We start from the raw sequence: 106,483 nt of genomic DNA on the forward strand, positions 1-106,483 counted from the left end.
ACAAAATGCTCACTGAAGGGGCAGCTCTGCCGTCTGGTGCTGGTGGTGTCCTGTCCCATGGGGAGAGGCTTGTCCAGCCCTTGGGGGCACGGCTGAGGAGCCCCATCCTCTTCCATCATATCACGGGACACCAACGGGGCAAGCACAGAGATACAGGGGGAAGAAGAGGGGTGATTCAGTGGCCAGGGGAGATGCTCCCACTGCTGAGGATGGTCATGCAGGGCTGGTGGGACATTCAGGCAGACTGTTCACTTCAGGCGATAGCCACCTAAAGAAAGCTCCCCTCCACTCAGGCGAAAGCCATGGGCTCCTCGTTGTGCCCGTGGGGTTTCGTGGGAGGTCCATAGGAGCCTTCTGCGGCCACTGCCCCACTGAGGATGCCCCGTCACACCTGTCTGAGCAGGGCACAGCTCAGGCCTTGCCAGCAATATGAGGATGAGCTTCCTACCACCCCGAAAACCACATCACAAACACCAGCGCCGAAAATGCCCGAACCCAGCGGAAGTGCACTTCAGCAGCTGCTGAAGCGACCATTCCACATTTCCCCTTCTACAGATCTGCTCAGCCTTTGATGGACCCTGCTGGAACCTCTTCAAAGAGGGAGAGAAACTAGGGTGAACAGAAGGAACTGCAGAAGGAATCTCCGAAAATAAAATCGCTTTAAAGATAAGGCAGGGGAGGAGGTGAGCAGAGCACGGGGCGAGTACATGCCCTGAGAAGAATGTGTGAGGCTGGGCCAGCTGGTAGGTCTGGGTCGAGAGCTCGTCCCACTGCCTGGGCGCTCGTGGCAAAGGTACTTGGCACCAGACCTGCCAAAGGCCTCAGGTCCCTCCAGGGTGTGGGTGGAAACCTGACTCCGAGCCCAGGACAGAGAGGCAGAAGACCACCAGGCTAACCTCAGAGGGACCTGTCGTCCACCGGTGCCTGTGGTTCTTCAGGACACTGAAACTCTGCCATCTTGGCAAGGTTGAGCACCTCTGTCACACCATGGCCAAGAGAGGTCTGAGGATCAGTGTCCCCCCGACAGTCTCCCCTGGGGAGATGCAGTAGACACATCCATGGAGTGCAGGTCTGTGCCAGCTGCTGCCAAATCCTGATGAGGGCATGAGCTTCTGACCATCAGCCTGGTGGGAGAGTGCCCACACAGGACATGGAGATGGGGGCTTGCACCCTGCTTTATCCTGATGGGCTCAAAGTCACCTTGTTCATGCTACAGGCTCCCCTCCATGGGAGCTTTTTAATTCATGGTGAAGACTGGCACCATGCAAAGCCTTTACATTACACTGCGCAGCCAATGAAGGCAACTTCAATCCACCTCTGAGCCCAGCCATCCTCTCTGCTGGGGCTCAAGCCACAGGGGACAGGTCTGGAGTCCTCCTCCATCCCATGAACCTCCCAGACTTCACTCCAAAGCAGGGTGGGAGGGCAGAGGACTCGCCTGCCAGGGGAATGTGGGGGAGACTGCATCAAGAACCCAGACTCACAGGGTGTATCATAGAATCATAGAATATCTCAAGTTGGAAGGGATCCATAAGGATCATTGAGTCCAACTCCCTGCTCCTCGCAAGACTACCTAAAACTAAACCATATGACTAAGAACATCGTCCAGATGCTCCTTGAACTAGTGACAAACCATGCCTGTGTGCTAGATGGAAGGACTGACCGCTGCTGGGGCTTCAGCAGAAACCCCCTCCAGTGCCTGGCTTAGGTTCAGGGCAGGTCCTGGGGCTGCAAAAATCTCTCTGCAACCTGGGCTGTGTGCCCAGGCTGAAGCCACATGCCCTAAGCAGCTCCCAGTGCTGCTATTCTGGCCGTGGCGGAGGCCACGCCACATCCAGCCTGGGCACAGCACTGTGCAGCTAATCCTTAACCACCCAATGCCTCAGTTTCCTCTACTCTCAGGAGGATACAACAACCCCAAGTTACTTTGGGGTGTGAGGGGTACTGAATGGGGAATAGCAAAACCCAGCAGCCATGGGCCCTGGTTCTCCAGCGTCACCTCGGTGGGGTTATTTCTATGTCCCCAGGACATGACCACACAACTGGGGAGCCAAGAAGCGGTTTGGCACTGAGGCACCTCCCAGCCAAGGATGGGGGATGCAGCCATCTGGACCATCGGGGGGGGCAGATGCTGCCCCTCTCTGCACATGCATGTGGGTCCCAAGTCACCTAGCTCTAGTTAGGCTGATTTCCAGCTCTGGAGGTGGCTGCAGCTCATTTCACACAAATCTCCATTGAATCCAAGCAGCCCACAAGTGCCCCTGCTCCCATGGGGGGCTTGGAGTGGCTTTGTGTCCAGGAAGGAGCAGAGCAGCACTGCAGAGAGGACTGGCCATGTTCCCCGGGGGGCTGAGTGGCAGTAGCCCACCCTGGCAGGGCATGCACGTCCCGGCTGCAGTCACTGGGCTGCTCTGTGGGGCCCTTTGCCCTGGGGAAGGTGCATGCTGGTCCTGCCTTTGACAGCGGCCCGTCCTGGCCTGGTGCGGGCAGGAGGGAGATGGGGTGCAAAAAAGCATCCAGCCCTGCTTTGCTTTTTAAATGCACCAAAGCAAAGGCAAATAAAGGAGCAGAGCACTTGATGGGCAGGCATGAGGGTCCTTCGGGGAGGCAGCAACACGGCCAGCCTAGAGGGCAGACACCTCACTGCACTTCAGATGCCAGCAACTAAAATGGCTTTTCCTTGAGCCTGGCACAGAAATCCCCGTGGCATGGGTGTGGGTCTGGCTGCCCCCTGCCAGGTCCTGTTCCCATCTCAGGCAGCCCCTGGTGGTGCTGTCAGGACAGAGGTGTGCTCTGGGCTGCTATCACCGTGTTGTACATGGTGTCTTTGGGTACTGCCCAGGTAAAATGGTGTGGAGGAAACCCAGAAAGCCTCTCTGTAAAGAGTTTTTTAATCTGGTCTCGCCATGAACCAAGCTCCCAATTCAAGGCAAGCGAGCTCTGGGCGCAGGACCTGGGGGTTTACTGCTGGGCAGAGCTTGCCAAGGGCAGAGCCCATCCACGTGAGCAAGACAGAGCAGGGGACTCGAGCCCACGCGCCACTACGGCTCCAGGGAGCTTCAGACCCCTCTGACAAAACCGTCGAGTTTCACTTGCTTATAACCAGAAAAGAAAATTCTGTTGTTTGTGAGGTTTGGTATTAGATGGGCAGTGGCTGGTGTGCCTTGGGAAACAAGCTGAGCCCTTTGAGAAGACAAGGGGGTAGCAGAGGCCAAGCCCTGAGGTCCTTCCCTGGTCCCTCGCTCCCAGGCAGTCTGGCCGGGGAGAGGCTGAACCAGAGCTGAGCAAGAGGTTGGGATACTCCAGCCCGGAAAGCCAGTGGCCGCACACATCCCGCCAGGCAGTGGCTCTCCTGGCGGGGTGCGGGGAAGAAGCAGGAGGACCTATTGCTCAGGTGCAGGAGGAAACAGTGAAGCTCTTGTTCCTCTGCTCCCTGCCGGAGCAGGCAGCATGGGCAGGCTTGGAGTGCTGCGCTGCCTCCCGGAGCTGGAGCCTCTCACTCTGCCTTTGTACTCGCCTGACAATACAGGAGTAAAAATAACCAGGCTGCATTTGCAGAGAGATAAAAGCGAAGTTTGCCTTTTGTGTCTCTCCAGGCAGTGGGACAGCAGCACCAATGGAGCTGTGTGGACATGACACATGGGAATTTCTGACATATCTTTTCCCACTCTGACCTTGACAGACACAATAAAAAGGGGCTTTGCTGCACGCACACAGCCACTCAGTCCTATCACCAAGGTTAGTAATAAAGAGCATGTCTGTGTGCACGCTTGTCCTCTGCTACTAACCCACTTCACCTCTGCAGGGTGGATGTTCCTGGAGGACAGGGGCTGACTCTGGCGGTACAGGGGAGGGTGGGACAGACCTGGATCGAGAGCATTTTTGCTAAGGTCTGCGTGCTTTGCCAAGTTGCTGGCTACCAGCAGTGTCTACGTTCGTGATAGCTGTGGCGTTTCGGAGCTCTGCTGTGTGATACCGTGTTAGATGGATATTAGAAAGCATTCTCATAAAAGCGCTTTTCCGAGCAGCTGTCACAGCGGTCTTCTAGAAGGAGTCTTCCCAGGGATAATACCTCCAGTCTTGCTTTTATCTTCCTGCAGTATTGCTCTGCAATATAGACTCGGGTCTTTGCAGAGCTTTTGTGCAGGGCACCAGGGCTCCAACAGGTCTGTAGAGCTGGAATAGTTTTTAGCTGAGTTTATCAAGAAAAGGGGTGTCGTTGACGATCTCTGATGATGCCTAAAATGCGAATGTGGATTTTGACACTAAAGCAATGCTGGCTTACCCAGCTGGAACTTGCAGCATGGGGCTGATAGCAGCAGGAGGGAAAGTGTTTAGTAATTGTCTTGTTATTATAGTTATTATTAGCTAGTATTGTTGTCGCTGTCTTCTCTCACTCTCTAATATTAAAAGCGCGTTTGGTGACTGCTCTTGGTTAGCAGCCCAGCGGCAGGTGCTTTCCCCATGCACTGACTCCTTGTCCCTTCCCTCCTTTCAGCATTCAGGTGTCTTTCACTCTTCTTTTGCTGTTGCCAAGTCTTCCTCCAGCTGGGCAAGATGTCTATGCGGGACATGAGCGAGTTTGGGGAGGCTGCTGAATACCTCCGGAAAAGCTACACAGAGCAGCTGAAGCTTCAGACAATACCGTTCGATGGTAAGACCCCAAGGCAGCTCTTGGCACAGCCCCAGGGGAGCCCTTGGCCGTGGCTCTCTTTGGAGAGCGTCTCCGTCCCTTTCCCAGTGCTGCTACCCATGGCATTGCAGGTGCTGCAGAATTGCCCCCATCACCCTGGAGGACAGGAAGATCTCAGAAGTAGGAAAAGCAGGTTTTTGACTGTCCCCTTGTCTGCTGAGCTGTGGGCGGAGGTGGCTGTTCATCTCCCCTGACCCTGAGGGGCAGGAGTGCTGAGGGAGATGGGCTGAGGGACTGGTGGCAAAGCCTTCTCCAGTTTTGTTTCATTTTGGAGGTGTCTGCTCTGTCCCGGGCACCCCACTGTACCGTGGCTCACCATTCTCGGGGCTCCAGGGCCCAACTTGCTCCTCTTGGCTCGGCAAACAAGGAGAGTTTTGCTTTCTCTCACCATCCTTTTTTCGCAATGGTCAGAGTGCAGAATTCTGAAACAGCAGAATTCTGTCAGACTAAAAGTTGACCCTGGCAAATTAAACAGCTGCCAAACACAAAAAAGGCAAAGAATCCCAGCTCCTATGACGAAGAGTATAGGAAGGAATAATCACTGTCCTTCCATGTTACCGGACTGCATTTATGTGGCTTTCAGTTGATAATTTCAAATGGTTTCCTACATTTCAACCTATTTTGTGCCTTTCCTTTCCTTTCCTTTCCTTTCCTTTCCTTTCCTTTCCTTTCCTTTCCTTTCCTTTCCTTTCCTTTCCTTTCCTTTCCTTTCCTTTCCTTTCCTTTCCTTTCCTTTCCTTTCCTTTCCTTTCCTTTCCTTTCCTTTCCTTTCCTTTCCTTTCCTTCCCTTCCCTTCCCTTCCCTTCCCTTCCCTTCCCTTCCCTTCCCTTCCCTTCCCTTCCCTTCCCTTCCCTTCCCTTCCCTTCCCTTCCCTTCCCTTCCCTTCCCTTCCTTCTTTTTCCTCCTCATCCAGGAAAGAAGCGAGCTTGGATCCCGGATGAGAAAGAAGCTTATATTGAAGTGGAAATCAAAGAAAGCTCTGGTGGCAAAGTCACTGTGGAAACCAAAAATAAGGACGTAAGCAAAATACCTTTCATTTTCCAAGGGCTAGCAAGTGTGTGCGGAGGGGGGATATGTGTGACAAGATCATGTCTGAAGCTAGCCAAGCTCTTGCTGATAACCCTTCCACACTCAGCGATCAGTCGTGCCCCGAGGGGACACACACCGCAGTGTGTCAGGACACGTAGGCCAATTACTTGCCAAGAGTGGCAAGGGTTCAGCATCCCCCCATCAAGTGTTTGCTTTCAAGCACGGTTTACCGTGCGACACAGACCGAAGCGGGACAGTCGGGCTGGCTGGGCAGCCCCCGGCCGTGGGAGGAAGGTCTGCCCAAAGGCAGCGCCTGCTCCAGCACAGCCCTTTGCAATGCTGAACCGCTGCCCGGCTCATCTTGAAGGTCAAAACAAGAAGTAAGGAGCCAGTTGGCCAATTCCTGCTCGTTTTAGCTGAGATTTGCAGCAGAGTAAGCAGTGCTGTTGGGAGAACAGGCGCTGGGCAAAGAGGTAGGACCAGCTATGTCTAGTGGTGAGGCTCCGGCTTTCCAGCAGCAGGAGGGAGGCAAAGCAAGCAACAATCAGCTGATACTTGTCAAGATAATATCCAGTACAAATAGCCGCAAATGAGCTTAATTAATTTTCTTTTCTTGGGTCTGGGAGTTGCGTGGCCCTGCAACATCATTACGCTAGTGTAAAACTGGGAAAAAGAACAAGGACCTGACCAGGCAGTAGATGGTAGACTTTGTTATTTCCATTTCTCGGCTAGTCGTCACGGCACTGAGAAGCGCTCATGTCTGGCGAGTTGAAAAGAGATAGACATAATCGTCTTTGAAAAGTGTCAAGGTTTTGAAAATATTTTTGTCTGAAATTGGGAAAAAAAGAAAAAATATTTTTGCTACCCCAGAAGAAAATTTATTGGGGGGGGGGTGTCAATTTGAAAAGTATATTCTGATGTTTAAAATGCTGTGGTTGAAGATCTTTGGCTTCTACAAGCAAAGCAGTTTCCAAACCTTTTAAGCCGTTCCCTCTTGAAACTGTTTTTTTAAATAATTTGTCATGGATTTACAAAATCTAAAACTATATCTGCATTCCCTGGATCAGCATTTCCATCAGAAACAGTTTCAAGAGACATAACCCCACTCTTCTCCTTCTATCTACCTTCCCGCTTTTAACACCTAACACTTTTTAACACCATGCACTTCATATTCACTTGTAACAAGAACTCTGAAAGGTTTCATTTAATCTTTATTAACAAGACCATTTGCTAAATCCAGCTTCTTCCATTCAGGCCAGATACGTAATGCGATAGTTTCCCAGCGCTTGGCTTCGCGGGATTAAATAAATCCAGTTATAAGTGATGGGGTACAGACTTCAGCTGTTTGCCCAAATAACCAGGGATCTCTCGGAGTGAAAGACCGCGCTGCTGCGGGGTTTTAGGCTGTGAAGAAGAGCGTAGGATGGGGGTGTCGAGCACGTTGTGGGGTGACATCTTGGTGCCCCCCAGCTTGGACTCCCTCCACCGGGCTCAGCCGCAGCCCGTGTCCCTGGGGAGGGGACAGGCTTGGGGCTTGCTTTTCCCAGCTGGGCTCTGTGGCTGGGGTGCTGGCGGGGCTCCCCTAGCCCCGTCACCCCAAAATGGAGGGCAATCCTCTTGGGAGGACAGCAGGCACGGGGCCAGGGTTGTCCCCAGCATGGGACTGTCAGTATGTCTGCCCACCCGGTGGGTTTTGGGAAAGAGGGTGTTTGGTGGGGGCTGGGGTTCATCTGGCATGTCCCCCCTCCTCTGGTAGACGCGGGTGGTGAAGGAGGACGAGGTGCAGCCCATGAACCCCCCCAAGTTCGACATGATCGAGGACATGGCGATGCTGACGCACCTCAACGAGGCCTCTGTGCTCTACAACCTGAAGCGCCGCTACTCCCACTGGATGATCTACGTAAGCCGACGGTGCCCAGGGGATGGGGGTCACCCCCTGGGGTGAGGAGATGAAGGGGCATCAGGGCCCCCCCGTCCCTCATCCACCTCCTTTCCCCGCGCAGACCTACTCAGGGCTCTTCTGTGTCACCATCAACCCCTACAAGTGGCTGCCCGTCTACACCGCACCCGTGGTGGCAGCCTACAAGGGCAAGCGGCGCTCCGAGGCACCCCCGCACATCTACTCCATCGCCGACAACGCTTACAACGACATGCTGCGCAGTAAGCCCTCACCTTGGGGACCCCCAACGTGGGGGGTCTGGGCTCTCAGGGCAGGGGGTGAGGCGAGTGGCACCGGCCTAACACCTGCTCCTTCTCTTCCAGACCGTGAAAACCAGTCCATGCTTATCACGTAAGTGCCCCTCCATGCCCTCGCCCTGCCCAGCCCCGTGCAAGCCGTCGAGGCCCCCTGTGCTGCCCTCCCGGGGGAGCCCTGGGCCGGCACCCTGTGCCCCAGGAGGGCCCCCCCTGGCCACGTCCCCCCCTGTCCTGGCAGCTGTTGGCCCCCGTCCCTTCCCGCCCAGCCTGCTGCCGCGGCCGTGCCAGGTGACAAAGCCCCGCGCGGGCCTGGCGGGCAGGCTCCCCCGCACCCTGACAGCTGCGGGAGCTGCCATGGGGCGCCCCGACTGCCGGCATCCTCCGAGGAGCGAGGGGGAAGGAGAGATGGAGGCCAAGGCCAGAGGGAGATGGCGGCGGCGGCCGGAGGGGCGGCGGCGTGGGAGGAGGGTGACTTGGGAGGGTGTAGGCCAGGTTGATTTCAAGTGACATGTAGATAAGGGCTATATAAAGGACTCTAAAGGACCCTATGCTGCTGCCAGGAGCCACGGACATTTTTAGCCTCAGCCATAGCCTAATTAGGAAAGGCAGGGGCTGTGGAGAGATGCTTGGCGTGTGTCCGGCGGCGGCTCTGCTCCCCGGCTCCCCCCCAGCTCTTTGTGATCTGGGATTACAATGGGAGAGCAGCTAACTATAGGGATGAGCTCAGTGAGGCCCGCTGGCCACCCGCACCCTGCACCGGGCACATCGGCCCCTGTGGTCGCCCGGACAGGATTCGCCCCAGGGCGGTGCCACTGCTGTCTCCAAGCCCCCCCCAACAAAGCGGGGCGTGCTGAAACTACGGGAGCGGGAGCAGGCGAGGCTGGTTCCTGGCTGATCCCAGACAGCTGAAGCCCCGGGGCCGGGGCCGTACAGCCTTGGTGGGTGCCGGCACCTCCTGCCATATCTGCAGCGGGCAGCTGACCCCCCGCGGCACCTTCGAGAAGGCAGGCAGAGCCTGGGCTTGCAGCCGGAGGACATGGTGAGGATGGAGCTGGGTTTCGCTCCAAAGACAGGCCCCAAAGACAAGCACGTACACCCCCAGGCTGGAGGGGGTTGGTAGTGCCGGCCTCCCCGTCCCTCCGACACTTTGCTTCTCCCTCCTGGCACGATGAGTGGGGTGGCAGGTCAGCAGGGTCTCTGAAGTTTTGCCTGTTCTTTGCCTCATGTCTTTGATCTGTGTATTTCTGTTACTCTAAGCGGAGAATCTGGTGCTGGTAAGACTGTAAACACCAAGCGGGTCATTCAGTACTTTGCCATTGTCGCAGCCTTGGGCGACACACCGGGCAAGAAATTAGTAAGACCCTCTTTTGAAACAAGTTCTTGCTGTTTTCTTCCTTTGTTTATTATTTTTTTTCTTCCCTCCCCCCCTCCCCCTTTCTTCTTCTTTTTACTTTTTTTTTTCTTACCCCAACTTTTTGCATTTGGAAGCGTGTTTTGGTCTGACCCTCCCAGGGCTTGGCTTTTCCCTGACTTTTGAACAAGCAAGGCTTGAAATTATTCTGCTCAAGGGGAAATGGATTTTTTTTAATGTGGCTGCTCAATCTGCGCAGCCTGGAAGAGGTGCTTTAGATGCCCTCTTTATCTTCCTCCTTCAACACCCCACAGATCTTCTTAAAGAGCATTAAAAGAACGGAGTAATCCTGCCATTTCCCACTTTGCCTCTTTTAAGCCTTGCTTTTCGTCCTTTTCTCCTTTTTTTCTCCTCTTGTTCATTTTGACCCTTTTCTACCTTGTGCTTTTCTTGCTCTTGTTTTGATTCTTGCATTTCTTTGGTGCTGGTTATTTTTGAGCTGCCCGTGCAATTGCTTATTTCTTCTTGATACATTGAGGCTCCAGCCTGCTTTTCCCTTGAAGAAGCAAACTGGCTGCTTTAGGTATCAGACAAGCATATTGTCTGATATAATAATACTTCAGCATTATTTTCTTTACTCTTCTTTGGGTTTGGATTTAACTGTTCTTGCTTTTTGACGCATTTCTTTATTTTCTTGAGCTAATCTATTTAACAACTTTTTGGCATCTCTTATAAAGTTTAATCCTCCCATTTTTTCTTGGACGTTTTTTGGCACTAAATGGTCATGCCCTGCTTTTCTGACCATGCTTCTTGTGGTTCTTGCCTGGCTTTTCTGGATTTCTAAAGACAATTTTCTTTCCTTTCTCTAGGCAGCTCTTGCCACTAAAACTGGGGTAAGTGTTGTAGACTCCTAATCTTCAATGCTGAGGACAGGGTTCTGCTGCACCGCAGAGCTATGGCGGGATGATGGGGAATGCCTGTGTGGGGCATCTGCCTTGGGTCTGGGAGCAAGGGCTGCCCCAGCACCTGGGCAGTGTTTAGTTCTCCGCTTGGCTTTGTATCTTCCACCTTCCCATAGTTTGAAGCTTTGGTGTTGCACCTCTTAGTGACTTTCTACCTTTCTGACTCCAACCTCTCCTTCAAGGGATCATTACTCTTCAAACGCTCGTTTCTAACCAGCACAGTGCTTGCCCGGCGGTGGCATGGGCTCCTCCAAAGATAAGGTGAAGCCTCCACTCTCTGAGTCATTAGTGTCCCCCCCAGCCTCGAAGCCCAGCTGAGGGTGGTGGTGCTGAGGGGCAGGGGAAGATCCTCTTTGCCACGGGCAGCACTGTGCTCCGGCTGCAGACCGGGCCCCTGATGATGCCTGGACATGCCACCCTCTGCAAAGACCTGAACTGGCTCAGCCCACCACATTGCAGGTAGCTGATGTCCTTCTCTGGGGTGCATTTCTGAGGTGCTTAGCTCCAAGGAAACCACTGAGTGCCTTCGGAAATCCATCAAATGTTCAGTCCCTGGCGCTCCCAGCACCCCAAGGGCTCAGCCGTTTCAGCAGCTCAGTCGTATGTCCTTGGCCCTCGGTTTCTCTGTCTGAGCACTGAGGGACAGCCTTTAGCTGATGCACACTCTTGGTTGGGGGATGCTCATTAACACATGAATCTCAGACCACTTGGGCAAACTTACTAAGAGTGAGATAGCTGGGGGGCTGAATCTGTGGGTCCTGGGGCAGCCCATGGGGCAGCCCCCATTGAATCTCACAGGCCAGGCAATTTTAGATCAGGCTGAATTTAAAGATAACAGATCAAAGGATATCCAAGTGACAAAATACAGTTTGTTAGTAAAGCTGTGATTTACAGCTGCTCCCTGTCTCTTTTGCCCTTCAGACACCTGGAGCTGCAGAGGTGGGGAGCAGTCATGGGCCCAACATTGAAAAGACAAGCGTGGCTCTTGGTGGGCAGAGCCCAGAGCTGGTGTTTCCCACCTAAGGAAAGCCCTATGGACTGTAATGTGTCAGAACATGGGCAAAAGCTCTCATGAAAAATCCTGTGCCACCAAACTCTACTACTGTTGTCAAATCCCACTGTCCTTCGTGTGACTTGGCACAAGTCTCTTGCTTCTCTCCTCGAATTCTTATCCTGCTTTGCCTGCATTAGGTGGAGGCTGTCTATGAACTGTGCATGTTAAACATGAATGGAAGAACAAGGTTAGGGGAAGATTAATCTTGGGGCTTGCTCAGGAGAGCTCCAGTGAGTTCAGCAGATCACACCAGCTGGGACCTGTGATGTGTTCCCATCACACTGTGACCCTGCTGTGCATGTTGTTGGTGTAGGGAGTCATAGATCAAGCCTGTTTTCTGGATCTCTTCTTTTGCAATGTGCTGTGATTTGAACTGTCCAAGACTTTGGTTTGGTGGAAGAGGAAATGCCTGGCAGAGTCAGAGAGCCTGAAATGTTTCAGTCTGTTGTGGTGACAATGTGTGCTTGCTCTTGGTTTGCATGTTGTAACAGCCTAAGAAAGGGGCTAAGGACTGCTGTGTGCAGAGGGGACAGTAGCCTGGATCTTTAGAGTGACCAGTTCAGGCAAAGAGAAGCCCACAGAGAGCATTGCTGCAAAACCTAGCTCTGCTGACCCCTAAACCGAGCTGCATTGCCTCATGAGACAAGGAGATGCCTCAGGAGCAGCAGGCTTTTAAAGACAGCTAACAAGCGTAGCAGGCAGATGGTGCAAGGAGCCCCACTCTCTGTTTCCCTGTGTTGTTGGTAACAGATCCCCTCCGGCTGGGTGGGAGCTGACACATCCTTTGGTTTTGTTTTCCAGGGCACCCTCGAAGATCAAATCATTGAGGCTAACCCAGCTATGGAAGCTTTTGGCAATGCCAAAACCATAAGAAATGACAACTCCTCACGTTTTGTAAGTGTCTTAGCAAGACAGAGAGCTGATGTGCCGCGTTTATGTAAGCTGAATGCATCGCTTGTGGTATTGTGTTTTTGTACAGCGTGAGCCAAAGGCACGTAGCAGAAAGCTAGCTCTGCTTCCTAGTGGGATTGGATTGCTGAGGCCAAGCTTCTTCTGGTTACATCAGTGCAGTAAATGGTGTGCTGGCCAGAATGAATCGCCCTGGTGTCACAGCCTGTGGCTGGAGAGAAGTCCCTTACAGGACGAAAACTGAGAGGGCCAGTAAGCGCAGCCTGGAGTGCTGGAGCTGGGACAGACAAGCATGCCCCTTCCAGGGAGCGGCATCTTTTTTACTAAGCCCAGCCTGGTTCTGCTGTGGGATGCAGAGCTCATCAGCCACAGGTGGCTTTGATGCCTGTTCTTGTTCCTTGGAGGGAAAGGAGACACTCCTGGGTGAGATTCTTCAGCACACCACAGAGCAGGCAGACTTAGTATCACACTGCCCCACAGAAGTGCTTAGCTTTAAGAACAAGCCTGAGGACAGGGATTTATCTGCTGTGAGTGAAATTTCTGCCAGCCTAGTGTTTAAAGCCTTAGGCAATGCTGTCTGACCCTCTGCACGTTACAAACCAGAGGGCTTCACACACCCACCCCTCACAGAGCCCAGTAACTTGCTTGGCATCAGCAGAAGCCTAAGAAGTGGGGAATCTCCACTTCTTGTAGTTGTCTGTAGTGTCTTGTAGTTGTCTGAGGTTTCTAGGAGCTGTTCAGAATTGTACCTGTGTAGCCAAGCCCAGCACTTACCTCCTGCGCATGTTTTCAGGGCAAGTTCATCCGGATCCATTTTGGCCCCTCAGGGAAGCTGGCCTCCGCAGACATTGACATCTGTGAGTAAACGTGTGCCAGCTGCGGTGGGGAGGGATTTCATCTCACTATTTGTGCTGATGCTGGGTCAGCTCCAGGAAAGAACAGGCCCTCCTCTAACCCCTCTGCTCTATTTGATTCTAGATCTTCTGGAAAAATCAAGAGTGATTTTCCAGCAACCCAAAGAGCGAAGCTACCACATCTATTACCAGATCCTCTCCGGGAAGAAACCAGAGCTGCAAGGTAAGGCAGCCAAAGCTGCAGCATAGCCTTTATAGTGTGATGGCCTGAAAATAGCCACAAAGAGCCCTGTTGTCAGCTTTGGGGTCCACAGGGAATGAGCAAACCCAGCTCACCATGCAGGTACTGCCCTTGAATGCTTTGCTAGCTGCGCAGGATCGTAGGATTGGCGGATAATTCAGGGTGGAAGGGATTTCAAGAGGTCATCTAGTCCAGCCTCCTTTATCCTCACAGACTGAGAAGCCAGACTAAAGCCCTTTCTGCAACTGTCTAGGAGCAAAGAAGTGGTCACACAGGGTCTATCTGCAGGGTGGGAGCACACTTTGCAAAGCTGCCTTGCGTAGAGTCCTCATTGTGTGGCGGGTACAGCACTGACCTCAGCATGTGCAGGCTGGATATTTACTCATTTTGGGGTAGGGGGAAGTGTTTTGCAGCTTCCTCTGAGCTCCTTCAGCCACCCTAGCGAGATGACCCATATCATGTGAGCTTGAAAACAGCTGCACAGCTCACTTGCAGCAGTGGCCCTGGTGTAGACATATCCTAGCTGTGTTCCCCAGGACAGTCCCAGCGGACCCGAATTTGCACTGGGGCAGTCCTGTGCCCTGAGCAGCCCTGCCCTCCAGGTGCCAGGTCGCACGGAGTGCACAGGAAACCTTTCCACACTGCAGAAAGATGGCTGGCACAGTCCCCTGGGGTGGTCAGCCTCTTGGCTGCGGGCTCTTGAGCTTGTTGCTGGCTCGAGAACAATACCTTATTAGGCAGGTCTGGAGAGCTGTGCAGAGCAGTAATCTTATCTGGTGGTCACAAGGACATGGATGGCCACTTCTAAATCAGTCTGCAGCCAAGCCATATCCCAAGATAGCAAGCAGGAGGCACATCACAGAAGAGATGGACCCACGTGTGGGCCTGCCTGGGCTTGAAGAGGCTGTTCCTCCCACCGGCTGGTGCCCTCTAGTTGAGGCTGGTGAAGCCTTACCTCTTCATCTGTGTCCAGGGCTGCCCCTCTGCCCCAGCTTTGTCTCTGTCAGACTGGCCTCACCCTCTGCATGTCTTCCCCCAACAGATATGCTGCTGCTCTCCCTCAACCCCTACGACTACCACTTCTGCTCTCAGGGTGTAACAACTGTGGACAACCTGGATGACGGCGAGGAACTCATGGCGACAGATGTACGTGTGCTTCCTTCACACTGCACAGCCTGAGGCAGGGGCCTGGGGGAGGGCACAACCTCCTTCTGGGCAGACATGAGGACGTGTCCTGGCTTTTCTGTGTCCCTCTAAATTAGCTGTGAGTTCCCTCTGGTTTATTGGCAGTTGCTCTACACATGCTGTGAGCCTACAAGAAAGAGCAGAGTGACTGTGATCTCCATCAACAGCCTCCTCCAGACAAGGAAGGGAGAGTAATTCCCTGCGTTAGGAAGGGCCTGTAGCACGTGAGCACTTCCCGTGGCTCCCATGAGAAGATGAGACCTCAGCTCGGAAAACCTCCTTCTTGTGGATGCTAGGCTAGTCCTTTAGCTTTCAAATAGATCTTGTGGGAGCTGGACACACATCCAAAATCCCATGGACAGGATTCCTTGGCTAGGTGCCCACTGGATAGAGCACCCTGCCCAGAGCCCCAGGATAGGGAGAGCGCCTTAGGAGACAGTGGGAGGACCAACCCTCACCTCAGAGTGGTGATTTTGTTCTGTCTATACTGCTTTGTCTCTCCTCAGCACGCCATGGACATCTTGGGCTTCAGCAATGATGAGAAATACGGCTGCTATAAAATAGTGGGCGCTATCATGCACTTTGGCAACATGAAATTCAAGCAGAAGCAGCGAGAAGAGCAGGCAGAGGCTGACGGCACTGAAAGTGAGTTTGGCTCCATGCTGCCAGATCTGCCCAGCCTGGGCTGGGCATGCAAATTCCTCCAAGGGCAGGCTGTGATAACTTCCCTGGCCTGGTCTGCGAAGGTCAGTGACCACAATCCCAAGCAACCACACTGTCTTAGGACCTGCTGTAGGTGCACAAAGGGGCTTGTCCTTGAGCGGGCATATTTAGGACAGCCTTTTCTGCAAGCACTAGGTGGTCTCATCTGCATCAGACTTGCCTCAGCAACATCACAGGCTGTCACACCCTGGCTGTGCTTCACCTTGTTCAGTCTTCTGCCTTTCATCACCTCTTCTCTTGCACTTCATTAGACAGCCTTCCAGAGCAGGTCATCCACAGAATATGAGCCAGGCCATGATCAGGACTGCAAGGACCTGCTCAAGTCACAGCCTCCTGAAGAGCGGTTAGAGTAGGATACAGTCACTGTCTAATACTTTTCCTTGTTTGTTGCTTAGAAAAATCCAATGCAAATCATAGGTCTAAGAGAATAGTCAGGCTGCAGAGCAAACCTGAAAATTCAGAAAAGTCAGAGCTCAAATATTTTCTATTGCTTTTGACTGGTGCATTATGCCTGGCTCCCAGGCATAATGGAGCAAGCTTCAAGGAGAGGGTGACTTTCCAGCATGTGGAAGGATGAGAAGGGGGAGCCTTATCACTTAACTGGAAGGCTTAAGCAGTAACTAAACATCAGCTGAGGCAGGGATCCAGCAGAAATGACTACCTGGATCAGACCTTGTCATGCTAACATTCATGAAGGAAGAGTTCCCCTTGCCTGAGGAATGTCAACACAGGATTCAGCTGCTACCTGGTAATTAAAGAAGATTTTGATCTAGCAGTGATTTCCATACAGAGGTGATTTTCTAGCTACACTCTGCTATTAGGAGTCTATGAAAGATAACCAAGAAAATCACCTCTCTTCTGGTCAGTTAAAATTCACCGCATAGGAATCCAAGCTTCCACTGGAAAACGCATAGAGATCCCAGATCAAGAAGGCTCAAAAACCTGATAGGCACCTGATAAGGGGCAGCAGGTCTGCTATGGCCATCTCCTCCAAACAGTAACTTCTCAGGCAGGAGGTCCAGACTTTAAAGCATCATACCATACCCAAGATGGAAATCATACTAGACACTGGAGGAGACTCTGGAGCAGGTGAAAAAACTAGTACAGTTAGCATTGATCAGCAGAAGAGCTGGTAATTATTTTTATTTTCTTTTTTTCCTTCCTGGGGCTTCCCTGCTGGCCCCTCATGCCTTTGTACTGTTTTACAGGTGCTGACAAAGCTGCCTACCTCATGGGAATCAGCTCAGCTGACCTCATCAAGGGGTTGCTCCATCCTCGTGTGAAAGTGGGCAATGAATATGTGACCAAAGGTCAGAACGTGGAACAGGTGAGTGTGCCGGGACACAGTTCCCTGCTCACACTGGTATGTGACTCCTCTGCAGGCAGGCCCATTGCGTAATGTTCTCTGCACAGGGCAACTGGTGCTTCAGTTCACTCTTTTGGGTTTAGGATGAGACTCCAGAGCAGCATGAGAAGATGTATCCACAGTTACTGGCTTTTAGCAGCTGGGAAAGTTGGTGGCAGAGCTGGCAGATAACTTTGGACGTTAACCAAGACTGGAGGTTCAATGCAGTATCTTTGAAATGTGGGTTGGATCACAGCCAGAAGAGGTCCAGTTTCTGTGGATCTGCTTCAGAGACAGTCACACTCTCATGAAGAGTTCAGCTCTGGAAAATAGAAAACTCATCTAAATACTCATCTAAAACTCATCTAAACTGATCTTGTGGGAGACTCAAATGCACCAAAAATATATCTTGTCAGATTCTGGCCACATCACAGTTAGGAACCCAAACCTGGCCTGAATAGTGCAAGCCAGTCCTCAAGTAAAATTCAAGAGGACCTTAGGAGCTGGTGTCTTATCCAAAGTGAGCTGTAGGCTCCTGCCATGCACAAGACTTCTGAAAATATCACTTTAGACTGAATCTATATCCTAAGACCTTGGAGGCTAAGACCAGGCCAGGGACAGAATAACACACTTGTGAGCATGTGAAAACTAATCTTGGAGCATATACTGTAAACATGAACTCCCTGGATCCGTCTGTCTGTCCTTTGCATGCCAAGAGGAGCTCTCTTCTTCAGCCTCTAGCTCCTACAAAAGCAGGGAGAAGCATAAGTGCTCACGATCTGCTCTATGACTTGCTTTGGCAGGTTGTCTATGCTGTGGGAGCCCTGGCTAAAGCTACCTATGACCGCATGTTCAAGTGGCTGGTGACTCGGATCAACAAGACCCTAGACACCAAGCTGGCCAGACAGTTCTTCATCGGAGTACTGGACATTGCAGGCTTCGAGATCTTTGACGTGAGTTCTGCAGGCCCCCTGCAATGGGTTCGGGGAAATGTTGTAGCTAGACAGCTCAGTCCCCTAGTGTTTGACAGCTCTATCTCCTCCAAGTAACTGCTGGCCTTGATAAGACAAAGAGCTCTTGTCTGAATTAATTTGTCTGGAGCAAACAGGCAGTTCACAAGGACTGTTCTAACATTGCTGTGGGCACATCTCCAATGATTCCTGGCTACCTGCTCTGGTAGCAATCCAGCTGAGCCTAGCAGAGATCACTCTTCACACCCAGACAAAGCAGAAGGGTGAATCCCTTCACGTCTGGAGCTCCTCCTTCTGATGCAGGTTTGTTTTGTTCTTGCAGTTCAACAGCTTTGAGCAGCTATGCATCAACTTCACCAACGAGAAGCTGCAACAGTTCTTCAACCACCACATGTTTGTCCTGGAACAAGAAGAATACAAGAAGGAAGGCATCGAATGGGTCTTCATTGACTTTGGCCTGGACCTGCAGGCTTGCATCGACCTGATTGAGAAGGTAAAGCATGAGTCAGGGCACAGGAATGGTACTTCTGGTAGGCGGCTTGTTTGCAAAGACTGGAACAGTGAGAGGTGCTCTGCTACCAGAAATGAAATTAATCCCTCCCCAGTCAGTGGCAGGTGCCCAACTTTGTTTTCCCACTTACAGCTCAGAACCTCCAGCCCATTGAGTCCTCTTTGACACAAATTTTGACTTTATGAAACCATGGAAATTCTGTTCCTAGCCACCAGTGAGCCACAACACCTGGTGCAGCCTTTTCCTCCAGAGAACAGCGATCTCTGCCCCTTTTTTCTTACCCACTTGCTGCCCCTCAGTGCCTCTTACTTGAGTACTTGCTGATTCAGAGGAGCTTGTGTAAAAGATTTCCACCATTGCATGGAGGAAACTCACCTTTTTTTTTAGAAAGGAGCAAACCTGTCAGGATACTGGAGAGGATCTCCCCTTCCCAACAATTTGATGGACCTGGGCAAGCCCCCATGTCTTGCAGGCCTGGCCAGTCCCACTCTGACTGGCTGGAGGTCAGATGCAGCCTGGAATACACCAGTGACAGCTTGCCCCGTGGTCAATGTCTTGCACCATTTGCCTGAATGAGGATGAGGTCTCCCAAGTCAAGCCTTGCCTCGCCTTGCTCAGTGGCACAGAGAATCCCCCATTCTGGGATGGGATATGGCAACACTGAGCTCAGACCTCTTTATACCACCTTCTCCCTGCAGCCACTGGGAATCCTGTCCATCCTTGAAGAGGAGTGCATGTTCCCAAAAGCCTCCGACATGTCATTCAAAGCTAAGCTCTACGACAACCACATTGGGAAGTCGCCCAACTTCCAGAAGCCCCGGCCAGATAAAAAGCGGAAATACGAGGCCCACTTTGAGCTGGTGCACTACGCTGGTGTGGTACGTCCCCTGTCAGCTCTTCCACAGCATTCACACCTTCCCCCTTGCAGGGCTGTCCTTACCTTTGCCTCTCTCCTCTGGTGACAGGTGCCGTACAACATCATTGGGTGGCTGGACAAGAACAAGGACCCCCTGAATGAGACAGTGGTGTCCGTTTTCCAAAAATCCCAAAACAAGCTCCTGGCCTCCCTCTATGAGAACTACGTGAGCTCTACTTCAGGTGAGGAACAACCTCACCCCTTTTTTGACCTCGGTCTCTCCCTCCCTTTGCAGCAAAGCCTACTCACCCCCACGCCCAGCTGTTGGTGCAGCATTCCTGCACCTAGCAGCCCGGGCAAAGGGAATACCCACATTCACCCCTAAAAACCTCTCTGGCCTGGGTAGGTGGGTAGTGTGGACATGCAGTGCTGTGGCCTAGGGGCTTTAGGTGGGTGGTTAGGACCAGGCTGAGCTTGTGCGGTGCTGTAGAGCTGTCCTGGTGGCCCTGTGACTTGGGATGTGTGAAGGGGTTTCTTGTTACCAAGAGCTGAGGAGCAACACCCAGAGTTGGGTGCTGTGGGAGATGTTTTTGGTGGTCTGTGGCTTTGCTCTGCAACAGGGCACTACCATCTCTGCTTTACAGAGAGCAGGGGCTGTGGGCGTTTCAGGAGTGTTTGGGGGTGCTCCTGAGTCCTCCAAGCCAAGCAGATGTTTTGCTGATGTAATTAATCAATATTTCAACCCAACAGAGGAATCTCACAAGCCAGGGACCAAGGAGAAACGTAAAAAGGCAGCTTCTTTCCAAACAGTGTCACAGCTGCACAAGGTAAGAGCCAGCCCCTCATCCAAGGCCATGAGGGAAGCATGCTCAGAGTGTCCCAGTATCAGTCCCACTTCCCTGCCAAGACTCTGTGGTATCTTGCACATGAGCTCCTGAGGCCTGAAGGACCACCAGGGCTCCTGAAGGACCACCACTAGGCAAAAGCTCCTAACACCCTCTCGTCCCTGGGCAAGGGGCCTGTGCCTGGCAGAGTCCCAGCCCTGTCCCCATGCTGCTAGGGAAGGACACGAGCCTCCAGGCTGGGAGAGCGATGGCTCCCTTTGAGCTAGGGCTTGTGCTGCTTCTGCCCACGTGATGCTTGCGCTGCTCAGCAGCTCCTTCACCTTTGAGAGAGCGGCAGTTAAGACTTGTAGTGATGTTTAGATAATGTATTACATGAACATCACTTTAAGTCTGTGCTACTTCTCTCCTCATTCTTGTCGGCGGGAAGGACAGCCTTTGGGCAGAAGAAAATGGAGGAGGATCTTACAGGTCTCTGAGCAGGCAGCTCTCTGCTGTCCTGTCCAGGGAGGTGACCTGAGCTATTTTACAGCTCAGGATAATGCACACCCCCATTCCCATGCTCACCACAGGAGTTATTTGTCCACCCCAGAGCTTAAGGAACTGGAAAACAGCACAGAGGGGCATGTGAGCCCAAAGCTGTGTCCTGCCATGACAGCCTTGTGGTGACAGGGTGCTCAAAGAGGGCAGCGCTTGTGTCAGTCACACGTCTCCCAAGACGTGTGACTTTCTTCCTTCTGGACAAGTCACAGGCCTTGGGGAAAGGTGTCTGTGATGAGAAGTTGCCCCATGATGACATGGAGCTGTGGGAAGGCATTCCCTTCCCTGAGCTGGTCCTGGACAGGCTGAGCCTGTATGAGCAGGGGAAGGCAGCCTGGAAAGATCGAGGGTGCAGATGCCGTTCCCACAAGAAAGGACAGGGCCATGTCTTGGCTTGAGCCCTGCCTTGGAGAGGAAACGAGGCCCAGTCTGGATCGACAGGGCACTCTGTCATGGCCGAAGGGCATGGGCAGCACTGTGGACGTGCAGGGAAAACCTGATAAGATGAGGACTGCAGCCGATGTGGATGCCAGCACTAGATTTGCAGGGTGCTGAGCACAGGGCTGATGGGCACCAGCAGAGCTGTATACCAGGAATATGCTCAGTCCTGTGTTCCTGGCTCTCCCCTGCAGCAAAACTTTACCTGCAAATACTTGGGAAGCATCTGGCTCCTCTCTGGCATAGCAAAACCTGCAGGTGCCATTTGGCATGTCTGCCAGCCCAGTCCCCTCTGCCATTGCTCCCACCCTGGCAGAGGGCAGTGGTCCTGCTATGGAGCTGGGCATGTCCCATTGGCAGGATAGCGCAGAGAGCAGCCAAGCAGGGGAAAATTCCCCCTTTCTCATGACAAGTGGTAAGGGGCTCTCAGTGTCTGCTCGCTCCCTGCCGGTCAGGGGAAGGGGCTGGAGAGAAGTGTTACAGGGGAGCAGAGCTGTCACCTCACGCCTCATCCCCTGTGTCTGCCCTACAGGAGAATCTCAACAAGCTGATGACCAACCTGCGCTCCACTCAGCCCCACTTTGTCCGCTGCATCATCCCCAATGAGACGAAGACCCCAGGTATGCATGGACTGAGACAGCACCCTGGCAGTTCCCTTGGGTGACATCCACATGTGGGAGCTGGCAGGGACTCTTGCGCCCACCTTCTCCCCAACCCTGTTCTTGCAGCAGGGTGGAAGAACAGTTCTGCTCTCAGTTCTGCTGCCACTGAGACCTGGCCCCATCTCAGTGTGGAAACCCCTGTGACCCATGCCAGTCTCCTCTACTGGGGAGAATGAGTTTTGCCAGGCTCCCATTTTGGCTGTGCATTGATGGTTGGGCTGCCTTGCACTTGTGTATAACAGCAGGCACGGATGAGTCTTTCAGGCTGACTTCCACCATCCGAGGCCCAGGCTGCAGCACTGGTGCTCAGTGTAGGCCTACAGGACAGGTTAACACCCGTGTTCAAAATCACGGGCTGCTTCCAGAGTTCAGGCCCATGCTGCAGCTCCATTTCCCCTGTCATCTTGGGCTGAGTGTCTGCTCCGTCTTTGTTCTCACCCATAGGAGCCATGGATGCCTTCCTGGTGTTGCACCAGCTGCGATGTAACGGTGTCCTTGAAGGTATCCGCATCTGCCGTAAGGGATTCCCCAACAGGATCCTCTACGCAGACTTCAAGCAGCGGTAACTCCCTCTTCTTCCTTGCCCAGCAACCCACACACGTTCTGAGGGGAGACAGACTTGCCCTGGCTCTGACCTGCTCCCCAGCTTGTGCAGGGCTGGTCTGAACCACCACAATACGCCCAGTGCATGTACAATTTGGGATAGCTCTGCTGCTGGCTTTGTGGTGCCAGGCATGGATAGTTTGGTGCCAGACGTGATGAGACAGCAGGGCTGCTGATGTTTGAGATGCTGAATGCAGGGCTGGTGCAGGTGGATGGTGGCAAGCCTCAGGTCCTCCAATCCTGGCTCGGATTTCTCTCTGCCCTTGGGATCCTTACCACTCTAGCTGGGCCCATCCCCCCTGCTCAGCCTGGGCCTGACCAGGCATGGTGACGCCAGTGGTCTTCTCCTGCGCAGGCTTCCTTGTGTTCAGGGACTAAGATCTGGCAGGGTTCCCTGGTGTCTGCTCTGCAGAAGAGCCCATGCTGCACCCTGGAGCTCCTGGTTCATACATGGCTCCAGGCTGTGCTGCAGTGACATGCTTCCAGGGGGAACTGGCGTGACTGGGGTACAGGGATGATGTTGGAGCCATCAAGTCTGCACTGGGGTTCTCTTGCATGTCCCGCCTCTGCTTTGTCCCTGCAGCTACCGTATCCTGAATCCAGCAGCCATTCCAGATGACAAGTTTGTGGACAGCAGAAAGGCCACAGAGAAGCTGCTGAGCTCCCTGGAACTGGACCGCTCGCAGTACAAGTTTGGTCATACCAAGGTGAGACCAGGCAGCTGGTCCTTGGGAGGGAGGCACTGCCCCTCCTGTATCTCTGCAATCCCAGTTTGCTTTCTGTGCCCAGCTTGCTCTCTGCCTGGCCACAGCCCTGCTGAAGCCTTGCGCTCTGCAGGTTGTGTGTGGCCCTTGAAGGGATTGAGGAGGGCAGAGGAAGATGCAGGCTGGGAAGAAGCAGAAGGTCACTGCTGCCTGACCTCCTACCACCCAGCACAGCAGCTAGTCCCTGCTGGGGAATGTGATGTGCTCAGGACAGGGATATCTGGTGCCCAGCTGTGCCTGTGCCTTGTGTGGGTGCACCTCCAACCAGTGCAGAGCATGGGTGTGTGCCTGTGCAGGGAGGGCACCTAAACCTGGTGTGTAGCCCTCACTGCTCTGCGTATCCCTGCTTTGGGCCACATGTAGCCCAGGTCTGCCTGACAGGTTATGTAACCCCTGAGCCCTCTGTCCTCTCTGCTGTTGACTCTGTTCTCACCCTCTTGCCTGCAGGTGTTTTTCAAGGCTGGTTTGCTGGGCTTTCTGGAAGAGATGCGAGATGAGCGTCTGGCCAAGATCCTCACCATGCTGCAGGCCAGAATCCGTGGGCACCTCATGCGCATTGAGTATCAGAAGATCATCAGGAGAAGGTAGAGTTGTGGGGGGGAAGAGGCAGAACTTTGTGTGTCTCCTTGTTCCTTCTGCACATCTCAGTGGGTTTGACCTGTGGGGCTTGCCTGTGGCTGGCAGTGGTTGAGTATGGCCCTGTCCTGAAGGGACGGAGGCAGACCTGTAAGAGGTCTGGCATGGGCCTGGTAGGGAGGGTCAGCATATCTTGGGGGCGGGGGGGAAGCCTTTGGTTTCCACTGGAAGATTCAGAGGGATGCAGAGTGAAGAGACCTGAAAGCCAGGCCACACCACCCATCCCACTAGGGCCATTACAGTGTGCAGACAATGTGCCATTCATTCAACATACTGCTATTTGTTCAGCTGATGGAGAATAGAGCCATGGCCAGGCCTGCAAAAGCCAGGTCTCTGTTGCAGTGATGATGGGATGTGGGGAATCTACACTCATGATGATACTGTGCTTGTATCCCTCCAGGGAAGCCCTCTATACCATACAGTGGAACATCCGGGCCTTCAATGCTGTCAAGAACTGGTCCTGGATGAAGCTGTTCTTCAAGATCAAGCCTTTACTCAAGTCTGCTCAGACTGAGAAGGAAATGGCCAACCTGAAGGAGGAGTTCCAGAAGCTGAAGGAGGCTCTGGAGAAGTCCGAGGCTAAGAGGAAGGAGCTGGAAGAGAAGCAGGTCTCCATGATCCAGGAGAAGAACGACCTGGCTCTCCAGCTGCAGGCAGTGAGTGCCTCACCCTCTCTCTGCAAGTGTAAAGATAGTGCAGGGTCCATGCATAGAAGAAGGAGCAGAGCATGCTAGACCCCTCCTTCAGCCTCTTGCAGTTCTGAGACTCCCTCATTGTCACAATCTGTTTGAAATCCAATGTTAGACTTGGTGCAAACCTGAAGCAACATCACAGACTTGCCATCTTTGAGCTGCTGTGGGGATTCATGCTCCCCTGGCTCTGGAAAGGGTGATCTCCTCACAAGGGGGTGGGAGGATGGCAATATTTGCTCGCCAAACTGTGGCTAATCTGTGCCGTTTCTGTGCCAGGAAGCGTCAGTCCAGTGTTTCCTTCCTCTGGAAAGATTTAGTTGCTGTTAGCTCTTTGGCCCTGGTTAGTGTTAGCGGTTGTCCCATGGACCTTGAAAACGGGCAGTGACTGGAGCTGTCTTTTTTTGTACACCTGAACACCTCGGGCTTGCTCTGCCCCTTCCACAAGAAGAGCTTCAGCTCTGGGCCAGGATAGCATGGCTGAGAGCCTGCTGGTATGCTCCTGGGGCAGTGGATGAGCACTGGCTCTCCTGTGCCTGTCCCAGGAGCAAGACAACCTGGCAGATGCAGAGGAACGCTGCGACCTGCTGATCAAGTCCAAGATCCAGCTGGAGGCCAAGGTGAAGGAGCTGACAGAGCGTCTGGAGGATGAGGAGGAGATGAACTCAGACCTCACCGCCAAGAGACGCAAGCTGGAGGATGAGTGTGCAGAGCTGAAGAAGGACATCGATGACCTAGAGATCACGCTGGCCAAGGTGGAGAAGGAGAAGCATGCCACGGAGAACAAGGTAACTAACCCTCCCTGCAGAGTACAGCCTCATTGCCCTGCGGCCTCAGTGCTTGTGGGGGCACTGAAGAGAAACGTCAGGGACGAGGCTGCTGGTGTGTGGGAGCTGGGGCAGGGCAGAGTGCAAAGAGGTGTGGGAGAGGGCAAAACCCTCTGGTGTCCTGCCTCATTGCACAGGAGTGGTATGGGCAAACGGTTCTGTGCAATGGCAAGTGATTTGGGGCATTGACAAATCACCTGGTGGAACCAGCCTGGCCAAGGGGAGAGGGGCTGGCTGCTGCTCTGGTGCCAAGCTGCTGTTGATCATGGACTCCTGCCTTTCATGGGTCAGGCTGCTGTATTAGCTTTGCATCCCCTCTCTCTGAGAAGATGTGCTCAATTTTTGACCTCACTGATCTAGGTTAAAAACCTGATTGAAGAGATGGCTGCTCTGGATGAGATCATTGCCAAGCTGACAAAAGAGAAGAAAGCACTGCAAGAGGCCCATCAGCAGGCCCTGGATGACCTGCAGGCTGAGGAAGACAAGGTCAACACGCTGACCAAAGCCAAGGTCAAACTGGAGCAGCAAGTGGATGATGTGAGTCATAGGCCAGTGACAGTGAAGTGAGAGAGGTTTGAGTCACACCTGCAGGAGAGCCCAAAGGCTGTCCCTGAGTGGGATCTGGAGGGTGGGATCGTTACCAGATCCCCATTTAATATGGCCAGTTGATGAATAACCCCATTGACAAACTGCCCCTGAACCAAGAGGTGGTCCAGAGTACCCCATGGAGAGCAGTCCTGGGCTGAGGAAATGGGACTGGAGACCAACTAGGAAACAGCTCTGGATCTTGGGGCTGGGTGAAGTTCCCACAGCAATGTACATGGGGAAGGTTGGGGCTACAGAGGGTCCTTTCCCTCCCTATCCTGTCTCCCTTCATTCTCCAGCTGGAAAGCTCTCTTGAACAAGAAAAGAAAGTCCGCATGGACCTTGAAAGAGCAAAGAGGAAGCTTGAAGGAGACCTAAAGTTGACACAAGAGTCTGTAATGGATCTGGAGAACGACAAACAACAGCTGGAGGAGAAACTCAAAAAGTGAGTGTGTGATATGTGCCTGGGCTGTGTGCTTACCCTGCCAGGCCAGTGCCCACCTCTAAATCAAGTGGACGTGTGGCCTCTGCAGGGGCTGCTGGGATGTGGCTTTGAGCACTGCTGGTACGTTCAGTCCAGGCAAAATGAGGGCTTAGTTTTCCTGGGCACTATGCAGAGATGCTGAAGAGCTTGTCAGCTGCACAGACTAATAGATCAGGGCGCTATAGATCTTCTTCTGTACGTGGGGTTGGAGAGGAGAGACTTGCCTGGCAGGATCCTAATGCAGAGCTGGGACCTCAGCTACAAGTACAGACTTCATCACCCATGTCCCATTCTCACTGGGGAACTGGAGAACAACACCTAGGGACCTCATAGGGAAAACCCCAGAGCCAGGCTGTCTGCCAGTTTGGCCACTCCAACCCTCCCTCAGAGCAGTCCATGCGCTGCTTCTTACCCCTGCAGTCCCTCTCCTGTGTGGGTTTGTTTGTCCTCTGGACCTGGGTGTTACAGTGCAGGGAACAATCTTCCTCTGGCTTCAGAAGCCAGAGGGACTTGGCAGGACAGTGTTTGTCTGACCAGAGGCTCTGCCTTCTTTCTGTATAGGAAAGACTTTGAAATGAGTCAACTGAACTCAAGGATTGAAGATGGGCAAGTGACTGAGGCCCAGCTGCAGAAGAAGATCAAGGAGCTCCAGGTATGGTGGAACTGTTCTCACAGCCTGGGAGTACTAAATTTCCATCAGATGTAATGTGCTGGGGAATCTGCATGGGCCAGTCCCTCTCTGAGCACAGGGGCATCTCCTTGGCAGAAGAGTGATGAAAAAAGCTGGCATTAGCAGAAGCAAAGCCCTCTGCCAAAATGTGGTAGACTGAAAATTAAAGAATGAACTATTGAGGTGAACACTAGCACCAGCAAGAGGAACAGCTTCTAGGATGTAGTTCTCTGTCCAGACTAAAACCTTAAATCCAGTGCCCAAACTCTGCAGATCCAAATCTAGTATGTTGGGCTTCTTCCTATTAGAGACCAGCCCCCAGATTCAGGCTGTTTGCATGGAGGTTCCCGCTGAAAAGTAGCTAGTATCAGCCTGGGTCCTGATGGCAGGCTACAGAGGAGAGCAGAAGCTCTGCAAAACATGCTACCAAGGAGCACCAGGCATGCCTGCCTCCAAGAATCCCAAAACGGCCCAAGTATTTGCTCCAGACTGGTGGCTTATTGCTCCCCAGCATCAGAGGAGACACCTTGCCCCGTTGTGGAGAGCAAACATGCTGGAGCTTCACCCAGTGCTTGGAGCATCTGCCTTATTCTGTCTCTGCTAGGCCCGCATTGAGGAGCTGGAGGAGGAGCTGGAGGCTGAGCGTGCTGCCAGAGCCAAGGTGGAGAAGCAGCGGGCAGAAGTGTCACGGGAGCTGGAGGAGCTGAGTGAGCGGCTGGAGGAGGCTGGTGGGGCAACAGCCACGCAGTTGGAGATGAACAAGAAGCGGGAAGCAGAATTCCTGAAGCTGCGTCGGGACCTGGAGGAGGCAACCCTGCAGCATGAGTCCACGGCTGCTGCCCTGCGGAAGAAGCACGCAGACAGTGTGGCGGAGCTGAGCGAGCAGATCGACAACCTGCAGCGCGTCAAGCAGAAACTGGAGAAGGAGAAGAGTGAGATGAAGATGGAGGTGGATGACCTGTCATCCAATATTGAATACCTCACCAAGAACAAGGTGGGCACTGGTTCTGTATGGGGCAGGTTCATCTCTTCTGTGAACAGCAGTGCAGCTGGTTGCAGTGTGTTCAGCACAGCCGTGTCCATGGGATGTTGTCCTAGGTAGCTGTTTGCCATGGCCAAGTCCCTCTTTTTCACTAGGTATAGCTTGTCCCTATGTCACTACGGTAGTGCTTGCAGGATGCTTTGCTTGTCCTAGTCAAGTCTGGAGGATCTGGGAAGACATTTCCTGGGAGTCTGACTGCAAAGAGCCACTGTTTGCTTAGCAGAGACACGAGAGCTCTGGCAGGCTCCTGCTCTCTGCCTTGTGTGCCCATGGGATCAGCTGGGCAGGGCAGTGAGGTCCCAGGGTGATGCAGTCACTGAGCCCCTCCTGGGAGAACGGTGCTCTCGGGCCAGAGCTGGGTCTCACACAGGCTTTGCTTGGTGCACGCAGGCCAATGCCGAGAAGCTGTGCCGCACCTATGAGGACCAGCTGAGCGAGGCCAAGTCCAAAGTGGACGAGCTGCAGCGACAACTGACCGACGTGAGCACGCAGCGGGGCAGGCTGCAGACTGAGAACGGTAGGTGGGGGCGGCAGCCAGGGGACACGTGGCAGCCCTGGGGCTGGTCTTGCACTGGGGCATCTGAGCAGGGGAGCTGTCGTTCAGCCGGGCAGACTGTCCTCCTTCTCACATGGACAAAAAAAAAATAGTAGGAGATCCATCTGGAGTGGAGGGGAGTGGGATGTCCGTGTTGTGCCACCACTCAAGCCTTGCAGAGGTGCCATATAGCTTGGCAAGGAAGAGGACCTCTGTGGTGATGCTAGTTGTGCTGGGGGATGCGCTGCGATCTCAGGCATGAGAAGGAGGGGGTTCCTAGCTGGCGTACTTTGCCTTTAGCTGCTTGCACCTCTGCCCATGGGCCCCAGCTTGCCTTGGCGGGGATACAGTTGGGACTGCTGGAGGTCTTCATGCAGCTGAAGGCCACAGGCTCTGGGGGAGTGTGAGCTAATGCAGACTGCAGCCCTTCAGCCCCAAAGTAGCTGTTTTGGCTCTGTTTGAACCCAGGGGAGCTTAGTCGGCTCCTGGAGGAGAAGGAGTCCTTCATCAACCAACTGAGCCGTGGCAAGACCTCATTCACACAGAACATTGAGGAACTCAAGAGGCAGCTGGAGGAAGAGACCAAGGTGAGGCTTCTAGGGCATGGCTGATCTCTGAGTGACACAGATCTCAGGGAATGGGATGTGTGTCCCACTGTGGCAGTGGCCCAGATTCTTGGACTGGGGAGGTGGGACATACCTTGCATACAGGAGCCCCAAGGGCAGCTCTTTCCCACTGCCCCCAATCCCAGTGCCATGGCCGGTGTCCTGGAGCCTGGGGCCAGCTGCTCCTCTCATAAGCTCTCCCTTCCTCAGAGCAAGAATGCCCTGGCCCATGCCCTGCAAGCCTCCCGGCACGACTGTGACCTGCTGCGGGAGCAGTACGAGGAGGAGGTGGAGGCCAAGAGTGAGCTCCAGAGGAACTTGTCCAAGGCCAATGCGGAAGTGGCCCAGTGGAGAACCAAGTATGAGACGGATGCCATCCAGAGGACAGAGGAGCTGGAGGAAGCCAAGTAAGTCTCATGGCAGAAGTTGGTTCCATGCAGGTGGCAAGTTTCCGTTCAACGATGGGGCTTTCCCAGACTCCAGGGTGAGACTGCACCCCTCTGCCCGGACTTGAGGCTGTTTGGGCAGGCTGAGGCCTCCCTTCCTCAGAGCAGTGGGGTGGGATGACACTTGGGCTGGGAGCACTCACCCCTTGCTGCCATTGGCAGGAAGAAGCTGGCCATCCGGCTGCAGGAGGCGGAGGAGGCAGTGGAGGCTGCCCATGCCAAGTGCTCCTCGCTGGAAAAGACCAAGCATCGGCTGCAGACTGAGATCGAGGACCTCTCGGTGGACCTGGAGCGCGCCAACTCGGCCTGCGCTGCCCTGGACAAGAAGCAGCGCAACTTTGACAGGATCCTGGCCGAGTGGAAGCAGAAGTATGAGGAGACCCAGGCGGAGCTGGAGGCATCACAGAAGGAGTCACGCAGCCTCAGCACAGAGCTGTTCAAGCTCAAGAATGCCTACGAGGAGTCCCTGGACAACCTGGAGACCCTCAAGAGGGAGAACAAGAACCTGCAGGGTAGGACTGGGCTCAAGCTCTCCCCTTGGACTCTCTGCCCAGACTCCTGCTCTCACGGGCAGCCTCTGGCTCCCCTGTCCTCAGCCATGTGGTGGGACGGGGGTGCCTTGTAGGCAGGGAGCAGACCTTGCTGCTCAGCCAAGCCTGGCCCATCCCTTGGAGGGATGCAGCAGCCCAGCCAGGAAGCCAGCATGTGTCCTGCCCTCTTGCTGGGGGCACTCTGGGCAGACAGGCAGTGTCGCTTGCCTCTTGTTTCCAAATGGTGCATGTTTTGCTGCCGAGAGTGCCATGGCTGTGGCATGGGACTGGCTTGGGGGTGTTGCTCTTGGACAAGCAGGTCTCCATGGGTCCTTAATGCCTCTCCCATGCCCTCTCCTTCACCCAGACTGCAGAAATGTCCCCAAGCACAACCTCAGCTGCTCTCCAAGGGGCTGGGGGGACATCAGCCGAGCCTGGGCAGGGGGATGGGGAAGTCACCTGTGTGGGGCTGGCCCCACAGACTTGTTCCTGACCAAATGCCCTTCTGTCCCTGCCAGAGGAAATTGCTGATCTGACTGACCAGATCAGTCTGAGTGGCAAAACCATCCATGAGCTGGAGAAGCTGAAGAAATCCCTGGAGAGTGAGAAGAGTGACATCCAGGCAGCTCTGGAGGAGGCTGAGGTGGGTTCTTGTTTCCCACTGATGCTTGCATGTGCCCGCTGCCCTCAAGAGCCACTGGCCCACCCTGCAGCTCTGGTTGGGTGGTGCTGGAGCACCACCCACACCCACACCGTGCTGGCAGGGTGACAGTCCTGAGCTGGGCTGCAGCCCCTGGGTACCCCGCTCATGGGGGTTGTACAACCACAGCAAGGCACTGGGGTGGCTCCACCTGCCCTGCTCCCCATAGCTCGGGGCTGGGGGGCAAGGCCAGGCTGGGGTGGGTGGCTGGGGAGATCCTCCCCAGAGGCCACCTTCCCACAGCTGCCGCTGTCTCTAGGGGGCCCTGGAGCATGAGGAGAGCAAGACTCTGCGCATCCAGCTGGAGCTGAACCAGATCAAGGCTGATGTGGACAGGAAGCTGGCGGAGAAGGATGAAGAGTTTGAGAACCTGAGGTGTGTGCTGAGAGGGACCAGGCTGGGCCATCGCTGTGGGGGCAGAGCTGGCACCATTGCCCTGGTAGGGCTGCCCCAGACTGGGTGTCCCTGGGCAGACGGGGCTGATGCATCATCTCTCCCGCAGGCGCAACCACCAGCGTGCCATGGACTCCATGCAGGCCACGCTAGATGCAGAGGCCCGGGCCAAGAATGAGGCCGTCCGGCTGCGGAAGAAGATGGAGGGAGACCTGAATGAGATGGAGATCCAGCTGAGCCACGCCAACCGCCAGGCTGCCGAGTTCCAGAAACTGGGCCGCCAGCTCCAGGCCCAGATCAAGGTTGGGCGGCCGCGGGTGGGACAGATTCGGTGCTGTCCCTGCTGCCAGCCCCGGCTCCCTCCTGTCCCCGCTGACCCCGTGCTGCCCGGCAGGACCTGCAAATCGAGTTGGATGACACTCAACGCCACAACGATGACCTGAAGGAGCAGGCAGCCGCCCTGGAGCGACGCAACAACCTGCTGCTGGCAGAGGTGGAGGAGCTGCGGGCAGCGCTGGAGCAGGCAGAGAGGACCAGGAAGCTGGCGGAGCAGGAGCTGCTGGAGGCCACCGAGAGGGTCAACCTGCTCCACTCCCAGGTGAGGGAGCGCCAAGTCCCGCGTCTCTGCTGGCACTGGAGAGCCAGGAGCCTGTCTGGCAGCGGGGCCGCCGGCTGGTCCCTGTGACACTGAACCTGCTCTGTTCACAGAACACAGGCCTGATCAACCAAAAGAAGAAGCTGGAGACAGACATCTCACAGCTGAGCAGCGAGGTGGAGGATGCAGTGCAGGAGTGCCGCAATGCTGAGGAGAAGGCAAAGAAGGCTATCACAGACGTAAGAGCATGGTGGGGACTGTGCTGTATGGTTCGGCAAGGGTGCGCAGCACCCTGTGGGGCTGGTGGGTGGGAGGAGAGGGGAGGGCCTCAGAACTTCTCCATTGAGCCCATGTGTCTGGCAGGGCTGCCTGGCCTTGTGGTGATGCCTCTGTGCTCTTGGCCTTGCAGGCTGCCATGATGGCAGAGGAGCTGAAGAAGGAGCAGGACACGAGCGCGCACCTGGAGCGGATGAAGAAGAACATGGAGCAGACCATCAAGGACCTGCAGATGCGCCTGGACGAAGCGGAGCAGATTGCTCTGAAGGGGGGCAAGAAGCAGATCCAGAAGCTGGAGGCCAGGGTGAGAAGGCAGGGGCAGGGGCAGACCCCTGGCTGCATCACCCAGGACGTGGCTCGTGGTGCTGCCCCAGCGCCTGTGGCACCAGGCTCTGCAGGGCACCAGCACTGCCCCATCCCTCTGGGGCCAGGCTGTGCCACAGGGGGACCATGGGCAGTGAGGGACAGTCCCCAAGGACCTGCAAGCCTGGGACCAGCTCCCAGTCTTTGCTTGGGGCGGCTTAGCCTCTGCTGTGGCTTCTCTGAGCTGTGAAAGTGGCTTGGCCTCAGCTGGGGCTGGGGCTGGTGCCATGGAGCAGAGTGCTGAGCTGGCCTCTACCCACCTGCAGGTGCGGGAGCTGGAGGGAGAGCTGGATACAGAGCAGAAGAAGATGGCTGAAGCCCAGAAGGGCATTCGCAAGTATGAGCGGAGGATCAAGGAGCTGAGCTACCAGGTACGGCAGCACCGGTCACAGCTCCAGCCCAGCAGGACTTGGCCCAGCTCTCCCTGTGCTCAGCCTCTTGCGTTACCCAGTAATGCCCCCGCCCAAGCCCAGCCCAGCCCGGGCTTGTTCTGGGCTCTGTGCAGGGACTGACAAGGGCAGGACAGGCTTCTCCCTGTCACAACATCCACCCCCTGCTCTGTGTCCTTCTGCCCGTTTGCCAGCACCTCCTGAGCTGGGTGCTGGGACACAAAGGGGGGGGACCAGGGGACAGACCCTGTGACATGGGACTGGGGGCTGTGTTGGTGCTCTCTGTGTGTGAGAAGGGCCCTGGCACCACTGGGACTCTTGGATAAAGGTATGGGGCCAGCCGGACCCTGAGTGGGGGGCGTCTTCTGGGGCCCTGCTAACGGAGCCGGGGTACTTGCAGGCTGAGGAAGACCGGAAGAACCTGACACGGATGCAGGACCTGATCGACAAGCTGCAGAGCAAGGTCAAGAGCTACAAGCGCCAGTTTGAGGAGGCGGTAAGTGCCCGTCCCCAGCACTGCTCTCCTGGGGCAGAGGACAGTGCTGCCCTTCCCCGGGGCTGCCTGGGACGGCTGCAAGAGGTCATGTTGGTCAATGTGGGGAGCTCGCGGCCTGGTGTGCCGGCTGTGCCCCGTGCACCCACCTCTCCCCTCACCCCATCCAGGAGCAGCAGGCCAACTCCAACCTGGTGAAGTACCGCAAGGTGCAGCATGAGCTGGACGATGCGGAGGAGCGTGCTGACATTGCCGAGACGCAGGTCAACAAGCTGCGCGCCCGCACCAGGGAGGTCATCACCTCCAAGGTAAGCCCACCCAGCCATGGGGAGCCAGAGGAGCGGCTACGCAGCCCACGGCCGCGTGCTGCCCAGCGCTGCCGTGGCACAGCTGTCCTCACCTGCGCTGCTGCCAGGACCTGAAGGGTGGCCGAGTGCCCCCTGCCTCCAGGCCCAGGCTCTCACCAAAGCCCTTTTGGTTTTTTTGCCAGCACGAGTAGTAGGAGTCCGGCTGCCTGCCCCGTCCCCAGCTGCCTGCTGTAGGTTGAAGGCAAACGGCTGCAACAGTCGCTGCCAGCTTTGCACCGCGTGAATAAACGTAGATCTGCCAGGACTTGCCCCGTTGTGTCTGTCACGGGGTAATGTGGGCCTTGGGCTCTGCCGCTGGAGATGCGGGGGCCAAGCTGGGGTCTTCGGGGACATCTTTCACAGCCAGGCAGGGGCAGGCGAGAGGCACAGGCCTCCCCTCTCCCTGCTCTATTGCCCTGGCTTGCTCCACACTTCAGGTGGGTTTTGGGAAAAGAGCGCTTTCCTCATCCCTTCCCACCAAAACACTTCAGCCTCCTCTCAGCTGCAGGGGACCAGAGCCGAGGGGTGAGGGTGGAGGGCAGACCAGACCTCACTGAAACCATTACTGCTGGGGAGGACAGAAAAATCCTAACTACAGTCTGCAGGGCAGAGGGAGGGGTGTTACGGCTTTGGCAAAGGCACTGCAAAGAAAGACACCACTCATTTCTTTAAAATAGATTTCTTTAATAGTTTCCATTTAATACGTTTATTTGCAGTTAGTAAATTGGCATTAATCTGGGCAGCACGAACCTCAGTGATCCCTGGGGATAGTGCAGACTTCCAGAAGTATTTGTTAGTGACAGGGGTCCCACCTCCACCCCCCGTCCCAACACGCAGCCTGCTGCAACCTCCGCTGAAGCCAGCGAGCTCTCCCCGGCACCACGCAGGACGCTTCTTCCCCCTGCTCTCCATAAATAAGACAAAACAAGGATGAAGGAGAGAGCTGTCCTGTCTGGTCCCTCTCAAAATGAGATTCTTGAGGCACCTGGCAGGGACAGATGAGCCCACAGGAACGTGGCCCCTGGTTAAAATTTGCTTGTGACCCTCCCTGCACGCTCATCCCCCTGCCCGCTGCAGGCAGGGCCTTTCCCCTGGAGACCAGCGCGCTCCTTTGTTGGAGGAGCTGCTGTGGGTTTCTGTCCTGCGCCCTTCTCTGCAGACAGCCAACTCGGCCTCCTGCGTCAGCCCGAAGGCGAAAGCGAAGCCAAGCTGCCTCTAGCAAGCAAGGACCCAAAAGTTCCTCTGCTCCCACGCTGGGGAGGAGGGATCCACGAGCCAGAAGGCAGGCTGGCGTGATTTCAGCTCAGCCTCAGGCAGGCCGACCGCCAAGGACAGAGGCAGCTTGGCCCCTACCTGTACGTTACATAAATACAGAGATGTAAATGAGACTCTGCAGGTTTATAGCAGCAATCGTTGGATGCACCAATTAACTAGACTATGGAAAAGGCATCCCTTAACTTAAAAGCCTTTTAATTTGAAGCATTTATTTTAAGTGTACATCTATTACAGTTAAGAAGAAGCAAAGATACACCAAAAACACAAATACCCAAGAACAAAAAAGCACAGATGAGAAAGAAATTAGCTCAGGGGAGGGAGGGGGCAGGGTGGGGGTGACCTGATGAAGAACAGAGAGTTGCAGCTGCCATAGCGAGGAGCTCCCCAACACAAGGGGTGCGACCAGGGTCACCTCACTGGAGCAGGGCAGAGTCTGCCCAGGAGATTCAGCCCCCCAGGGAGGGACACAAGGATCCCCAGGAGCTCCTGCAAGGCTCCAGGTTTATGCACAAGCTCAGCAGCTCTGACCACCCTGCAAGTGAAGTACTGACTGCAAGTCCATAGCAGGACACCGAAGTGTGAGATAAGCCAGAGGAGAAGGGTGACTTTTAGAGAGCAAGTCCTGCACCTGGGGCTGTAAGCCTCATCCACTCATCCCGGCCCCAGCACAGGGATCCTCAGAGCAGGTTTCATTCTGCTGGCAAAGATTAGAGACAAAATGCTACAGCTCTGGGATATCCCTGCCACCGGTCCCTTTCCAGAGCCTGGACCGAGCTGAAGTCAAGTCATCTCATCAAATAAGTTAAGAAAATTTTAAAAAAATTCAGATGCATGTTTCAAAGAAAACTGGTTGCTTTTAGCTGGAGCTGCAAGATGCATATTTTTTTGACTTAAATGCAGTGGCTCAGGACTTAAGACTGTATTTCATTCCTGGGAATCTGACTGTCTTGGAGCAACACAATTAACGCTGGTGAGCGGGCAGGGCATGTGCAGGTTTGGCAATCAGGACTGCCAAAACCCGATTCCCCCTTTCCCAACATATCCTACAAAGTTCCTTTCAACCAGGTGTGTTTATTCCCAGCATTTAACACATTCTGATTAAAACAGATCCAGGAAAAAACTGACATCTCTGGTAAATATTGCACTTCAAGATTAATGTGTGTGTTGATATTAAGGACTGACAGCAGAGACTGACATAAGACTGCCAGGCATAGCAGGTTAGCATCAAGAGCAACGGTCCTGAAAGGGATTTTAAAACCAGATTAGTTACCCAAGAAGGGACAAGCCGCAAGTTTAAAAAATTAGTACATTTTAATGCTAGTGCTCCGTGAAAAAGCCAACCCCTGTTGCAATTCCACCACTGCTGAAATGTCTCTGTTCTCCGCAGCACTGTAAAACGCCTTCAGATGGGAAGGATCTGCAGGAAAGACAGCAGGAGCAGAGGTTCTCTCCTAACGCACAAACAGACAGATTTAGTACCAAATGATCCAAAAGTAGATGGTAAAGAGGTGACTGGAGCTAGGGCTCTCAGGAATTAAAAGCACACACGCGCACGCACACACACTCACACTCTAACCAACCCTAAACCCCTGATTCCAAACCCCAACGTAAGAGTTACACCTGAAGGGAGTCCTCGTGGCGGCTCCGCACGTGGCTGGTGTGTCGGGGTCCCAGTCAGACTGGCTCCTTGGACCTCACATTTGGAGGGCAATTTCTGTGCTTTTTGACTTGCTAATTCTGGTAGCCGTGAAAGAGAGCCACAACTAAATTGGCACATACAGAGTATCCTCATCTGTCAGCAAAAAAATCTCTGACCAGCCACGCTGGACTGGGAGAGAGAAAAAATAAAAATAAAGAGGCTGGTTTTTGCAGGTGATTATTTTTATCCCAGAACAACTGGAAGATACATCCCTGAATGTGTTGCCCAGAGAGCTTTCAAAGTCTCCTCCGTTAGAGATCAGAGATGGGGACCGGGAGGGGGCTGGGGTTTTGACAATGCAGTAACGCTCCACGGTTCCAAGCCGCACACGCACACACACACTACACAGCGTATCCCTGAAAATCCACGGGCTGCGAGGTACTCTCCAAGCGCTGTCCATCAGAAGCCAGAGTGAAGAATTACTCCTCAGAAAAGTCTCTGTCAATGTCCATATATGCCTCATCGATGTAGCTAACTATGGCACAGGGGGATGTCCGGTCTGGACTGAGCAGTATAGATACAGTCTCTTTCCAGTAGGTAAAACTAATACATGAGCTCTGTGGGAAGAGACGAAGAGGCTGGTTAGCGTGGTCCGCAGGCACCAACATGCAGCAGAAGACACATCCCAAAGGCATTCAGCAGAGAGAACTGAAAATCGCTTCCTATTCAGCCTGACCTCCCCAGCCACAGTTTCACACCTCTGATTCACCATTCAGCCCACCCTCCCTGGTGCATGGAGCAGAAGGGGCGGATGCTGAACCAACCACGCCTTCCACAACCAGCCTCCCACCACCCAGCTACAGGCAGGGACTCCCAGCAACCTGTGGCAACTACAGCTCCGCTAAGAGCAGCGCAGGGTGACCACCACCCCAGCAAGCCTGCGTGTGCCGGCAGGCAGGGCTGCCCGTGAGCAGTACACACACAAGCCTAAACTTCTCCTTTGCTGCCCAGTCCAAACACAAACTGGGACACCGCGGTGCTGCACATCAAGCCAATGCTGGCAGTAGCTCGCACTCCTAGGGGAGACACAAAGACAATACACCCTCCCTGCCCGCATGCCTCCTGCATCAATTCTCTTAAGGCCAAAAGGCCGCTCTGGCAGCCCTACACCACATCATGTATTACCCAAAGCCTTTACACGCTGGAGAACTATTTCCACCCCACCAGTGGCCCAAGACACAACGAGTACCGCAGCATGCACGCACAGCACAACGCGACCCTGAAACGCAGCGATGGCAGAGAGCTTTGGTCTCGGCAGCATCTCCCCTCCGCAGCCCAGCGCACCATGGACGTGTCAAACCACGGCATGAACACTGCCACACAGTGCCTGGGTGCTGCAGGTCCCAAGTCACCCCGCTGCTCCCCACGTCTAAAAGGCTCAGCCCAGCGCTGAGCCAAGCACACTGCGCCAAAGAAGGCTGAGAGAAAAGTCTTACAAGCCTGCACCATTCACTGCAGCTTCTCCTCCCTACGTGGCCTCCCTCCATTGCACTCCTCCTTTCTGGGGAATTGAAGCTCCTTATTTTAACTACTTCCAAGCCCTAACACTGCCCCTCTTCAGGTACCTCGTCTATCGGAGACTGCCTGCACTGCGCTCACGTCACAGCCATGGGGCTGTGCGCTGCAGTGTACATGCACGCCAGAGAAGAAGGGCTTTTCCATGAACACGTTCAAAATCTGTTAAAGCTGCCACCCAAGCACTGAAAAGTCAAGGAAGAAACCAGTGCAACCTCACTTTAGCCTTCTAGGGCATATACAAGGAAGTCACCTTCTCATCACAGGCCATTTCTTCCTCTTCTCAGTGCCCAAGACAGACCAGCTCTGGAGTGGAAACCTGCAGGCTGCTTTCCACAGGGCAGCTGCTTTGTCTTCTAGCATCTACACCAGATACTTTTCCTGCACTGTTTGCCACACCAGGAAGAGAGGGGACAGTCTGGTTAAGGTGCTAACTAGTCTGGGAGCTGGATTCTGTCCTGCCTCCACACCCCTGGCCATCTCGCCAGCCCTGCCTCTCAAACCCGCGCAGCATTGGCAAGTCTCACTTCTGTGTGCCAGAGCCAAGACCTAAGGTCTTGTTTGCAGGGAAACCCAGCGCCTACCTTGTGGTAGTCTGACTGCTTGCAGAAGGGACCTGACTGGGTAAGACAGTGTGAAAAGCACTACAGAAAGTTACACTGGGGGGCAGAACTTGCTCCCTTCTTTCCCTTCACAACCTCTCACTTCCCATTTTTGCTTGGTGACTAGTAGACAGATATTGCTATGATTGATTCTTGCTATGGTAAGAGGTTCACATACATTTTCTAAGCAGGTGCTGTCTTTATCCTTGTTGAGGTAATGCTGTTGCCAGAATCGCAGGAGACTGTGGAAGTTGTTCAGGATGAAGCCTGGGTATTTTTCTGTATATTCCATCTGTTGCAAAGTGCGCAGATAAAAAGGTAGCTTTTCTTTTCTTCGGGCCAGCATTAGGATAACTAAACTTGTGTTCAAACAACTGACATTTTCCTAAAAGTAAAAATGACACAGCAGGTCAAACAACAAAAAAATAGAGACATCAGTTGCACGCATGTCCTTACAAAATGGTAAGCATGCAGAGGAGGTGCCCCTACACGTCTCAAGAAAGAAGGGACAAGGGTCTCCTCAAGAGAAGCCAGGTTCCTCCCTGCTCCCAGCCCAGTTCATCCCTACACAGTATCAGCAAGATAACTGCAAAGTTACTGTCAGCTCTTTACCTGTGTAAGTGTCTGTACATGAATAATATTAATGAGACGGAAAAGAAAGGACATTCTCATGGACATCTGGGACATGTATGATAACAGGCGGCACTCTGACAGGACTTCTGCAACTGCAGCAAGAGGAAAAAGACAATCATCAGGTGCTTAAAATTCAGACACATTGGTCCAAGCAATATGGCAGTAAGAACTGGTGCTCAGACTGTAGCAACAAACCTGCAAGGTGACATCTCTGTCCAAAACCAAAATTTTCAAAGCCCAGACTTAACCATTATCACTACCAAACACATATACACTGCCCCCCCCATTTCTTATTCTTTACCTTTAGCATCAGACTGATTCTCAAATCGGTCCAGGGACAGCGTAATGCAGCGAACGAGCATGTTTGAGTCAACCAATGAACTGTTGATCTGATTTAAAAATATCTGGAACTAAAGAGAAATACTTTTTAGTGTTGCATTAAAAAACAAACAAAAAAATTCATCCTAGATGAACATGCGTAGATGAGGTCTGACAGAACAGCATTTCATACCCCTTTTCAGAATGCGCATGGCCAAGAGGTGTACTAAGCCAGTTGCTCTCTTGGCACAAGGGGAACAGGTCAGCGAACCCAAGTAGGAAGAGCTACGAACAGGGCTTGGCGAGTAGGGCAACAGTAAGCCTTCTCCAGATTTTCGACATTGAAAGAGTACAGTTCTTGAAGGTTACTGGAGAAACCGCCTTGAATTCTGAGCACAAGCACCTAAAATGTGCACTTCACCAACATAAGGCTTCACAGACGTGGACAATTTCCCCTTCCCTTCAGAAACAAGAGTTAGGTTCTGAATGCCAGAACACTCAGGGTCATTGCCTTTTTGTTATCTCTAACAAGAATAAGAGGAGATACACACTCCCGGGCCTGCCTCATCCAGTCCAAGCCAATACTGGCACTGAGGGCTGACCAAAGGATCCCTATAGCAAGCACCTTAAAACCACTACGGAACAGAAAAATGCCAAAGTCCTGGCACCGCTAAAATCTCTTTTGACACCGTGTCACTTCAATGAGACCAAGATTTCATACACTGTTTGTTTTGAAAGAGGGAGACAAGACAGCATGGCTGCTGGTCTCTGTAGTTCCTCCAGCTCCGTGTTTTCCTACGCTTATTTTGTACAGCAGACAGTGCTAGGGAGGAATACAGTGAGGGACTCATACAGAATGAGAACTGAAAAAAGTTATAGATCAATAAATAGGAAGCACACACGAAGTATAAAGACAGATTCTCTAGAATGTGTCAGTTCATTTACTAGAAAACAACCTGAAATTAAATACGTCTTTCTTTTAAATACATCTCTGCTTCTATTCTCCAAGGTCTGCCAGACCTAACAGCAACCAGAGAAAAATTACAGTAACATAAGAGTATGAGGTCATTCAAAACCTACCCAACAGCTGATGTTATATGCACAAAGTGCGCAAGAGCATGAAACTACTTTGCACAGAGAGCTGCCCATTCTTGATCTATGTATGCAACTAAGTTTTATAGGTAATTACATCAGCCATAACTTCTTAAAATGTCTGTAAGTTCAAGTAACATCAAAAATATGTCTTTTTGCAGTATCAAATATTAATGAATATTTTAAGTCATCTCCATGAAGACCACCCCCCCCCCCGCAAGCTCCAGTAAAAGATTTTTTTTGGAGCCTGTCTCAATGTCGACAACTATCAGCTTAACCCAAAACCCAGTGACTTCACAGGCAACGTTCTACCATCTTTGAGCCCTGACCTTAAACCTGCCTGATCATGTAACAGGGCAACATTTTCTGAACAGCTCAGCACTTGCTGACTCAGAACAGCTGGGAGCACTTCTGAAAACATGAGTGTATGCAGCAACATACGTGCTTGTGAAGAGACTTTGGCAGCTCACTCCTTAGTGTTTACTGTGCACCAAGCTCAACAATCACACCAAAACCAGCAAATGAATCTGAGTTTTAGTGCTACGTTTGGTTATAAGAGCATGTAGTTTGACCCACTGGGGACAGCTTTTACAAATATTTACCTTCTCATCTGTGTTGATATACTTGTTGAACCTCTTGAATGCATCAATATTGAATTTCATCAGTTCTCCCAGAAGGTCAAAGTAACTCTGAAGCACATCTCGTGATTTGCACTCGCTATCAACAATGCAGTAGAGAATATGCTGGCATGGGAGGAAAACATGTTATTGCCACAGCTTAGCCCAAGCCAGCAGTACAGCATAGACTCTGATTTAATCACTATTTAAAACATTTATCTGCAGGTTTAGTTCTTAGGTGACAGAACTAAAGACAACAATTCAGATGAGTCTTCTGATAAATTAACTTCCCAGTGATGCAGGCTATAGAACTGGCCACCCCCACACCTGGTTGCCACAAGCAGAATTCACAAATACTTTTCAAAAATTGCCCTAATCGCAGTGAATATTTAACACTATGTTTTTACCCCTTTTTGAATTCATTACAGATAAATCCTTCTTGATTGCTATGGAGATACGTTACAGAGGAAGCTTGACATTCATTACCTCCAGGAGTCCTCTCTTTAGCAGGAACATCTGGTCTGCATAGGAGGTGGTGCCTCGCAGAAAACTTTCAACTGCCCTTGCTTGCCAAAACCTGAGAAATCGAAGAAATGAGGTTTTAATTTTGGAGCAAGGGGAGTAATTATATCACAACTATAATTTAAATCAAATTTCCTAATCAGTTTCATTCCAATCTGAAGCTGGATTCAGACCGGTTGATCCTGCAGAAAATCACTGACTGTACTGGGTACGAGGTTCAATGCAAGCTTTGGCATTCTCCCTCACCTGCACTGCCACTGTAGCCAAGGGCAACAACGCCAGAGCTTTTCACAGCTTATGATTTTCAAGCATTTTCAACTGCTGTAAGCTGTATGAAAACAAACCGACTTCCCAGTCAACTCAAAACAGCACGTTACAGTGCAAAGTGAACCCACCTGAAGGAGGATTCAGCTGGTTCCTTCTTCATGACCTGAAGCAGTCTGGTCAACAAGCCTCTTTTCCCATCACAGACAAGACTCCTAGAGCATGTGAAGAAATTACAGCATGAGTGGAAGGGCTGGCAAGCACTGTACCTTGTAGAACCCTGAATCCAGTCTCTTCTCCCAAGCTTTTAATAATCAAAATCCCAGTATTGAATATACAGTACAAATATTAATTAACTTTCATTACTAGTTCTACCAGTGGAAGAGTTATCCTCACTGCCTTTGGTAAATGTCTGCAATACCTGCAACATGCCTTCCATATAAATCCTAGAGAAAAATTATTTATTTTCTCTCAAAATTTAATGATTTCAGAAATACCAATTCACATCTTGTAGGAATTGAGATTGGGAAAAAACCCATATACCACATTTGATCTTAGGAATGAAAGAAAAACATGCAGTTTTTGCTCAAACATAAAGGAAGCTCTAAGTTCCGTTTAGGAGGCAGAGCAGAGTATGGAAACCTAGATGCTACATGAGGTAGCCTTCTTCTATGTGTACTAGTAAAAGTATAGAAGCTGCAGAACTGCAGTACTACTCATATTAAATAGCATCTTCAGTAGAGTATCTACCCACAGTAAGCCTGTGCAGAAGCAATGCCTTGATCTCCTCATGTATCAAGAAAAGCAACATGGAAACGAAATGCTAAGGGTGGAAAAGAAACCAATTTTAGGCCAGAAACTGAGGAATGCTGCCTGTCTGGCTATACAAACCACCCCGCAGAGGTAGAATAAGATGCTTCAAGTGGCACTCTTCTACTCAAAAAACACCCCAGCATGCATATTCAGCAGATGCACCCAGGTTAATGGCTACGTACTGTATCAGCACCTTTGCTGGGCAGTCAATAGCCAGCTGACAAAGCCCTTGTGGGAAGTGGTTTTCTTGCAGCATGATAGTCTGTTCTTACTAACACTCGAGAGAGATGAGAAACTTTGCAAGTTGGAAAAAGCTGTTTACAACCTTGATCCACTTCCTTTCAGTGTGCTCCTAAACAAGGTGAATTTTTCCCCCTAAATACTTACTCCTTTTCGAACAAAGCCAGAAAGGTACCTACGCGTAGAAGGAAAGGATCTGAGTAATACAGACACCATCTCTTCCCAATTAGGCACAGTATTATTATAATAATTATAATCTAGAAATCCTAACTTAGAGAATTCCCTTTTTGAAGCGAGGTAAATCTGCTCTGTGCAGACCAAGTCCCTGCTGATACTCTGAGAGTATTCTGACAATTAAATTCTGCAAACGTTTCACCTTGTGAGGTTTGTACATCAGAATCGTGTATTAAAGAGCTTATTAAATCAAAACAGTCACTCTAACAGATACTGAAATATAACACTAGAGATTCTGCAAGTGGTTTAACATGTTAATCTAATTTAGCTTATTCTAGTTATTAGCTGCTCTTAAAATAAAGACTCTGAGCAGACACACTTAGATCTGTTTATGCAGACTGCAAATGGACATTATATGTGCACAGACTGCTCCTGAATCTCAAAACTAAGATTTATTAGTAGCAGCAATTCATGCATTGGAGGGATCCCAGTTTAATTTCCAGGTCTGTCTGCAATGCCTGTAGTGAGAAAGGCCAGACAAACAGGCAGACCTAGCACATCATAATGAAGTCTGAGCCACAAACTCAAAGCCCCCATTTTAGGTTGCTTTTGTTTTTAAAACGCCTTACTCTGAGCACAAGCACACTTCAGATTTGCTAATGATCTTGAACATCATACAAGCTTAGACACTTCCTGCTGAAACATGCCACTGAAATTAAAGTAAGTGAGGTGGACAGAAGGACCTCAAACAAGACAGGAGACATCAAACCTCCAACGTATGTGCTTGCAAAACGCTAGAAGCTGCTGACCTAAACCCTCTATCCCTACTCACCTGTCTGTGTTGACAACTGCATCAACTTCAGGGATGTTGGCTTTATGGGAGATTGCACTCAGCTCATTAAGTTCCTGGCTGTTTAAAAGGAGGTACTTGTTCCTAAAGCAAGACAGTTGGGGAGTAGGGGAGAAAAATATGATGAATTCAAGAGGCAGGCAAACATGTAATTCCATGAAGAGTAAAGCCACATGCCTACGAGGGCTGCAGGACCAGGCAATCAGCTTTCACCTCTCCAGCTCTTCACAGCTGTTCACACTCTACTCCCCTCCACCACAGCACACTCCCAAGCTAGGCCAACTAGCTGCTGTTTTATAAGCCTCCTCCAAAATTCGCCAAATGCAAGTTTCACCACTGACCAGCTTCGAGATGCCGGTTCTCTGCTGACCTGTTCAGGATCTTATGGTTTGTTTTGTGAATATTTATTTCCAGATGGCACTCGTTTTCAAAAATCTCAGCAACATTTTGCTGAATTTCAGCAGTCTTAAATAGCAAAGTCTTTCTCTGCGATATAGTGACTATGCTCCTTATCAGTAATAAACCTCAATTAGAAAGCAGAAACTGCAAAAAAAGTACTCCATCATCCTGGTATTTTATTACTCTGAGCAAATTGTTTAGTCTGGAAATATTTAAGAACTTCATGAAATGTAGAAAACAAAACAGGAATGGATATAAAAACACAGAATTTGCATTAAATGCTTTATTTGAATACTGAACTTTTCATAATGAAAACCAATTTATCTATAAAATAAATTAATGCAGAACGAGTCCGACAGAATAGAAACGTAGTCCAGAGGCTCACTTTGACAGACTCCCTGCCCAATGTCAGTGTGCTCCCTCAGAGCCCTCCTACTTCAAAGTGCTCAGAATCAGGCAGCAAAGATTTATTTACAGGAAACCTAAGGGAGCGTAGGATGCTGTGGTGAGCGTGAGGGCGTGCAAAGACAATCTATTCATCAAAACATAGCAGCTACACAGAGGATAAGTTATTAGACCAGAAAGGTGATGGGGATGCCGTCTTGCTTCAGAGACTATCTTCCAGATTAGTGCCCACTGAGGCAGTCACGTGAAGCTGCTTTTGATCTGGATCAACAGGTTTCTGTAATGAAAATACAGCCTCTCTCTCCATGCAACAAACTGCAAGTTCGGTTTATACACAATTTTACTGAAGTTATCTAAGTCCTCGCCCTCATCCTGTCCTCAGCTAACTCAGCTTTTATCTGTGATTTCATAGAAAGTTCATGTAACTATTTGTTTGAAAACCCTAACCAGATTCCACACATTCCACTTGCTCAAATGCTACAGCTGAAAGCTGTTTTCTGTTTAAAGAAGCCCAAGATCTTTGTAGTAACCACTTAAGTAAGAACATCATCTGAAGAGATTTTATTGGAAAACCTGGAGTGATTCCTGGGCAAACAATGTCTTGCATGGAGGATTTACGATAGGTCAGCCTTTCCCTTATGTTTACAATATGTCCAGCAGCTCCCCATTCTTAAAGCTAACACTTCCCAGTCGAAAAGGCTAATACTTTCAATATGCATATCTAACAGTACTAGATAAAACCTACACAAAAATATCACCCCAGCTGTAGGTAAGACCAGCTAGGCAAAAAGTGAAGACATAGACATATTTAGTGCAATGTGCCTCAAATGCAGGTGTTTGTAAACAATAGGAAACCATCTTGCAGGACTGAATTAGAACAATAGGACATTGATAGAATGCAAGATGTGATTCTGCAAGTCAGAACAGAGCAACAAGTACCTCTGTACCAGCAGAGGAGGTGTGCTTCTTGAGTAAAAGCATTAAAAAATATAAATAAAATCTGTATCACCTGTCAACTACCCCAGCAGACTCAAGCTTCATAAGTATGCCTTTTGAAGGCAAACAGAAGCTTTCTTCCTATTTCCAACCTAGGTTCCCAATGGCTAGCTGACAGATGATTGCTCCCCTAACACTTTCCCATGCAGTTTAATCAGGTCTTCTCCATTGCTGACATTTAGACAGCAATCACATCTTCCCAGCCTTTTTACAAAGGCAAACGAGTATTGATTAACCTCTTCAGAGGTACACTGTCTTTCACCCTGATCTTCCAACAGCCTTTGTTTCATGCTTGTTCCACTCTGAGTTAAACCTGAACATGTCCCCACAGGGTATATGTGCTCTTGTGAGCAGACTGGCTCACTACCAACTCTCAGGCAGAAGACAGATAAACAGCATCATGAAAGCTGCCTACTTATTTCTTCAGCCAGAAAGTGTAAACTCATCACATAAATGTTTCAGTTCATTTCAACATGAAGCAAAATGGGCTATTTTTAACCATCAACAGACATACTAAGACATGTCCATTGGAGAGCATATCCTCAGCCTTTTCATAGCAGGAGCTGAAAGGCACGCGAACATCTGAATCGAGTTTCAGGACAGTACAATGTTCCATTCAGATTGAGCTTGCACCGTGCCTAGGACACCCGCTGTAACTGCAACCAGGCAAACAATACCGCCGAGCCACAATCTACCACCATTTTTCATACTCACTCATGGTGATCACTAAAGCTCTGAAGAAGCCTCAGGAACTGTATCTTTAAAGTAATGTCCTAAAAAAGAGACAAGAAAGGTCAAAAAATTTTGCTTTAGTATTTTTGGATATCATTAGTTACCAAGCTGACATGAAAGAGCTGAATTGAAAACCTATCCAAATCAAACCCATTTGGACAGCAGAGCAAGTGACTTGCATAAATGGAGAAGGCTGCACTTTGCAGGCTTCCCAAAATAGAACAGAAGTGGAGACTGCCTCCAAGCCTATGCATGTAACGGTTAATAATTTCTTCTCACTGTAAAGGCAAAAAAGCTCATCACTGTATTAATTGATTTAGAATATCTAGGTTTGGGAAAAAATAAAAAGAAGAAACCAACAAAAAACCCAACCCCCCAAAAAACCTGACTGTGATCCATTTTGTGTTCTGTGCCTCCCCTTGCTAGACCTGCTAGCTATCATTTCCTTAAGTTTTGGTTGTCTTTTACCTTTGGCCTCCAAAGAATTTACCCCTTTCCCACCTCCCAAACTCAGAGAGAGGGGAGAGGCTAAATTGCCCTCTGCTAAATTGCTAGCATGTGCCAAAGATAAAGACTTAAGTGAAAACAATAATTCACAAAAAACTGAATGCTACCACATCTCAATTCATTTATTATACAAGCACTCAGTTACTCAGTACAACTCCTCAGAATTATATGATAAGATAAAAATCTAATACAGAATTTTAAGAGTTACTCACTGGGCTACAATCACAATTTTGATTGTGTCCATGCAGAACAAGGGCGGATGCTGAATGCTTTCTCCAGATCAGTTTGTCAAACAAGTTATTGAGGCCAGGAATAAGTTTGAACTCTGCTATCATTTTATGAACCTGGAAAACAAGAGAAGTACATACTCATTTGCTGCAGCCTCAAATACGGATATAACGTAGTCTGGTAAACAGATGGGCACAATTACGTCATCCTCTGACAACAGAGAGTGAATTCTTTTATCAAACAGCATGTGTTTGTGTTAATATGCACACTAACCATGGTGTATTGTTAGAGTGGTTTCCATTTGGTGGACATGGATGGAAAACAGACATTTTGGGAGAAAGCTGTTTGGTGCTTCAGTTAACCACTGTGCCTCTGGAAGCAGCTTTAGACATCGGAGATCGCTTACAGCACATTGAAAATACATCTATACCCAGCTTCCATGTATCACAAAACTAAGCTGCGAATATTCTGTTGCCAGTCATCCACTGAGCGTCCTTTGCCTTTCTAGTTCACACAGCCGAAGCTGAGGTAGTCCTCTGAAGACAACACAAACTATCAATAGCGTTTTTGTTCAAGTGACCTAGGCAGGAGTTCTGAGCAAAGCAGAGCCCCGCAGTAACACAACCACGCTGCAGTTCAAGCGCTGCTCCTTCAGGTTAAGGGGAAGTTGAACTTCTTTAGAGAATGCTCAGAAGAGAAGAAAATGCCAAATTACTCAGGTTTATTTATCAGTCTGCCTGCCAAGCTAGGACATAGTACATTATGACGTGTTTGAAACAGACTGTAGAGTTACTCATGTAAAAAAGCTAGTCATTTTGGCGTGAACAGCTGTTAAATACCTTCAGTCCAAGCTTTGATACTTTTGATGTAAGCAATTTGGAAGATGAGGAATAGGAGAAATACAAAGTGGGACTCTCATCAGCTGGACGCCGATGACAAGCAGTATCCCTTGAGCTGTGGTGCAAACGAAAATCACGCATGATTGGGAAGGCCAACATGCTATAAAAATTAAGTGCCCAAAGCAGTAATGGACATGTTCCTTAAAATCAAGTCACCTAAACAATAACCTAGGTAATCCCTGGGATGCAGAATTATAACTAGCAGTATTTCAAGCAGATCATTCCATTTTGTTCTATTTCCTCAAATACCTGAATCAAAAATATTTTAAGCTGATGCTATTTTACAGGTCTTCATTCCTATTCTTGTTCACAGCACAGCTGATGGCCTTCTGCACTCCTCTTGGCTGTAGCCACCAACTTTCCCCATCTATATGGAAACCACATTCCCACTGCTGGGCATCTCCGAATATCACACCTGAGGAAGCAGGCAGCTCCTTCCCACCTCACCCGTACTACCCTGACAGATTGCAAAGCCTGGAGTTCTTCGACGCTCCCTTACTTTCAAACGCTCTCGGACACTTTGATCTAGTCACAAGCCTCCAACAAACACAGCTCTGAGGAATCTCTCCGAACAAAGCACTCCCTGTAGTCCCCGTCCCTCAGTGGCACAAGCACAACAGGATGAAACCAAGCGTGCGAGCTGCCTGCAAAAGCCTCGGCCCCTCACTAAAGGAGGAGCTCTTGTTTTAACTCATGAATCTGCTCCTTTCTACACAGAGCATAGTCTCCTTATTCCAATAATCTCATCCCTAATTTCAAATGTGTTCAGTTTACTTTTAGTTTGCTTAACTCTAAGTTCTCACCTGACAGACAGCTGCACGACAAAGCTCCTGAGTCACAGTCATTGCCTTTGGATCACACTCTCTCCCAGACCCCAAACTCATTACAACTACTCAGCCTGGGGATACCAAGACAATCCCTGCTCTGTATTCATCCTTCTAACTCCTTTGACTTTTTCCTGTTGCTGCCCAGCTTCACATGAATTGCTCTATTGCCTTCTCACCACTAAAACTATTACGAGCTTCTGCTGCGTGCAGTTTGGCTCCCTATAGCAGGAGCAAGTAAATCAGCCGATTGCCTTTCACCACAACACAGACATGCAAGACAGCCTAGAAAAATATATAAGGAGAGTAATTTAGGGTGTGACTGTAATGAGAAGGAAGCAAAGGCACAGATCTGCAGTGAAACACCACTTATCCCCAAGGGTGTGATCATCCCCAGCATGGCAGCAGGTAGGAGCCAAGTTGCTGCTAGCACAGTTGTCAATTTATACAAGTTAGCCAGCAGTCAAGTTTAAACCAAGGGTTTAGAGGAAACGCTCAGCAACAGGTTGAGTTTGTTAGGAAGCTGCATCATGCTTCAAGCAAATGCTAGACCATTATGTTGATTATCATAGTGGACTGAAGCAGGTTTGTGATGCCCTTTAGAAATTCTATGCAAAATTATTCCAATATAAAACCAGTAAGACCTTTGGCTGCTCAGACTGCAAGTCTGATATCACAGATCCTGTGCTTTTATTCCCTCACAGAAAAAGAGATACCATCAAGCAGCTGAAATGCTTGTCATTGGGAGTCCTATTGCAGACTCTGCCATTCCCTGCTTATTGGATCTTTCCGCGTAGAACAGCTCAGCTCTAGTTCTTAATCTGACTGCCTCTCAGGAAGAGTAATGGATTTGCATCTGCCACACAAGTCTTTGAAAACTTCATGTAGATTAAGGAATGAAGGATGTATCACGTGTTTCAAAAGCAGTGGATTTTACAAAAAGAGCTGGACAAAAAGTGTTTGGGAACAAAGTAACTCAAATCTTTCAAGAATTCAATTCCCGTCCTGAATCAGCCCTGGAGAAGTGAACTGCATGCCAGCTTTATCCTTAGACAGTTTCCCCGTTTGCATGGGGGCAGAAGTAGCAGAGGAAGAATAAAGAGTTGTTTTCCCAGGAAATTAAAACAGTCAGCTTCAAAGCTAGCTATTTCAGCAGCATACTTTCTACCTTGTCACATTTGGCAGTAACACACTAGAACTGACCCAGGGAGGTAAGCAAGCCAGCACCTCCAGCTCCCTGAACAGGCAGCAGCACGATGAGTGCAAGCTGCAAGTAGTTTCTGCTGTATCTATAAAACTGCATTCTTGTGGTGAATCAGGCAGGGATGAATTATCTGACTTGATACAATGGAAAAAAAGGTTGTCCTAACAGATCCATGTTCTGGCAGTTCCAGTTATGCTTTGGGCTTTTTTTAAATTTTATATTATGCCCAACAGAAACAGTACTTTTAAAAGGAATGACAACAGGATTATGAGTTTCTTATGGTAGTGATTGTGGTTTCTGCAAGAACTGCTAGTTTCCTCTGGTTACTATTATACAGAATCTATTTGTTTTTAATATCCATTTGTAGGTTCAGAGTGAACAGGTTAGTTATCTTCAGGACTGTACTACAAATGCACTTCTATTTTAAATTCAGATTAAGAGATTTAAGAGACAGCCTGTGGTGAGTATTTGTGACTCCTATACAGTGGGAGGTTACTAGCAAAGAACAAAATACTCAAGACAAATGTGCTCAAGCAACAGCCCCCAACACAGTTACATTTGCCTAATACAACGGCCCTTCAACAAGTCAAAACAATTTGATCCTCCCAGTCTCTAGGGCATCCAAATGTCCCTGCTATTCCAAGCTGCTCTGCTGAGCTGAGCAGACTGCCAACATTGGAAACCTGTCAAAACCGTACCAACGGATTGCTTTTCTTTCCCCTTCACAATATGCTTTTCACCCGTTTAAACCAAACTACAGCCAAGCTGCAGTGATTGGCTCTCCGTAAGCCTATGTGAGGCAGGGAACAAGTTATTTTTCTTTTTGATAGCAAGAAACGCAAGAGGAACAGATGAGTGGGATTTCTAGGCAGTGCCAGTGCAGACAGCACTGAAGTGTATCCTCCCAGGTGAGAGTTTAACACCACACTCACTCACCCAAGACATGGGAACCTACTGCAAAAATTACCCATTCACAAATCACCCCAGAGGATTTCCTAAAGTCAAAGAAGGGGAAGGCCTGAAGGGGCTCTGTCCAAGAGGGTCACCAGTGCACCAGGAGGGGGAAGAACATCTGGCTGCAGCTCCTGCAGCATCCAGGCACATCCAAACACCTCCTCACACGCAGAGACAGGATGCCTCATCCAGGAGGCATCCTCCTGCATCCATCTCGCACCAGAGCAGCAGCTCTGCAGAGACCGACCACCCCCCCGCACTGGTCAGCACAACTTGTGACAAGCCCTGCCCAATGGCTCATTCTGGTTCTCTGCAATGAAACACTGCCTGTTTGTTTGTGCATCGTTGCAATGATGGGATTTGCCCAGCTTTATGCCTTGAGCTTTGCCCTTCGTGTTTCTGTGTCCATGACCTAATTAATGAGCGCTTAGGTTTAAAGAGACATCAACTTCTGCATGCGTGACTGTTTACAAGTGCTCACCTGATTCCTTTGTCTCCCCATGAGCAGCACGCAGAGAACATACAACACCTCCAGCTTATACATAATCTCATGCATGATCTTCATGGACTGTGGAAGCTGTGTTCGTGTTGAGGTGTTGGCCAATCCACTTTCATCCGAAGACTCTGAACAAGATGGCAAAGATGTGAGCCTGAGGCAGCTTCAACAGGAAAGGATTTGTTACAGTTATTACTGTTACACTGAAATACTGCAGATATAAGACCAGCACGACTGCTTGAATCTTCTTCTCAACTAAAAATAGTGACATACAACAAATAACCAATTTAAATGCTACAGAAGAGAAAAAAATATAGCTGGAACTTCAGGAGATAAAATCAGATTTTTAGAAATTATTTAATTTTTCCATAATAAGCTAAATGGCATCACCTATCTAAAATACGTAAGATCACCTATATGAATTAATAGACTACTGCACCAGAAAGGACATGGCAGAAAAGGTAACAGAAGCAGGGGTGAGATTATCAGAAGCATTCACTATAGTCTACTTTCATTTCATACCTCAGTACCTTAGGCCACAGTTAAATAATTTTCATAGCCCTATCTAGAATTATACTGCTAGGGGCAGAAATAGGATATAACACGCCATGATTGCAAGTGGAAAACATGACAGAAATCATGAGTGGCACAGAGAAAGTAGAGAATGACATAGTGAAACTTGTAGGTTGCAGTTCAGAAAGGAGTTAGCTCTTTACAGAATACGTAACTAAGTGATGAACTGCCCCGCCACAGGATAGTGTGAATGCTTTTTGAACCCACGTGAAGAAACAGTAACTAGGCAAACGCACAAAGGAAGGAAACCATCAAAGGCTAAAAAGCACAGACACCACCTCTGACTCAGAAGTCCCTAAGCCACAAGCCACTGGAGACCGAGACAGTATTCTGGGAAAGTACATCTAGGTTTGCTTGCTAACTGATGTTGTGGGTCAAGAGCTGTGACTGGGCATGTTCCTCCTCAGCAAAATTGCCTTGTGAATTCTGTTTCAAAATACCAAGCGTTCTCCAGTTTCCCCCAAGTCGGTGTGTATAAAGGTATGTGCGAGATGCTGTTGGAGCATTTGCATACTTCATTTTTTGTGTATTTTCATAAGTTTTAATAATTAATTGCTACAAAACTAATGAAGCTGGATAAGGAAGAAAGTTTTCCAAAGAAGCACAGAAGCAAAGATTTAGATATCAAAATTTTGGGATAATTCTCATTCCATTACCAAGTACTTTGAGTTCTACAAGACACACACTGCATTTTTGTAATATTGAAGGGCAACGAAACAAACCAGGCGCTTGCTTCAAAGCATTCTCCTAAGGTTGTATTAACACTTCCATACACTCACCTGGAACAATTATTTTTTTTCAATTAACTTATTTAATTTTGCTGGAACTACCTTTCCTTTTTAAAGGAGGGACCGTTTGCTTGGTATAAAGTATTTGGACCTAAAGCCATCAGCCTAAGTTTTAGAGCAAAACACTGGTAAATTCACTTACCTCAGATGTGTGTATTTTTGTCAGTCCAAGGGGTATTAGTGCTGAGGATGTACAGTGTTACAGTGTTATCTAGACGTGCAAAGGGCACAGTTTGCCTTGGGACATTTCCTTTTGCTAACTTTAGTTCATGGGAAAAAAAAAAATCAGTGCTACATGAGAACAAAATGAGAGCCAGACCTAAATGCTGACACATCAGTCTTTCATGCAAGAAAAGGGGAATCAATACCAGTTGAAAGGAAAAGCAACATATGGCAAACACTGAAGAAGGTTAAGATAAGATATGCATCAGCTAATGGTGGCTAGAGGAATGCAAGCCAGATACCTGTACTGCTCTGCTCTGCCTCTTCATTTGCCACTCTCATCAGTGCATCAAGTACTAGTGCATTGTCCAGCCAGGTGTACCATTCTTCCAACTCCTGGAGGAAGCTGGAAGTACCTGTTGTTTCAGACACCTTCCGTGTTGCCAGTTTGCACAATCGCTCAATGAAGCCTGGAATATTCAAAAGTGTAGCTGAAAAAGAAAAATAATTTTATTACAGTTTAAGACCACCAACACTGTTGAGATTCTTCTGCGTTCGTTCACAATGTAACAATTACCTTGATTAATTTCAGCTCGAGAAGGACCCAAGTTTTTTTTCTGCTGGGCGTTTTTGGCAAGAAGCGTGTGCTTGTCATCGCTTCCTGTGTCAAGTTCAGAAATTGTGACAGCAAGGATCCTGCAGAAGTTCGCAAGCTGCTGCTGATCAAAACTGGACACAAGGCTCGCAAGATTGGGAATATCATCCAGTTGTATCATTTCCTGGAGGAGGCAACATCAGAGTGAGTCACACATGATATTCAATAAGGGAACACAGACACAGCCAGAAGGCTTCAGCTACAGCTCCTCCCTGGCAAGATCTGTGTGTTATTTCAATGTTAGTAAAAGAGAAGCAAACAGGCAGTGGAAAGGAAAGAGCGTGAACCACACACACACACACCCCCCCCCCCGATTTACAACTGGTGTCACTTATGTTTATCAACTCCAGAAGTATAGATATCCACCTTTTAAAGATTAAGTATTTAAGACAAATTTTGGGGGCTTTTTTTAAAAAAAAAAACACAACCCTAATTTAACAGACAAATTGCATTTAGGTATTACAAAGCTTCAGTTCAGTTTTCCACTTCTCTCTGTATTCTCTTTGAGAGAATAGCTAGAGCTATGTCTCTAGCTCACAGATAAGAACTGATGCCTAGATCTTTTTCCTTAGTCTTTTTCATCAAAAGATACTAAAAAAGATCTGTTGAAAACCGTTTTCAGCAAAAAAACCATTTATGTTCAGATAAACAAAGCTTGTTTCCTATCTCAGGAAGTACATAATCCTCAACTTCACTCTAAAAAAAAAGCAGTAACAAGTTACAGAACCCTGACCCTCTCCACAAAACGTACATAGACACATTTCATTCAGGGTTTTCCCAAGGTTACACCTTTAATATTTTATTTGCACCACATCAGAGCACTAAGCTGTAACGATGCCGGCAAGCAAGTTCAAAAACCTAGTTTGTGCAGAAGACCTAAGTGCCCTGTTCCCCCAGCCTACAACTTCTCAGAGAGATGACAAACCCCAAGGCAAGAGAGAAGCACGGGAAGCCTTCCAGATGTCAGGAAGACTACTAAAAAATCTGAAGTGTAATCAGAAGGCAAGGATGAAAAATGAATTTATATGAGGTTCATTTTCTTTATTTGAAATACTGGTTGTACTTTAATGACAGCTAGGTACTCACCCCCCACCATCCTCTGCAAGCTCTGCAAAAGCATTACAAGTATAATACCACGTGCGTAATTTGGCTCCTGTATGAAATGTGATTGAAGTTAATGATCACTGTAAACAGTCAGGTTTCAAATAAGCTACAAGAAATGAGAATGCTAGCTTAGAGGATTATCTTCAGCAACTGTTCAAAGAAATAGCTGTCTTTCCTCCACTGGCCTGAAAAGCCATACAAATAAAACGAAGAAACCAGTGACTAACCTTTTTAACTCCCAGGATATCTTCAATGAGCGTTGCAGTTTGTAGGAATGTCTTTTTGTTTGTCATCAGTGTAAACAGGAACAACACAAAGTCATTTCTTTCTGCCAGTCGCCTTGTGACTCCTTCCGTCTAGAAAGCAGCAAGAAGCACACACAGGCCCAAAGTCAGAGCCCACCTTGACAAGTCGTATGTTACAGGCACATGCAGGACAGTTTTACAGATTATGCATTATCGAATCAGCTATTCGTGAAACCAGGATACATTGTGTTTATGGTGACCAAAACTAGCTCCAGTCCTTGTCTGGAGTGAACACGATGCTTGCAAAAACTACAGGCTCCAGGATGTGAGGCTTCATCTCAAGGCAGTTGTTTACTTGCTTGAGTCAAAAGTAAACACTGCATGCCTGGAAATACATCAGAGAGGCTTGTCTCTGCTTTCCCATACAAATTGTAACCAGCTCCATTTTATGGTACGTAAAATGTAGTCCCCAGATTCCTCCTGAACTGTTAGCATTGCTCTCAGTTGGGCAGAATCTAAGCAACCAGAATCAAGCATTGGCCTTAATGAACTTGGTGATGAAGCAGAGTTCATGCTTTAGCATGACTGTGGGGTTCATCACCAAGTTCATTAAGGCCAGCTTTCATGCTCTGATCTCTGCTGAGAGAGCGAGCAATTTAATTCCAGTCTTTTCCGGAATTAAACGTAACTTAAAACTACATCTTTACCGCTTGCAAAGCTGTCTATTATATATGACTGACATATCACCAGTGTTCACAGAACTAGACCAGCTCAGATACTTCCTGAATATTTACACGTAAGTATAAGAACAGTTAATATTGCACAGGCAACGCTCCTGTCATCCTGAACACCTCTTGTTCAAGACACAGCAGTAATACAGAAATTAATTAAAACAGCAGCTAGTCTATAAATTGCAAACTTGTTTCTTAGCGTATTACACTATTCACAGTTTGCAAAAGTTGCATTACCTATAGTTAAAAAAAAAATCACGTAAGTCAAGAAAAAAGTGTTCCCTCTCTTTCGCCTCCCATATGTACACAGATACTTAGTAGCGACAACATGATCTATTAAGACTCAAACTCTCAAGATTAGGTTGATGTCTTCGGAAGAGCTCCAAGCCAGTAACTGCCTTTTTAAAAATTTTTGTTAAACAATGCTCCCTAGGTTATGACATAATAAAACATGTGATGAAGTAAACAATCCTGAGGATGTTCCCTGCATGCATAATCTGAGGCATGCGCTTTTAGCTTCAGAATTGTAATGGCAAGGTATTTCAATAGGCCTTTAACCCAGTGTCTTCCTTAGCACTGATCTGCCATCCGCTGAACTGAACTAATATTCAGCACATGAAGGAGTTGCAGGATCCAACTTAAAACAGTTTGCCAGCACCATTACTGAACAAGACTAGCTGTATCTCGAGTTAGCAGGCATCCATTTCCAAATTTTAAGTTTGAATACAACAAAGGCTGACACGGCTTTCCTATGGAAACACAGATACAGAAAGATTCAAACAAGAGGATTTAAACTTGACAATGTGGCTAAGAAAACAGAAATTATTTGAGTAACACATAAAAATATAGGGTGGTCTGACATTTAACTGAAAGAATTTTAATGAGAAGTTTCAGAGTAAGTTTAAATTATGCTTAAAAGAGGCTGTACATTGTCTTATCAAGTGGCACATGTAAAATGACCAGCAGAACACTTTTCCACAGCAGTTGTACTTACACATATACACGTGTTGTACAGTATGCTTAAGCAGTCCTTGATGAGGTCATCGCTTACTGCAAAGGAGAAAACAGACATTCACTAGCTGTACGTTGCCAAGGTACACTAACTTCCACAGTAGTGACATGACTAGCTATAAAATGGGTGAGAATCTCAGGCTAACTGCTAGCTCAGATCACGTGTGCAAATGCCTTGGAAGATAGAAACCAGAGGAAGAAACACTCTATATCTGACCTGTTCACATGCTTTCTTCCGAAACTACTATCAGCACTGCCTAGGACCAGAGAGAGAGATGTACTTCTGGTCTAGTGCACTTCTTAGTCACGCACAAAAGAGAACGATAAGGGTGTAAACAGCATTTTAGGAAAAATATCATAGATGAACTAAAAATTTGTCAATTTGAGAAACTGCTGAGACACACATTAGTTCCAATTATTAAGCATGGGGCAAAAAAAGGACAGTTCATGCAGTTTTCTCCACACAGCATCAGTAATTCATAGAAAAGGTTTCCATCTGATTTACTCCAGCATTTTAGTATTTAAAATACGTTTTCAGTACAAACATACAACAGCTGCCTCTAGCTCAAGTTCAAGTTTCTTCACCCTTGAAGTTCCCTGACTGACGGGCATGGAGTCTACCAAGACATTTCCTTTCCTCAGAAGGGTTCAGGGAACCAGCAGGATCACAGACAGGAGAAATGAAAACACTAAACTAAAGCTGCTCCAGCAGGGAAGTTGTGCTGAAGCTACTGTGCCCTATTGGCAAATTCTTCTTACAGCAATTTGGAAATCAGTGGTCACTATGACTAAGTCAGGAAAACAGCATACTTTTCATTGTCTCACAATCTCTATAACTCCTATTACATAAACAATGTTTGTGGCTTATTATTAATAATTGTTAACTGTAGCTATAGCCACAGTAACAATAAAAGTTTCCAGTGATTGCAGATTTACTGCACTGAGAGAAGTATGTTATGCTGAGTGCATGAATACTCCTGAGCTGCGCTTTGCAACAGATGACTTATCCTAAATCCCATCATGAATCAGTACTACAGAGAACAAAGAAACCAATGATTCATTTAGGAACAGGAAATTGCTGGTATGGGAAGAGAGTAACAGAAAAATAGAATAATTTCTGTCTGAATAAGGACACAAGGCAAGAATGAAAAAAGATAAAACACCTATTTACTTACTTTTCTGTTTCTTTTTCTGTGTAATAAGAGTTGGTCTCATGAGAATTTCTACTAAAAGCTGTAACAAGAAGATAAAGAATTAAGGGAATAATCTTTGGGATACAAATAACCAATTAATTTGTCAGTGACAAATCCAAACTTAGTCCTGTCTCTGCTGAAGTCACAGAGGTGACTAATGGAAGCTCTACAATCAAAACCCCACTGGTGTCAAAATTACATTAACAAAAAATAGTTGTATTTACCCTGAAGAAATAGCAACAGTTGTATAAAACAATCTCCCACTGTCAAGTTTTAAAGAATTTGAGCCTGCAAAGAATGTAATTTCACATGCATCCAGATAGCATCAAGGATGGCTATCACACAGCTCCCAAAATAATGAATCTTTAGCAATAATCTGCAAAGAGATGCAAATTTTGCAAAGGCTCTCCCTAAATCTTGGTGGGCTTCAAAATACATTTCAGGTCCAGACATAACAGAACTTAGTTGCTCCAGATTTTAATCTCACCAATAAAGAACAAGCCACTGCTTGTGTACATGCACCTTATATGCATACTTACATATACGTTTACAGATATGTGAAGTGTTGTCTCATTTCTATTTAAGGAATGTAACAGTCAGCTTTCCGAGACTAGGACTATGGTTCTGATAGACGTAGAACTGATCTTTAGTCGTTCTAGCCTATACCACTGGTTTATTTTAAAACATAAAAAAAATAGTTTATTTAAAAATGAGTTAGCCACTAGAAGGAACTGATGACTTCTGCAAGAAGTATTGCAAAAACCCCCTAGTTTTAAAATTCAGTTTCAAATTGTTAAAAGCAATGTAGGCATCACCCAGTCGAGTCACGCCAACTGACAATATACTTACGTTTTACAACTTGCTCTATTTGTCCCAACTTAACTTTACCTTTCTTCTAATGAACTACCTACCCAGACACAGAGGAAAACATCTGATAGCACTGGAGGCACTGACAGATAAATAAATAGGCAACTTTAAAGAGGAATATAAATTTTCCAGCAACATTTGTAATAGTAGCTGTAGCATCAGTAGGGTAGAGAAAAATGACTGCAGCAGTAATGTAGTGCTCTTATTAATGGCTTACGTTTTAGGAGGAGAATGCACCCCTCAAGGCTCGGTACCCGAGATAAGCATCCAAAGATATCCCTATGCACTGCTCTTCTCCTGGGAAAGAACACCTACTGCAACAAGTCTGTCTTTTAAGGGTGGCCGCAGTCATGATCACTCCTGCCTTGCCACAGAGTGAACCTTTTTGCTAGTACTTATTTTTCCTGGTCAATACTATAACCCACCATGTATTTATCACCTTATTCTTGCAGAACTGGTATGCTCCTCACATACACTCCAGGGACTGGACTGCAGTGGTGTGAGACACTCCTTGGAGAGGGCTTTCTTCAGCCATCCTACTGAAACTGCAACAGTATGCAGCAAGAAGCGCAAGAGTCCAATGGTAGAAAGAGAATAGGTAAGAGGGTGCCTCACCAGAGGCAGAAGGAGCAGAAAGGGAGTTATGAGATCTTATTTCTTGGAATGGGGTTGCATTCAGGTCCAAAGTCCACATGGCTCGTGTATCAGTTCATGTGTTTGTACTCTTGGGTAATATTTTACATGTATTCATATAAAGGGAGGAGACACGAAAGTGCTTTTGTTCTTCCTTGATGTAAAGGCTGTCAGAATCCAAAAATATTTTAAGGAATATACTATCGCACATTATAGTATACAGAGTGCACTGCAAATTTAGTGTCCTTCAAAGTTACTCATGCTTCACAGTTTGAAATACTGCAACAGAGAATGAGCACATGGCATACACAGAACCAGCGGATTAGACTACTTCCCTTTCAAGTCTTAGAGTAGGATTTTCAAAAACACGTAGCACTGGCTTCTACCACTGCCTTTAACCAGATTAAACCTACTTGTATCAGCCAAATCTCTGGCCATAGTACCAGGTAATTACAGTGTATCTGATATTTACCATCTCCAGCCCAAGAAAAAAAACACAACACCCAACCAACAAAATCCAGCCAACCAAAAAAACCCCACCAAACCCCAACACACACACACTTACTCTGTGCATTCTCATATTAAAAGCACTTCTACAGGAAGTATCACTATTTCCCTTTAAAAACAAGGGAAATTTAAAACATTTTCATACAATGTTCTAAATTGCTTGGGTAGCTGAAGACTTTTGTCCTCAGTTGACAGGATACCAGCAACTAAACCAGTGCTAATTTCAAAACAACATAACCTAAATACAAGTTTTACTTAAGTAAAGGCATGCTAAGTGTAACAAGAGAGAAGTAGCAAAGACACTGTTTAGTTAGACCAAAAAAAAAAAGGAAGAAAGTGTCAATTAGTTCACTGGAAAATACAAATCATACATTTCTAATGACAGCTAAGATCCCAGGGTCCATCACCATAAAATTGAGCAAAGCTGGGTATTTGTATAATGTAGAATTAAAACAAATAAACAAAAGAGAAATTGCCAGAATGTCTACAGAAACCTTGCAGCTCTGCTTAAAAACTTCTCCACAGATGAAGCAGTCCGCATTGCATGCCAGCAATAAACATAGGCAACCTGGCTAAGAGTGCCCTAGTGTGCTTAAAAAAAAGCCACATATCCTTCAGTGGTAAGAGTAATTCTCAGTGCTCTAGTACCAACTGTAGTATTTAATCTCACAACCAGAAATCATTTGAACTGTTTTTATTGAGAACCTAGAGGTCTCACCTTTAAGTTAAAAACAGACTACCTGAGGAAACAGCCAGGTCTTCTATACCATATAAGAAGCACCACCTCACTTTTGATCATATAATACCTTGGAAAATACACTCTTTTCACATTTTGATTAACAGGAACAGGCACAATCCTAATGTTTAACATCAAATTGGTAAAGTCATTCTGCAGCTTGCATTTAGAAGCTTCGAAGGTCTCAAAGACCTCACTTACAGATTTCTTAGTGGTATGACTATCATGCAGAAATCTTTTTATATTGTTGAAAAAAACAAACTTACATCAACTCCTCCAAATAAGTCAAATGTGTATGTATTTGGAAAAGTGGACTCTTGAGCAGCTTTTCTATCTTCTGTAACAAATGCCATGGCTTCCATTGAAAGAAGTGGAGAAATTTCCTGCATGCAGTAGAAAAAAAAAAAAGATGGTTCAAAAAGAAAATTGTTCCTCAGTATAAACACAACTGACACTGTGATCTACTGACTAATCAATTACATGCATTCCCAGCTCTTATCTACCAGCCAATTCACAGATACTATCATGCAAACAGTTTCAAAAATTAGTTAGAATATGATCACAGTAGGCTTTGAAGAAAGCAACAACAAAATAACCCCTAGCTTTCAGGAAGAGCAGCGTAGACAATACCTTTAAGATGCTTTGGCACTGGGAGAAATCACTGTTTGGGTGGCTATGTTCATACAGCTTTTGCAACAGTAAGGGAATCCCATTCCATTTTGCTTGTTTATCCCTTTCCTTTAACAAGGCCTCTGTGATCTGCAACAAAGGAAGAACATAATTCCCATGTGTCCAACGTTTCACAACCAGGAAAACAACTTTACCACCTCCCCAAAATATCAATATCAGAGTATCACAGAAAAAGAGTTTATTGTAGAGAGTACCATTACAAAATCCAGTACCTCCTTCCATGCAGCTATTTATCCAGGACCGGTAGCTGCAGAATTTTACAGATGGTCAAAGTATCTTAAGCAGGTCAGGGCTTAAAGCAGATGTTATCATTTAGAGTACTTAATCTCATTCCGTATTTTTATGTTTATCAAATAGTTTTAAATGGTAACACATTAGTCTCTAAATAATTCCATTAGTAGAACTCCGATTGACAGGTCGCTGAGGGAGGAAATGGGTGCCCTTGACACTACCAAAAACTACACTAGTCTAAGGTAGGCAGAACGCTGAAGATAGAAAGGCTTCACTACTCGTCACATTCAGCTAGTAATGAGTATTTCCTCAGCCAAGTCCCCGAAGCCATTATTGGTCATAGCAATGATCCAAACCTCTAAGATTTACAAGCAGACTCCAGAAGAAAGTATCAAAGAGACAGTGAAAATTTCCTCTGTAGTCTTGAGCTGGTTATAAATGGAGACCAACAACTAAATCAGTAGGAGAACACCACTGGCATTATCCTCTGGGAAGCAGGCTGCAACCGCAAAAAAGAACACCTTAGCATTTGCTACTACATTTGTGCAAACTTTCTCCAATTTTCCTCCTTCTCCCCAAAATATAAAAAAAAAAATTCTCAATATTCACCACTATATTTTACACCTGAAAAAAAAATGAAGTAGCAGCACAAGGCTAATAAATATTCTGCTTAGAATCCACAAAAAATGTTTTGAAGCCTGAACACTTCCAGGTTACCGCCAGCAGATGATGTAAAGGAGGAGCTCTTCATTAAAGTTCACCATCCAGTCAATGCTGACCAGAATTTAACCCCCTGCCTTAACGATACTTCAGAGGTACCTAGACCAACCCCGAAGTAGGGACTTATCCTTGTACAAAAAGGTAAGGCAGACAACAATTATAGCCAGCAGGATTTCTGGCTGGCTTTACAAAATTCTTATATGCCCTCCAAATAAAAAACAAAATCAGGGGAAAAAACCCAATCCTCAGGCCAGCAAGGCTGCATCTCAGTGCAACATTTGTGGATTGTCTCTTACGCCTAGACCTAAACCTCTAAGCTGCTCTCCTTCTGCATTAAGTCACTCCCCAAACCTTTCTGTGGTTAACTCGCATTGTTTCCCTCCAGCCTGCTTAAACGTTCATTGTTAATAGTTAACAGCCAGGAAATCTTGCTTCTTATTGTTTCAGCCAAGACATCCTTCTCAGATATACCTCAGTGTACAATTCCAAAGGGCCATTCAATTCCCGATTAGACAATTATATGCAAATATACCCCAATTTCTGACTGAGAATTTAACCCTTTTCTCTGCTTGTTAGACAGCATACAGGAAGACCAGAAAACTGATGCAAGCACATGAAAACTCAGACTGGCCATGTTAGCTGCTGTGGGTCCTCGCCCTTCTTCTAAGCTTCCCAGATACTTAAGGTCCTCTTCCTGCTACAATACCCAAATTTGTAAATAACTAAGAATTTCAAGGCTCTTGAAGTATCAGGTTTTCTCGCTACAAGGGGTGATGTTAAAACCTTGTCCTGGGCTTAATATCGCGTTTGTTAATCGCACGTACGCTTCTTGGTTTGGGGCAGGATCCACCTCCATTCTCGTTTCTGTACTAGTAGGTCATCTTCTCCCTGTCCCGGACTCTGAGAGGCAGTCACTTCTGCTGATGTGCAGAAAACTTTCAGAACTGAAATTCTGAAAGAATGAAGCAAATGTTTCCTTGCTCTCATCTTCTTTTAACTGCTTTCAAAAAAAAAAAGTTTTTCTTTCTCTTGATTTAATACATGTCTTTGGTTTCATTGCAAGCTCTAGCTTGTGGCCCCTATTCTGTATTTATGAGGCTACCCTGGCTCTGAATATTTCCATTGTGGCGGGGCGGTATTTGCCAACGCAAAGATTTTGGATTCTGTGGAGGGATTAAAATTCAATTAGATTGTATGGAACTGTCTTTCTTTAAAACCATTTTGGTTAAAAACTGCATCTCATGATTTCTGTAATAGCAGCTAGTCAACGGTTTTCATTTATAAGCAAAGTCGATTTCCTTCTTGCTCTTTTTGGGCAGACATTATTGAACAGTCATCAAAAATAGCACTGGGTCTTTCAGGGCCCCTTTTCCCTCTCCAGCATTTGTTTGGTCTCATCCAAGCAGGGTAAGCCCAGTCCAACGCTGATTTCTCGGAAATTTTCTTCATTCACTGAATAGCTCTGGATAAAATCTCTGAAATCTTGCATACAAAGCTTAAGAAGTTAGATACTATCTAGTGAGAAGGGGAGGTTGCAGAAGCCCAGCTGGAAATGTCATAAATTAAAAGAAAGGGCCTACCTAACCGATGGTGGCAGGGGTTATGAACCGTCACGCCTTACTGGCGTTAGAAGTACCAATTACTGGGAAAACAAAAGAACCAGCGTCAGAACTTCCCTACCACCCAGGTACAGTAAACCAGACCGGTACAAACACCACACAGTCATTTCTCAGAAGTTTGCCATAATACATCCAAGTTTTGAATCACAAACCAAGAAACCCAGGGGACGGCACGTTGCGGCTCTCCAGAATTGGTTATATTCCAGGCAGGCCTCTGAAACAAGGCGGCACACACGAGCTCGAGCCCAAGCACAGAGCTCCCAAACCACGTCATAGTCCAAAGCGGTCTGTACAATGCCAGTTTTACACCGGCAGTTTACTGAATGCTGTTCACCAGCCAGGTGATCAGATACCTAACCAGTACCAGCCATCTCCCCCTCCTCCAGCTGTGCTGTTGAAGCCATGGCAGCATGGATTTGCTGGAAGGGCAATCAAAGACTTTCGAGAGGATTTAAGTACAGAGTTAAAAAACGTGTCATCAAGCCTATCCATGACTGCAAGGTAGAGCAGACTGAGTGGTTTTCTCTTCAAAGTCTCCCAAAGGACTGGAGCCCAGGATTTCCCAGGTGATTACTCCAAAGACTGATAACTACCACAGGAATGCTTCCCTACTACAGAGTTTAAATAACTTTTGTGCATCATTTTTCCTTGAAAGTATAGAAAGGGCTGAACAAAGACACTACATAAAAATCTAAATATTTATTTTAAATTTCTTTCCACTCCTCCTGTGTTCTAAATCCTTTTAAAACACCCCAGCATCCATTAGCATAATGGTCAATAAATAATTTTGAATAATACCTAAGCCTTCATCAAGTTATATTAAGTTATACGTTAATATTTACCTAAATCCATCCCTTGATCAGTTTAGTTTCCCTTTCCTTTCTCCCTCTCCACTTCGCTATAGTATTTGCTACTGACGTTCCTCCCCATGACTATCCTCCAGGCCCAGCCTCCCCAAGAGAAGCGGCATATCCTCCCGGCTGCTTTGTGCCCGTGCCCCTGCATGTGGTCAGAACTGCATTACCAGCCTTGCCAAAACATTTGTTACTGGCCTGAAATCGCTTGTAGCTATGATTGCTTCAAAATCCTTTCTCCTTCCAGTGAGGATTTTCCTTTCCATTTGTGTTCCTGCATTGTGACAATTTTCACTGCCCTACAAAGTAAAACCCGTATTTTTCCTAACCTTGTCTCCACCACTTTTCTAAGCTGTGGTCATCAGTGACACATCTCCGCGTCTTCCCATAGTTGCTGACAAACTGAAAGCCCGAGAACACATGACCGTAGCAGAAATACCATGAGCTAACCCTCCCCTTTGCTCTCCAGAGTAGGGCTAACAGTTTTCTAATAAAATTGTGTCTTTATTTCACATTTTACCCTTCAAACATTTCACTGTCTTGCTCCACACTCACTACAGGAGGGTGTTTTAGAAGCGTTTTCTGTGACCTTTCAAAAAGCAAAAATAGCAACTCAGGTGTCCAAGCATCCTTTACAGCACTAAAGAATTCATGCTGTGATAGACTTTACAGCTATGACATATCAGTTGTAATTTTTCTTAATTCAATTTTTTGTGGCAATCATGCATTAAGCCAAGATTGGAAGTCCTTTAAAAAAAAAAAGCAGAATTTCTATTCCCAGTATTTTCCATGACAACTTCTGAACTATATATTCAAATGTTCTGAAAGTTTAAAAGGAAAAAGAGGCACAAGATTATGGATCTCAAGAAAGAGATACAAGCACGTGATCTCTACATATTTTTAATAAAACCAAAGCCTTTCCACAGCCTTTCCTTCAAACATTTTAGGCTGTACCTTTAAAAAACAGGAAACTAATATTTGTGCAATGAAATATTTAATTTTCCCCTGAACAGTAATAACCCAGGAAGTTATCTCTGACAGACTGCCAAGAGAATGATTATTCAGTATTTTGGGGAGTGCCCCGTCATCCCAGCTCTTATTATATTTTCCTTTTTGGTTGCTAACAAATACGCATCGGTCTGACTAAGCTCTCTCTTTCCTCACACAACTTTTCACCAAAAAAGCCTAGAACCAAGGTAAACGACACCCCACCCCCCAAGTTTTCATTTTAACACAACAGCACGCTACAGAAAAAACTTCTGGCCTATACAGAGATTCTGGAAAGCGTTCCAAGGGAGAAGCTGTGAACGGCCACCCTGCAGCTGTGGGACAGTAAACAATGCGGCCAGTCACCAGCTGGGTCTTTTGCACGTAGCTCTGATCAAGAACACGTCAGAGCCCCCCAGATTTTAGTCATAAAAAGAAACTCTGCTGGTGATCTTAAGCTGGGGGAAGTCCATGTAAGAACACCTATTTCTAGCCTCTCTCTAGCTCCTAGATTCTTCGAAGTGCGGATCAAGTTTCCCATAACTAGTGTTTCTCCACCCTCCACAACCCTGGATGGAGCCCGCCACCCTTTCTCCTGTCAACCCAAAAGCCAGGCATGAACCCAGGGACACGGTGTCCTAGGATAAAACCTGCCGTAGCTTCTAGCCAGGTCTAACCATCCCCACGACTCCCAAACTACCGCTCCACTCACTGTCACTGGAGGAAGAGTTAGTCCACCAAGACAAATAACAGGTCTCGTGAATCTCGAAACCCCACAGCGCTTCCGAGAGCGGAACGACTCCAACACAGATCTTTAACACCAGCAGCTCTTCAAAACCACTACAGAATCTACCAGACAGTAATAATAGCTACTAATGTTTGTTTTGATGATCTTACTCTCAGAGAAAAATAAATCAACCAATATGTAAAACTACATTAACTTCTCAGTGATTCCTTTTTCCTTGGAACTGCCTAAGTTTCTTCTTTAATTCATTTTGAAAGCAAGCAAAATCTGTAGGGATATCTAAGGAAAAGCAGAGGGGCAAGGAATGTCACATCTACAACAGTTTTCTTCCCACTCACCTTCAGTCACGCAAAATAAGACTACTGAAGTCCAACACTACCACTTTTGAGCATTTCTAGTGTATGACAGAGCTCTGGTCCCTGTTACATAAAAAGCATGTCCAGGCTTTCCAACACTCGCTAGCTGTCCTCTACTGAAGAGGTGTAAGCCTGCTAAGACCCATACAATTAGAGCTACTAAAGTAGATTATATTCAAGTGAATGTTTTTTTTTGTTGGTGGTGGTGTAAGGAGGAAGCAAAACTGATTAGAAAACAAAATATTTTCTCAGAGCTAGGAAACTACTACAGACTACTGATATCGATTTCCAGCTCCTACCATTACAGGTTGTCTGAGGCAGAGAATGTTTTCCTTCCACAGAGAGGTTCTCTTCAGAGTGGATAGGGACTGTACTGCTAAGAGAAGCATCTATTCCTAGGAACAGCAGATCATGAAATACAGCTGGAAAAATGGACTCTTTTTTTCCATTCTGATTGTTTCAGCTAAGCCTTGGCATTCCTGTGAGAGCGAGACCAGTGCTGACGATCTGCTCTTGGGACTGCACCAGAGGCATGCTAGTTTGCCAACAAATCCCTGGTTAGTCCATTATTATACTGCTCTGCCTACAGGGATTCACATAGCTGCACCTAAATATCTTCTGGTTTCATGTTATATACATGCTTTTCACAGTTGGCTTGCAGCAGATGAAGTGTGTTAAGGGGATTTGAGCTTGATCAGCTGAGCCAAAATGTTCCTTTGCCTGCAAGGAACCGCAGCATAAACCCCGTCAGGTCTTATTTACAGTGCCTGTGTGCACACAGCAGAGCTGTGCCAGGGGGGGACTACAGACCAGCCAGTTCACAAGCAATATTTTTCCTTCTTAGAAACTGCGTGTCACTTCTGGGAAGTTGGTCTGCTTCTAGTTTACCAATATCGGAAAAGCCCCTCTCACTTGCTCTGTACTCAGGGCCAGGGCAAACCTTGATACAAGGTTATGCAATCTGATACCAACGACTGAGGCTTGCATCCAGGGCAGCAGCTGATGCTAGCAGTAAGGCTAACGCGGATATGTGAACAGATAATGGCAATATCTGCTGAAATCTGCTTTATTCATCAACCTTCTTATTATTAACAATAAAGCAAAGAGACCAACCGACAAGAAAGCCATGGCTCCTGGTAGGCGAGTACAGCAAGAACACACAAGGATCCAGATTTCAGAGCCTTAGCTGGCCTCAAAACTGCCAGATATTCAGGCGGTTGTTGCTGTCAAAAATATTTTTATGCCCCTGTAAGATCAGGCTGATGAACTTTCAGATGTAGGCCTGTGAACAATTATCCTTACCAATTCAAAGATAAGCTCCTGCTTTCCTCGTACAAAAATGGATCTTGAGATCACCTAAAAATAGTACGCAAAGCTTCGTTTAAGAATAAATGCTGCTGCTGCTGCCCACAGAAGGGTACTAATTGTCTCCTGGAGATCAGATGCTGAAATACAGCGACAACATTGCGGGAGAACACTACTCAGACGGCAGGCACCACAGCAAGGAACGGCGTTTCCCGATTTCTCTGAACTAAGATCTTGAAAGGGGTTTCTCTTCCTCACGGGATACCAGTGGTGCAGTCCATGCAGCATATGACCCAAAACTTCCTTGCAAACAACGGGAAGAAAGAGCTTGAAGGACATTCTCCTGGCTTGTTCTTCTAGACCCCAACACAGCAGCTTGGAAACTTGATCTGCTCTCAGGCTTTTCAGGAGCAAATGAGTTGAGAAACTTAAGCCAGGGCTACCACGCTGCCACTGAGGAGTCAACTGCAGGAAAACTGTGAACATCTTGATTAAAAATAGAACTCAAAAAAGAAAAGCACCCAAAACTGCCTCGTACTTCTTTAAAAGTTACATCAAGGTTTTTTATATTTAGATCATCTACAAACAAAAAACTGCTTCACGGTAAAAGTACAGAGACAAAGTTCAAAATCATTCAGGGAGTCGGTTTCCCCGCGCTCTTAGTCTAAGTGATTTAAAAATGTATTCCTACAGCATTTATGAAGCACTGGGAGCCCTAGGCATCCAAGCTTTAAGTCTTTCAGGGCAACACAGTGATACTGAAATTTATAAAGTAAAACAAAACAGACAAACAAAACCCCAGCACCAAGAAAAAAAAACCACCTCAAACTTGGGCATTATGAGAAGGAGGCTGTAACTAGCAGAAGTTTCCTCAATTACTGTAAAAGCCTGGTCATTTGCTTCAGCAGTTATTTCCAACAATTCATAAGAGCCCCAAATTAAAACACAGTACCTCTGCATTTCCCAAGCAATCCAAAGCCCAGAGCGGAGGTCCCAACCTAACAGATTACGTTGGTACACAACGTTGTTACAGGTTTATGACTTAAATCGCTATAGCTGGGGGGGTGGGGGGGGGAAGCGAGCAAGCAAGAGCGTAGAGGTGGACCGGCAAGTTAGTGAACAACATCCCGCTTTGTCTACATGCCGTATGAAACACACTCCTAAAACAATCCCACAGAAATAACTTCCTTCAAAAGAGACAGTATCAGGTTTAAATTCATGCAAACGACTTGCTTTTTCTTAAGTATTAACCAAACTAGTATCTGAGCAAGCACTACAATAAGGACAAAAAAGCCATTAAAAAAATCACCTCCTGCTCTTTTACCTATCTCAGCTACAGAGTGAGGCATGGACATCTACGATGAACAAGTCTTCTCTTAGCAATTGCTCAGAATCCTTGTTAATCAAGGAAAATACTGTTGTCTGCACTAGTGAAAACCACTTAGAGAAATCCCATTTTTTTATTCCATTTCAACTCTTAAGATACTTTAGCTCAATAAATCACCACCCGAATGCAAGTTCTTTATCCCATGCTTCAGCTTCCAAGTCTTTGCACCTTTTCGCATTTAGTCTGTAAAATAAATGCCAATTATTTGTCATAAAAAGAAATGACTAGTCCATTATCTGTGATCAGCTTCTTAAAAAAGCCAGCATAAGCACACACGATGGGCACGAACCTAGGTTAACGAGTTGATTTCATTTCTCAGTATTTCCCAGCATCATCAACTGGGAAAGATGACAAATTTGAAACAGACCTGGACTAGTTTCGTGGAAAACCACCAGCATAAAACCTAGTGCATTTCAGAGCTAAAAAGTCTCCTGAGCCCTAATATCACGAGGTTGCCTTTGTCCATCAAATATGCCTAAATTTTGATGCTGCATTGTTATGGTTCCAAGCAGAGCTTCCTTTTTTTGCAGGAGAAAGCCACAACCTCTATCACCAACCAAAGCAACACAGGAGGATGGCTCTTTTACAGCATGGCAACTGCTCGTCCTGCTCCACAGTCTTTCTACAGGGAGACAGAGGATGGGAAGGAGGAAAAAGGAGCGCGAAAGCACAGAGGCATCCTTCTTCCCCACCGCGTGAGGCTGCAGGGCCATCCCTCCAGCACCAGGACCAAGGCCGGGCTGGCAGAGGAGGACGGGGAGCCCCAGAGAGCGCTCGAGTCCGGACGGAGAGGGGCCGCTTTGCCAGATGCTGCCTCCAAGCAGGCTTGGCGGCAGGCCCCGCCAGGCCAGCTGGGCTCTTCCCGGCCTCGGAGCTCCGGGAGAGGCCCGACAGCCCCGAGCTGGTGCTCAGCCCCGCCAGGGGGCCGCGAAGGCCGGCACACACCCGCTCCCAACCCTCGAGGGAGCGGGGCCTCGCGGGCCGGACTCCGAGGCGGATTTGCAGGCCCTGCCCGAGGCCGGCCGCAGGCGGGGCGGCGGGCTCGGGGCAGGAGGCGCGGCAGGCCTCCGCCAGCCCGCCCCGGCCCACCACGGGAGCCCCAGGTCAGAGCTCCACCCGTCCCCGTGGAAACCCCCAGCCGCGCCGGGCCCAGTGAGCCCCCACCGGCTCCGGGCCCCCCCCCCCGCCGCCCCAGGTGCCGCCGGAGCGGCCTCCCCCCCGCCGCGGGGCCGCGCCACCGGCCCGCCCCGCATCCCGTACCTGCGCCCCCCGCGTCAGGCCGCAGCCGCTGAGCTGCCCGTGCCGGAGCTGCGCCAGGATGTTGGTGGCCGCCGCGCGGGCCCCGCGCCGGCCCCCCCCGCCGGGCCCGGGGCCCCCCGCCGCCGCCGCCGCCATGGCCGCTCCTCCGCTCGGACGGAGACAAACAGGAAGCGCCCCCTCCCCCCGCCGCTTTGTACGGAGCGGCGCGAGGGACGCTCCGCAGCGCCCCCGCCCGGGCCCCGCGCGCACTGCGCCGCCGCCGGAGAGCGCCGCCGGCCCGCGGGGGCCGCTGGGAAATGTAGTCCGGCTGGGGGGGGGGCGCGCACGCGCAGAGCCGCCGCAGGGCGCGTAGCGTCCCGGGAAGGAGGGGGACAGCCCGCCAGCCCCAGGCGGGCGCAGGCGCGGCCTGGGGAGGTTGCGGCGGGGCGGGAGGGCTGAGCACCGCGTCGGCGTGCTCGCCGGCCCTTCCCTCGCCCCGGGCTTGATCTCTCCCGGGGGCTGCTGGGCCCCGACAGGAGCTGCCTCGCCTCCACGCCCAAGTTTGTTTCCATTCAAATGTGCTTTACTGTTACTTTTTTACTTTTACTGTTAATTTACTATTACCAGCTGCGGTGAGCAATTCAGACACGCAGGCACAACTAAAACCCATAGCGCAGCACCCGAGGAGCTGTTTGAATCAAATGAAGGAAACCACAGAACAGAGCCTCGGGACCGCAGGAGGAGCCCGGACCGCGAGACCGGCCTTCGCGACAAAGCTGCTCTGCCCCTGGAAGACGGGGAGGAAGCTGGACTCAGCGCAAACTGCCGGGCCGGGTGCTGTTCTCCACACCAAAGCAAAACGGTGCACATGCCTCCAAGGGTTACAAAAACCCAAACAAGTCAAAGGAGACGCAGCACCTTGGGAAGACGGACACTTGGGAGTGAGTTCTTGGCTAAGGTACAGGCAGCGGCTCCAAGGGACCCGAGAGGTGACAATGGCTCCAAGGGACCCGAGAGGTGACAATGGCCCCAGAGACACAACTCTCACCAGTGGCCGCCCTCCTCCCTCGAGGCCTACAGCTGCTGTCGCCCACCCGGCGGAGCAGCCCAGCTCCGGTTCTTGGTGAGACGGCAGGGAATGCAGCATACAATATGGGTGCCCAAAATCACGACCCCTTTAAATGCGGACCTTAGTTTATATTCCATTTTAACTTCCCTTTGTTGTACGAGGAACAATAGAAAGCAATAAAGACACTAGGGATTAACATGACGCTTAACAGCACTGCCTGCCCAGTGCTGTGATGGCATCCAGGTGATGTATTTGAAAGTTTTACAGCATCGCATCTTACATCACTTCTCACCACCATGAAATATGTGTGGGCCTGATGATGATCGCAGTTTTATTCATAAAAAGCAAGATCTGCTAATGGATGACTTGCTGTTTAGATAAACTGCCGTTCACAGAAAGCCACTAAGCACTGCGTTTGAAGAAATGCAAACATGGCAATCTTTTCACTTGCACGCTCACACTGCCTCAGATACAAAAGGCTGCTCTCAGTCCCCTTTCCCAGTGCTTCCCCTGCCCCCCCCCCTTGCTTTTTGCTATGTTTTTTGCCATTTGCCAGCAATTCATGTGAAGATTTGACTCTTCTTCCTCCATCTTCTCCTTTGTTAGCTCCATTAAAATAGTCTTACACAAGATGTTTGTCTGACCTTTCATCAATCCACAGCCTCTCCAAATCCAAACAATTACTTCTGAAATACGTCAGAAAATCTGGCCTTAAGTTTTGGGCTTTGCAGGCTGCTTAGAGTGGAGGAAAAAAACCAAAACAATTACACGGATGGCACCCACAGCAAATGCTAAATTTGGTTTCTGTGCTATCTTTCACAACTCAACCAAAATCCAGTTTCCTTCCAGCCTTTGACAGATGCTGTGAGCATGCACTGTAGGTGGGAGCTTTTGAGCGCTGACCTGCCTCGTTTGGAAGCCATCCAAAATTGCCACCACCCATCTGCGTTTCACGCACATCTCATTTTGGATTCCTGACAAAACTCCTCTACGTTCTGTTAACATGACCAAGCGCTCACCATATTGCTTGATTGGAGCTCTCCCTCCAGCTGGAATATGCCAAAATAGACCTGCCATCTCTTCCCACAGATGTCCTTCATTGTGAGGCCCCTGGGAGGAGAGGCGGCAGGAAACCACAAGTTTTAGCTTTATTTTTTTTTCCCAGCTGACTTGTGATAGTAATTTTGAATACATCAAGTTCTCACTAACAGCAGAACCTCTTACGTTATACATACAAGGAGTGGAATCTGATCTCCAGTGGGACAGCCAGCCACCAACGATTTCATCCCGCCATCCCTTAGAGAGAGATTCCCAAACATCTGTCCTACATCGCATTGCCTATGAAATAGTACAACTTGCACACGTGTCACTAAGGCTCAAGCATGCTCTCTGCCCTCCAGCAGCTAGGCCAAGTCATACAGCCTTCCATTTAAAGAAAAGGCTTACTAAGGATCCTAAGAAAACATATCACAGTGCTTTTTGTTAAAAGAAAGTCTTAATAAGATGGTAGTCGCTCTTAAATACTGGAACAAACCAAAATTAAGGCTGTCTTGTGTTATTCTGACTCATCCATCCCGTAGCACTCATAAAGATCCATCTAATTACTCACAGTAGAACGGTAGCTGTGGACAGATGAGTTCTTTCAGCTCCAACTGTGCTGAGGAAAGATCTTACTTCCTAAGACTACTACCCCTTGGTTCTGCTACTGGAACCTCTTAGGTGAGGGCACCAAAATGCCATGGTTAGCAGAGATCTCCTGTGTTGGTAATCTGCAGCCTAGCCCACAAGTCTTTCATCTTCCTCTACTTCATGAGTGGAGCAATGCTGAGAGAAAATCAAGACCGAGCTCCAAGTGAAGCCATTGGAGAAGGCCTGCATTTTGTTGTCCTACAGATTAGACAGTGAATAGCATGTGAGATATGAACAGCTGGAAAACAAAAAGATAACCTTATGGTTACAACAAGGAGCCACTAACAAGAGCTGCTCTCTGTCTAACAATGCCTCAATTTTAGGGTGCTCCTCTCTCAGTACCTCCCCTGCAAGTTGCGTCAATGCAGCATTTCTAGAACAGCAGCTGTCCCACCTGCTAAAAGGAAAGGAGAAGTACAGAACTAGAAGGGCCTGTACAGGTTACCAATCCTTCCAGTATGTCTGCCTGTCCAAAGCTGCAGGTGCCTTTTACTGTAGTTTACCCACAACTGCAACAGGATTTCCATCCTGAAGGGTAGGAGTGCACATTTTATGTAACCTCATTGCACTGGTAGAGATCGAGACAAAAACAATAGCTTCTCAAAGCAACCCCACATCAGCAAAGACTGGGCATTGGCCCAGCTGTATTTAAGTATTTCACTGGCCACAATGGATTTATTTATCCTGTATCTCTAACCCACTCAAATGACTATAGCTTGTTTGTGCTTGCTCCAGACTCAACTTCCAGCAGCCTTGAAGAAAGCCTGTAATTTTTCTGTCCCCCCCCTTTTTCTTTAAAAACTCTTGTGTAACACTACTGCTTTCTCTCTTTCTGATCATTGCATACACCTGTCAAAAAGACACAAATAACACATTTAAAGGTTTGGAATTGTCAAGTCAGCTGAACACCAAGAGGTTTCATGCCTTTCACCTGTTAAGAAAACAGACAGAAATGCAGCCTGGTTAGAGGAAGGGTCACAAGGAGCTCTCTCACCGCCTGCTGCAAGGAGCAGCTTATGAACACCTGTTCAGCTGTCTCCTGCACCACGGGAGAGCTGCATTTCAGTCTGAGCCAAGGCCCCCTCCATCCTACCCTTGTGCACGCTACACATACAGCTCAGCTGGTCCACCCTGAGGCCAACTTCACTGACTGAGGTGGCTGATGCGGAGTTATGCAAGTGAGGCCCCAAAGGGAAGTTTAAAAGAGGAAGGAAATGGGGAAGTTTCATAGGAGAAGCACGTTAGATTCTGTAAGAAGCAAGCAAGCTCCACTGCAGGGTAAATCAAACCTTTGCTAGTCCACGCTCCACCTCAGTTTGCAGATGACATTACCTGGACGCTTACTAAACCGGTTTCAGGCAGGTGGTACTGACCCACACTGATTCTACATACAGAGGAACCGAGCGATTTTCTATGTCGCAACTGCTTGCTCCCCCCATGCCACCCTTCATGCTTGGCAGACATGCCAGATCTACAAATCTGAGCCTCCACCTCAAAAATCAAAAGGTTTTCTCGGCCGATCGTCAATCTGTCAGGCTGACCGCATATTCATAAAGAGGCCAAAGATAAAAGGTGGAGCACATCACAGAGAGACTTGTAGCCTCAGAAGCGAAGCTACCACCAGTGGCCCGTGCTTTTCCCCTTATGACAGGGAACCGCCCAGGCTCATTTTTACAGAGCGAAGCAAGCTGTGGACTCTGCGTAAGCCTCTACAACTTCAAAACAAACTCACAATGAAATAAACAAGGTACCTCTGACCTGTAGACTTTTCTTACTCTTTCTGAACACCTGTTTGCTATTCAGGCAACCAATTGATTTTAGATTAGCAACTTTACAGCATTAACAGCTGATACCTGAATCACATTTTATGAACCAGCAGTAGCAGAATTTAATGGGAAGCTTTTCACTTCATAATACAATTCACATTGTGAGGTACGACTTTTTCCATTATGAAACTATAAAAATATATTCCCAGAGTCTGAATCAATAATTTAAACTGATAATGAAAATAGAATCAGTTGTTATCCAGGAAGACCTGTCCCAGTACTGCAAGTTTAGAGTTAAAAGATTGACTGGGGCAACTCAGGAGGGAGTGTGAGCTCTTCTTAGAGTTTCTCATCTCTCCACCTTTCTCTGAAGAGGCATCTTCAGGGTCTTTTGCACTTTCCCCTTCACCGTGGTCGGCAGCTCTTTTTAAAGTGAATTTCTTGTTTTTCTTCAGCGAGTAAAATTCCCGCATCAAGTCTTCCACCTCCCACTGCTCTTCCTTCCGCTTCCTACAGCAATGCAGCGCAGCAGGGTCTATAGGATGAGCTTCAGTGTTGAAGATGTATCCTCCAGCATTCAAGACGCATTCCCCGTATGGTGTAAGCACCACATCAAAGACTGATCCATCATTGTGAATGAAGTTGTCTGGGTCAAACAGCAGGTACAAGTATTTTACCGTTTCAGCCAAAAAGAAGGATTCCATGCGATTATCCAGTCTGTGATCTCTCAAGTCTTTGATCTACAAGAGAAGAAATACGGTGGGTTACAGTTATATCGAATTCGGTGAGTTACGAACTTAGGGGGAAAAGTAAAACCAGCTTGCAATTCATTTCAGGTAAACAGCACAGTATGGCACCAATTCACCCTGTATTTTAAACAGCTGTATGCAAATACACCAACAAGGTTTCAGATGTTTCGAATTAGCATAGTCTACTGATAAGGAACAGGAAACTAACAATCAGGAGAAATGCACTTCCTACCTGGGTAAGGAGAACAGTAAGTTTTCCATCATTTCCCCCACTAAAAAAAAAATAAATTATAAGGCTTTTACCTACTTCCCGAATCACAAGGCCTAATTCCCAATATTTATAAAGAGTTTTTTGTAAAACAGAGCTTGATAGTACATCTGAAATCTTTTATTAAATGGTTTTAGAGAAATCACTCACTGCAGTTCTCTTGTGTTTGATCAGATTTTCAAGGCATAGTGGAAAAGCAGAATCACACAACTGGCAGGCAGAGAGCCTGCGTATGAGCCTTCCTGCTGAGCTGGAACACCTAGTAGCTACCAGAATACAAGCGGCAGGAGAAGCTTCTGACGCTTTCCCATGTTTTGGACTCTGGTGCAACAGCCAATGACAGAATTTGGCCCACTGTTCAGGCTGTGAGGGAAGTTACTACGAGAAACACAACCAGCAGTTACCAGATCAGCTTCACAGAGAAATAAAAGGGGTTTGTTTGACAAAGGAGTCATGTTTCAACCAAAGCAATCACTTGACTCAATGGCAAAACACCATTCATGAGAACACTTTCTAAAAGCTGATTTTCAGCAGCCATTTAGCTGACTTAGCAGTTGATTTAGCACTTACAGTTGCAAATCCACAGTCCACCTTGCTGATTTTCTCTATTGACTCCACTGCGTCTCTTCCCAATTCTAAGAGCGTGGGATCTCTTGTAGCACGGTACAGATACATTGCACTCTCAATCAGCTCTGCAGAAAACCCCCAAACATTTGCAAGCATAAAGATTACCAAGCCATGTACACAGGAAGACGAGATATTCCTTGAACTAATTTAACAATACTACTCTAGGATGATCAGGGAAACAGCCTAGCTTGCCTTGTATTTCCTCTGGCTCAAAGCACAGATACGTGCTTTTACTAAGGATGTGCTACAAAGAAATTCACTCTAACCAGACTGCATCAGCTCAGGGGAGAGTGAATAACGCTCCCCTCACACTCTCTGAGTGTGGGAGGGGTGCAAGAGAGAAAAGGATTAAAACTCAGTTGTCAAAGGAAGAAAAGAAAGATGCTTCTAGAAAGGATTACAAACAAGAAATTCAACTCCCAAAATACAGTTTTTAAACAATACCGTAAGCCTCTGAAACAGGGGTATCTAAAACACCACAAAAACAGGCTCTATGGAAATACTCTATATAGGCAACACGTGCACTGTGCTGTGTTTACTTACTAAAGAAACACATTTTTTGGACGCTATGATACATTTGAAAGTTAATGCTGATGAGTATTTTTGGTAGAAGCGTCCAATGCGGAGGTCACCTGAACACTCAGACCAAAAGGAAATTATTCTCATTTACAAAGTTTTACTGACCTAATAATCAGGTGTGAGGTTTGCTCTTTTTTGTCACAGTGGTAAAAAAACAGAAAAAAAAGACAGATCATTTCATTGCAGTATCACAGACAACATATAACCCCTCTGGTATGTTGAGCTTTACTACTGCAACTAGAATTAGTTTATTTCAGGAACGCAACAGAACTAGAGTGGTCTATTCATACTCACTTTCACTTCCTAAATGTAAAGGACACAGGCAGTCACATTAACATTTCACCTGACTTTAAAACATCCCATGTCAGACAGTCTAACACTTAAACATGTCAAATCCTACACTGTGAACCCAATTCACTAGCAGGCCCCCTTTATACAGTAACACTACGGTTTGCTTCCCGTAAAAGGTAGCCCTGCCTTTGTGAAGGGCAGAAAGCAAAACGTATAGCTTTGACTATGGAAATCACTGGTAAAATGCATGCAGGAACTAAGTCAAAGCAAAACTGGAGAGGAACTTTTGGAGGGCAGGTGTTGCTAACATCTGATCTTACCAGCAGAGCAAAAGCAGGAGTCCATGTCCCCTTTTATTTCATTTCTGCTTACCAGGCCTGAGTGGATATCCTTCTCTCTTGTCCACTGTATAGCCCTGGGGAATGTTGTAGAACTCGGGCAGCCCACCAAACTGCTTCCAGACAGTGTAATAGTTGAGGAAGGTTCGCATGGCATTATCTACGTCCCCAATTAGGCTCTGAGAGAGGGGAAACAATTAGCAAAGCAACATCTGGGTGAAGAAGAAACGGCACAGGAATTGATGCAATAACACTTCTATAGTCAAAGCAAGAGATGGTGACAGAAATGGGCTGTTCAGCAGGTCTGAATGGTGTACGTAATATTTAGGCATGATGCCTTAAGAATAGGTAGGACTGAGGAGACAGGTACTGCTTTTCTGTTGGATGATGACATTCCGCCCACCTAAATAATATGAAGTCTCTGATTTTTAGTTAACGGAAGGCTGGGTTTCTTCAGTCAGCATTTCTTCTAGTCAATCACAGCATCCAGCCTACTTCAGTGGGGATAACAAAGTCCCAGACCAAACGTAAGTACTGATAAGAAAGCAAACCTCTCAACAGGAAAGTATTCACACAAATAAAGCATTTATAAGGTGGTGGGAAAAGACGCGTGGTTTTCTTTCGCCTTACGCTCCCATCTGGATTATGAGACCGCTGTCAGTGGAGTTTGCTTCAACAAAACTGCCCTCCCATCGTGCTTAACGGGAGACCTTTTTTATAGACCATAGATAAAGTCAACATCTGCTCTTCTACAGGCTCAGACTACTGTAGATCTCATCAGAGATCAAAAACTTTTAAACCAGCACAGTTGAGGGTTATATTAGTAACTTTTATATTAAAGACCAACCCAAGACAGATGAACAAAATCACCATATGCTACTGGTGTGACAGCTCTTACCTGTAGGCCTGGCCAGTAGGCCTCCAGGGACTGAAAAACAGGCATGGACACTGTTCCTTTGTACATCTGAACCCAGAGGTACCAGTCATCAAACTTTGTGTAATTTTTGATAGCTTTGTTATATTCTATAAAGAAACATAGATGCGTAAGTAATCCAACAAAAAAATCCTTTTTTAGGAATGAGAGAAGCCCCTTTTTCACTTGAGCCATGTCAAATGAATGACTTCTCAGGATGCTCGCTTTGGTAACTCTTTGTTATCACAGACTGTTCAAAAGTATTACACCAGAGGCTTCAGGAACAGTCTTGAATGTACCCTGTTAGATTCTTCCTCTTCTTCTTCCACAGTCCCACGTGCAAAGTTTTTACAGGTGCAGTCAAGGAGGCATTCCTGGGACCCTTCACACAGAAAACAAACTGCTCACCTAGAAACATGGACATCAGCTCCTTGTCCTGCAGGAGAATGGCTCCTTTAACAAGGTATTCAAAGTAGGAGTCCACTCCGGCCCCAATGCCAGCATCTTGGGCCACCCACTTGGCAGTTAGCACATCAATGTGGTTACCAACCTGGAAGAAGTGAGGGAGGAGGAAAGAGGGAGTTAAAGTGGAAATAAAGCTTATCTACTAAACAACAAGTAAAAAAATCCCCACACCACCACCACACAAGAAACCCTTGACCTTTTTTCAGACCGTCCATTTCACAGATTCACAATGTCCATTCCAACTAGCATTTTCTCCATTACAAGACACATTCGTCAGTATCAGAGAAGTACAAACTGTAGAAAATATAACTTTGGAATTTTATGCTTCCAATATAAATGCTACACTGGCCAAAACAAAACACCATTATGCTACTGTAAAAATGCACAATTTCAACATGATGTGTCTGGTCCCAATTCCGATCTTACAAAAGAGCAGAGAACGATGAAGTGGTACAGATAGAGAGATGGAGGCCAAGGATGTCAAAGGCATGAGAGCTGCCATGCTAATATTTAAATAGATCCTCCAAACCTGGGACTCTTCAGCCTAGAAACAGATCCAGCTGATGGAGAATAAAATACACAACTGTGACTTGCTTAGCAAAGATGAAAAAAGCCCCAGCTATTCCGTTTCTTTCTTGAACAAGGATTAGGGGTATAAACCAAAAATAAAGAGATCCCAAAGCAAACAAAAGGAAACACTTCTTCATACAGCATAGGAATAAATCTGTTCCACTTCACATATGCAACACTAGGAGTTCACATAGGTTCAAAAAGCAGCTACAGAAATTAACTGAAGAAAGACTGACCTGGAGATAGTGAACACAGAGATAACACTTCTAGCTCTGGATATTCCTAAAACACCAAAGCCGTAGAGGCTGGCAATATCTTGGTGCGCTTGCCATGCTCTTATTCTCTTCCGTAGGCCATTGTCCCACCGGGCATTAGACAGACCTTTTATTTAATCTGTTACAGCTGCTGTTACAAAAACTGCAATACCCAGTAGAAGGCACTTGTCTCCCAACCACATCTGTTATGGAACAGAACAATGGCATAATGCTGGGTTGCACCACTAAAGCAGAGATGTGGATGCTGCAGGTGTCCAGGAACAATGTCAAACACATGACTTCAGCCCAGTTATTAGCACTGTGGTTATTTATCTAGTTCTATCTCCTCTCTGTCTATGTTTTTTTTACGCTTAGAATTGCATCCACAAAACTATACAAAAAGCAGGCCAGCCAATTCAGTGTCCATTCCTCACTCACCAGCCCAATATCCGAGCGATTCTTCCACAGTGCCTTCAAAGCTTTCCTGGCAACATCCTCGAACACTGGGTCACCAGTAAGGTGGCTTAAAGTGGCAAATTCCACTATAAATGTACCAATTCCAGCAGTACAGGTAACTGGGGTCTCCCCAGGGTTTACTCCGTGCAGCAAGTTCACTGTTCCATATGGCATCCCAGTTGGGGTCTGAAAAGCTGAAACATAGTATTTTTGGTTCACGAGTGTTCAGAGTTACGTCTGACAGACTGTCAAGCAAACATGTGCCTCACATTCCACTGCACACAGGCAAGAAGCGGGACTGGAGCAATTGCAGTAACTGCAAGGAACGAAATGAGAAGTAGAGTGCGGTCCTGGGAGGGGCAGAGAGGGTACCCCAAGCTACACGCAGTCCTGGGAAGGTACCGCAGATCTCTTCCACCTTGCCCAGAGCAGCAGACTGCATCCCTACTTTTTTTTTACAGCACAAGCAGGGTGGTCAAAATAGAGCTAAACGCACTGGTCAGCAAAGTGCAAACACTGAGCTTGTGATTACTCAGTGGTAGCCCAGAGTGCACGCTGCACAAGGAAACAGTGCCATGCTATCAGGGCACGCATCCCAGCAGCGGCCCACAGAGGGGTAAGATAAGGCTGCATCTTCTCGTCTTTACAAGCTGCTGTTTCACAGCCTTTATTTATTATTCATATTAAATATATTTCCCCTCAACAAGCAGCAAACAAACTGGTGTGTTAAGGGCATACAACACCTGGCATGCGTATATACAACTGGTATGATGCACTTCACAACGTTTTCCCCGCAAGCTGAACTTGCTTTGAGCTCAGGGAACGCAGGACTGGTTTAGGATTTTACACATCAAGCAGTGCCATCTTCATCAAACACACCAGTCACCTCATGAACTACAGCACAGCAACACAAGCCGCACAAGTTCTCACCCGGCAGGAGTTTGCGAGCTGCTTCCTCCGCCATCCTGAGGAGAGGTCCAGAGCACGGCCAGCCCACTTCTACTTCAACGCCAGCCTTCTTCGACAGCAAGTGAGCGGAGAGGAGACCACCCACCACTGGAAGGTGCACAGTAAGAATCCCATTAAAGAATGTTGGGGAGGAAGGAAATCTGAAACCAGTTCTATTTATTTGTATTTATCATGATGCAGAGGCAGTGTTTATGGAGAAGAAAAGTGAGCTGGCTCACCTTTAACAACCTAATTCAGTATGCCACAAAAGAAGAGTGGTTGGTTTGTTTCTTCCTGCCCGATTGCAATGGGTAGCAGATATATATCTTCCATTATTTTAGAAGCATCAGATCCTACTTGCCTTACTATACACCTGCACTGCCCTGCAGACAATCAGAAAGCTAACAGTGTAATGAACAGGAACCTCTACATGAGGAATTCTGTTTCGTTTCTTCCAGACAGCTTAATGCTATGTTTGCCTAAAGTAATACAGCGTACCTGCTTAAATTCCTTGGAGAAAAACGCCTAGGCCAGTGTCAAGAATGTCAGTGTGACTGACAGAGGCAGGGAGTTACTAGCCCTTTTCACAGGCTTGTCTACTGTCACATAACAAGCACAAACACAGAGAAATTACAGTGCTGCAAAAACTGACTCAGCAATATTTGACAGGAGAAACAAAAAAAGCATAACTAACAGTTTTGTTTCCTGCCAGTGTCTTTTAGCTGGACAGTACTGAAGCATTTAGGCATCCAAGCGGGTACAAGACTCCAAAGGCCTTTGTGATTTTCAAAAAAAAAAAAAAAAAGAGACAAGTTTCACTTTACAATGCTAAAGCAAGAAATTAATAATCTCTATTCCAAAACAGTATGTAAAAAAGATAGTATACAATTTGTACTGTTTCAGTGGAAAAGATGTTTATTCCAAAGCTTAAAACCTGGCACCATCAGAATATTGAAACTGCCACGTCTACTTGTTTGTGTTGAGGCAGGAAGCAGAAAGGTGATGTGCAAAGACAAAAAGGAAGTGACATTTGTTTGGGATTTTTCTGTGTGTTTACGTGTCCCGTTACACCGCGTTACAAATTCACTGACCGCTACCTCGCGTCACCTCTGTGTACAGTTCAGAGACGTGTACAGGAAGGTAATCCAGCCTAAACACCACGGAAAAACCCACCTCACCTCGAATGTTAGTTTCAAAGACGGATGCATTGACATCAATGTCAAAATCCACCCCTTCCTGCAGTACACTGACGACTCGCTGGAACTCGGAAACATTTCCCAAGATCTGCAGGGGGAGCGGGACAACAGAGAACAAGGCTCAGAGTTCACGGGAAAACAGAGGCGCAATTCAACGTTAGGGGCTAGTTCTAGTTTTGTTTTACTATTTCGTGGAATCATTAATTGCAAATAGTACTAAAAAAGCAACTGGCTGTTTCATCTCATTTCAAAAGATTTTCTTTGCACGCTTTAGGTCTTTATTCCAGAGTCAGGAGGGGGCAGGGGCAGGGAGCTCTGGCCACCTGCCTCCCAGGGCTGGAGCGAAACCTCCGCAGTCAATTAATAACGGACTTTCCGCCCCTACCGCCTGAGAACCAGCTGTGAAGAAGGAGGCTGGCAGCGGCCTTGAGCGGGCTGAAGGCCGGGCTGCAGCCGCGGGCGCGCAGGGGGCCGAGCCCCGGGGCTGGGGGGCAGCTCGTACTCACGAGTAGGGTGTCCAGGGCGTCGATCAGCGTGAGGGAGAAGCTGCGCGAGGAGAGAAGCGAGGTGAGGCCCGGTGGAGGCGGTGGGGGGGGGGGGGGGGGCGCCCAGCAGCGGGGCGCCCCGGGCCCGGCCCCGCGGCCGGCGGGGGCGATGCCCCGTCCCGGGGGCGGCCCCTACCTGCCCCAGGTGTCCTGCCCGTCGCACGTCAGCGGCCGCAGCTCGTCGTAGGGGAAGGCGCTCTCCAGGTAGTGCTCGTAGGCGTGGTAGAACATGGCGCGCACCCGCTCCCTGTGGCACCAGCACAGCCCGCTCAGCCCCGGTCCGGCTCGGCCCCGCCCGGCCCCACAGCCCAGCCCCGCACTCACCGGTAGGAAGCGACGTCCAGCCCCCGGGCGGCCGCGCCGGTGCCCGCCGGCGGCGCCGGGAGCCGCAGCGCCCACAGGCACAGCAAGGGGCCGAGCGAGCGCAGCGCGGCCATGGCGGCGCCTGCCGCCGCCGCCGCCGCCTCACCGGCACCCGCCGCGCCCCCGGCCGCCAGCCAATGGGAGCGGCCGGGGTGGGCGGCGCATGCGCACGCACGACGGAAGCGCCGCGCGCTGCCCGTCTGCTTCCGGGGCGCTCGGGGCGGCGGCAGGGGGGGCCGGGGCGTCGCTGCCGCCTCGGGGGCGGCCGGGGGCGGCGGGGCGCGGCGCAGCGCAGCGCTCCTGCCGCGGCCCGGCCTCTTCCCGCGGTAGTTATCGCCAGGGCTGGAAGTAACTGCAGTTACCTCCGTGCAGAAGGGGGGAGGTTCCTGCGTTACTTCACCGGAGGCCGTAACTGCCCGACGGGGGGACGGGGGGGGGGGGGCGACGACGCCCAGGGGCAGAAATGAGCCTCCCGGGTGGGTTGCAAGGCGCTGGGGGAGCTGGCGGTGCTGGAGGTGTAGCTCTCAGACCCGAAAATAAATGTGACGGGCACTGTGGCGCTTTTGTTAGCGACGGCGCCTTACCAGCGGCGGCACCGGCTGCCCGGGAAGGCACTTGTCCCCTGTGGGAAGAGGAGACGGTCCCTGGTACTGCTCCTGCACAGTTCCTCTCTGCAAATGAGGCTGGAAATGGCCCAGAATATTTGTGAAGCAATTGGGAGTTTCCTGGCCTGTGAGCCTTCCTCCTGAGAATCATCCTCACGCTCTTTCTAACCTCCACCTCAAATCCGGCTTTCCGTGCGGTTTGCGTGATGCCTCGGGACCTGCTTCAGGCAAGGCAGCGTCCGAGCCTGCGCGGGGAGCCGTGCGGCGGTGTCACCCTCCTGTGCTGGAAGTGGGCTTCGGGTGCTGGCGTGCACTCTTGCATCCGAGCAGGACTGGCTCCGAGGCAGCCGGGCTCGCGGCGGCCCGGTCCCCTGCAAGAGGAATGAGTCCCCTGGGGGTATCGGTGCTGTGGCTCGCATCAGGGAAGATTTCAGAGCCCGTGCTCCCAGTGTGATGACGCTGATTTTAGCACCCTGCTGTTTAACCAGCAGGTTACATTCTGACATCAGAGCGATTGGCAGAGATCTCTCTACACCTGCATCTCTAGACTTTGATTGACGCACAGTAAATCCTTCCCTTTCTCCCCCATCCGTGCCCGTAGGTGAGGAGGAGTGAGGTGGGGCCCTGGCAGGGGGAGCAGAAACGAGAAGAGACGTGATAAGCCAGTCCGTTGCCTGGCGAAGGTGCAGCGTGCGGAAATCAAAACTAAAGCAGCTTGCTCGCAGGAGGGGAAGGGGCACAAATAACCCGACGCTTCATCATCTCGTGCTGGCGTTTGGCACCGGGGAGGGCTGGCTGCCGTTGATGTTCTGTAATAAAGTAAACCCGCTTTACCCCAAGGCTCCTCGCCCCGGGGCTGTCCCACTAGGTGTCAGTGCACACTCGTGTACCGGCGCGGCTGCCCACAGCTCTGCTCGGTGACGGCAACAAAAAGCCACCGAGTAATTTTGACATACTGTTCATTTGCTGCAGCTGTAATTCAGGTTTCTGGGGCCATTTGTCATAAAGCTGTCTGCCTTCTTATTCCATAGCTCAAGGCTGCTGGAGTATATCTCGCTGCGTTCCTGGGAGAATCAAACTATTGGAGCTGATTTCACTAAAAGCTGTCACAGTACATTACTGGAGCGCATTTTATTAAAGTTCATTTTCCAGACTTAAATTTAACGGTGTTCTAGACCACTGTCATTTACCATATACTGGAACAGTAATTTCTCTATCAAAGTCAGTTATTGAATTCTAAAAGTTGACTGAAGTATTTTTGAAACAGATACAGTATGTGAGTTGAAAGAAAAACAGGACAAGACGGAGGCAGAGCCGTACAGTGTCTCTCCACTGGCATCAGAAGGAGAGCCGGGAAGGTGGGAGCGCACTGCCACCGTGGCCACGGAGGAGGCGGGCTCCATGGAGGCAACATCACGGGCAGTAACTGCACTAATTGAACTGTGGTAACGAGCCGCTGCACCCCACTAAGCATTTGCAAAATACTTTCATGGAAAAAGTATAACAGAGTTGAGCTGTCCATCCCAAAAGAGCTTTCTGTCTCTCGACCTGCGAGGGCCGTGAATAGCAAAGACCAAAACAAGGGATGAGCAGAGGAGGATGGTGTAAATGGGACTGAATCGCTGCTCCAGGGATTGACGGGCAAGAGGGCAGCGGCTGGGAGAGCCAGCTGGATCAAAACTGAGCTGGTTGTGAAACAGCCGCTTTTGGTGTGGCGCTCATCACCCTCCTTACCGTTTCTGAGAGCGCTTTAGGCAGCTGAGCACCCTGGGGCGGATTTGGGAGGCAGACGGGGCTGTCTCCTCCCAAGCGTTCGCTGCTCTGCCTCCTGACATAGCCGCAGGTTTATTGCAAGCCCCGCTGAAGCAAGATGACTTTGCTGTTGCCGCCACGAGCCCCACCACAAAGGGGCTGAGAAAACTGCCTGTTGAGAGCCGGGTGGGGGCAGCTCCCGTTGCCAGAGAGGAGCTCGCCGTGCCGCAGCTCAGGGTGTCGGGCAGCCCGGGCTGCTGCTGCTGCTGCTGCTGCTGCTGCTGCTGCTGCTGGGCCCCTGCGTGTAGGATAAACAGCGGCTTCCAGGTGGTGGTGTGGCAATCACCTGCGTGTTTATTAATAAATACAGCTGGTGGGATGGAAATTAGTTGGGGGAAAAGGTGGTTGTCGGTGTGGCTGTGGCATCCACTAGAGGAGTATTAATGTGGTGTGCACATAATATCACACAAGTTACATGGGCTTTGGTGCAATAAATCAAAGAAGATGCGGGGAGCGGTGCTTTCAAATGGACAGAGCATGTTACTGAAATATTTAGGCCGCATCAGAGTTAAGTGCTTCTTCAGATGCCTCACTCCAGCTCGTCAGGCTTTCTGTCTTTATGAAAAGGCCACTGGCAAAATAATACAAAGTTTCATTTGGACGTGGGGGAGGCTGTGATTATAGGGGTGTTTAGCACTTTGGTTTATGGCATCTTTAGACTGAGGACTTGTTTACTACTTGCTATCACCATAAGTGGTGCTGTTGCCCTGCTTGCAATTTTGATGCCCATGAAGACGGAAACTGTATGTAAATCAGGATCGCCCATTAATATTTATAATTCATGGTGGAATGTAGGAGTTTGTCTGTTATGAGAAGAACCGTAAACAGAAGTTTTATGAACACTGAAAACTGTTGCTAAGGTGGTTCTCTTGAAATAATTTTCCTTTGCAGCCGAACATCAATTCTTAATTTTAGTAGCACGCATAGCAGGATGGAAACGATGATTGATTTTTCTCCAAGTGCTGTGGGCTGCTGTAGTCGAGATTTCACTATAAAAGACTAGACATTTCCAATTGCTTTTTATAAGTTCAGAATTGATTTTATTTGTTTAGCACCTGACTAACATAATAAAAGAGAAAAGAAATACAGCCAAATATGAGACACAGAAAACTCACGGGCTACGTGGTTTCTGGTCTTCCTCTCGGTGCCATGATATTAAGCCACGCTGCAATTTAAAAAAGAAAGAGCTGGACTCCCAGCTACCTAGCGGTGACTGGCGAGGTGTCCCAGTGCTGCACAGCCCTGCTCTCCCAGGCGGGGAGTACGGACAGATACGTCCCACCAAGACGGCACTCAGCAAGCAGAAACGACAGCAAAAGATGAGAAAGGGAGAGCTGACGCGGCATCACTCCACTGCGCAGCTTCCCCGGCTTCAGCTGGTTCTCTTTAAACTTCTTCTTGATTTTTCTTTCACTAACTAACTTAACTAACGTATTTGTAGAAGCTGTAGGTAGGCAGCAACCAGAGAATTAATGCAGCGAGGGCTCCCGTTCCAAACAGGTCTCTTCCAAACAGGGTCATGCAGAAGCTGTTTGCACTGTGTTCACAAGGAATTGTGGCTCTATATAGAGTTTGAATATTTTATGCAAGTCTGGCTTGCTGTTGGGATTTTGACAAGTGAGAAAGCAAAAATAAAACCGAGTTAGCATCAATGTGTCTTGGTTTTTAGTATGAGGATTTATGGCACCCACGTTATGTGGCATCAATAAAGTCCAAAGCTGCGACACTTGTGTGAACAAGGTTTCATTTTCTTTATCCGAGCTAGGATTTTCCCATAGGGATTGTGGCTTTGATATTTTTTTACCAGGAAGATTTGGAGGTGTTCAGATGATTGGTGTCTGTAGAATACAGATAGGCGAGCAGGGGACAGGCAGCATTTCCCTTTTACATTAATTCGTCATGTCGCCAGCGGCCAAGGAGCAGGTACGCAGCCTTTGGGTGCGGGCAGGGGAGAGGTGTGGGTCTGTCTGCTGTCAGCCCCTTACGCCACGAGAGTCAGGGATGTCTGCAGAGGGACTGCCTTCTGCATCTTTTATTTGTCTTGGTGGGCTTGCAAAGATAGAAAAAAAAAAAAAATGGGACAAGAAGGGTTATGAAGCCTTACGCATGGTGGGAAGAGGGTGGGAAGTTTGGTTATCGGCTCCAGCGCAGCCAGGATTTTGACCTCGAAGTTCAAAAAACTTGTATGTCTGGGAGAATCCCCCACCTTTCACATTCGCACGGCGAACGTGGTGAGAAGGGCTGAGTTTACAGCTGGAGAGAAGCAATGGGAAAACCTTCCTGTGGCTCTCTGGAATCACAGAGAGGTGGCAGAGACAATTTATTCCCCAGTTTATGACCGTGTAAAACAAATTCACTGAAACTTGTCACTGAACAAGGATCTCCTGCTGTTAGGCAAAGGTCAGAACAGAGGTGAGTTTGTTTCTCAAAGCAGGAGACAAGGACCGTGTGCAGGAGCGTGTAACTCTGCACTGGTGACCGCTGCCAAAGGGGGTGCGGGACCAGGGGGAGGCGGGTCTGGAGCTGCTGTGGGGATTTCCCTTGTATTTGGGAAAAGGGAACTCTGTCCAGAGGTTTTGGGGGGGGGGGGGACAGGGGAGGAAGGGGGACACCACCAGTGGCCATGCTGGGATGGCCCGGGCTTCGGCTGGGGCTTGCACAGGAGCCCGATGGGCAGAGAATGCAGCCTGCTCCCGGCTGACACCTTTCTGCGGTGCGGCGTGAACCACACGGAGATGCACCAGAACAGATCTGGAGGAGTCACTTCTCTCCAGCATTCATCTCCTTTTTGCCTTTTTATTTTTGCTTTCAACCTAAAACTACTTTCTTGCCGTTACACAAAGTATGTCATATATATGACATATATTAAGGCAGCCAGGTGACAACCCTGATGGCTGCCATCTGTCCTGAGACTTATTTTTTGACAGGGGTAAATAGTAAGATCCTTCCTGGTAGTGTTGTTTCAATTTGCTTGGGGTAATAATCTGGCAAACCCTGAAAGATATTGTTCTCTGTGCAAATTACTTCGATATTTGATAATTGCCATTTTTGTGGCAGAGAAATTACCATGAAAACAGCACAATCAATCTTTGTAAATGTTCATCAACAGAAGCGACTGCCCTGCAGTGCTTGGGAAGGGGATGGTTTGCAGTGGGAAGCCAGAGGAGAGGGAAGCCCCGTCCCTGCTGGGATCTGTAGGGTTTGGTCACTGGTTTCAGTGACATCTCCCATGGGGATGCCTGCTCAGCAGGGCTGGCTCACAGGAGCTCTGCACAGGAGCCAGAGCCACCTGAAGAGCACCAGTGCCCGGTCCTGGCAGAATTTGCATGAGACCCATGTGCTGGCCACACCTCGCTCCTCCCTGGAAGAAGAGTGATGATCTGGGCAACTAAATACAGCCCAAACGCAGCTCAGGCTCTGTTACCTCTCCGTCTTTCAGAGGCTTTTCAATTGGCTGGGAGAGAAATCCCAGCTGGGTTTTCTGGAATAAATACTTGCTTTTTTTGTCCATGCTGTTGGCACTCAGTGCCTTCAAAACTTACGTTCCCCCTTTCTGCACTCACACACCAAATAGAGTAACCTCCTCCTTGCGAGGTCCTGGCCTCCTTTCCTGGGGATCTACCGTAATGGCATTTTCAGTGTCTCATCCATGTTTGATGAGAAGGATTCAAGCAGCAAGCTGATTTCGTTAAAAGCTCTCTCCTTCCTGCTAGGTAGAGGCCTCTGAAGAAGAGGTGAGTTCATTAGCAAAGCTGGAAGGAAATCTTTGCATGCCGACAGGCGGGACTGGACCCTCCTGGAGAGCGGGTGAGATGCGCATTGCAGGAACTCCCTCTAGCCCGGCTGAGGGTCAGAGCAGAGCCTGCAAAGCAGCGAGGCATGGGGACGGCACCCATCAGCGCCTTGGCCCATTTGCAGGGCTGGCCCATGCCTTGGAAGCTGAACACATGGGATGTGAAAACAAAACACAAGGGTCCCTGAATTAATCTCTGCTTCGTTATTCCGGTGGCAGTCTGTAGGAGACGTGGAGGGTTTGCTGGCTATGGTATGGAAAACCGCTCTTGATGGGGGCTGTCATCTGTGTGCATACATAGCTGCCATCCACGGGGGATTTTGACCTGATCTTTTGTAGGCTGATCTGGTGGCCTCGTCACCACGCTGCAGCCCCATTCTGCAGGTGAGGAGGTGCGGGCTCCTGGCCCGTCCTTCCTGACGCTCGTTCCCACAGAGCCATTTTCCCCTCCTGCAGCGTGGAAGGAGATGGAGGGGACCTCCTTCCTCTCCTCTCCACATCCCACTCACCAGGCTCCCACTGTGACTATGATGGCCAGATGGTTATGGGTCTTGCAACGGGATACCCGCCTTGACTCCCAGCTTCTGTATGCAGCAGGCTGGGGTCTCCCCTGGTGCTCTCATGGCTGCAGCAGGACATTGTGGTAGCAGATCAGCTTCCTGCCGAGCTTCAGCCTCCATCCTCCATCCACGGATTCACCCATCAAGCCATGCCCGCTCCATTGCTCCTGCCCCAGACAGGAAAGGGAGAGGGGCACGTACAGGGTGGGTTTCCTTAGTGCTTCTGGTCATGCTCACATTGCATCTCTTGGCTTTTCTGTGCAACCCCGAAGGCTCAGGAATTGCAATGTGTTTATAAGCAAGCCGAGATTCTTGGAGACCCACAGATTCAAGGAAGGGGTCTTTAAGGAGGAAAGAAACCCAGTGCCCAAAACTTGCTTGGAGGTCTCCAGTAAGGGAGGGCTGCGGCTGCCTGCTCTCCCAGGCTTGGTGTGGGCCAGCGCTGTGCTGTGCCAGCTGGAGGGTACTCCCATACACCCCCAGTGACTAAAGGACAGCCCCAGCGGGGCGGTGGCAAACTGTGGGTGGGAGCGAGCTGGCAGGGGATGGCATCCCCCATCCCAGCACCATGCGGCATCTGCGCGCTGCTTCCACATCCACGGGCTGTCACCTGAAGGACTCCCCTAAGGCCTCGGCTATGCAGCTCCCAGCAGGACCACAGGGATATTTTGACGTCCCCTTTTGCTGCCTGGCAAAGCCGTGGACAAGGACAGCTTTCGATGGGGAGAACCAGCCCAGAACTGGCCACTTCTGCAGCAGCCTGGACAGAGGTGCCAGCTAGAAAGTGAGGTGCTGGTGAAGATATTTGTGTTGAAACCTCTCTGGCAAACATTTGGTGGTTTGTAGAGAACTGAAAGAATGAAAACTTTGCTTTAAAAACAAAACTTCAGGTTTTAGTTGTTAGTTTGGGCTTATTGATAAAAATCAAGCATGTTTTCACTGGCAGTGACTTTTCAGAGCAGGGTTTGGTGGCTAACCACCTGCTCCCTCCGCGGTCAACCAGAACTGTTTCGAAGGCAGTTTTGCACCCCTGAGTCCCTGGTCTGTGTCCCCAGAGAGCTCCTGCCCCTCTGGACAGTGCTGTGAGACACAGCCCTGCCACCATGACAGCATCACAGATGTTCATCCGTGTCTGGCACGGGAAGGGATGCCATGCCTTTCTGTCTGCTGCTGCTCTGGACCTCTTCAGTGATGGGGCTGTCTAGCCGGGTCCCCAGTAACCCAGCCCTCCGGGTTCCCAAAGGTTCATGTCTTACTTCATTCCTCAGCTTCTCTTCTGTTCTGCTGCTCCTTTCCGTCAAGAAAGGACATGGAGCTTCTCACTGGAGTCCCTATAGCAGCACTTGGGAAAACACCTTGCTGTCCAAACTGGGCTTAGACAACTGCCCCATTGCTCCCTGTGTCCCCCTGCTATCAGCCCCCCAGGGTAGCTCCTTGCTTTTGCTGGGCCCTTGTGATGCTCTGGTCTCCTCTTCTCCCAGGGAGAAGCCTGTTCTGCTGCTGGCTGCAGGCAGATGAATGACCACAGTGCTGCAGAGAAGTCAGGCGGCTGACAAAGCTGCCAACACGGAGATTACTTTTAAAGGAGTCCATGTGCCTTTTTTGTTAACAATTATACGAGTGGTCATATAGCGTTTGTGTCATGAGAGGACTGTTTTCATGGCAGTTCTGCTGTTCCTGTCTGAATCCTCAAATGTCAGTGGGCTGGAGGGCTCTCTTATTTGAAGATGATATTTATTTATTTCTCCTCTGTTAATGTTTTTTAGAGCCTGCTAGAAAGCCTTGAAGACAAGTGCTGGCTCTGCTTTCACGTCAGACAAAGTGCATGTATTGAGTCATTCTTCACCGCTCCAGCTGTGAAGCTCCTTTGAGGCAGTGAGGTGACACAGTGGCAATGGACTCTGAAAGGACAGGTTTCCAGATGGGAAGATGACAGGCTGGCAGTGCAAAACTCCGTGCAATGACCTTCCAGCTCCACCAAAACAGAAGCAGGCTCCCAGAAGACATCAGCATGGCAGGAGATCTCCTGAGGTCCAGAGGTGGTTGTCGACTTTGAGAGTGATTGAGCAGAGGACAAAACCACCACCTGCCTCTGAGCTTCTCATCCTTGGTGAACCCAACCGTTTTGTTTACTGGTGTGCAAAGAAGAAACCAGCAGTGGTACAAAGGGGCACCCCAGCTGCTCGTCCCTCACGGCACGGTTATCTGCAGCTCAGAGCGGACAGAGGGTGCCATGGTCAGTCGGTGCACAGGACCTTCTCTTGGACCCTTCCCACAGGCATTTTGAGGGTGCAATGCATTCATAACTGATCAGTCGTTGCCTTCGTGAGCCCCCATTTCACCCTGCGTCGCATCCACTTTTCAGTGTCAAACATATTAGTGCTGTGGCCTGTGCATCTCAGGTTTTCAGTTGTGATTTCTCAAAAATTGGATGAGGACCAACAAGCAAATAACGACAACAAGGTACCACCCTACCACAAAAATACACTGTAATTTTGGGACCAGGTTTGATAGGATTCTGCCAACGGATCTGAGTTGAATTTTGCTCATTGTGAGACCTAGTTGTTGGGGCTCGTTTCCTGTCTTTTCCTCTTTCTTGTTTTTTTTTGTGGTGTAACAAAACTCTGTGAAGCTTAACATTAGAAATGGGTTAGGACTTTACTGAACCATGCATGGATGTTTTAAAGGCATTTTGGAGAACGTCTTCTTGTATCATTCACTCAAAAAATGTAATGAACCAAGTAAAATGTAGTTAAAATTCAGATGACTAAGCTTATCTAGATTTTAGTCTAACAAGTCTTTGTGGGTAATACCTTATACCATCACATACTTTCTGAATTTGTATACATGTATACAGGTGAAAGAGCTGTTTTCATATCTGGAAGGGGAAAATATGACCTTTCTGAAATTCTGAAACTTCCCCCGGCTCTCTGAAAATAGAAAAAAATCCAATGAAAAACACTGAGAGATTTCTTTTGCAGATTAGGGAGGGATCTTTTAACCTACAGTCAAGGGAAGCTCAAACTGTGTTCTGCAAGAGGCCTCAGCAGTCCATACAGCAGATGATAAATGATCCCTGTATTAGGTTTGAGGACTCAGCAGGACTCTGCATTTGGGAGATGGGCTGCAAAATTATGAGGTTTTAAAACTTTTCAGTTCCTCCTGTTTGCCTCTTTGTTTCAGAGTCTTGAAGGGTCAAAGACCTTTTCAAACTTCCTCTTGCTACCTTCAGTGTTAGAAACATAACATTTTTCTTACTGACAGCTGAGATTTTTAATTGAACCGCATGGCTTCAGGCTGAGATTTTAGGAAACGAAGCAAATCTCCTGGGAGCTGCTGGTGCTTGGCCAAAGCAGTGGAAATTCAGGGTACATCACACCCCCAGGGTCTGATCCTTCTCCAGGCACTGCCATGTGCGGCGCTTGCCTCTTCTTGAGATTTTGGATAGGTTTGGTTGTGGTCGGGCTGACACCCGAGCATCGTTGGCATGAGCGCCCATGCTGCCTGCACTACCTGCGTGCCAGTTGGGGCTCACCGGGGCAGATGTGGTGAGAGCACCAGCCGAGCGGTGCAGCAGCCCAGCCTGGGGTCCCACCGCGTCCGTGGGGCTGGCCGCCCCACAGGGGCTAGAGTTGTGACTTTTTGGGGGTCTGCTGGTGTCACCTGAACTGCCCAGCTTGACCCTGGAGCACCCTGCGACTCTCTAGCCGTGCTGCCACCAGAGCTGCCGCAGGTGCTGTGGAGGTGAACCGGCCAGCTCATCTCATAACTACTGTCATCGCAGCGCGGCGTTGGGAAATGAAGCGGCGCAGCGATAGAGATCAGAGGTGCTTGTGCTCCATGCCACGCACCGTGAGAGGTGGGTGAGGAGCGGTTACTCCGCTCTGCAGCGCCGGTTGCAATTACAAATACGTTCCCGCTATGGGCTGCAGTGGAAACGTGGCTTTCTGACATTTCTCGTAAGAAGCGAGACTTGCCCCTTGCAGCCCTCGGCACGGCCAGTGCCCAGGCCAGGACAGCACTGGGGCTGCGGCTACGGCTCTCCCCTTCGCACCTGTGCTGTCTCCTGCCTCCTTCCAGACCCACCTGGGAGCAGATGGTCCTGGCATGGTCCTTTCCTGCATCCCCTGGAGGCTTGCTCCTGTCCAGCCCATGCTGCAGTGAGGGTCTCCCTGTCTCTCCACTCACCACTCTCCATTTGAATAACTAGAAGGGATAAGTGCTCATTTACTGGAGCAGCCAGCTCAAACTTCGTCATCAGCCTCCTTACTGAGAGCCCCTAAGCACTGGTGATTTTGTTTCATCTCTGATTTTAACCAGCTGTTCTTCCCAAACCAGAGAAACCTTTTTCAACCCAAATTTCAGAAAACCTAGCACATTGCAGGGAAAAATTCCAGTTCTGACCAATCCACACTTTCCAAAGTAGAGTAATGTTGCCAAATACTCCAAAATAGAGTAATTAGGAAATTCTCATTTGGCTCCGCCTGGTCTGGTCTTACTAAAATAGAAAGTCCTGATTTTGCATGTTTCCCCCATTAAGAGCATGGCTGCTGTCAGGCTCCTCCAACCTCAGTTCGCTGCTGTGGCCGGCTGTGCCACTGACCGTCTCTGGATGACGGCGTTGCAGGTGCTGATGCCATGACCTGCTGCAGAGCTGAGCTTTGTTTTTAACTACAATCAACCACACTTGTTTTCCTGCCTAAACAGGACTTGTGAACAGGTGGAATTAGCTAGCGAGGTACATCCAGTTGGTGGAGGTGCCGCAAAACATTACTGACAAAAGAGGAGAGAAGGAATGAGGGAAGAAGAAAGGGATGTTTTGGTTGCAGTGAAGCACCTCTTCGTTCATATGGACTTGAGCTGAAACGAGTCCATAAGCTCTTCATGGCTGCAGAGACCTACCCTTGCTGCTCATTTCCAAGCCTTGCTATGACCTATGAGAGCTCTGCTCCTGTGAGGACAGAGGTGTTTTGGGACCATTGACCCCTGTAGCACCTGGAGGCACACCTGGAAGGGCCGGCAGCAGCCCCTCCCTGTTTTCACGAGCAAAAGGCGAGTTGGGTTGGTTGGGCATGCCCAAGCATCTGCCCTGCTCTGCTTCTGTGCAGACGTGGGGGCTGTGGCAGGAGGCTCTGTGGCCCGTGGTAGGCAGAGAGCAGGGCGAGGGTTCCCTTGGCCTTGGACACTGCCAGCCCGTGAACAAGCCTTATGCTTTCATTGTGCCCCTCAGTAGCCACAGGGTGTGATGGGATGGCTGCCGAGGGGCAGAGATGTTCGTTCTGCCACATTGGTACCAAAGGGTGGGATTTCCCTTGGGTTTCTATGGGTTTCCACTGGTAACCACAAGCAGGTCACTCTGCTGTCATTGAGAGAGGTGTTGGATATGTAGAAGAAAGGTTTTGGAGCACTTTCCTCTGCCTTGTGATGCCAGGGAGAGCTCCCTGGCACCTGCCTGTGCTTTTTAGCATCCTTCCCTTCTCCACCTCAGGGGCAGGGAGAGATGCGCAGCCAGTGTAGGACGTGGGGACACTGTACCTGCATGTCTCCTGGCCAAGGCTGGCTGGGATGCTGGTGCAGGCCCTGTGGGAAGCAACTTTCTCCATAAGAAGGACCATGCAGTGCCTCTGCCTAAGTGATTTGGGGACCACTGACCAACCCGGCCAGTGCCCACGTGGGAAACCCTCATTGCTCACCAAGGAGAAGTGGCAGAGGGTGACTTTTTCTCAAAAGCCCTGTGAAGACTTTTCCCGTTCCAGTCTTTGTCTTGAGTCTTGCTGGACATGTGTCCAGCAACCGGCACAGCAAGACCTTTTACTGCACTGCCATGGCCTGACACTGGGAAATGCAGTCATACATCAAAACCAGCAAATATGAAATAAAAAATGGGTTTTGAAAAAGGCTACTGAGGAAACAAAGCTTCCAGATCTTGTATAACCCCTCTTGTCTGGGCTGGCAGCAGCAAGTGAGCTTTGGATCCTTTGACCACCGTTTTTAAGGCAGAGAAGAAAATGATGCATTACAAAATCATAATGAACTAGTGGCCCTTTGGGAAGGCTTAGCAAGGCTTTGGAGCCTGGGAAGGGATGGCCACTTTGCTGTGGGGATGTTTTGCTTTTCCTATGCACATGTGCCCCAATTTGGCTGTATCACGAACCTTTGGAGAAATCTCATTTAGCATACACTCAGCAGGGGGGTCAGTAATAGTTTTGCATCTCCCATCAACACTGGCCAAGGCTGGGAGGTGGGTTCCCCTGGGTGCTCCATGGCCCTTTCCCAAGTACTGAGCAGGAGAGCTGGGCTGCAGCAAGGAAGAGGGCATGGGAAGGGGTCTACGACAAAGACCCCAAAGCTTGTGAGGAGCTGGGGCTGGAGCTGGGCAGCTGGGAAATTGCTTGGCTAAGGGAGCTGTGGTTGGGGTGGGAGCAGTGCCGGTGTGGTTTGGTGAAACCCACAGCTTCCTTGGCAGAGGTCTGAAGTTTCCAGCCCTGCTAATAAATTGCATGGGCGTGATTATAATGACAAAGGAAATAATTACTTCATTGCATTGTCTTCTTAAGAAACTCAACTCATCGCACTCCAGTGCCTGTGAGCAGAGCAGTGAGGAGTTTGCAAGTCCAGAGCATGGGAGTGAATTCAGATTGCCAGAGCACAGGTCGTCCACGCTGGTTGCGAGTGCAAGAGAGCTACAGCAGCCAGGGCTCGAGTCCTGCGGGTTGAACAAGGTCATTCAGAAGTCACTGTAGGGCAAAAACCTGTGAGCCAAATCCTGCCTGGTGCTAAGGCAGCTCTTCGTTATGTGGCTAATCCCAAATCACCCTCAAGTCAGCCAGCTGCCTATGAAGACCTGCTGAGCACCCAAAGTCAGCAGGTTTTGGCCATGAACACCGTTACTAAGCTCTTAGTGGGACAGCAATTTCAGAGAGCTGATCTAAGCCTGGCCACTGTATAAGCAGTGGCTTTATTTAGTACGTGTCTGTCTCAGCCCTCCATCAGAAGTTAAAATCTTTCCTTACTGATGGGAAATGAAACACAGCTTTGAAAAAAATATATCCCGATGATGGGCTTTGTTTTGCATTTCTTTGTGACAAAAGTGATTAAACTGCTAAATCACAGCTGCTTTTCTCATAAAAAAGACAAAGCATCTTTAGATCCTTACATCATTTCAAGAGTTGCAGAAAGCTCTAGGTAAATGGGAGTGATTTGATCTATCTTGGTTTTATTGCTGTATCTCCTACACCCACAGGCTCCCGAGCAGGGTGTATTTGCTGTCTCATGGCCTAATAGCTTCCTGTGTTACTCATAACTTAAACACCGAGAGGGAGATAAGGGATTGGGTTTGGTTTGTTTCCTTTAAGAAGAAATGAACATTAATAAATATCTCATTACCAGAAAGTGTCATAGTGAAAGTACAGAGCTTTCTCCTGTTCCACAGTTGGCTCTTTAATTTTCACCGAGGTTAAAGAGCAACATGAAAACCCTGAAAAATGATCCCAGTCACACTCAGCTGAGTTTTCAATAACTGCTGGATCAGATAGGGCTGAGAACCTATCGTGGGAGATGATCAGATAGGGGCAGCAAACTGCTGCAGCCTTTGCTCGGCACAAATTATTCCCCAGTAATGTCCACTGAAACGGTGAAAATTTCCCATCACAGCACCTGTGATCTCTGGCATTTCAAAAACCTCCTGAGCCCTTGGGCCCCGAGGTTGGTCGTGAGGAGCCCTGGTCCTGCTGTGAGCCACTTCCCATGACACCTCCTGTCGCAACTGTTGCTTCAGCTCGTCTTGCTCCAGAGAGAGCCGCTGACGAGGGTCTCCTCCACCAACCTCGTTTCAAGGAGAGATGGATGTTGCTGCCCCAAAAGCATGGGCTGGCCATGGAGGTGGCCAAAGGATCTGATCCACTGGAAGGCACTTGTGGCGGCTGTCAGTCCGGTCTCTAATCTTCTGGCCATCAGGCTTCATTCATGGTTGTCTCCCAGGTGGGAGTGAAGATGCCTCTGCTGTGAAGGACGGCAGAAAAGGGCACCAAGAAGGGCTGCCCAGAAATGAAGCTGAGGGAGGCAGAAAGAGAGGGGACCAGCAAGCTTGGGGTGAGAGGGAGCAGTGCAGAGGGTGGGAGAGAAACAATGAGTCGGGACTGTCCCCAGGCAGGGGATATACATGACCCCCAGCAAGGAAACTGTGCTGTCCTGGCTTCAGCCACACTTGGGATGTGAGTCTCTCTGCATCTATTCCCTGGAGCGGACAATGGGAGTCATCGCCAAAATCACCCCATAGAGCCTCAAAAGATGACATAAGCCAAAGAGGCAACACAGGCTGTCCTGGATAAACCCCAACAAATCCACTGCTGATTGGAAAAAGCCAGCGACAGAGCGATGCCAGAGGGCATGGGCATCCACGCTCAGTTCCCCATCGGGAAAGGGCGATATCAAATCCAACAAACAGCTCCACGCTGGGCACTGGTGGCGGGGGTGATTTGATGCCTGGCTTTGGATGGCAAATGCTTTTGGGCAGACCGTGTTCTCCAGCACGGTGAGAACAGGAGAAGCGAATAAGCAGCATGCTGCTCGTGTTTGAAAGGTCCAGGTATGGGAGTCGAGAGATCTCAGGGGAACACCAGCTTCTTTTTAAAATATATATATAACACACAGCCAGGAGTGGGGAGTGGAGAGGAAAGCTTGAAAGACAGGTGAGTGAACAAGAAAGGGTCAGAAAGCAGAGAAAGGTCCACCTCCTAAAACTGCTAGAAAGGAAAGATCTCATGACTTTTAGGCCAATCTCCTGGCACATGACTCCAGATTTTAGAACATGTGGGGTTGGCAATACTGTGGATTATTTGTTACAAATGATTTACAAGGCCCTTCAGAGGGAAATAAATTTCACAGGACAGTACCTCCAGGGAAAATAATATGTATTTGGATGGGTGATTCATCATTCTGCATTAAGCCCATAAGCCCAGCTGACATCGAAGTATACCTGATAATCTCTTATCTAAATAATTTCCCCTTGAAATCCTCCATCTGTGCAGCTTTGTGCTGTTGATGTGAAGATAAACTGTTGGGCCAGAACTTCTGCTGTGGAAACTGGTCTTGTAATGGCACGGTCGAGATGGAGAGCTACTGAGTCCTCCCCAGAAGACCCCACACCATGTTAGGTTATGTGGAAGGCGCCAATGGTGCCAGATGGCCCCAGAGAGGTGGTGGAGGGTAGGGGTAGAGGCCTGCTCTGCATTTTTTGGAAATCTGGGTCCCTTTAAAGCTTCTGAGGATGACCCACCTGGTGGTGTCTTGGCTCATGATCCGTACCAGAGGAAGGCTAAGAGCTTTCTGCGGAGCCTTCATCTAGCTTGGCCAACAGGGAGTTTTCCCCACATTTCAAGAGAGAGTAATTGTCTTCATCCTGAGACATGTCACCAGATTTCTCCAAATCTTTTCTTTGCTACTGTCAGTCTGGGTCATCTTTGTTAGCCGTCCTGGGATGAGGTCAGGCCCAAATTCTGGGCTTCCCAAATCATCTTCCACTGGTGATGCTGAAAACGTCAAACAAACCCCAGCCCCTGGTAGTCTCCCCCAAACTCCTTTTTTTGCCTTCCTCTCAGCATCCTCTTTTTTCTGCTGTTGCAGACATGGGTTTCTCCATCATGGGGCTCTGGGGTCTGGTTTTTTTGTGGGGGATGCTGGCCATGTCTAGGTCGTCATTACTGCATGCTGTGTGTTGGGGTAGGACAGCTTCAGCTGTGATGGGAGTAGAGCTTGGAAAGGCTGTCATGGGTCTGGACATGGGCCCTTTGGGGGTCCTACAGCACCCTCCCATCATGTGTCTTTACAGCCGTGCTTCAAACCGGGGACATTTGCAGGGAACTGTGAAAGATGCATCTTTTCCTCTGGCCAACCTGCCACTGTGGTCTGCGCACGGCCAGCTGGGACCTGGTTTGGCAGGATGACATGATGCTTGTGCTACCGAATTCAAGAAATTAGTCACTAATTATAGCAGCCGCCCACAGCATCCCCAATAATGTAGTATCTGAGAAGATCATGAACCTCGTGAATCACTTACGAATCCACATGTAACTCCGGTAAAATAACAGGAAATATAGGCATAATGAGACGTCACCCCATCGCTGATTATGCCGATAGTATGTACCGTGCTTGTTCCTTTGCCATGGAAACAGGTTTGGATGGGACCCAAAAAGGTAAATGCTCTGCAGCTACCTCTCTCTTGAATTCAGGCTGCAAGTTTGCCTCCTCTGCTGGCTTGCAGGGTTAGTCAGAGCCCCGCACCAGCAGCCCCACAGCTCACAGCCTGCTGGGCCCCCGCTAGCCCTGAGCAGCAGAGAGGACGTCTGCAGAAAACTTCCATCCAGCCCCAGTTGTACCCCCCATAGTCATGGTCAGCCTGGAGAGGTGGAGGCATGCAGCCGGGCTCTGCGTCCTGGCGAATGCACGGAGCCCCATCCCCCCGGCTCGCCATGCAGGGTGGGCAGGGACCCATCCACCCTGGACAAGCTCCGGGATGGAGAGGTGGGGAGCAGCTTCCCGCAGTGCCAGCGGCCAGGTCCCCTTCCCAGCGCGGCTCGCTGCCGCTGACACAGTTTCTGTGCTGGCGTAGTGTGCGGCAGCAGGGCACAGCTGCCGGTAAGCAGCATAACTAGAGCCTCTCAGATGTGGTTATTTTGTTTTTCTCCCGTCTTCTCCACAGGGGAAAGCTGTGAGCAGAGCTCGCTGCTGGTAGTTTTGATGCGTCAGGAGAAGGGGGCTTGCAGCCTGGAGCGCACATCAAAACGTCTGTGCGGCACGGCTGGCAGGAGGGACAGGTCTTCCTCTTCCACCCCGCATCTGTCCCGCAGGTGGTGGGCACAAAAGCTGTATCTGGTCCCGTTTCAGGCAGGATCCTTTGCCCATCAGCATCCGTGACGCTTCCTCTGTGCTACCTCATGAGCCCCAACGCCCGCACCTGTGAAGCTGCTCGGCTCTCCTCTCCATCCCTGCCGGGAGCCACTCGCCCTCTCCCAGCTTCTCCCCACCTCCTCCTCACCATCCTCCTGGCACCCCACACACCGCTGTCCCCCTCACTTTTCCCTCTCTGCCTCCTCAAAGCCCATCTCGATTCCCCCCATCCTTCCTGCCCCTCGCGCAACCTGCGTGCCTGCACGAGCATCTCTCCGTTAGCATGAAATTCAGCAAACCCAGGGTGTTTTGGAAGGGCTGAAGGGATCTGTGAATTTGCTTTGAATATAGCAACGTGTTTTGGCTAAAGGGAACAGGAGAACATTTTGAAAATGTCAAAATATTTTGTTTAGGCATTTTTTAAACAAAATGTTTCACTTGGTAGTTGACAAAAAAAAAAAAAAGAAAAAAGAAAAAAATTTGTTCAAAATCTCCAAAGCAAAACCTTCCCACTTTTGTTTTGAGATGGCACCTGCATGTAAGAATTCAAACTACAAAGGCACAGAAGCCGTTTTCAATAGTAAATAATGTCCAGGCACCCACGGGAGTTTCTGTGGCAGAAGTCAAAATGTTTCAAAGGGAGTCAAAACATTTTCTGATTTTATTTTTTGCCCTGTTTCACTGGGGGGTGGGGGGGTGTGTGTGGAATTTGTCCTTGCTGGGCCTGGATCAAGGACTCCTGTTCATTTTTATGTTGGCTGCTAAGTAGAAATATTTATGACAACACATGTGGCTTCCTAGGGAGCTCAATCTACTTCTCGCATTAGAGAGGGAATTAATGCTGGGGTCAGGTCCTCCACGGTGACCCTCTCTCTGCTACTCTATTTTGGCTTCTCAGCCCGCAGGACGAAGGGGCCAGAGAAAATCTCTTTTCTCCATGTCTAAGTTTGCTCCAGCCCGTGCTCTGCCCTGGAGATCCTGTAGCTTTTTCTCAAGTGAGGTTGCAATTTCTTTGTGTTTTTCAGAGCCTTTCTTATTTCCTAATGTATCTGGCTGTCTGGCCCTTGTCTTCCTGTCCTTGTCCTGGAACTGTCCTTCCACCAGTTCTCCTTGAACACCACCAGTGGGAGAGGGGCCCGGGGCCGTGGTCTGTCTCCCCCCACCCAGCGCTGGCTGCATTGAACCCCTTCTGAAAAGCCTTCAGACGACACACATCCCATTTTTTGCCTGGTTTTCTAAGGCAATGATGTGCTGCAATCATGCCAGCTGCCTATTTGTCTTTCTGCCATCTGTCTGTCAGTCCCCCGCAGAGCTTTTAGAGTCGATGACTAATTTCAAGCAAACTTGCCCAAAGACTCGGAGGTGGGAAGTTCCTATGAGCACAGCGCCAACCGGGAGCAGGGCTGGGGGGACCAAGCGGGAATGGGCAATCCCATGGTGTTTTGCTCCCTGGTGGCCCCTCCAAGGCTTGGGTGGCTCTTCTGGTCCTGCTCACCATGAGCTGTCAGATGAAATGTACAGATGAAACAAAACTATTCAAAGACAAACATTTTTGGTTAAACAAACTGTCCAAGTTCAGTACAAAGAAACTGCAGAGAAGAGCCCTAGGTAGGTAAGCCAGGCTGGTGGGTTTGTGCTGTCTTCACACCGGAAGGGTCAGGGCTGTGATCGTGTCCATAATAACGTTTTGCTATTTCACCGCACAGTGGAAGGGTGGAAATCAGCCAGCCGCAGGGTGTCCCCCAGCCAAAACCCCCAGCCCTGGAGCCGGGTGGGTGCACGGCTGCGGTGGCTCAGCTTTCTTTTGGAGTGACAACCCAACCCTTTGAGCAAAACCCACAGCCCTCCTTGCACAGCACCCTTGCGGGGTGGTCGGAAAGAGACCTTTGTCTTGAGGTGAGCAACGTCTGAGTTATGCTGGGGCATATTTTTGCTGTTAGAATCACAAACATTTTGATCAACATTTAATACTCACTAGATTATAGAGACCCACAGATTTTTATCTCCTGTCTCTTGTGGTGTTTAGGGGTTTTGCAGCAGTTTTGCAGATCACCATCTGATGTATACAGCTTGCCCTTGGACCACAGTGAAGTGAGTGTAGTTTTGAGTGTGAACTAGGCAGACAGCCCCATCTTTCCTATCTGTCTATATACTTGGTCCTTTGAATTCTTGAATTTTAGGATTGTCCAACAAGTCTTCATGATATCCAGTGTTCTTCTTATAGCTGCAGCTCCTGAAGCTGCACTTGTACCAAAAATTCATATGCAGTTGGAAAAAAATATTCCAGTAGAGCTTGGTGAATGTTTTTGCACAAAACACTCAGGTGGTGAAATTTTCAGTTCATCAGAAGCACAGCTGTTTTGTGAACCAGAACAGTTCGCTAAAGCGTCGGAGCTGACATGCACCACAAAGATTCAGTTTTTATTCTGCATCACCTTTGTGTCCCGGTGTTTGCAGAGAAAAGCACCAAGTGATGTGGATGTAGCTTAAAGGCTTAGAAACCAGAAGACGACCAGAGGAAACCCAAAGGATCCCTAAGTGTGAGAAATGTTAATGTATATACCTCTAAGCAGCAATCAGAAGTAGACCATACGAAGTTTGCCATCATCTTTGATTAATAAGGATAGTTAATTGGCACAATGATATCCAAACAGACTGATGTGCTGTGGTTTGAAAGAAAACTTTTAATTTCTTAGGCCTGACATGTATCACCTCGTCCTTAGTTTGGAGGGTTTGGAGGGACACCAGTGATGAGCTGAACAACACCAAGATCTTCCCTGTCACAGGGGAGGCTTTCAGAGTGAGGGAATGATGTCTGTGATGGCTGGGAGAGAGGCACTCACGGGGACAGGGACAGGGCTTGTCTGCCTGCTCAACATCAACCACATTTATTCCCGCTGGTCATGTCCAGCACCTCGAACCCTCCCTGCAGGCTGGTCCCAACGCTGGCGAGCTTCCCTCAAGAGGAGCTGGGCCAACTCCTCAAGCTCATCCCCAATGTTAGCCTCGCCATCCCCAAGAAGCTTGTTCACACCCTTAACCCTGCACCCACAGAGCGCTGGGATTTGGGGATTTTTCACTCTCTGCCACTTTTCACATTGGGCCAAAGCAGAGGACAGGGCAAAGCGCTCAGAAAACACCATCTCAGCGCAGTGAGGAGGAGGAGGTGGCCAGGACACTTGTCGGTGTGTGCACAATAACAGGAAGAAAAGTGCAAACACAGCCCTTGCACCGGGGTGGAGGGCCGGATACGGTGATGAGAGTAGAGCCTCCCTCGGTTTTGAAGTTGCCTGAGGAGTGCTACTGTCTTCATGCTGAAGGTAAAGGGAGAAAATGTACAGAGGAAATTTGGCCCAGAGATGTTGTCTTCAATTCATTGTTCAGCTCGCATAGTCCATGGTTGCAGAAAATAAGTGGTTGTGCCCAGAGCCTCCATCTTTGCTGTGATGCCCCTCACTGCAAGCTGGTGTTGAGGTTCAGGTGGGTTTTCCCATGTGAGAACAGCCTAACAAATAACTGAGAGGGCCTCAGCATCTCTGCAGGAATTGAGCAAAACTATCTTAATGACAAGAAAAAAATGCATGGAAGAGGTTTTGGGACACAAGGTCAGTTCTGGCTTTGGTACTCAGTGTGAGACCAAGGGGTGTGGGCTCAGAGGTCTTAGCATGACCCTGTCTCTCTGTGGTTTTGAACAGTAAAATACAGCTCAGCAATGGGAATTCGAGGGTCTTTGCCAATTTAGTGCCATGGCAAAAATATTAGGAGATTCATGCCAATGTCTGGAGGTGTTTAATATGAGGGAAAAAGAAAGAAGTAAACCCAAGTGTTTGGAAAGCAAAATTTGACATATCTAACCAGAAGGTCCCCAATTTCCTGTGATGGGAGTGGGCTCTGAACATTCCCCCCGTCAGGACTGGGCGTTTCTTCTCTGGGGAGAAGCAGCTCTGCAGGGCATCCACCATGGACAGGATCTGCTTTTGGCAAAAGTCAGGTAGAAGAGCAGGGATGGAAGATGGGAGAGCACCAGCTTTTGCTCTGGGATGCCAGGCAGCTGCTCCTGCCACCAGGGCATCTATTGCTTGACAGTAGGGGGATACCATCTCTGAAGCAAGCCAGCAGCCCCTGGGTCTTTCTCTGGGGAATCCTGGTGGCCTGTTCCCCACATTTGGCTCTCAACGTGCTCCTTCAACAGCTGTGAAAAGCAAGGGGTGATGGGGAGTAGCGGTTCCCCACCAGTGATTGCCACCTCTCCTCCCGTTGGCCAGACACGACCCAGCTCAGAGCTTGGGTCACACCAGGAGCCCTCTTGCTTGGGCTCATCTTTCCTTTTACAGCTCCTCTCACCAGCACCCCCTGCGTGACACCACCGCGGTCACAGGCTGCCCAGGCGTCCTGGAGTTCAGCTCCCAGCGACAGCACATCTGTGGCAGTCCCCATCCTGCAGCTCTCCAGGCTCCTTTTCTTTTCTTTTCTTTTCTTTTCTTTTCTTTTCTTTTCTTTTCTTTTCTTTCTTTTCTTTTCTTTTCTTTTCTTTTCTTTTCTTTTCTTTTCTTTTCTTTTCTTTTCTTTTCTTTTCTTTTCTTTTCTTTTCTTTTCTTTTCTTTTCTCTTCTCTTCTCTTCTCTTCTCTTCTCTTCTCTTCTCTTCTCTTCTCTTCTCTTCTCTTCTCTTCTCTTCTCTTCTCTTCTCTTCTCTTCTCTTCTCTTCTCTTCTCTTCTCTTCTCTTCTCTTCTCTTCTCTTCTCTTCTCTTCTCTTCTCTTCTCTTCCCTTCCCTTCCCTTCCCTTCCCTTCTTTCCTTTCCTTTCCTTTC

At 48.9% G+C, this 106,483-nt stretch overlaps 3 protein-coding genes across 3 annotated transcripts; 1 reads left to right on the forward strand and 2 right to left on the reverse strand.

Annotated features, from left to right (window-relative positions):
• The first annotated feature begins 4,502 nt into the window (after positions 1–4,502).
• MYH7B (myosin heavy chain 7B) lies at positions 4,503–33,599 on the forward strand. The gene is made up of 42 exons (XM_076352115.1): positions 4,503–4,654; positions 5,607–5,710; positions 7,479–7,622; positions 7,726–7,882; positions 7,985–8,012; positions 9,176–9,272; positions 10,139–10,162; positions 12,087–12,179; positions 12,988–13,051; positions 13,173–13,271; positions 14,332–14,435; positions 14,981–15,119; positions 16,406–16,524; positions 17,346–17,495; positions 17,836–18,006; positions 18,723–18,902; positions 18,990–19,122; positions 19,631–19,707; positions 21,233–21,320; positions 21,807–21,924; positions 22,549–22,672; positions 23,177–23,313; positions 23,766–24,021; positions 24,600–24,842; positions 25,242–25,418; positions 25,766–25,911; positions 26,512–26,602; positions 27,225–27,614; positions 28,053–28,179; positions 28,666–28,784; positions 29,013–29,209; positions 29,411–29,760; positions 30,297–30,421; positions 30,738–30,853; positions 30,981–31,173; positions 31,266–31,469; positions 31,580–31,705; positions 31,876–32,046; positions 32,372–32,476; positions 32,895–32,990; positions 33,158–33,295; positions 33,478–33,599. Exons 1-42 carry the CDS (start codon positions 4,558–4,560, stop codon positions 33,484–33,486), a joined length of 5,826 nt encoding a protein of 1,941 aa, XP_076208230.1. The 5' UTR covers positions 4,503–4,557; the 3' UTR covers positions 33,487–33,599.
• Positions 33,600–33,997: 398 nt separating this feature from the next.
• TRPC4AP (transient receptor potential cation channel subfamily C member 4 associated protein) lies at positions 33,998–71,101 on the reverse strand. The gene is made up of 19 exons (XM_076352117.1): positions 70,952–71,101; positions 61,428–61,556; positions 61,064–61,180; positions 58,037–58,094; positions 56,845–56,900; positions 55,102–55,230; positions 53,693–53,894; positions 53,418–53,606; positions 51,578–51,720; positions 47,200–47,331; positions 46,463–46,521; positions 43,931–44,032; positions 42,003–42,086; positions 41,572–41,662; positions 41,071–41,211; positions 39,360–39,468; positions 39,038–39,150; positions 38,604–38,810; positions 33,998–36,865 (listed from the first exon to the last, which is right to left on the reverse strand). Exons 1-19 carry the CDS (start codon positions 71,084–71,086, stop codon positions 36,728–36,730), a joined length of 2,334 nt encoding a protein of 777 aa, XP_076208232.1. The 5' UTR covers positions 71,087–71,101; the 3' UTR covers positions 33,998–36,727.
• A 4,341-nt stretch (positions 71,102–75,442) lies between these two features.
• Positions 75,443–84,090, reverse strand: EDEM2 (ER degradation enhancing alpha-mannosidase like protein 2). The gene is made up of 11 exons (XM_076352114.1): positions 83,978–84,090; positions 83,790–83,900; positions 83,615–83,654; positions 83,091–83,196; positions 81,895–82,020; positions 80,947–81,158; positions 79,628–79,769; positions 79,205–79,329; positions 78,341–78,485; positions 77,042–77,163; positions 75,443–76,194 (listed from the first exon to the last, which is right to left on the reverse strand). The coding sequence occupies exons 1-11, from the start codon at positions 84,088–84,090 to the stop codon at positions 75,703–75,705; spliced, it is 1,734 nt and encodes a 577-aa protein (XP_076208229.1). The 3' UTR covers positions 75,443–75,702.
• Between the last annotated feature and the right edge of the window lie 22,393 nt (positions 84,091–106,483).

Source organism: Aptenodytes patagonicus, chromosome 14 (assembly GCF_965638725.1).
Source record: "Aptenodytes patagonicus chromosome 14, bAptPat1.pri.cur, whole genome shotgun sequence".
Taxonomy (NCBI): Eukaryota; Metazoa; Chordata; class Aves; order Sphenisciformes; family Spheniscidae; genus Aptenodytes; species Aptenodytes patagonicus.

Coding starts and splice junctions, on each gene's coding strand:
- MYH7B (XM_076352115.1), top strand. CDS start 4,558: ATGTCTATGCGGGACATGAGCGAGTTTGGGGAGGCTGCTGAATACCTC. Junction 14,436..14,980: donor AGGAACTCATGGCGACAGAT/GTACGTGTGCTT, acceptor GTCTCTCCTCAG/CACGCCATGGACATCTTGGG. Junction 28,785..29,012: donor AGCTGGAGGAAGAGACCAAG/GTGAGGCTTCTA, acceptor TCCCTTCCTCAG/AGCAAGAATGCCCTGGCCCA.
- TRPC4AP (XM_076352117.1), bottom strand. CDS start 71,086: ATGGCGGCGGCGGCGGCGGGGGGCCCCGGGCCCGGCGGGGGGGGCCGG. Junction 55,231..56,844: donor TGTACAACACGTGTATATGT/GTAAGTACAACT, acceptor GCTGCTTTCTAG/ACGGAAGGAGTCACAAGGCG. Junction 44,033..46,462: donor AGCTTTAGTGATCACCATGA/GTGAGTATGAAA, acceptor GTCTTGCTTTAG/GAACAAGTACCTCCTTTTAA.
- EDEM2 (XM_076352114.1), bottom strand. CDS start 84,090: ATGGCCGCGCTGCGCTCGCTCGGCCCCTTGCTGTGCCTGTGGGCGCTG. Junction 79,330..79,627: donor GCTGATGTCCATGTTTCTAG/GTGAGCAGTTTG, acceptor GTTTCTTTATAG/AATATAACAAAGCTATCAAA. Junction 76,195..77,041: donor TGGACTGTGGATTTGCAACT/GTAAGTGCTAAA, acceptor CTTCTCTTGTAG/ATCAAAGACTTGAGAGATCA.